This window comes from Canis lupus, chromosome 18 (genome assembly GCF_048164855.1).
Source record: "Canis lupus baileyi chromosome 18, mCanLup2.hap1, whole genome shotgun sequence".
Classification (NCBI taxonomy): domain Eukaryota; kingdom Metazoa; phylum Chordata; class Mammalia; order Carnivora; family Canidae; genus Canis; species Canis lupus.
In genome coordinates this window covers 8,387,101-8,508,996 of record NC_132855.1, presented here as the reverse complement: position 1 = coordinate 8,508,996, position 121,896 = coordinate 8,387,101, and the positions used below count along the sequence as shown (strand labels likewise).

The window sequence follows — 121,896 nt, the reverse complement described above, 5'->3', positions numbered from 1 at the left end:
CGCCTGCCTTTGGCCCAGGGCGTGATCCTGGAGACCCGGGATCGAATCCCACGTCGGGCTCTCGGTGCATGGAGCCTGCTTCTCCCTCTGCCTGTGTCTCTGCCTCTCTCTCTCTCTGACTATCATAAATAAATTAAAAAAAAAAAAAGAAAAATGCATACTTAAATTTAGGATGATAAAACATTGAAATCTAAGTTTTAGACAGTCTTTCCAATTGTTGAAGTATGAATTTCTGTAATAAGAAAAATAGGGTTTAGAAAACCCAATACTTCCCTCCTTTTATAATAGAAGTCCTTAATGAAATTAACTATTGTAGCTTCTTTGCTTACTGAGTATTGTGTAATACAGTCCACCACTAATAATCTTGAGGGACTTTTTTTTTGTCAGTGGATCATGGCCATGAAATTTTTGTGAACCATCGTGAAGATGACTGCAATTAGGGTTTTTGGGTAAAAATCAAATGTTTATAATACATTCTTTGTAGTAAACACTTTTTTTTTTTTTAAGTAAGAAAAATTTGTCTTTCACCTTTGCTATTACCTGCCAATTTGTAACACCAAAAAGGAACCAACTGTTAGTGTATGGACTCTTGGAAGATCACTATTTTAGCTAGCACTGTGCTCAGAAAAATGTGGGGAAAATGGAGCAACAGCCTGATGACCCTTTCCTACTTACCTTGTACAATCGGAATTGGTTTGTAGCTTGCACTCTTCTAGAGAGGAATAATACATCCCTCTTACCTACAGTGTGTTTGTGATTTGTTAAGCAGCTGTGTTTAAAACTTTTCTGCATTGTTTCATTTTTGGTAAACATATTAAGGGACTTGAGCAGGGGCAGAGGTGTAAGGATCAGCAGGCAATGATTCCTAGAGAGAGATGTTAATTATGTAGGATGCTTGTCTTCATTAGATCAGCAGCTCCATGAAAGAGGGGACTGTGACCACATCCCTAATGTTTCCCCAGCATACGGGGCAGAATTCAAACATTCATTCAGTGGATAGAGAACTGTTTGACATCATGAGGAAGCCATCTGCTGCCACAAAGTAACTAATACACTTAATGATATCTGATAGACCTAACTTTCAAGGAAAGTAGACTTGCAATGAACTAGAATTTATGCTGGCTGTTGTCCTGGCTCTTTGATAAACAGCATGACAATACATACCAATATGGCAGTCTTTTGAGCTCTCTGTATCTTGGTGAATGAATTTCTGAAATTAAGGACTTTGAGTAGGTGGACTCAGCTTGAAAATTCTGGATGTCATTCAAATTCTAAACTGCTTTCCAGTTTTGAAATCACTTAACAAAAGTCAAAGAGCACAGAACTTTCAGGTTATAAGTAATAGACAATGATTATTAGAAAATTTAAAATTTTTAATAAATGTGCTTTGTTCACAAAATGTGAAAAAATACAACAAACACAAACATACATTTTCAGGTATGCCATCTCCCACCGTTTGGCAACTACGATATAAACCATTTTTGATCTAGTCATGATCCTGAAGAATCTAACCGAATATCATTTAGTTTGAAACTCCAAATATTTTGGAGAATCCTGTTATGAGCTAGGAGATGCCTTAAAATTTACTTATATCCAAATGAAATCACTCTCAAGAGTACCCACACAATATTAAAAGGCTCTGTTAACTTCTCTTGTCATTACATATATAATCTGGCACCAAGCCACAAGGACTGCTTATATTTTAACACTTAAATGTTAAATTGGCTTTGGTGGAATATGTATTAGTTTAAATCCTATACCAACCTAATTTGAAGCTGAATTTACAGTAACAAATGATATTTATAAATCCAAACAAATTTATACTAAGTGGGAGTAGGTTTTATAAAGAGACTTTTCTTTTAAGGACTACTTAAAATAAATCATGCACACTTTGGAGCATAAGCAGAATCAACATCTGTAAACAATCAGAAGAATTTATAGCACCAACATTTTAGCTGTAACACAAAGGCTGACTCCAAGGTCATACTTACACCAGCCTCTCAAAAGCACAGTTTTCATTTACTTTCAAAGCATTTTAATTAGATATATTGTTTGCCTTTAAGATTCTATTCAGCCAAATCAAAGGAAACGGGCAGTCTGGTAAAAGAGGTACTACGAAAATACAGTTTTGTGTTACCTGAACACAGTGGGGGATTTCTACCCTTCTTTTGGGGAAGATACAAGATATGACCTGTAGTACTTAACTGGAAAGAGAAGTCAATTCTAATTATTAAGGACTCAGGCTATTGAAAGTAAATGAAACATTTCAAATTACTTTTGGCATAGTTGAGCAACCAATATTTATTGCATTCATTCAACTGACTTTTCAGGTTAATTACAATCCTGTTACTTTCATTAATTTAGAATGTGAAATTTAATTTGAAGTATCAGGTATATATATCCAAACACGGATATCTTAAAGGGAAGTTTTGTCTTTCTAAATAAAGTTTGACATTCAAAGTTAACTACAGCAACTCACAATAAGCACAAAAACATCAGTTTTACCAGAGTAAAGAAGTGCAGTTTATGAAATTTAGGATCAACTATTGAAAATGCAAGTTTCCTTTAAAAACACCCAAACACACCCCCGCACACACACACGCACACACACACATTAACCATGAATTCTGAAACTGTGATATTTCAGTGCAAAAACCTCAGTATGAGGTAATTTTAATGTAATAACCACTTGAAAAAAAAAATCCACACAGTGGCACTCTTAAAAATGACAGTTTACATGACAATTGCTGGCTGACAAGACAATGTGGACCAAATGTTCTTAGCTATTTAAACTAATCTTGTCTTGTTTGGACCTATTTTTCTTCTTAATCATTTGCTTCTGATTCAGAAACACAAAGTTATTTATCAATGTGGAAAGGGAAAATTCCCACAGCCAACTAACGGTTTATATATTGAAAGAAAATTTCCTGCTAGAATTTTGATAGAAATTAGAATATCAAAAGGTCAAAACCATTTTATGAGATTGCTAGCAGAGGGTTAATTTAAAATGTTTCTATATAATTCCAGACTTGTAGTGCAGCACACCTCCTTAATGGAAAGGTGAGGACCCTAACAAGGTTGGTCTAGACAGAACATAAACTCTAACAAGTGCAAACCCTTTCACAAAGGTGTTTCAGGTCAGGATTGAGTATTGTTCCTTGCTTAAATAGAAAATTTTGTAAATGAAAACTAAATTTAAAAAAGGTAAGAGTGAACTCTCACAGTTAAATATACTTAACACCAAGGCCTAATCAATATGAAAGATACGAACATTCTACTTTGGCAATGGTGTTGATTATACTGTACTAATGAAATTAGAATACATACTTGGGGGAAATCTTTCCCCAAATGTCTGATGCTACCAAATGAGCAAAAAAGAAAACAAATTATCAATTCCAAAATGTTGATGAAATGCTGGATCATCAGACAAAACTGCAGAAAATGGCTTTCTGTAACAGATAACAATTTAGCTAGAAAAGAGAGTAAGTGCATCACAAAACAACTAAACCAATCTATCTCTGTGTCACATTTAACTTGTGAGTCATCAAAGTGCAAGCTACAGCTTTCTACATATCTTTCTCATTGCAATGGTTTAAAAGTCAACACTGAAAGATTAAAAGAAAATACATAGCAAGTTATGCTTCACTTTTCACAATAGCACTAAAGAAAAAAGGTACCTTTCTATGATATCTTAGTGCTAAATGCTAAAGTAACAGTGGTTTCTGCTATGACAGGAGTCACTCTGCATGAAACTTTAAGCTTTCTATATAAGAATAAATTTTAAAATCCAGAAGTAGAAAAAAATAGCAAACTCTGTAAACCTTTGCATTTCTTCTATGCAAACCAGGTTTAAGTACTGAGTTCATGTTAGTATTTCTGATTAGTGTAAGCGATTAGTTTAGGAGTCTGGACTGAAAGGGCCTTTTACTTTGATATTAACTTAAAAGTAATATAGGATCTTCTAGCTCATAGAAAGGAATAGAGCTGGCTTGACTTTCTCCAGAATCTGAGTCGTATGGAGCATCAGGGAGCTCTGTGAAACCATATGCTAGTTGTTCATCTTCTATATCTGATCGAACGTAGCACGAAGGATTAGAATATTCCTCCTCTTCTATACTGTTGAAATCTTGAGGAATATATAACATCCCTGGGTAGTTCCTACTAACCAAGTCACTTGTGGTTTTTAGGGAGGTTTTTCTAAATGCCATCAAATGCATATGTGAAAATTTTGAATACTTGAAACGTTTAAAGCCCAGGGATTCTATAGCAATCTTCCAGCTTTTCATCATCATAGCATGACGGTTCTGATGGGAGGAATCAGGTGTGATGATAAGCAATAAACCATTTAACACTAACAGTTCATGGGCTTTCTTGCAGCAAATCCACCGTTGGTAAGGCGATGGAAAATAAGAAAGGAGGAGAGAGAAAACCACCACATGGAAAAGTTCTCCAGGAAGAGAATCGATAGGGTTTTTCAGCTGCTTCAAAAAGGCATCTATAGCATCCTGCGCAAGCTGGAGTGGCTGCTGAAGCTGCAAGTTCAGGAAGTCACATTTATATACACTCTGCAGAAAGGGAAAAAACAAGGCCTATTAAGAATTTGAGGACTGACTTCCAATCCTATTACACAAATTTTACACCAAACTATGTCACAGCATTTCTACATTACCCAAGCTTCAATTTTGAATCTTTGCCTTCTACGTTATTCCACTTGCACAGACATTCAAACTAAACTTACTCATTAAACACTCAAGAGTAATTTAATCAACCCCAGAGAATTTCTACTCATCATTAAAAAAATATTTTTTTTTAAATTTTTATTTATTTATGATAGTAACAGAGAGAGAGAGAGAGAGAGAGAGAGAGAGAGAGAGAGAGAGGCAGAGACACAGGCAGAGGGAGAAGCAGGCTCCATGCACCGGGAGCCCGACGTGGGATTCGATCCCGGGTCTCCAGGATCACGCCCTGGGCCAAAGGCAGGCGCCAAACCGCTGCGCCACCCAGGGATCCCAAAATATTTTTTTTAAATAAAATATTTCTAACAATTTGAAGTTTAATTTGGGCAAGAATTTACAAGAAAGATTTATCTAAACTTAGTCCTATTTACATTCACTTCAACATTTACAGTTAACAAAGACAGGCCAGTATAAAAACTTTAAACAAGAAATACCATAAAATAAAGATGAATCAAAGAGGGTAACGAAAGGGGCATTATAAATTTGTAAAAGCACAGCACCAAAACTTTTTAAGATCATGAAAAATGTCTTTAAACCATTAACTTGAATCCTCTTAATGATTTTAATGTTATATTCAATTTAAAAGTTAATACTTATTTAAAAGTATATGTGAAAGTTAACTTAGATGACCATGGGAAATACCACAACAAATGAACACAGAGCATTGCATAATTTGCTGAATATTACGACTCCATGGAAATGATCCAGAATAAAACAGTTCAAGATTAGATACAAATTAGTTGCCCTTTTCACATAATAGTTATTAATTAATAAAGACATGGGCTAATACCTTATTCGGTCTTTTTTAAAAGATTTTATTTATTTATTCATGAAAGACCACAGAGAGAGGCAGAGAGAAAAGCAGGCTGCATGCCGGGAGCCTGATGTGGGACTCGATCCTGGGACTCCAGGATCATGCCCTGGGCCGAAGGCAACCACTGAGCCACCCAGGCATCAAAAGTTTTAGTTCTTTCCAATCTTGATGACTATTACTGCTTTTTTTTCTGGCTCTATTGCACTGGCTAAAACTTACAAGGAATGCTGAATAGAAGTGGTGAGAGGATAGATATACTCTTGTTCTAGTAGGGAAAACATTTTTAAGCATATTGTTAGCTGTAAGTTTTTCATTATAGCCTTTACCCGGTTGAAGAAATTGAGTTCAATTCTTTCTGAGTGTTTTCACTCAGGGAAAGAATATTCGTATTCTTTTTGAATATTCAGATTTTTATCAGACTTTTTCCTACGCTTATTGAGAGATTATCCTTTTCAGTGTGCTACTAACATGAAAAAATTGTTTTCTGAAATTAAACCAATCTTATAAACCAAACGTGGCCATTATGTATTATTACCTGTTTTGAGATCCTGCATTCAGTATGCTAAAATTTTGTATAGAACACTTGTGTATATTTTCATTCATTTTTATAAACAAATACTCCATTAGATATGCACACATCACATCTTTATCCATTCACTCATCAATGGACACATGGTTGTTTCCAAACCTTGGCTATTGTAAACAATGTGATGAATATAGGGGTGTATATCTTCTTTTCAAATTAGTGTTTTCATTTTCTTTGAATAAATACCCAGATGTAGAATTGATGGATTAAACAGTAGTTTCATTTTTAATTTTTTGAGAAAACCTATTTTTCATAATGGCTGCACTAAATTTATATTCCCACCTACGGTGCACAAGTGTTCCTTTTCTCCACATCCTCAGCAATACTTGCTACTTCTTGTCTTTGATAACTGCCATTTTGACTGGTATAAGGTGATACCTTACTGTGGTTCGTAGTTGCATTTCCCTGATAATTGTGTAAAGCCTGTTTTCATGTACCTCTCTGACCATCTGTATGTTGTCTTTGAAAAAATGTCTATTCATATCTTCTGCCCAGTTTTTAATTAGACTGTTTCTCTGCTACGGAATTGTGAATTTTAAAGCATATTTTAGATAGAAGTCCCTTACTGCATGTAAAATCACTTGCAGATACTTTCTCCAAATTGGTAGGTTGCCTTTTCATGCTGTTACTGGTTTTCTTTGCACAAGGTTTTTAGTTTGATGTAGTCTCACTTGTTTATTTTTGCTTTTGTTGCCTTTGGTTTTGGTAGATTTAACAAATCATCACTATGACTGATATCAAGGTGCTTATGCCCTATGTTTTTTCATGGGAGTTTTATGGCTTCTGATCTATGTTCAAGTCTTTAATCCATTTTCAGTTTTTGTATGTAGTGGGGTCCAGTTTCATTCCTTTGCATGGGATGTCCAATTTTCTGAGCATCATTTATTGAAGAGACTATCCTTTTCCCATTGTATATTCTCTGCTCCTTTGTTGTAAATTAACCGACCATATATGCAAGGGTCTATTTCAAGGCTCTCTATTCTATTTGTTCTATGTGTAGGTTTAAATACCAGTATTATAATGTTTTAATTACTACAGCTTTTTAATATAGTTTGAAATGGAGTGTTATGCCTCCAGCTTTATTCTTTCTCCAAATTGCTTTAGTATTTGGGAGTTTTTTTTTTTTTTTTTTAAAGACTTCTAATTTTTTTTATTTATTTATGATAGTCACAGAGAGAGAGAGAGAGGCAGAGACACAGGCAGAGGGAGAAGCAGGCTCCATGCACCGGGAGCCTGATGTGGGATTCGATCCCAGGTCTCCAGGATCGCGCCCTGGGCCAAAGGCAGGCGCCAAACCGCTGCGCCACCCAGGGATCCCAGTATTTGGGAGTCTTTTATAATACCGATTTAAGTTTTAGGCCTGTTCTATTTCTGTGAAAAACGACACTGCAATTGTGACAGGGATTACACTGATCTGTGTATTGGTTTGAGTAGTATGGATAATTAACAATATTAATATTTATAATCTGTGCTCATAGATTCCACCCTGCCATTTATTTATATCTTCAGTTTCTTTTATTAACGTCTTGTAGTTTTCAATATACAGGTCTTCACCTCCTTGGTTAGATTTATTCCTGAATATTCTTTTTGACACAATTGTAAATGGAACTGTTTTCTTAATTTCTCTTTCTGATACTATTAGTGTACAGAAATATAATGGATTTTTGTATTAAATTTTTTCTTATCTTACAACTTTACTGCATTTCTTTATTTTAACAGTTTCCTGATTTGAATCTTTGGGATTTTTTTTTTTTTATATAGTTAAAATATTATCCTTCAAATAGGGACAGTTTTACTTCCTTCTTTTCAGTTTGGATGCTAATTTTCTTGCTTAATTGGCCTGGCAGTACTTATCTAGTACTGAATAAAAGTGGAAATAGTGGGTATCCTTGTCTTGTTCCCGATTTTAGTGGAAAAACTTAAAAGCTTTTCATAGTTGAATAATGATGTTAGTTTTGGGCTTGTCATATATAGCTTTTCTGCTATGTTGAGGTATGTTCCATCCATAACCACTTTATTGAGAATTTCTATCATAAATAAAAAAATAAATTCTATTTTATTAAATGCTTTTTCCACATCTATCAAGATACGATTTTTATCCTTTATTTTGTTAATATGGTATATAATATATTGATTTTTGTGGATGTTAAACTATCCTTGCATTCCTGGAATAAATACCAAGCATGGTATATGATTCTTTTAATGTACTACTGAATTCAGTTTCCTTATATTTTATTGGGGATTTTCGTAACTATATATTAGGGATACTGTCCTGTAATTTTCTTTTCTTATGGCATTCTTGTCTGGTTTTGTTATCTGGGTAATGCTGGCTTTATAATACGAGTTTGGAATGGTTTCCTCCTCTTCCTATATTTTTCTGGAAGAGTTTGAGGAGGATTTATGTTTGTTAGGAAGGTTTATTTTTTTTAGCATAAATTTTTTTAAAAAATTTAAAATCAATTAACATATGCTCAAGTACTGGAAAGGAAAACATCTAGTTCTAAAGAGACAGGACCTGATTGATGAGTGGATAGCCAAAGAGGCCAAAAGATCTAACTCCAATAAAACCATGGATCCAAGCTGTTTAAAATGGACCCCTCCCAAAGGCACTTAAAGTGACCTGTTACTCTGAGCCAGTGAACCCCAGCAGTAGGAATCCGTACCCTAGGGATCTGTCATTTCTGTTGCTCTTGTGATTGGCAAGTACAGTATCCTTGGGGAAGGCCATCCCCCTCAGGACTGTCCTGGCTGCGACCCTCGTGTACACTGCAGACGCTGATTCTGAGGAACTGTTGTTTCGGCCTCAGTGAGGTTGCCTGGATGGGATCGCTGTTTAGACTTGAGTGCAGATCCCTCGTAGCACTGACCCAAGGTGTTCTGTTTGGTACTGTACCTGTCCAGTCACTGGTTCTCCTCATGTCCTCTAGCCCCATGAGGTTGTGTTGTGTCTTCTAAACTTTGTACTAGTGCTTCTTGCTGCCCGGATACCAGACTTCAAACCATGGTTGCCACCACCAGGACCTTTCCAATTACTCCTTACATGCGGTTTTTTTGGAAGAGCAGGGAAGAGGTAACATTTCTGAGTGTGTGTACTAGGAGGGGTCCATTCCCTTTGGATTTTATCTCACTTGAAATTTTTTCTGCCATTTTTATTGAAAGGCCGGTTTTTGATCCGTGTCAAGCTGACAAGAGACCAATATTTTTTAAAACTCTCCCAGGGACTCGTCTTGGTAACTGCACATAACTTAATCAGAATGAAATGGAGAGACTTGACAGGTGGTGATTCTGTAATTTGATTTGAGTTCACCTGTGGGCATCGTGTGTCAGTGGAAGGAAACCAGTCCTCATTGCCTCACCAGAAAGTGCCCAGCCCTAAATGTTTTCCTCTCTCGTAAGCCCTTGCTCCTTTTTACATTGGAAGGGGCTAAACAGTGTCCGGTTCTCCCTTTCATGCTGCATGCTAACCAGTTCATCAGACTGCAGAAACCTACCCCCCACCCCCCACCGTACCTGCCGGTCTCATCTGGCACACCTGTATTTTTGCATTGATTTTTTTTTTTTTTTTTTTTTTTTTTTGCCTAAACCTCCTTGGAGAAGTAGGAAATGAGTGCACATGACTTCCAGATCTCCTCTAAGACCATGACTCAGCAAGGCAGAGTGCCACCCCCTCCCAGTGTTTGCTTCTCTGACAGTGCCTCGCCCTCCCTCTTGAACTGAAGTGCTCTTGCCCTTCCAAGAACTCCTCCTCCATTTCCTTTTTGGGATTTGCCACCATTCCCCCTGTTCTCTGCTCTATTTTTGGTTTCAAGCAAAGGAAGAAATGCTCCAATTTCTCTCCAGCCCATTATAACCTGCTATCTTGGGGCAGCTTTTGATGTATGACATGCCACCCTTCCCAACTTGGTGTCCTCCAACACTGCTGTCTTCGTGTGGAGCCCTTCCCACAATCCCGACTCTGGTCATTTGTGCCTTTCTCTTGTCATCTCTGTATGCTACTTATACTCACTGTGGGTTGGGGGGAGCTAATTTTAAGCATGTTCAGTGGCAGCTCCCTGCCAGTTTCAGTGTCACTGTTAAAGTTTATCCAAAAGCAACTTCACTGGGGGTTTTCTTAAGGGGTAAAGGTCTTTTACCGAAGCTAACCCTTCCCCACATGTGGTAGAATGTGCTGTTCTATATCTACTCCTCAATAAAGCATGTTCTCTGCTCAAAAAAAAACAAAAACAAAAACAAAACAAAAAAACCCCAAAAAACCAAACAAAACAAAACTACCAATTATTAGTTTCAGAGGTAGAGTTTAGTGATTCATAAGTTGCACAGAATATCCAGTGCTCTTTAGATCAAGTGTCATCCTAATGCCCACATTCAGTTACCTCATCCTCAAACCCAGCTCCCCTCCAGCAACCCTAAGTTTATTTCCCATAGTTTAGAGTCTGTTAGGGTTTGTCTCCCTCTCTGATTTCATCTTATTTTATTTTTTATTCTCTTACCTCATTGTCATCTGTTTTGTTTCTTAAGTTTCACATGTGAGTCAAATCATATACTTGTCTTTCTCTGACTTATTTTGCTTAGCATAACACCTTCTAGTTCCATCCACATTATTGTAAATGGCAAGATTTCATTCTTTTTGATGGCTAGGTGGTAATCCATTACATATGTACACTGTATCTTCTTTACCCATTTATCTGTTGATGGACACCTGTGATCTTTCCACAGTTCCCATAATGTCTAGTGTAGACATTGCTGCTATAAACTTTGGGGTGCATGTGCCCCTTCAAATCACTATGTTTGTATCCTTTGGGTAAATATCTAATAGAGCAATTGCTGGGTCCTAGAGTAGCTCTATTTTTAACTTTTTGAGGAACCTTCATACTGTTTTCCAGAGTGGCTGCACCAGTTTGCATTCCCACCAACAGTGTAAGAGGGGTTCCCCTTTCTTGGCAACATTGCCAACATCTGTTGTTTCCTGATTTCTTAATTTTAGCCACTCTGACTGGTGTGAGGTGGTTATCTCCCTGTGGTTTTGATTTCTATTTCCTGGGTGATGAATGATGTTGAACATTCTTTTCATGTGTCTGTTGGCCATTTTATGTCTTTGGAGAAATTTCTGTTTACGTTTTCTGCTCATTTCCTGACTGGATTATTTGTTTTTTTTGGGTTTTGAATTTGATAAATTCTTTACAGATTCTGGATACTAGCCCTTTATCTGATTAAGAGATTTGCAAATATCTTCTCCCATTCTGTAGGTTGTCTTCTAGTTCTGGTGAATGTTTCCTTTGGTGTGCAAAAGCTTTTTATCTTGATCAAGTTTAAATAGTTCATTTTTGCTTTTGTTTCCCTTGCCTTTGAAGATGTGCCTAGCGAGAAGTTGCTGTGGCTTAAGTCAAAGAGGTTGCTGCCTGTGTTCTCTAGGATTTTGATGGATTCCTGTCTTACATTTAGGTCTTTCATGTTGGAAGGGTTTGGATTACTTATTTAATCCACTTACTACTAACGAGTCTGTTCAGATTTTCTATTTTATCATTTTTTTCTTTTTTTTTTTTTAAGATTTTATTTATATATTTGACAAAGAACGAGCAAGCGAGAGAGCACAAGCAGGGGAAGCGCCAGGCAGAGGGACATGGAGAAGTAGGCATCCTGTAGAACAGGGAGCCCAACGTGCGGCTTAATCCCAGGACTCTGGGATCATGACCTGAGCCAAAGGTACACTCTTAACTGATTTGAGCAACTTAGGTGCCTTTTTTATCTTAATTCAGTCTTAGTAGGTTGTATGTTTCTAGCAATTTATTAATTTCTTCTAGGTTGTTCAATTTGTTAGCATATAATTATTTATTGTAGTCTCTTATGATCCTTTGTATTTCTGTGGTATCAGTTGTAACATCTCCTGTTTCATACTGGATTTTATTTATTTGAATCCTTTTCTTGGTGAGTATAGCTAAAGGTTTGTCAATTTTGTGTATCTTTTCTAAAAAACCAGCTTTTAGTTTCATTAATCTTTTCTATTTTTCTTTCTATTCTCTATTTCATTTATGTCTGCTCTGATCTTTGTTATTTCCTTCCTTCTATCTTTGGATATTTTTTTGAACTTAGGTCCTTGAGGTATACAGTTAGGTTGTTTGAAACTTTTTTTGTTTCTTGATGTAGGCATTTCTGGCTATGAACTTCTCTCATAGAATTGGTTTTCCTGCAACCTGTAAATTTTGGTGTGTTCCATTTCTATTTTCATTTGTCTCAAATTATTTTTTGATTTCTCTTTTGACTACTTCTTTGAGCCACTGGTTGTTTGATAGCTTGTTTCATCTCCACAGATGTATAAATTTTCTAGTTTTTTTTGTAATGAATATCTCCTTTCATACCACTGTGATTGGTAAAAGCTGGTTGATATGACTTTAATATTCTTAAATATAAATATTTCTCAGACAAAGGATTTGTCTTGGAAAATGCTGCTTTTTCACTTGATAAAAAGGTGCATTCTGTTGTTTTGGATGAAGTGTTCTGCAAGTATCTATTAAGTCTGTCTGGTCTAAAGTGTCATTTAAGGCCATTGGGCTATTAGTTGATATAAGTGGGGATACTAAAGTCCCCATTACTATTGTATTGCTATTTATTTCTTCCTTTTGATCTAAATATATATTTGCTTTATATATATACAGATGCTCTTATGTTGAATGCATATTTACAAATGCTGTATTTTTCTCATTGGATTGGCCCATTTATCATCCCTTATTAAAATCTTTGTTTTAAGTCTGTTTTGTGGGACGCCTGGATGACTCAGCGGTTGAGCATCTGTCTTCGGCTCAGGACACGATCCCAGAGTCCTGGGATAGAGTCTCATGTCAGGCTCCTTGCATAGAGCCTGCTTCTCTGCCTTCTGTCTGTGTCTTTGCCTCTCTCTGTGTCTCACATGAATAAACAAAATCTTTAAACAAAAAATAGAGTCTGTTTTGTCTGATAAAAGTATATCTACTCCAGCTTTCCTTTGGATTCCATTTACATAGAATATCTTTTCCCAACTCTTCATTTTTCAGCTGCATTTATCCCCTTACATCTAAAGTGAGTCTTACAGGTAGCCTATAGAGGGGTCTTGTTTCTTTTATCCATTCAATCTGTCATTTTCTTGGAGAAATTAATGCAATTATATATTTAAAGTAATTATTGGCAGGTATGTGCTTATTTCCATTGTGATAATTATTTTCTGGCTCTTTCTGTAGTTACACTTTGTTTTCTCTTGTTCTCTTTCTTTGTGGTTTGATGACTTTCTTAGTGGTATGCTTATATCCCTTTCTCTTTATATTTTGTGTAGTTAGTATAAATTTTTGCTTTGTGGTCACTCTGAGGCTTACATGTAACAACTCAGGTCTCTAACACTATTTTAAGTTGTTCACATTGTAAAGCTTATTACCCATGATGTTTTACGTTTTTCATGTGACATTTTCTCTTAATCTTGTGTGCCCTTTAACCATTATAATTACACTTATTTTTACTACTTTTGTCTTTAAATCTTCATACTTACTTTATAGGTGGTTAATCCACTCTATTTACCTTTCCAGTGAGATTTATTCTTTTGTATTTTTTCTTAATACTAATTAGTGCCCTTTTATTTTCAGCTTAAGTAAGTTCTTTTAAAATGTCTCCTAAGATCAGTTAAGTGGTGATGAATTCCTTTAGCTTTTGCTTGTCTGGAAATTCTCTCTTTTAAAATCACACCTAAGAAATTTACTGTTGATTTTAGATAAGCAACACATAACCAAATTTCCTCAATAATGCCCGAAATGATTTCTTGCCATGATAAGTATACTCTTTAATCCCTGTTATCTCTTGTATCCATCCAGCAATCTCTCCTCTGATAATTATCAGTTTGTTCTCTATAGTCAAGAGTCTGTTTCTTGGTTTGTCTCCCTCTTTTTCCCCTCTTTGCTCATTTGTTTTGTTTACATTCCAGTATGAGATGATACACTATTTGTCTTTCTCTGACTAACCTATTTTACTTTGCACTATACTCTCTAGCTTCAAATAAACAATCTTTAAAACATATATATATATATACTCTTTAGCTTCATCCATGTTGCTACAGATGGAAAGATTTGAGTTCCTTTTTATGGCTGAATAAGATTTCTTTCTCTCTCTCTTAAGTAAGCTCCATGCCCAGTGTGGAGCTCAACATGGGGCTTGAACTCAAGACCTGAGCTGAGGCTTAACCAACTGCGCTACCCAGGCACACCTTAAGTAATAATTCATTATGTGTGTGTGTTTGTGTATACACACACACAATGAATAATACGTTCACATATTTCACTTATATGGATAGAATAGAGAGTCTAGAAATAAACCCACAATTATATGGTTAACTAATCTTTAACAGAGGAATATACATATATATATATATCTCACTTATTCATCTATTGATAGACATTTTAGCTGCTTTCACAGTTTGACTATTGTAAATAATTCTGCTATAAACGTAAGAGTGTATACATCTGCGTGAATTAGTGGTTGTGTATTTTTTTGCGTAACAACCCAGTTAGTGTGAATGCTGTATTGTAGGACAGTTCTATTTTTAACTTTTTTAAAAACTTTTTTTAAAGCTTTATTTTATTTATTTATTCATGATAGAGAGACAGACAGAGAGAGAGAGAGAGACAGAGACATAGGAGGAGGGAGAAGCAGGTTCCATGCCGGGAGCCCGACGTGGGACTCGATCCTGGGACTCCAGGATCACGCCCTGGGCCAAAGGCAGGCGCTAAACCACTGAGCCACCCAGGGATCCCCATTTTTAATTTTTTTGAGGAACATCCATTCTTTCATGGTGACTGTACCAGTCTGCATTCCCATCTGCATGAGGGTTCCTTTCACTCCATCCACATTCTTGCCAACCCTTGTTTCTTTTGTTTTTGATTTTAGCCATTCTGACAGGTGTGAGATGATATCCCATTGTAGTTTTAATTTGCATTCTCCTGATGATGAGTGATGTTGATCATCTTTTCATGTCTGTTGGCTATCGATACGTCTTTTTTGGAGAAAGGTCTATTCATGTCTTCTGCCCATTTTTAAACAAGATTATTTGTGGTTTTGGTGTTGAGTTGTATAAGTTCTTTATATATTTTGGATACTAACCCTTTAACAGATATCAGTTGCAAATACCTTCTCCCATTCAGTAGGTTGTCTTTTTGTTTTGTTGATCATTTCTTTTGCTGTGTAGAAACTCTTTATTTTGACGTAGTCTCAACAGTTTATTTTTTGCTTTACTTCTCCTTGCCTTAGGAGACCTACCTAGAAAAATTTTAAAGAAATGAATGCTTGCGTTCTTTGCTAGGGTTTTTATGGTTTCAGGTCTCACATTTAGGTCTTTCATCTATTTTGAGTTTATTTTTGTGCATGGTGTGACAGGATGGTCTAGTTTCATTCTTTTGCATGTAGCTGTCCAGTTTTCCTAATACCATTTGTTGAGGAAGCTGCCTTTTTCCCATTGTACATTTATTCTTTGTCAAAGATTAATTGACCATATAATCATGGGTTTATTTCTAGGTTTTCTATTCTGTTGATACATGTGTCTGTATTTATGCCAGTACTCTGATTACCACAGCTTTGTATTATAACTTTGAAATCTGGAATTGTGATACCTCTAGTTTTATTTTTCAAGAATGCTTCGGCTATTCAGGGTCTTTTGTGGTTGCGCACAAATTTTAGGACTGTTCTAGTTCTGTAAAAATTGGTATTTTGACAGGGATTATATTCAATCTGTAGATTGCTTTGGATATAGTACAGTATAGTATATAATTTTAATTATATTTGTTTTCCAATCCATGAGCATAGAATGTCTTTCCATTTCTTTGTGTCATCTTCCACTTGTGAAAAACTTTGTCAGGTAGGGTATTCTTGGATGGCAGTATTTTTTTTTCTTTCAGCCTTTTGAACATAAAATGCCAATTCTTCTGGCCTGCAAAGTTTCTGCCAAAAAATCTGCTTATACATCTATGTGAGGTCATTTGTATGTAGTAAGTTGTTTTCCTCTTGCTGCTATTCTTTTGATTTTTCATTTTTGCTGTTCTGTTTGAGTTCCATGCCTTGTCTTCAAGCTGACTGATGCTTCTGCTTCTAGTCTCATGCTGAATGCCTCTACTGTATTTTTCAGTTATTCTATTCTTCATCTCAGTGACTTCTACTTGGTATCTTTCTCATATGTTCCATCTCTTTGTTGAAGTTCTGTGTTAATCCATTCTTCTTTCCAGTTTGGTGAGCAAGATCTTTGAATTCTTTAATAAGTAAATTACTTCTCTATTTCATTAATTTTTTCCCCAAGTTTTATCTTTTTTTCCCCCATTTGGAACATATTCCTCTTTTCATTTTACCTGACTCTCCGTATCGGTTTCTATATTGCAGATGACACCACAGCCTCTTCCAGTCTTGAAGGAGTGGCCTTGTGTAGAAGACGAAACTTGTTATTCAACTCTGTCTCAGTGCTTGGGTGTCTTTCAAACTTTTATGCTTGTCTAAGCAGCCTATTACATTTTTAATAGCTTCCAGTAGCTGAGGATATGCCATGACCTGTCATTGTCCTGGAGGGGGAGATGATTTCAGCACCTAGATTTAGGCTGACTAGAAGCCAGACCTTCAGGCATCAGTTTTTAAAAGTATGCAAATATATGTAGTCCTGTGAAACCACACATGTAAGCCCCTGCTGGCCATTAGAACTAGGCAATCTGGAGGTATCCCCTGTGTGGCAAAGAGATCAGGGCTCCAGATGAGTGTAACAGGTCTTCTCTGGGTGACAGATCTGAAAGAGGTCCCTCCCTCAGGCCAAAGCCCAGACTGAGCAAAGAGGCCTCCTTCACAGAAAGACTGGGGAGTGGTGCCTCATTCTGCTTTCTGTGCAGTGCCCTGGGGGTGGTAGCCTACTAGTCTGTCAAGAACCACCTTTCCAAGTGCCACAGTCCCATGGGTCCCAGGAATGCCAGTCCTCTACCTACCCTTACCCCAGCCACAAGAGCCAGGTGATCAAATGCTGTTCCCTGGAAGGCAGCTGCAAAAACTGGGGCATCAGATGCATGTATAGCTCCCCTCCAGGAGACACTGGCACTTGAGAGCATAGCAGAGTGAGCTCAAAGATAGGATCCTCTCCTACAAAAGAATTCTCTGGAAAGAATTATAGTCAGCCCCAAGATATGTATTTAGTTAGCAGTCTGCCGTCACAATGATTAGTTAATAATCTTCCTTCACAGGAAGACTGAGCTCCTAGGTCTGATGCCTCTTGCTGTGGCCTAGGGGGCATAGCTGTTAAGGAAGTTTCCTCATTGATTACAGTTCTGTGGGACCCATAAGTGTAAGCCTTACTAGCCACCAGAGCCAGGCAATGCAGTGATGTATTCTGGCAGCAGTTGCAAAAACCGAGGTGCCAGATGGGATATGAGCTCCTTTCTGGGTGACAATATTACAGTGCCACAGAACAAGGAACACATGCCTCTTGGCCTCTGTAGCCAGGAGATGAAGAGTGCAGCCTATTTAATGTAATTATTGATTTAAACACTTAGGTTTAAATCTATACTCCTATTTTGTCTCATCTCTTCATTATAACTTTTGTCCTCTTTCTCCCATCTTTTGTATTCAATGATTTTTATGAGTTTTATCTTACTGCCCCCTTATTAGCCTTCTTTATTTCAGTAGTTGCTTTAATGTGTATATCTTTAACTGATAATCTACCTTCAAATATTTTACCACTTCATATATAAAACCCTTAAAATAGTATATATTTCCACTTCTCTCATTGTCTTTTTTTTTTTAACATATAAATGACACTCCATATCATTCTTATTTAAATGGATATATTAGTTTGCTAAGACTGCTATAACAGAATACTGCAAATCGAGTGGCTTCAACAGAAATGTACTTTGTCACAGTTCTGGAGTATAGAAGTCTGAGATCAAGGTGTCTGCAGAATTGTTTGTTCTGAGGGAACAAAAAAATCTGTTCATGCCTTTCTTCTAGTTACTGGTTGTTTGTTGGCAATCTTCATATTCTTTATTTGTAGAACCACCACCCCTCTGCTTTCACATGACATTCTGTGTGTTAGGTTTCTAAGCCAGAATTTCTCCTTTTTATAAGAATACTACAATCAAACTGAGTTAGGTCCCACCCTAATGACCTTATTTTAACGTAATTATCTCTGTAAAGACCCTATCTCCAATAAATTAACATACTGGAGGTTAGGACTCCAACATATCTTTGCAAGGAGGAACAGGACAGAATTCAACCCATAATAATGGCCGGTTAATAAAAAAAAAAAATTACATTTTTTTACAACTACATAGTTCTCACTTCCTGTATTCTTCATCATTTTGTGTAGATCTGTATTTCCACCTGGTTGAAGTATTTCTTCCTTAACATTTCTTGTAAGGTAAATTGGCTGATGTTAAATCCTTGAAGCTTTTGAATGTCTGGAAAAAAAAAATCTTTGCCTTTATTTTTGAAAGACAATTTTGCTGTGTATGGAATTCCTGGTGACAAATTATCTTTTAGTATTTACCTTTTTTAAAAAATATCTGTCTGCTTTTAAGACTTTCCCTTTATCATTGTTTTGATTTTTGTGTGTGTGTGTGTTGAGGGTAAATGATGATTACCATGTCCCTTGGTGTAATTTTGTTTCTTGTGTTTATGGATTTGTTAAGCTTCTTGGATTTGTGGACTTATAGATAGCTTTGATCAAATTGGAAAATTTTAGGCCATTATTTCTTAAATCTCTTTGCCTTGTGGGAGAGACTCCAATTATGCTTGTATTTGGCCACTTGATATTATTATTATTTGAGAGAGACAGAACAAGAACGAGTGGGGGAGTAGGGTAGCAGGGGCAGAGGGAGAAGAGGAACATGGGACTTGATCCGAGGACCAAAGGCAGAAACTTAAATGACTGAGCCACCCAGGCGCCCCGGCCACTTGATATTATCTCATTGCTCACTGATGTTCTTCCAACTCAAATTCTTCTGGTGTTTAGTTTTGAGTAGTTTCTATTGTCACGTCTTCAATTTAACTTTTCTTATGTTCTGTATCTCTATAAACTTTTTGTACTTAAACAATATTGTCATACTGTGCCTATATTAATGTCCTTGTTTCCTAATTTTAACATCTATGTCAGTTCAGGGTTAATTTTTGTTGATTATGGCCAGTTATTTTTTTATTGGATGTCCAATATGGTGGATTTTTACCCTATTGGGTGCTGGATGGCATTGTATTGCTATGAATATTCTTGAGCTTTGTTCTGGGATGTAGTTATATTACCTGAGACACTTTGATCTTTTTGGGTCTTCTAAGATTTATTAGGTGGGACTGGACCACTATTCAGTCTAAGGCTAATTATTTTCCAGTACTTAGATAAGACTCATGTATACTCTACTTAACGGACTGTGATTAGTTTTAGGTTTCCAGTATGGTTGATGGGAACAGGTACCATATATAACCCTGAATCCTTTTGAGTGTAGTTTGAGTCACATGTAGCTTTCTCACACATGTCATGTACTGTTCAGTATTCAGTTGAGTACACAAGGAGGACTCTTCACCTTCAGAACTCTGAAGTTTTCCCTCTGTGCAGCTCTCATATAATCAGTATTCTGTTCTCAGAATCCTAGCTGCCTTGTGCCCTTCAGGACTCTAAGCTTTGTCTCCACAACTCAGGGAAGCCGCTGGGCTTTGCCTGGTATTCTCTCTTTCTGTGTCATGTACTAGAAGTTGTCTAACGCCCAAATGCTGGTGCAAGAGTAGGGCTCAACTCATTTGTTTTCAGTGATCACTGTCCTTTACTACCTGATATCCCATGTTTTGTAAATTATTTACATTTTGTCCACACTTTGTGGTTTTAGGTAGGGGAAAGAGCAAACTGGTTTTTGTTACTCCATCTTGGCTGGAAGTAAAAGTCTCTTTGTTTTAAAATCAGTTACAGTATTCTGAAACTGTAGAAGTCTGATTCTACTCCTGAACTTAAATCATTTGGAAGGCAAAAGAACTGCTATATTTAAGAGTTTAAAGTTTAAAGTTACGGTTCTCTATATAAACAAATTTAACATTTATTTGAGCCCAATGTTTAGAGCAAATAGTTGTCATGTTTCAGCAGTCCCTAAAGGACCTCTCTAATGTGTCTTGAGGAAAGAAGAAAATCCATGTACTAAAGCGAAATGCATTTTAAAAGTATAGGTCCTGATGGTACAGGAATTCTTTGCAGTGATAAGCTAAGAACAGATGTTTTAACATAAAGCAAACATTTGTCCACTTTTTCAGAAGTAGAGATAATATAATAGGTTGTTAGCATTTTTTAAATCAAAATTCAAAAGATTCATATGAAAGTTGAATCTCCATGAAGGAATTTTTTTAGTAATAATGGCAAACATTTCTTTAGTACTCACTATGTAATAGGTACTCTGCTAGGTGTTTTAAATACTTAACTAGACATTAATGGTCATTACTAACCCCATCACACAGATAAGAGAACAGGCTCAGAGATGCAACCTCAGGATGAAAGTAAGATTCTATTCTTTTATTCAAGATGTATTTAATGAGTACTTCATGTGCTAGGCACTCTTCTAGATGCTAGGACTATAGCAGGAGAGTGAAAAATTTATACTGTAACACATATTATAACATTAAAAATGCAATTTGTAAAAATTTTTGGTGCCTACTGCTTTAAGAAAAAAATTTAAAAGCAGAGGAACTATTTTAAGTACAAATAACTGGAATTTAATAAAGTTTTAACTGTCTCAAAAGCCCTTGCTCTTGACATTCCATAATGGCTCTACATCATAGTACACTTCAGAAAAGGATACCTCAAACAAAAAGCCCAAACCTTACAGCTATCTGGAAATCTTTGCAATCTACTAAAGTCTCTTGATTACAACAATGGATAAACAGGGAACAAAATAAATAAAACCAGTATTATTTTGACCAGTACCATACTTGTCAAGTAAATGACCAAAATTTTCAAGGAACATACATTTGCTTTTGAACAGAAACTTTTTACCAACTTGTTCTTAGAAAACAAGAACACTTGTTTTTTCAGGATTGTAAAGACAATGCTTTTCCTTTATTAATATCTTTAAGTTTCAAAACAAAACAGAACTATGCATACCTCTACAGCAGGTACGATGTCTATGCCAACAGTTAGAAATTCTTCAAACTTCAGAAATGGGTTAAAGCAGCTGCCAACATCAAGTAATCTGATCTTTCCTGAGGTCTGTAGCAACCTAAAAATAGATGATTTTCAGTTTGCCTTTTATAGGATAAAGAGTATAAGAAAAAAATTCAAATTTATTATATAATTCATAAATTTAAAAATTACTGAGTGCCCTAAAGACCTTTCTTTTTTTAAATGTTTTTTTAAATTTTTATTTATTTATGATAGTCACAGAGAGAGAGAGAGAGAGAGAGAGGCAGAGACACAGGCAGAGGGAGAAGCAGGCTCCATGCACCGGGAGCCCGATGTGGGACTCGATCCCGGGTCTCCAGGATCGCGCCCTGGGCCAAAGGCAGGCGCCAAACCGCTGCGCCACCCAGGGATCCCCCTAAAGACCTTTCATATGTGGGTTATAAGTACCAATAATACCATATCTGAAATTAAAACTGAATAATGAAAAAACATTAATTCATTTAACATGCTACGGCAGGCTTTTTAAAAAAGGTAAATTATACTTTTTAAAGGAAAAATGTAGGGCAGCCCAGGTGGCTTAGCGGTTTAGTGCCGCCTTCAGCCCAGGGCCTGATCCTGGAGACCTGGGATCGAGTCCCGTGTCAGGCTCCCTGAATGGAGCCTGCTTCTCCCTCTGCCTGTGCCTCTGCCTCTCTCTCTCTTGAGTCTTTCATGAATAAATAAATAAAATCTTTAAAAAAAAAAAAAAAAAGAAAAGAAAAATCTAGATTAGCAAGATAAAAAAAAGTGAGGCATTGTTTTACATTTTTTCAAATGTCTTTAATGCCTGGCTTAATAGAAGACAGATGAATTCTCACAAGGGCTTTTGTGTTCAGGCTGTTGTAACACCATATGCCATGTAGTTTGGAAAACTCCACTCTACACTCAATGAAAGAAACAGTAAATAAAGACAAATGACATCTTAGTGTTATTAAAAATAATTTTTCACCCACAGAGATCCTGGAAGGGTCTCAAATTCCCCAGACCACACTTTGGAAACTGTCCTTATAGATAAAAGAATGCATTCACAAATCAAATTTCACTAGTCAATCTAACAGTGTCCTTGGACTTCACTTTAATTTGCCCCAGTAATTTAAAGGGAACAAAGACAACATCATAAAGAGAATAGTATTTTTAAAGTTACGAAAAATTATGTCCAAGAATTTTCCTCATATTCAAAAGTAGTCATTTCTGGTTTTATCTTCTTTTTTCTATTATTGTATAATCAATCTATATAGCAGCAAGGATAACAGTGGATTTTATTGGGCTCAAGCCTGTAGTCCTAGTGATCAGACAGTAAAGGAATAATAAAATTAAACTTCAGATATATTCCATTACCATTAATAAGATAATTTCCTTTAAGACATTTGAGAACAAATTGTAAAAATAAAGGAAAGAAAATATAGGAGAATAATTGGGTAAAAACAAAATCTTGGCTCTTTGAAGTATAAGGGGCAGAAGAAGCTATCCAGCTTCTCTTCCTTATACTGTGACTACCACTTTCCTTTCGATCTACTGGGAGATGTTAAACTACAGACAGAAGGTTAATCTCCTGAAAAAGGCACTATAAATCAAAATAACAAAGTTTATTTTTTTCAGAAAAGGAACGCAGTAAATAGGGGTTACATTTTTTACGAAGAGCATGATACCCTAACATTTTAGAGATCTGATTATAAATGATATAGGACCCATTTGATAGAGTATATGGCAGGGTATAATATGAAAAAAAAACCCAATATGAACTGATTAAGAACTCATGTGAAGAAGAGCTATGAGGGTATAAGGAAATAACTCGAGGGCCTTCACTCTCTATATTTGTAAAAAGACTCAATACCTCTGATAATGACATCCAGATGAAGGTCAGTTCTTACAAGGAATAGGTAACAATTCTGCCAGTGAAAAGAGCAGCTCCAAGAGGTAATTTCCAGTACTGCAGTCATTCAGGAAGCAGATTAATATGTATAGTTTGGGTAATGGATATGTAAAAAAAAAAAAATCTATAAAGTTGAATTAAGTTTGGTGATACCTGAAGTATCACAATACACTAGGTTCCAGGGAAGAAAGATGCCAGCAAAACTTATGTGGCACAGGTTCCAAGCTGCTAAACGCAGCAAGATCCAGTAGACAGGGGCCATAGAAATGCCTGGCTTTTAGCTGATATTCGCTGCTGAATTAATACAAGTTTGAATACCCACATCATAACCAGTTAGAATAAATGAAAATCTGTAACAATAAGAACATTATATACACTATATAATTATATACACTATATAACTCTAGCCTCAAGTAAAGATTACAGGGACTAAGAATAAGAGTTCTAAAATCAGAGAGAATAGGATCAAAACCTGATTCTGTCCTTTACCTTTGTAAGATGGGGACAATTATGATATCCACACTTAAGAGTTGTTTCCAAGATTAAATGAGATAATGCATTTATAATGCTTGACCAGTATCTGCTATATGGCAAGTACTCAAAAATGGTAAATACTGTTAGCTATTAATGTTTATAGATGGAATTTTTTTTGTGATTTATCCAGTAATGATTTTCCTGAACATAGTAATAGCAGAATTTGCCTCATATTAAATTTTATACTAGTAGATTCTGGTAAACTGGCTAGCACATTTCTGATAGAAAATCTAACTTACAAGAAGCACTTTTTAAGAGACTATCTGGATGGAGTATTCTAAATCATTCAAGTCAATTCAACATTATGATACAATAACCAATAACTGTATCATGGATTTATTCCCAGTATGTACTTAAGTCCATTTCAAATTCTTTGGTTCAGCTCCTTACTCTTTTTATTTGCATCAAAGTAATTACCATCCAGGTCAAGAAATGAAATATCACCTACACCCTGAAAACATGACCCTCCCTGATGACATTCTTCATCCTTTTGTGTAATGGTAGCCACTATTCTAATTTTCATGGTTATCATTCTCTTCATTTCCTTTTATAGTTTTACTACCTATGACCTATGACATGCCTAAACAATACAGTTTTAGACTCTGCTTTGTGATTCTTCTTTCATTTAATGTTGTTTGTAAGAGTCATCTGTGATTCTACAGTTATTTCACATTCATTGCTGTATAGTAGTAAATTCATATACTATACCCCATCGGGATTTTTGACTAGAATGGCACTATGTGTAAAGATCATTTTGGGAGATTTCTCAGCTTTACCATACTGAGTCTTCTAATCCATGGGCATAGCATAGTTCTCCCTCTACTTAGCTATTTTTTAATTGTCTCCCATATCTTTTGTTGGATTTGTATTTTTTGATGGTTTTATTGTTTTCCCCTTATGGATGTTATTTTTTTTTTTTTTTAAATCATGGTTCATTGCTAGTTACATAAAGGAAATCCATACTGTGACACAGTAATTAAAATGTTAAACACTATAGATAAAGAGAAAAGGAGCAAGAAAGAAGCAAAAAGTTATATACAAGGGAAACTCCATAAGGTAATCAGCTGATTTTTTTCAGCAGAAACTTTGCAAGCTAGACAGGAGATAGCATGATAGATTCAAAGAACTGAAAGGAAAAAACCTACTGCCAAGAATACTCTATCCCGCAAAATTATCATTCAGAATTGAAGGACACAGTTTCTCAAACAAAAGTTAAAGGAGTTTATTACCACTAAACCAGCCTTATAAGAAATGTTAAAGGAACTTCAAGTGGAAAAGAAAAGGCCTTAAGTAGAAGAAAATTATCAATAAAAAGATGTAAAATATGACAACATATATAACACAGAGGAAGATGGTAAAAAAGTTCTTTTAAAATGTGTTCAAACTTAAGTGACTATCAAGACTGTTATATACTTAGGATGCTTTATATAAACCCCATGGTAAGCATAAACCCAAAACCTATAATAGATTAAAGAGAAAATCAAGCATAATACTACAGAAAGTCTTCAATCACAAAGAGAGCAAGAGAAGAAGGAAGAGAGAACTATAAAATACAGGAAAATATTAACAAAAATGACAAGCAGCACACACCGATCAATAATTACTTTAAATGTAAATGGTCTAAATGCACCAATTGAAAGATGAAGGACAGCAGAATGGATAAGGAGACTCATTTCATACTTACATACAGACTGAAAATGAAAGGATGAAAGATACTCCATCAAATGGAAGCGGGGAGTGGGGGGAATAAAGGTCAGGTGATAATACTTTTATCACACAAAGTAGATCTTCAAACAGAGACTAACGCAACACAAGGGCAATACATAATGATAAAGAGGCAATCCAACAAGAGGATATGTAATTGTCAATATGCACTCTCAACACTGGAGCACCTAAAGCAAGTATCTGAGAGTAACATAACAACAGAAGGACTTTAACACCCTACCTACATCAATGGATAGAACACCCATATACACAGAACATTTAATCCCAAAAGCAGAATACATGTTCTTTTTAAGTGCACAGGAAACCTCCAGGACTGATCACACGGTAGGCCACAAAACAAATCTCAAATTTAAGGTTGAAATCATATAGTGTATCTTTTCTGACCATGACTATATTAAACTAGAAATCAATCATAAAGAAAACACTGGAAAAAACACAAGTGGAAATTAAACAACATGCTAATGAGTTGCCAATGAGTTGATAAATCAAAGGTACATGGAGAAAAATGGAAACAAAACCACAATGGTCCATATAAAGTCTACCACAAACAATAAAAATCTTAATCTAACCTAAACCTAAAGAAACTAGGTAAAGAAGAACAAAAGTCAACGTTTATAGAAGAAAGGAAATAATAAAGATTGGAACAGAAACGAATGAAAGACCCAACAAAGGAAAACATCAATAAAACCAAGAGGTGGTTCTTTGAAAAGAGAAACAAGCTCTGGCTTGTCTGGCTAAAGGTTTGTCAATTTTATCAAGGAGAAAAGAGGATTCAAATAAATAAAATCAGAAATGAGATAGAAGTGACAAGAAATTTTAAGATAATATTATAAAAAATTATATACCAAAAATTGGACAACCTAGAAAAAAATGGATAAATTCCTAGAAATATACAATCTTCCCAAACTAATTAAGACATAGAAAGCTGAACACATTGATTTCATTACAAAACAAAAAACCCCCCAAAAAACCAGCTATTCAAAAAAAAACTCCCAACAAACAATAATTCAGGACTAGATGGATTCACATGAGAATTCTACCAACATTTAAATAAAAGTTAATACCTGTTCCCTTCAAACTATTCCAAAAACTTGACTAGGAAGAAAGATTCCTAAATTGATTCTACAAAGCCAACATTAGCCTGATATCAAAACCAGACAGAGACTACAACAATGGAAAACTATATGCCAACATCCCTGATAAACATAGATGAAAATATCCTCAACAAAGTATTTTTTTTATTTGCACCTCAACAAAGTATTGACAAACAGTTGTATCCAACAATCCATTAAAAGGACCAGTCACCATAATCAAGTGGGAAGTATTTCACAGTGATGGAAGGATGCTCCAATATTTGCAAATCAACATAATAAAACACATCAACAAAAAGGATAAAAATCTTAAGAGATGCAGGAAAAATGCCTGAAAAAGCTCAACATCTGTTTGTGATAAAAACTTTTTGTCAGTTTAGAAGGAAAAAAACCTCAATATAATAAAGGCCATATATGAAAATCCCACAACTAACATCATACTCAATAGTGGAAAAGCTTTCAGTTTTAAGATCAGGAAGGAGGCCAAGGATGTCCACTCTCATCACTTTTATTCAACATAGTAATGAAAATCCCAAGTACTGAAATCACATGAGAAAAAGAAAAAGCCATCTACATTGGTAAGGAAGATGTATAAAACTCTCATCATTTGCAGATGACATGAGAGTATAAATAAAAACTACTAGAATAAGTGAATTCAGTAAAGTTTCATGATACAAAATAAATACACAGAAATTGGATGTGTTTCTATACACTAATAACAAAGTAGCAGAAAAGAAATTAATAATCCTTTTTACCATCACACCCATAAGTATAAAATACCTAATAAACGTAACCAACGAGGAGAAAGACCTGAACTCTGGAAATTATAAAACATTGCTGAAAGAAACTGAAGACAACACTGACTAATGGAAAGATATTCCATGCCCATGAAAGAATACTGCTGTTTTGCTAATACTGCTAAAGAAAACATCCATACTGTCCTAAGCAATCGATAGCTTCGATGTAATCCCTGTCAAAATACATTTTTCACAGAACTAGAACAAATAATATTAAAATTTGTATGGAATCACAAAAGACCCGGATGAATCTTGAGAAAGAAGAAAAAAAATGAAGGTATTACAATCCCAGATTTCATAATAAACTACAAAGCTATACTAATCAAAATAGTATGGTACTGGCACAAAATCAGACACATAGATCAATAGGAAAGAGTTCAGAAATCAATGCAAACTGAAATGGTCAATTAATCTACAACAAAGAAGGCAAAAAATATACAACAGAAAAAAGACCATCTCTTCAATAAATGGGAAAACTAGACAGCTACGTGCAAAATAATAGAACTGGACAACTTTCTTACATGATACACACCAAAAAACTCAAAACTGATTATGATTTCATGTCTCACATTTAAATCTTTAAAATTCCCGAAAGAAAACATGGGTAGTAATTTCTTTGACATGGGTCCTAGCAACATTTTTGCAGTTCTGTTTCCTCAGGCATATAACTCAGCACTAAGAAAACCCAAATAATCCAATTAAAAAATGGGCAGAGGACCTGAGTAGACATTTTTCCAAAGATGACACACAGATGGCCAGCCATACACATACATGAAACATGTTCAACATCACTAATTTGGGAAATGCAAATCAAAACACAGTGAGCTAATTAACTTATATTTGCCAGAATGGCTAGAATCAAAAAGACAAGAAATGACAAGTGTTGGCAAGGATGTAGAGAAGAAGGAACCCTTGTGCACTGCTGATGGGAATGCAAACTGGTGTAGCCACTATGGAAAACAGTATGGAAATATTCAAAAAATTAAAAATACCATATGACCCAGTAATTTCACTGCTGAGTATTTACCCAAAGGAAATGAAAACATTGATTTGAAAAGATACTATGCACCCCTATGTTTACCATAGCATTATTTACAATAGCCAATATATGAAAGCAATCTGTGTCCACTGGCAGATGAATGGATAAGATGTGGTGTCTGTCTCTAAGTGAGAGAGTATTAGCCATAAAATAGATTGAAGTCTTGCCAATTATGACAACATGGATTGACCTGGATGATATTGTGCTAAGTGAAATAAGTCAGTCAGAGAAAGAAAAATTTCATTTACACCTGAAATCTAAAGAGCAAATGAATCAACAAACAAAATAGACCCATAAATACAGAAAACAAACTGATGGTTGCCAGAGGAGGAGGGGGCCATAAAATGTGTGAAGCAGCAGTGAGAGATACAGGCTACCAGTTATGGAACGAGTAAGTCCTAGGGATAAAAGGTATAGCGTAGGGAATATACAATCAGTGGTACTGTGATTGCATGGTATGGTGCCAGATGGTAGGCATACTTGTGGTAAGCATAGCCTAAGGTTATAGAGTTGTCAAATCACTATGTTGTCCATCTGAAACTAATTGTGTGTCAACTATATATCAGTTAAAAAAATAGTGAATATACTCCTTTGACTCCTATTTGTTCCATAAATTTTTATAAAACATTTTTATAAAAGATACAGGTATTGTTGAAATAAACACTTCTTTGCAGTTTTGGGCTATACTTTCTATATTTAGCCATCAGAGCAAGTTTTTAAATCATGTTCAAATACTCTATAGTCTTACTGCTTTTTAATGCTTGCGCTCTCAGTTCTTGTTAAAAGTCATCCATTTGTTTTTAAGGAAGAAAGATCTCTGTAAATTGATTTGAAAGGATATTATTATTTTCATTTTTGCAAAAAAAAAAAAAAACCCTCAGGATAGAAAACCAGATTTAGTAAAACCTCAGAGGATTTGGAAACAAGGTTCATGTTTTAAGGAAGGGATGGGACATCTAAATACACTTTCCTTTGTACCTCTACTTTGTAGTTCAGACCTTTTAAAGTCTGTAATGTTTTACCTATTCAAAAAATAAAATTAGATCATAGGGAGAAAAACCAAAACAAAAAGAAGGGAAAGTAAGGAATCTAGCTAGCTATGCATCAAGTAACAGGAAGAAAAAAAAAAATTAGTGGCTTCTGCACATAGCTTTCTGACTATGATAATTTAAACAGGAAATATTTTAAGAACAAAAAATAAGAAATCCTGACTTTTACTTAGTATGTTGCTTTTTTACTGACTGGTACAGTAAAAAAAGGAAGTTGTTCTTTAGAGAAGAATGAGAACTTATAAATGTTTAAGCTAGTAAGATATTGAAAAATTACCATTTTCTAACAACTACAGTACAACAACCTTGATGTAGGTAAAATCATTAATGGATGCTAAAGCCACTGGTGGAAATTATTAAGGAATAGGAAATGCACTCAGTCTTCATGTATAACCCCACAGAATACAGAAACCTTTATCGTGAAGAAAGCTGGTAAACACCACTTTAGTCAAATGATAAAATTTAACATCACCGAGAATGGGACAAATGGACATGTGCCCTGTTACTGAGAACACAGTATCATCTGTGTAGTATGCCTATCAAATATGTTTATCACAAATCCCTATACCAAGGGAATTTCTAGATTAATGAAACCTAAGAGATAATTCAATTAAAAATAGTATGTAATCTTTGGTACTCGGATCAAACCACCAATTTATAGTTACAAATATTATTACAACACTGGAAAACTTGGATATGAACTCTTTTACATAACTATACCAGTGTTAATTCCTGAGTGATGATAATTGTATTGTGGCTGTGTAGGCAAATGTCATTGATCTCTGGTGATACTTCAACCCTAAATACTTGAGCATGTAACTCAAATGAGTTCAGAAACAAACAAGAAGATAAACGTATCTACAAACATAGACATGAAACAAATATAGCAAAATATTAACTATTAATGAGTCTTAGGTAATGAATATAAAGGCATTAGCTGTAGCACTCAAAATTTTCCTTAGAAGTTTGAAATTTATCAAACTGTAATAATGGGAAAAATCTCCCTAAAATGATTGTAGATTTATCTGTCAATTTTTGTTACAGTTTAAAAAAATTAAAGCTACAATATTAGGCACACACAAACATTGTTGTATTTTCCTATAACATCATACCTTCTATCATTTTGAAAAAATCTTTATCTCTAGAAATATTTATTCTAAAGTCTTATGCTTTAGATTATGTCATAGCAGTATAAACTGGGTTTTTAAATCTAGTCTGATAATCTTTTAACCAGAGTATTTTAGGTCATTTAAAAATTATTTATTTGAGAGAGACAATGCAAACATGGGGGTGGGGGTAGTGAGAGAGAAACTCAAGCAGACTCTTCACTGAGCCCGGGGCCTCATGCACGGGGCTCAATCTCAAAGCCCCGAGGTCACGACCTGAGCTGAAACCAAAAGTCGGATGCTTTAACAGACTGAGCCACCCAATTGCCCCTAGACCATTTACTTTTGATGTGATTTACTGTCATATGTTGATATATCTATTTTCTTACTTTACACTTTTCATCTGTTCTACTGTTCTGTTTCTATTCTCCTATTCCTTAGAATCACTTTGGGAGCTTTAAAATCACTCAGATATCCTGATTTAATTGGTGTAGGATGATGTCCAGGCATTAGGATTTTTAACAATTCCCCAAGTGGATGTATTATATAGCTAAGGTTGAGAACTGGTTTTGGATTTTTCCTTTAAAAATTTCACAACTATATATATTTTTTCATTTTGCTGATTTGAAAATCCTAGTTTCTATTCTTTTAGGAAAATGCATATTTAACTACTGAATAAATATAGCCTTCTCTTAGACCATACAAAGGCTTCAGGAATTTAAATCTGTTACACACAACTAATGTTAATTTTTCTGTGTATTCTATTTATATATGTTTAGACTTACCAACATGTTGACCAGTTTTTTGGTTCTTCATTCCTTCTTTCACCTCAGGCTTTCTATCTAGGATCATTTTCCTTCTGCTTGAAATACACCTTTAGATTTCTTTTAGTAAGGGTTTGCTTTCCCATTCTTTCCTCTCCTTCTGCAAGTCTGATAAGAAGTTAGATTTTCTCATCATTTTATCTTTTTTGTCTTTAACCATTTTAATTCTGTATTTTAATATTGTCTGTACATGACATTATGGATAATTTCACTCGATCTGTCTCACCCAATTTAATAATTCCTGAGTTAATTTATTACTCACTGAGTTATTGAGTATTAAGTTATTTGTTTGATGTTCTACACTGAGTTATTTTATTACTTCTAGAAGTTCTGTTTTTAAATTTTGGCTTTGCAAATGGTTAACAAGTCTTTAACGTTTCCAGTTCCTATAGAAATTGTCAAGCAATTCTCTTTTCTTAAGAGAGGAGGAAAAAAGGAAGAGAGAATTCTAAGCAGGCTCCATGTCCAAGTAGAGAGCCTGATGTGGGGCTTGATCTCACAACCACCCTGAAATCATTACCTGAGTGGAGATCAAGAGTTAGCTGCTTATCTGACAAAGCCACTCAGGTGCCCCTCTCTTCTAGTTTATTTTATAAATTTTTTTAAAAATAAATTCTAGTGTCTGAGGCCTTTCTAGATAGATCTGTTCTTGCTATCTACTGGCTTTACATTATATTGCACTTTGTTTCCCTACATGCTTAATTACTTTGAGGTGTTTACTTTTCTTACACGTGAAGATTTTTGAGCAGAAGTATTTATTTTTGCTTCTGGTAGGCAACCAGGAATACCACGAGAGTAGGACCACTTTCAACTAAATAAATTCAGAGTCAGATTTTTTTTTTGGACAAACTTGGTGATATAAATTTGGACTATGAGTGTGCTTGGGATGTCCTGTAGTTTCAACTTGTCAAAGTCTGTCATGCTCTGTGTGAATGGGGTAGATTTACTCTGGTTCATTCTTAAACTGCGAAAGCAGCTCTTTGGAGCTTCAATTCTAACAGTGGAGTATGAAAACCAGAGTTCAATTTTGCCAGTTTGGACAAATGCTCCCAGGACAAAGGCAGCTTTGAGCTATGCTTTCTGTTCTGGGTTTCTGCCAGAATTTGCATTTTGGTCTTATTAGTTCTTTGAAGTTTTTAAGACGATTTATCCAACATGTGAAAAAATTACTTTCAGGTTTGCGGGATTAATTACAATATCTAGGTAGCCATACTCCAGTTTAACTTTTAAAGTAGAATATAAGAACAGACAAAATTAACTTAGTATAAATGGTTGGCATAAAATCAGTTTGTGAGAGCCAATAGTTATAAAAAGATATTTAAACGGACACAACTAATATTTCATTATTGTTAACAGACATGAAAGTACTGTCATATGTGAAAACATCAGGTGTGCTAAGAGCAAAAGGAGGCTGTGAATAATCTATTATTAAATGACTAAAGTTTCTTCAAAAAAGGCTACAGAGCCAAGTGATCTTAACTGACAGACTTATATGTTACTATATACAATACATATAACATAGCAACTTTAGAATCAATTGTTCATTAAATAATTTACAGGGGTGTCTGGGTGGCTCAGCCTGTTAAGTGTCTGCCTTAAGCTCAGGTCATGATCCCTGGGATCATGCGGGCTCCCTGCTTGGTGGAGAGTCTGCTTCTCCCTCTGTCTTTGCCACTCTCTGTTACATAAGTATCTTAAAAAAATTTTTTTTAAACCTACAGTAAAGTACTAATTATAACACAAGTTCTAAGGAACTCCCTGGAAATGCATGCTCATTGTTACTAAATAAAGTTTTTAAACAAGTATTAACTTGACTGCAAAAAATATTTATGACATTAACATTATGTTGAATTCCAGTGACTATTCAAATAATCCAATTTTTGGATGAATAGGAGTTCTGAAAGGAAGAACCTAATATCATACAATCACGTGTGGCTTCCTCTTCTCAGAGATTCTTAAATATTTTTTGGATCATAAACCCCTTCAGCAATCTGGTGAAGTCTATGGATCCTCTTCCAAAATAATGCTTTAAATAAATAAACTGAAATACAAAGGAATATACTGAAATTATCTACTGAAATGTTTACTGAAATACTTAAAAACTGATGCAGTAACATGTGTTTCTTTAGTAAAATTAAATGAGGATGTAGCAATGAATCTAATAACTATAGTAATCTTAAAGTTGTGATGAGAATAAATAAGTGAAAAAACCAGAGATAGATTTTGCTGACTATAATAAGAAAACTGCTATATTTTAACTAGAAGTGACTGACTTTTTTTTTTTTTTCTCATTCAAGTCCATGGACTCTTCTGAATTCTATTTATGGACTGCCAATAATGGATTAAGTATGAAATAAACTAAGCCTGGACAGGCCATTTTAGATCCAAATATAATAACCAAAGGTTGCCTCTGTTTCAACATGGAGACAGAACAGAAAGGGACACTGTCACTGTGGAGGGAGGGAGGGGCCTCCATGCTCTCTACCAGGGTTCTTTATCTTTTCAAGTAGCAGACTCCTTTGAGTATCTGATGAAATCTATGGCTCTCTCCACCCCCTACAAACAATGTAAAGACACACATATCACATTTTGATATAATTCAGGGTGGTTCATGGGGCACCATGGGTGGTACAGTGGTTGAATGTTTGCCTTTGGCTCAAGTTGTGATCCTGGAGTCCTGGGATTGAGTCCTGCATCAGGCTCCCTAAAGGGAGCCTGCTTCTCCTTCTGCCTATCTCTGCCTCTCTGTGTCTCATGAATAAATAACTCTGAAAAAAAAAAATTCAAGGTGGTTCACAGACTCCACTTGAATCATCTGAGTTTCCGTGCACAGGCAGTGATAATGAAGACAAGGGTTTACAGAATCATTATCTTAATCTGCTATAATTTAGCTGTAAGAACAGAAAACCACTAAACTAGCTTAAGCAAAATGATTTTTTTTAAATATGAAAAGATATATCTTGTGGAATTCAATTTTAAGAAGTACAGGTGGTCTTTATGAGAACAGAAAAGTTACTAGGAAGGTATTCTGTCTCCTTCCCTTCTATTTTTTTTTTAAGATTTTATTTATTTATTCATGAGAGACAGAGGCAGAGACATAGGCAGAGAGAGAAGCAGGCTCCATGCAGGGAGCCTGATGTAGAATTCGATCCTGGGACTCTGGGATCACGCCCTGAGCCAAAGGCAGGTGCTCAACCGCTGAGCCACCCAGGCATCCCTGTCTCCTTCCCTTCTAGAAAGCTGCCTCAGTTGCCTCCAAAATAATTTCTGGACTCCAACGACTAAAGTAGACCAAGTCCTGTATCCCTAGATCATATTATTAAAATGTAATTAGTTCTTACTTCAGGTTAGAATACTTAGCATTTACATACAGCCAGAATTACAAACTAGGAATATTAAGTAATATTTGTGATCCCATCTCTAAATTCACATTTTAGCATTCTTTGTTAGGATAAGCTCTTTAAATTCCCTTCCAAGACAGCTATTACCCTCAGATAGCTCTTCTCAGGTTACACTTTCCATGCTCTTCCCATAGCAATTTATGACCTATCATAGCCATATAATTTTCTACTAAAACATCTCTACAAAAATTAACACCAAATTCAACCACAATAGACAATTTACCAAAATTAGGAATGTTCAAAAGGAATGTGGTGTAGGTATGGTAATATCATTAAATAGTTTTAATACATTTTGTGGTATATGACAGCAATGTAGAAATATGCTTATGTTTTCTGGAGAGTACTCTGGGGGTATTTGAACACATTTTAAAGAATGTACACTATATATAAAGCCATTTTTCCACATGCAAAATTTGAGGAAAGATTGGGTAATTAAAAAAATATTTTTTATCATACCTTATAGAAACAAAACAAAAAGGAATGGCTGAATTTATTAATGCTGATAAGGCAAATATGTGGAAAAATTAGCTCATTCTAATAAGAAAAATCTATGTAACAGGTCAAAAAGTTATTAGGAAGCAAATGACTTACTGAAGCACAATTTTTTCAACAAATAAAGTACTATTAGACTGACTTTTATTTTTAGCATGTCTACATTACCTCTCCTCATTTACATTCAGTCAGGTGATAAAACACATTGATTCGAAAACCAGATCTGGCAGGGCTCCTGGATGGCTCAGTTGGCTAAGCATCCAACTCTTGGTTTTGCCTCAGGATATGATCTTGTGGTTGTGAGATGAGCCTACCCTTGGGCTCCACACTGAGTGTGGAGTCTGCTTCAGATTCTCTCTCCCTTCCCCTCTGCTCCTCCCCCCACTTGCTCACACTCTCTCTGAAATAAATGAAAAAATAAAATATTAAAAAAAACACACAACAAAATTTGGCTAAAAAACTGATCTTTCATGCTTCCTTAAAGCCTCTTTGAAATTCCTCAGTAAATTTTCAATTTTGGTTGGTTATACAGGGAATCTTAAAATTTCATTATTTGAAAACATTTTTAAAACTCAAGAATTCATAGTCTTAACTTCATTTGATAGCTTCTCATTCTTTACACAATAAAAGTGTTAAGGAAAATTCTTATTATAAGCAGAAATGGAAAGCCTGTTCAAATAACTTTCCATTTAGATTTCCTATGTTGTTTTTTTACTTAATATTGTCTTTGATCTCTTTTCCAAAAACAGTTATGACTGTATTTCTTTACTCTTTTCCCCTCAATTCCCACCCTGCTTGGTTAAGTAGTTTAATAAGGAAATAACAGGATTTTATTTCCTACATAATTTTCTCTCTGGCATGCTGCCAGTGTCAACAACAGCATCTTAAACTTCTCAAGACATATTAAGAGGGAGATAACATACTCTGTACAATTTTTTACTCATTAGAAAAGAGAACCCGGCCATTTTTACCCAAGTGTGTAGTTTACCATTTTTTTTAAGTGCTTTCTACAGAGCTGCAGGTATTTTCTAGAGTCCAATTGAGGGCCAATAAAGGTAGACACGTGAGATACTGGGAGGCTACAACTTCTATATCCTTTGAGCAGATGATAAAATGTTTCTTCTTAAGAAAAGTTTCTATAGTTAAAATGGTCAAAATCAATGCTGTAGGCCTTATTACCCCTGCTGGTCTGAAGTAGAGGAAAGGGAAAAATAGATTTCTATCTCATATCTTTTTGAGGGAAAAATACAAGATGAAAATGTATTTTTAGAGTCAAGGTATAAATAGTACTATTCACTCTTTGAATCCACAAGTCAAATATATATGAGAAAGTTTTCTAAAGACAACGTTTAGAGCTTCTAGATGACAAGTAGGTAAAAATTATAGCTACCGTGCATCACATAAGAATCGCTAATTCCAGGCCGCCCGGGTGGCTCAGCAGTTTAGCACCACCTTCAGCCCAGGGCCTGATCCTGGAGACCCGGGATCGAGTCCTGTGTCGGGCTCCCTGCATGGAGCCTGCTTCTCCCTCTGCCTGTGTTTCTGCCTCTTTCTTTCTCTCCGTCATTCTCTCTCTGTCTCTCATGAATAAAATCTTAAAAAAAAAAAAAGTCTCTGAATTCTTAAAAAAAAAAAAATCATTAATTCCAACAGTCCTTTGCTTCAATCATTTCTTCAAGAAACAGAAAAAAAAACTTAAAATAGATGACTTCTGACTCTGATCAGAACATCATTTATTTAGCAACATACTCTTAGCACAAAGAATGTATTATAAGGAGATTAAGTGTGGTGAGTTATGGTTGCTTATGATCCACATAATCTGCGCTAAGTAGATGAAGTCAAGCTTTATCAAGGAAAGATAAACTAAGTGTTATTGGCTACCAAAGTAGATTTCATGAGATAGTCTTATAAAATGCACCTTTGTCAATATTTTAGTGAGTATAGGAAATATATTCTCTTTTTAAAGAACTATGGACACTTAATCATAAAATAACTCTATAATAAAAAAAACCTCAATTTTTTAGTTCAATGTTTTCCAAAATTTATTCTGATGACATGTTCCCTTTTCAATTATGTATTATCTATTTTACAGAATTTCTCTGGATAACTTTGGAGATTGGAGATAAGAAAATAGAATTTTCAAGAGAATGGCATGAAGATCTAGTTTCTAAGCAAAACATCTGAAAAAAAAAAAAAAACTGAACAGATAACCAAGAAACTCCATATACAGAGATCAGAGAAGGGTATAAAGAATTAAGTGAAAAGATCTCAGCCATGCCTTCACAGGAATGCCAAAATTCCTGCTCTTACTTCTTCTGTGTTGCTATCATAGTGATCATCAAATCATAACAATGGCCACTACTTACCAGTGAAGTTCTTATGAGTAGGTATATTTACATATATATGGGAAAATGATATAAAGAGATGAGGTAAATGCTAAAAGTAACTAAAAGCCGATAATATTAGCCCACACTAGCAATCCAAAAGAAATACAAATATACATCTAAAGTTGCAGCCTGCAAAAATTATAAAAATATTTTGTACTGGGGCATCTGTGTGGCTCAGTGGTTGAGTGTCTGCCTTTGGCTCAGGTCATGATCCTGGGGTCCTGGGATCCAGTCCCACATCAGGCCCCCTGTGGGGAGCCTTCTTCTCCCTCTGCCTATGTCTCCGACTCTGTGTCTCTCATGAATAAATAAAATCTTAAAAAAATACTTTGTACTTACTGAAGTCAAAGTAAAGTTTATATACATGATTGTCACACTAATGATAATGGAAAATGATAAAATTCCTGAACCGTGCTGGTCTCTATGGTGTCTTTGTGATTTACAGAAAAAGTAACCTTCCTTCAAATAAAAAAATATTAAGATAGTATATTACTGCACAAATTAAACAATCGATGGAGCAGCTTAGCCTGGCTCTGCCCAGAGAGGCTTTCTAGAGCCCAAGAGAAGTAACCAGGCTGTGCAAATATGTGCAAACACACAGCCCACAGCCTGAAGTGCACACACTGCTAGTGACCTATTGTAACCTCTATGGTACCTCCAGTAAGATGAGCTTGTCAGAGGAGGAGATGCACAAACACTGGGCCTTTAGACAGCTAGCAGATACAGGGGTAACCCCTGGGATGCCTGGTATGGATGGGATAAAACAGGTAATGTTATGAGTCTGTAGGTACTATTTTATGAATAATAGTGTTTTGCTGCTCCAAGCTAAGACTGGAGGTAACACCACCACCACCCTTATTTAATTTAGTCATTAGTAGCATATATGCCAACCATGTCAATGGCTCCCTCCCGGGATGTGATGTGTTTTATAGCATAACCTGAATATTACTTGTAGCAACCTTTTATAACTTTTTGTAAAACGTAAAACAAAATGGAAATATTTAGCAAGAACGCTGAAATATTCCTATCTTTTAACTTGCACTATTATCACTATAAATTTTAAGGAAAATACTATCTTGACAGAAGATATCAAACATGAATTTGATGAATTAAAATACATCTGTTAATACTAGGACCACAGCAGACACCTATGTTTTTACCCAGTGAGTGAAAACAGAATATACATACATATATATATGAAAACAGAATACACATATATGTGTGTATATATGTGTGTACATATATATAGAAGTACACATATATACTTTGAGAACACCAATGTAAAAACATACACATATATGAAAGGTAATAGTAATTTTGAGGTGGTAAAATCATTCAAGAATGTTTTTTAAATGTTTACAGTAACTTTTTAAGTTTGAAGTTCCCATTCTTAAACATTTAAATATCCCAACTGTAATACTTAATTTGTTTAAAAATCTCAGTTACAGCAAAGATAAATTTTTCATGACTTAACAATTATGAATTTCAAATTAATGAGGTTTTATTATATGTCAGATTTACTTCTGAAAGCTCATATACTTAATGAAACATTTCATATTTTCTTTGAATGTTAACAATTAAGGTTATTTGTAAAGGTTACTACAATGCTTCTAAAATAGAGAAAATATAAAAATTATCTGTCAGCATAGAAAGCCAACATTGGAACCTCTATCTGTGATTTTTATTTCTATAAGAAATTAAGCTTTACTGATACATGAAATGATACATTCTGTGATAGTTATTTTTATGTGTTATCTTGACTAGGGGACAGTAACCCAGTATTCGGTCAAATACCAGTCTAGATGTCACTGTGAAGGTATTTTTAAAGATAAGATTAATGTTTAAATTGGCAGATTGAGTAAAGCAAATTACCCTTTATACTGAAAGTTGGAGGCCTTAATAGAAAGAGAGAGAGGTTACCTGAGGAAGAGGAAAGTATGCCTCTAGATTGCCTGCAGACTCAAGATGCAACATCACCCCTTGCCTGGGTCTCCAGCCTCCTAGCCTACCCTGCAGATTTTGGACTTGCCATGCCCCACAATCATGGCAGCCAATTCCTTAAAATAAATTGTCTCTTTTTATATATACTCACACAGTCTGTTCCTCTGGAGAACTCTAATACACAGCCCCAAAGAGGCTCTGTGTTTAGTAATCAAGCTTCCTATTGTTGTGTAGGGTTACTTGAGGGATGAGAAGGAGTTCCAAAACGTGGAGAAATGACAGTGGCATATCTCTACTATTTGGTCGCTAGCAGTGGAGCATCACATACTGATTCCTTGCTCCTAGGTAAGTGAATAGACAGACTGAATTACTAGTTTTAAACTAAGTCTTATGAAAGAGTAGCTTATTAAGATTCCTGGCAAAGAAACTAAAGACTGAAGATAATGGAAAAATGCAAATACAAGGGAATTACAAAAAAATCCCAACAGATCTGACATTTCTATTCCTAGTAAAAAAAGCTTTTTAGTTGGGGATCCCTGGCTGGCTCAGTGGTTTAGTGCCTGCCTTCGGCCCAGGGCGTGATTCTGGAGTCCTGGGATTGAGTCTCACATCGGGCTCCCTTCCTGGAGCCTGCTTCTGTCTCTGCCTCTCTCTCTCTTTCTCTGTGTGTGTGTGTGTGTGTGTGTATCTCTCATGGATAAATAAATAAAATCTTTTAAAAAACCAAACTTTTTTAGCTATACTAAAGCAAAAAATGACTATATCAGATCTGGCAAAAGTTGGAAAAATTCAAAATTATAATGTTAACTGAAATGCAGATTTATATTCACTAATGACCCTGGCTAAGTGATTGTCTTAAGATATCAGTTAACATCACAGGGAAGCTATTATAATTAATAAGGTATTTCTAAATGCTGTTTGACTATTTCATCTTATTATTTACAAGCAACTTATTGACAACCTGCACTTCAGTACTTTTTAACAACTCACAACTTTGATTCTTTAAAGGGGAGGAGCTAGTGTTTGAGTGAGAACGTATTTCTATGCAACAGGAATCTTTTTTAAAAAAAGATTTTTTTTTTGAGTGAAAGAGAGAGAGAGAGAGAGAGAGACTCTCAAGCAGACTACCCACTGAGCATGAAGCCCAACGCAGGGCTTGAGGCCACAACCCTTGAGGCCACAAACCTGAGACAAAATCAAGAGTAGGACACTTAACTGGCTGAGCCACCCAAGTATCCTTGTAATGAGTTGTTACAGATCTAGCTGTCTTTTTATTTATTTTATTTTTATTTTTTTAGCTGTCTTTTTAGAAATGACTTAGTGAACACTATCTTTTCTTGACAATAGGGTCATTCATCACGATCATTAATAATTTTTATAGATGTGTAAGACTGTACCTACAATAAATATGCCTGTTTCTGGAGTTTTTTACTTGGTCTTTTCTCTATCATATTTTGTTATAATCTATTTGACCCTTCTGTCTTATTTAAGGTCTCTAAGCTGTTATGCTTTGAAAAATTCTCCCCTTCCCTTTTTGTTTCTTCCTCTTCACTGTTGTGTATGAGGCCCTAGTTCCCTGGCAATTACCTGAATTTATCTTTATCCAAAATGTTTAAATACAAGTTGGCTGAAACTGGATATACTGTCTTATATTAGCAAGGATAAGAAGTCAAGTGGAACAGAGACACTAGATTACCAATGTTTTCTGAAGATATAAAGTCCTCCTCCAACCCCCTTTTTAAAACCTCAGTCTACTTCTAACATTTTAATTCTTTTTTTTCTTCTTGGGATCATCTATAATCTGATGCCTTTATGGATCCATCCTACTCTAAAATATTTTGGGCCAACATTATTTTAATGATATATAGAACTGAAAAGATATTCCAGGGATAAAAAGAAAAAAAAGGAAACAGAGTACTCTTGACCTCAGAGTAACAAGGGGGTTAGAGTTGCCAACCCCCTGCAAATTGAAAATCCACACACAACTTTGGATTCCCCCAAAACTTAACTACTAATAGCCTACTGATGACTAGAAGCCTTACTGAGAACATAGTTAAGTAACATGTATTTTGTATATGTATTATACACTATATTCTTACAATAAAGTAAGCTTTAGGAAAGAAAACATAATTAAGAAAATCATAAGAAAGAGCAAATATATTTATAGTACTGAATTTATAAAAGAAATCTGCATGTAAGTGGACCGATGCAGTTCAAACTCATGTTGTTCAGTGGTGAGCCACTGTACTCTTAATTCTCCATTTCTAACCTTCATTACCATTTCAATTATGTTATCTTTACGTTCTAAAGTTAGAGTTAAATTAATCATGAGATTGGTACTATTGGAGATTTTGCTTAAAACTAATTCTACAGTCCCTTCTAACAGAGAATTCATTCATTTACTGATTTACTAGGTTCCCTTATATGTAAGACTACTGTGCTAGGCCCCAGAATTATAGCAGAGAATAAAATAGTTGCAATATCTGTGCTCGTGGAGTTTTACACACTAACACAATGTTTTGCAAAATTACAGTGGTGAGGAAGATTATGATGCCCCTTGGGCCAGTAACTAAACAACTTACTGCTCTTAGAATTCTCCAACACTTTCTTAAATTCTCAACTACTATTCAGGCCTTAAGAAAACCTGGCCTTCAGACACAGGTTCTCTTGTGACTTTATGATAGACTGGATCAGTTTACTTGAATACCGTGAATTCTGTCAAACTATATACTTTCCCAGGTTTTCAAATTTGCTTCTACTTTTGAGAACATGTATTCAACCTAGAGTTAATCTATAATAGTAAATATCTTGGGAGAAATAGGCTTTTCCTCTTAAATGGCTCTTAAAGCAAATAAACATTGCCTAAAGATCTAGCGATTGAATGAGATAGACAATGTCATTCTGAAATACTTTACTATTCTGTATTTGCATTTACAGCTTAAAAGTTCTGTGCTTTGACCTCTCCCACTGCTGCTTTAGATAAAAATTAAGCATGTAACAATATTTCTTTTAAATCTAAAAACTACTTCTTTGAAAAACTTAGGTGGGAAAGAATCCAAGGTTCTTTGACAACTTACATATTTCAAAGAAGGCTTCCACCTAAAGTTTACATTTTATCTCTTAAGTTCTTAAGGCCATGCTCTTAATTTTAAAACATTCTCCAGAAGTAAAGCAATAACCCTCAAACATACAATATTAGATTATTCAATAGTTTCCATATTTTTCTTTTATTTATTCACATATATACTGTGTATTTACTTATGTGCCAGGTATTAGTTGGATGTCAACGATACAGTGATAAACCAAAGTTATAATCCTTAAATTTACACAGAATATAATTTAGGTAATTGCTATATAATTAGAATGTATTATGAACTATTTTCCCATGTCTTTCTACAAGTGCAGCTGAACTGAAGAATGGGAAACACACCGTAGAATAAATACATAGTACTATATGAAAAATATCACTTCAAAAAAAATCAGAAATAAAATGATTTGAGAAATGAACTATCCATATCCTCCTCCATGCAGTTACCTAGTATGATGAATTTGGCTACTGTCAATATACTGGAAAAATGTTATTAAATTTGGTGCAGGGGAAACCATTTCAGAATTCTGTGCAACATTGTGGTTAATCGAAAAAAGCCAGCTCTGACTTTGGCAGATCCACACATGGGTTAGTCTCCCCAGGCCAAGTGAAGCCAAAGAATGGAGAAACCCAGAGAAGGAAGGGAATGAGATCCAGGGGTCAGCCGCCTGTGACTACAACAGCTGCTGCCTGGTGAAACAGAAGAGGTAAGAGAAACTCTTACCACAAGAGGTAAGAGGACTTGAGGCTGAAACTCAAGAAGAAGGCTCTTAGGATGATTACAGAGTTTCAGCTCCTATTGTATCTCTTTAAATAACAGCTTCCCCATAAACTTCATGGTAGAAGTTTTAGAAAGCCAAAAGACACTTACCCTATTCTTTCTTCGAGGCCTCAAACAATAGATCCTGTCCAGGCATGAGGACTAGATCTCAGAAGGGTTTTAAAATTCCTTTCTTTGTTTTACAATTAACAGCAACCTTCAAATTTATCCATACTTTTCCTCCTCCAAACCAGGGCTTTCAAACAATGTTACAATTCTACTTCCTCAAAAGAATGCGGTTTGTAAGCAAAATACAAGACTGTTAAATAACACCAGACGTAGATATTTAAAAACTGAGGTTCATGATTTTCTCCTATATTTGCCATTGTCATTTAAACACAATTTATTGCACTGTCCAGTATTTCATGCAAATAATGGAGAAATTAAAATGCCAGTGACAAGGAACTAAGTTTTTGGTCTTAGCACAATTGAGACAAAGATCAAATTCATTAAGCCTGCTTAATGCAGTGAATTTTTAACTTCTCCATTTTATACCCACTGGATATATAATTGAGAAGCTAAAATTAAACTGTTTATTTGATTTCATAATTATTAAAGAACACATATAACATACTGGAAATCTATTGTCACTAATTCTGTTTAAAGCATGAGGTATAAATAAGAATTTTATTTTTTAAGGAAATGAGAATAACAGACTTTTTATAACCCTCCAACCTTTACATGAATTCATTTGACTTTTAAACATTTTTTCAGGAATTCTTCACGTACAAAAAATTACCTGTACACAAAGAGGTATAATACGTCTACAGGCATAATGCCACTTAGTACACTAGAGTCTAGGTAAAATTAATCTGCTCCACATCTTTTTCTTTGCTACTGAAATATGATTTGCATGTATCAAAAAATTTTTAATACTCCTAAATGGATAAATTATAAAACAAAGCATGATTCTCAAAAGCACAAGATCTTTTTCCTTCACTAAGAAATTTGTTTAAATTAAAATGCAAACAAGTCTATTAGTATGACTACTGAATACTGTTAATATTTAAAAGCAAAACATGGGAAATAATAGCTTTGCTCTAGGTACATCTTACACTTACAAACTACTGCATTTACTATTAAGCAACCAAGAGTAACATACAGAAACATGGAGCTTAAGAATTAAATGTAAACTAAGCCACCTAGTACTTTTACATATTTATCTCTCAGAATTATCCTATGTTTTTTAAAAAAATTACATTTATTTATTTTCCATGTTACCTAGCACAGAGAGCTAGAAATATAGTAGCACTCAGCAAATACATTTTGAGTAATTGTAAAATATTCCTGCCTTGGTGTTCTGATTGCTGAGGTGAGGTGATGCCTGGTGTTCTGATTGCTGAGGCGAGGTGATGCCTCACTCTACTGGTCGCCAGCATCTCTGCCTTTCAATCACAGATTTTCAGACTGAATGCCTGTTTCAATTTCAATAGTCTCTATCTTTCCTGTTTGCTTGTTTTCTAAGCCATGAAAAAAAATTACCCAGTTCTTACTGATTGGGAGAAGTGAAGTCATCAGCTAAATCATGATGTCTATTTTGTCTATTCTCTAAATCTACTTCTTACTGTATATTTCTAACTGAGCTATGGTTATATTATCAGTTCTTTATTTCATAGATAGGATCACCATATATAGTCCAAACTTGGACACTTACGAAAATAAAAGGAAACTCTATTAACAAGCATAAACCAGTACTGTACAAGACAAACCAGGGCATATGGTCACCCTATTTATAGGCAGTGTAACAAAATAAAAATTATAGTACAAATTGATGGTCAAGCATTCCACCAGTTTAAATTTGTCCTGACTTTCCCCTTTAATAACTGATTCTTCATTGTCTGGGTTAGACGTGTCTATGTTCAGTACATGCTAGTATGAAATTTATCTAGATTTATCTAAGATCTGAAAATCGGTATTATACGCATGGCATCACTAGTAAAAATCTGCATAGGACTATCCTTAGTCATGACAGTTACCACAGCAACATTTTGACACTTTCATATTCAAATGCTGTGATTATCAAAATGCAAGTAATTTAAGAAAAAAATGGCAAAAAAGTAGCATCACTCTCCAATACCCTATATAAAATTAGTAAATGTTTTCTGAGGTTCAATACCAAGAAACCAAGTTATCCCAATTGACTAGGCAGGATAGTACGAACTAATGGAAAAATCCATTCTCTGAGTATAATCAATAATTTCAAGAAGTTAAAGAAAAAAAAAAAAAAGGACCAGAACAACTTATCTACAAGTGACGGGAAATAAGAGCAGAGCTTTTAGGTAAAGTAGGTCTTTTGAAGAAGTACTAAATAGGAGATTTTTTATTAAGAAAGTGATCCTTCTAAGGATAAGAAGGAGGTGATGATTAAAGTTGTAGCACTAAAACTATGTTTTATTATTCAACCCACCCAACTCTCCCCTCCATACACACATCTTCTCTTCCTTGGCTTTAGCCAAGTGCTGCTCTCTTTTTCCATTCCCCAGTTTTGTTAATGCTGTTGTATTTGCATTAAAAATAAATTCAGGGGGCACTGGGTGGTTCAGTAGTTGACTGTCTGCCTCCGGCTCAGATTGTGATCCTGGGGTCCTGGGATCGAGTTCTGCATCAGGCTCCCTACAGGGAGTCTGCTTCTTCTTTGGCCTGTGTCTCTCTCTCTCTCTGTGTGTCTCTAATGAATAAATAAAATCTTAAAAAAAATAAAAAAATAAATACATAAATTCAGTTACATTTTTATTTCAGTGATTCAAGATAATAAAAAATTTACTCTATAGACTAAAATGTACAAAATAAAGTATGTGTTGTAGTCACTTGGGTAGAACTGATCTTAATTTCCCTCAAGGCATCCTATCTTAACCTTTCTACTCCCTTTCATACTTCTCTTAGAGTACCGTTACTCTATAAACTTCCAATGAAAGATCCTCTTAATCTGTATCCTACTGATGAATATCCTTCGAACTCTTAGGTTCACTGTAGCTTAATTTTCATTCCTGTTATATGTGAGCATTCCCTTAAGTTCCATAATGAATGTTTTCTCTCTCCTCTTTTTATTCTACCATTTTTCTCCAGACTGATTTTGGTGATATTCTGTATCTCCAGATAGTATCACATCATTCCACCAATCAAAAAAATTCCCCAAGGCAGAGGAGACTTCTGTATCTATTTCCTGATTTTTGAATTCCTTTCTTACCTTCAGACTCACATTTTCAACAATAAGCAAGACAGTCATAATCAACATATGCCTGTTGAATTCATTAATTTAATGAGTACTTCTTGGGAACCTAATATGTGTTGACACCACACTAGGAGTTGAGTTACCCAAAGCATGTGAAAATTATCTTCACAGAGAGAGAAACCATGAACAGAATCAGGAAAATACAATGTGTTAGAGCAAGGGTTTTTAAACTTTTAGTCTCAGAATACCTTTGTACTATTAAAACTTACTGAAGACCCCAAATAACTTTATGTTTATGTATGTTATATTTATTGATATTAACTATATTAGAAATTATAGCTGAGGGGCAACTGGCTGGCTCAGTTGGTTAAGTTCCTGACTCTTAGTTTCAGCTAAGGTCATAATCTCATGGGTGGTAAGAGTGAGCTTAGCTGGGAGTCTGTTTGAGGGATCTCTCCCTCGCCTCTCTCCCAAATCACAAACACACATATGTTCTTTCTCTCTAAAATAAATAAATAAATCTTTAAAAAGAAGTTATAGTTGAAAATTTTTAAATTTACTAAAAAATAACAATTATATATACATTTTTAAAAAAAGAACCTATTTTCCAAAATAGAAAGTTTAATGAAAAGAGTCATTTTCCTTTTCTCCAACCCCCCCCCTTTTTTTTTTTTTGCAAATTTCTGATGTTTAGCTAAATGGAAATAGCTGGATAATCATCATGACATCATGGCTTCATTTTAGTATGCAGCAGAAGCACTTTTTGTTTACTTTTCATCACATGGCATGTTAAAAAAACAATTGCTCAGGAGTTCAGCTTAATTTATATCTTTCACTACTTCATCAATGACAGTCTTAAATGAAACTGTCCTTTTGTGAAAATTTTGAGTGTATGGTAAAGAATACAATGACTATTAATATATTTTGGTGCCACTGCTTTGATTTGTGCTAAGATGCTAGCAACTTTACCTACCATTGCTTTTGAACTATCAGTACAAATGACCACACGGTAAAAAAAAGCAAGTATCTTAACATTACCATGGAAATAGTTTGAATTCACAGCTCTTCCCAAAGGGCCTGAGACTCCTAGAGATCCACAGACTACACTTTGAGATCTGCTGTGTTAGAAAAGTATGTGACTTGTTAATGATACCAAGTAAGCCTAGGAGTCAAGGAAGTTCTTCCTGAGAAAGGTAAATGTTTAAGATTGTGTGTAAAGATAAACAGCAAATTTTCAGGTGACAGGTGTGAGTGATGAGTTGTGAGAGAATGTTCCAGGCAGAAGGAATAACACCAGGCAGGAGCCGGAACTTTACATGAATAAAAGGGAGATCGATATTATTGAGTTGTACAGTTAAAAAGAAAAAGTACTGAGAAATGAAAGAGACAAAAGTCAATCATGAAGGATTTTTTATGTTAGTTTGGATTTAGTCTCAAAGGAAAAGGGAAATCATTGAAAAACTTTAAATAAGAGAATATTATCAGGTTTTATTTCTGAAAAAATTCTCAAGTTGTACTGTAAAGAATGGATTAGAGAAAAACTGGAAGTAGGAGACTGTGCAATAGCCCTTGCAGGAGATAAGACTAGAGATAAAAGATTGAAGCAATATTCAGAACTTAGAACTGATAGTAAGACTTGTGACTAAACCCGATATGGGAAGTTAGGGGAGGGAGTCAAGAATAAATCTTCAAGTTCCTGGCTTGGGCATATAGATAACATTTAATGAAACAGGGAACACTGAAAGAGGAGCAGATTTAGGTGCTTCATAGAGCAGGAAAGGGGAGAAAATTAGCTCAGTCATGATATCTCACAGGCACAAACACAGAGATGTCTAGCATGCAACTACGTATCTGGACTTCAAGTAAGAGAGCTGAACTGGAGATACACAGATTTGCAATCACTGGCACACATGTGTTAACCAAAGCTATAAGAGTAAATTAAGCTGTCCTGGGATGATACGCTAAGTGTGAAGAGTAGAGAGCCCCAGGGCCAGCATTTAAGAGACAGGCTGAGAAAGGGAATGTATTGCTATTAGGAAAACACACGTAAATGGGCTGATAAAAGGACACATTCTTTTTTTTTTTTTTTTTTTAATTTTTATTTATTTATGATAGTCACAGAGAGAGAGAGAAAGGCAGAGACACAGGCAGAGGGAGAAGCAGGCTCCATGCACCGGGAGCCTGATGTGGGATTCGATCCCGGGTCTCCAGGATCGCGCCCTGGGCCAAAGGCAGGCGCTAAACCACTGCGCCACCCAGGGATCCCAAAAGGACACATTCTTACAGCACATGAATTAAGATGAAGACATTTTTTAAAGACAAAATTGCAGCTGTAAGAAGTATATGGAAGAAGTTGATTGTTAAGAACCACTAAATTACTATTAAGACATGAGATAATATATAATGATAGCACATCCTTCTGACACTCTCACAGAATTAATAACATTCATTGATATTTGTTTCAGAAGAGTTTTAGGTAATTCATAAGAAAATAGTAATTTGCTAGTTAAACAAAAAATACAACTCTGTTTCCTAACTTATCTTTCTGTTCCCATGATCCCATGGAAGTCTCATTAACTTTATGTATTTTTATTAGATCAAATTAGATTCAATTCCAGTTACTAAAATAATAAACCATCTGGTTTAGATGCTAAATGTTTACTAGTTGAGAATATCGTACACAGAACTACATTAAGAATCTTATAAACTTAGATTTATAAGCAATTTTCTTTGCTGTATGTTTTACTAAGGAAGCACATTTACTTTAAGAATCTCTCGAGACAGAATTTTGTTTGGTAGAAAACATTTTGTAGTCATCATTTTCCTTTATATACAGTCAGGTTACAGAATTCTAGATCACAGTATTGTCATGATGATTAGCCAATTGAGCTGTTACCCAAATTATGTTTTGAACTTATATAAATAATCTTCACTACTTTCATTCTCAACATCTAGTACTTTGCATCATTATCTGAAAACTCAGAGCTCTGGGGTTTTTACATATAGTTCTTCCCATTATTTTTATAGCTATAAGCCTATATAGTATTATTTTATTTTTATAAAGGAGGCTTAGGAATGTTAGATATTTCTCCAAGGTTATTCTCTAAGCCAGTGCTAAAACTAGGAAAGGAATTATCTTTCTAACTTTTTAGAAAGGAGCAACTGATGCATGGATTATTTGTAGTCAGCTTATTCATAATTTTCAATATACCTATTTTATTTTATTTTTAATTTTTCTTAAGATTTTATTTATTCATGAGAGACAGAGAGAGAGAGAGAGGCAAAGACACAGGCAGAGGGAGAAGCAGGCTCCCTGTGGGGAGCCCAATGCAGGACTTGATCCCAGGATCCTGGGATCACGACCTAAGCTGAAGGCAGATGCTCAACCACTGAGCCACCCAGACGTCCCTTCAATACATATCTTTTAAACCAAGAAAATCTATGGAGGAAAACTTTATAATGTGGAATTGGTAATATACCTTTAAAACATTATAATATACATGACACTAAATGGGACCTAATATTTTGATATTACTAGAACTCCAAATCTGGTATATATAATTATAATTTATTAACATTTCAGTAAGATAAATGAAGAATTTTAGTTTCAGGTTCAAATTTGTATTTGTATATATACTTTGATTAATATGTAATACATTTCAAAGTAAAAGCAAAAATCATTGAAAACCATAACTGAAACACTTAAAATTTTTTATTTATATACTGAATTATGTTCAAAAGACATTTAACTTCTTCCTTTACCACTGTAACACCTTTTTTTTTTTATTGGTGTTCAATTTACCAACATACAGAATAACCCCCAGTGCCCGTCACCCATTCACTCCCACCCCCCCGCCCTCCTCCCCTTCTACCACCCCTAGTTCGTTTCCCAGAGTTAGCAGTCTTTACGTTCTGTCTCTCTTTCTGATATTTCCCACACATTTCTTCTCCCTTCCCTTATATTCCCTTTCACTATTATTTATATTCCCCAAATGAATGAGAACATATAATGTTTGTCCTTCTCCGATTGACTTACTTCACTCAGCATAATACCCTCCAGTTCCATCCATGTTGAAGCAAATGGTGGGTATTTGTCATTTCTAATGGCTGAGTAATATTCCATTGTATACATAAACCACATCTTTTTTATCCACTCATCTTTTGATGGACACCGAGGCTCCTTCCACAGCTTGGCTATTGTGGCCATTGCTGCTATAAACATCGGGGTGCAGGTGTCCCTGCGTTTCATTGCATCTGTATCTTTGGGATAAATCCCCAACAGTGCAATTGCTGGGTCGTAGGGCAGGTATATTTTTAACTCTTTGAGGAACCTCCACACAGTTTTCCAGAGTGGCTGCACCACTTCACATTCCCACCAAGAGTGTAAGAGGGTTCCCTTTTCTCCACATCCTCTCCAACATTTGTGGTTTCCTGCCTTGTTAATTTTCCCCATTCTCCCTGGTGTGAGGTGGTATCTCATTGTGGTTTTGATTTGTATTTCCCTGATGGCAAGTGATGCAGAGCATTTTCTCATGTGCATGTTGGCCATGTCTATGTCTTCCTCTGTGAGATTTCTCTTCATGTCTTTTGCCCATTTCTTGATTGGATTGTTTGTTTCTTTGGTGTTGAGTTTAAGAAGTTCTTTATAGATCTTGGAAAGTAGCCCTTTATCTGATATGTCATTTGCAAATATCTTCTCCCATTCTGTAGGTTGTCTTTGAGTTTTGTTGACTGTATCCTTTGCTGTGCAAAAGCTTCTTATCTTGATGAAGTCCCAATAGTTCATTTTTGCTTTTGTTTCTTTTGCCTTCGTGGATGTATCTTGCAAGAAGTTACTGTGGCTGAGTTCAAAAAGGGTGTTGCCTGTATTCTTCTCTAGGATTTTGATGGAATCTTGTCTCACATTTAGATCTTTCATCCATTTTTGAGTTTATCTTTGTGTATGGTGAAAGAGAGTGGTCTAGTTTCATTCTTCTGCATGTGGATGTCCAATTTTCCCAGCACCATTTATTGAAGACACTGTCTTTCTTCCAATGGATAGTCTTTCCTCCTTTATCGAATATTAGTTGACCATAAAGTTCAGGGTCCACTTCTGGGTTCTCTATTCTGTTCCATTGATCTATGTGTCTGTTTTTGTGCCAGTACCACACTGTCTTGATGACCGCAGCTTTGTAGTACAACCTGAAATCTGGCATTGTGATGCCCCCAGATATGGTTTTCTTTTTTAAAATTCCCTGGCTATTCGGAGTCTTTTCTGATTCCACACAAATCTTAAAATAATTTGTTCTAACTCTCTGAAGAAAGTCCATGGTATTTTGATAGGGATTGCATTAAACGTGTATATTGCCCTGGGTAACATTGCCATTTTCACAATATTAATTCTGCCAATCCCTGAGCATGGAATATTTTTCCATCTCTTTGTGTCTTCCTCAATTTCTTTCAGAAGTGTTCTATAGTTTTGAGGGTATAGATCCTTTACATCTTTGGTTAGGTTTATTCCTAGGTATCTTATGCTTTTGGGTGCAATTGTAAATGGGATTGACTCCTTAATTTCTCTTTCTTCAGTCTCATTGTTAGTGTATAGAAATGCCACTGATTTCTGGGCATTGATTTTGTATCCTGCCACGCTACCAAATTGCTGTATGAGTTCTAGCAATCTTGGGGTGGAGACTTTTGGGTTTTCTATGTAGAGTATCATGTCATCGGCGAAGAGGGAGAGTTTGACTTCTTCTTTGCCAATTTGAATGCCTTTTATGTCTTTTTGTTGTCTGATTGCTGAGGCTAGGACTTCCAGTACTATGTTGAATAGCCGTGGTGAGAGTGGACATCCCTGTCTTGTTCCTGATCTTAGGGGAAAGGTTCCCAGTGCTTCCCCATTGAGAATGATATTTGCTGTGGGCTTTTCGTAGATGGCTTTTAAGATGTCGAGGAATGTTCCCTCTATCCCTACACTCTGAAGAGTTTTGATCAGGAATGGATGCTGTATTTTGTCAAATGCTTTCTCTGCATCTAATGAGAGGATCATATGGTTCTTGGTTTTTCTCTTGCTGATATGATGAATCACACTGATTGTTTTACGAGTGTTGAATCAGCCTTGTGTCCCGGGAATAAATCCTACTTGGTCGTGGTGAATAATTTTCTTAATGTGCTGTTGGATCCTATTGGCTAGTATCTTGTTGAGAATTTTTGCATCCATGTTCATCAGGAATATTGGTCTGTAATTCTCCTTTTTGGTGGGGTCTTTGTCTGGTTTTGGAATTAAGGTGATGCTGGCCTCATAGAACGAATTTGGAAGTACTCCATCTCTTTCTATCTTTCCAAACAGCTTTAGTAGAATAGGTATGATTTCTTCTTTAAACATTTGATAGAATTCCCCTGGGAAGCCATCTGGCCCTGGACTCTTGTGTTTTTGGGAGGTTTTTGATGACTGCTTCAATTTCCTCCCTGGTTATTGGCCTGTTCAGGTTTTCTATTTCTTCCTGTTCCAGTTTTGGTAGTTTGTGGCTTTCCAGGAATGCGTCCATTTCTTCTAGATTGCCTAATTTATTGGCGTATAGCTGTTCATAATAGGTTTTTAAAATCGTTTGTATTTCCTTGGTGTTGGTAGTGATCTCTCCTTTCTCATTCATGATTTTATTAATTTGAGTCTTCTCTCTCTTCTTTTTAATAAGGCTGGCTAATGGTTTATCTATCTTATTAATTCTTTCAAAGAACCAACTCTTGGTTCTGTTGATCTGTTCCACAGTTCTTCTGGTCTCGATTTCGTTGAGTTCTGCTCGAATCTTTATTAACTCTCATCTTCTCCTGGGTGTAGGATCTATCTGCTGTTTTTTTCTCTAGCTCCTTTATGTGTAAGGTTAGCTTTTGTATTTGAGTTCTTACCAGTTTTTGAATGGATGCTTGTATTGTGATGTATTTCCCCCTTAGGACTGCTTTTGCTACATCCCAAAGATTTTGAACGGTTTTATCTTCATTCTCATTGGTTTCCATGAATCTTTTTAATTCTTCCTTAATTTCCTGGTTGACCCTTTCATCTTTTAGCAGGATGGTCCTTAACCTCCACGTGTTTGAGGTCCTTCCAAACTTCTTGTTGTGATTTAGTTCTAATTTCAAGGCATTATGGTCTGAGAATATGCAGGGGATGATCCCAATCTTTTGGTATCAGTTCAGACCTGATTTGTGACCCAGTATGTGGTCTATTCTGGAGAAAGTTCCATGTGCACTTGAGAAGAATGTGTAACACCTTTCATTTACTAGAATAAGCTTCAATATTAAAAAGCCCAAGAAAATAAAATAAATGAACGGTAAAATTAAATAGAAACTAAACTAACTAAAACTTAAGGAAAAAAAGAATAGTAAAATGGTGTTCAAAATCAGTATTTAATTGTTATAAACTAAACTCCCCAAACTGGCATTAATATGTCTAATTGGGTTTTCTTTAGTGTTATTTTCCCTCCATCACAAACCTTATATAGCCAATATCTTACATTCTAAGGCAGAAAGGAGATAAGGCCTATAAGTAAGATTCCTGGTTTAACAGAGACCATCCCATTAATAGTCTTTACAGTCTTGCCTTTCACTCAGTGCCACCACCTCTTCTTCCTTCCTCCTTTTGTCTACCATTTAACCAAGTCTCAAGTAGATAATCATAAACACATGATTCTGCTGCTTTAAAAACGTCCTATCTTCCTTTCTTTCATCTGTCCTTCCACCCATAAAGCATGTTAAGTCCCTATCCCAAGAACTATAAATATGAAGATCCTTAGCACTGAAAAGAGCTCATACAATAATAAATTCTTCAGATCCCAATACTCGAGTGAGTAAATGACATAAACAGTAATTCTAAAAAAAGGAAATAAAGAAATGATCCTGTTGCCTGCGCTAGCCTTAGCTGCTAAGATACTTAAGAGTCAAACTGTGGTCCTATTTACAGCAAGAGTAATGGACATAAGTGGCAGATGAGTTTCACTTCTAATACTGACTAATTGGTAATGGCTTTTTAGGTGCTGTGTAAAAAAGACCCTAAAGCCAAGTACAGGATTTGCAGGAAAGATCCGATTACCTTCATTTATCATGAATTTTGGAAAGTATAATGACAGCATGTGTGCCATGTTTCAATGCCATGTCAAGTACTAGAACTTCATAGAATGAATTTTATTTTCCTGATTTAATATGATTTTCCTTTATTTTATAAATTTACTCTTCCATATGTATTTATTAGAAGTGCCTATTAACCCAGGATGCCATTTTATTCCAACACATTAATAAGGAGAGAAAGAAAGAAAGAAGAAAGAAAGAAAGAAAGAAAGAAAGAAAGAAAGAAAGAAAGAAAGAAAGAAGAAGGAAGAAAGAAGGAAAGAAAGAAAAATAGTGCTCATGAGTCTTGACAAAGTGGGTACTCATGTTGCTAGGAGTAATGGATTTAGTATCATATTTTCTGGAAAGTTATTCAGTAATATGTACAAGTGCCTTGAGTCACTCAAAGTCTTAAACTCAGAAATCTACTTCCGGAAATCCATCCCAAGAACACAAAAATTTAAGCACAAAGAGATGCTTAATTCAGAGATGAAACAACTGTGAGAAAAAAAGTACCCAAATGTCCAATAATGTATACAAAGCAAGATCCTTTCCACTATATTATTCTTCAAAAAGAGGGCATTACATTTGAGTCCTTACAAAGTCTGCATTATTGAGCCCTCTCAACTTCTCTGACCAATAAAGTACTACTTGAGAAAAACAGCCCAAAAATGACTTCACTCAATGTAGCTTAGATGTTCACTTGTTGAAAGGCTACTTGATGAACCTGACCAAAAAGAGGGTGGGGAGCAAAAAATTTAGTACAGATTTGGTAATTATATACAGAAGTACAGTTTTACAGTTTTAATTGGTAGATGTTTTCTTATAAAGATATTAAAAAGAAACATCGTGAGACAACTAGATGAATTCTCCAGTTTCTCACCTTAGATTTGTTTCCATCACAAGCAACTAAAGCATAACTTAACCCCTAAATACAGATAATAATACAGTCATTATCTAATCATGTTTACATAGTCAGGAACACATCAATTTTACTTTAGAATAGGTAATGGGAAGACTGGTTCAGTATCTTAAACTACATTCTGTTGTCCTCACAGCACAAATTAGGAAGTATTCCTTTTGATTCTATCTTCTGGAATAGACTGCAGAACTGGTATCAGTTTTTCCCTTAAATGTTCAGTAGATTTCACCAGTAAAACCAACTGGGCCTTCTGCTTTGTGTTTTGGAAAGCTATTCATTATTGATTAGACTTCTTTAATACATATAGACCTATTCTGGTTATCTATTTCTCCTTGTGTGAGTTTTGGTAGATTATGTCTTTCAAGGAATTGGTCCATTTCATCTAAGTTATCAAATCTGTGGGCATAGAGTTATTCATTACATTCCTATGGTAAATAAATAAATAAATAAAATCTTTAAAAAACAAACAAACAAAACAAACAAAAGCCTAAACCAGAAACAGTAATTTCTTGACTCTGGCAGGGTAGAGTTGGCAAATCCACTCCTTAAGAAACAACTACAAAACCAGACACAATCATCAAAAACAACCATTTTGGAACTCAAACAAAGGCAAACAAGTTGAGAAGTGTTTATTCATGAAAACAAGCTGATTCTAGGTTCAGAACAGTGAGGATCTATGGTGTTTTTGCCTAAAGCCATTCATCACCCCCGCCACTTGCTCAGTTAGTATGGAAGTTCCTCAAGGACAGGGTTGGCTATGAAAAGCAGCATCTTCGCTGCTGGAAGGGGCTAACTTGATTGGGACTAAAGAGTAAAAATCCCACAAAGAGCATTGTCAGTAAAAGTAGAAAATAGAGAAAGTCAGCAGCTATGCTAGTCTGAGGTTGTAGCTTTGGTTGGGCTGAGCTGCAGACTGGATAACTAGTAAGAAATTTAACAAGAAAAATCCTGGAAGTGAGAAAGACTACTTAAGGTCTCCACATAGCCTTTACTGATCAGGAGGCTAAGTGAACATGCAAAGGAGATCAAAGCGGGTCTGGGAAAAAGTAATTGGTCAGGCAGATTTGAAAACCACCTAAGTGTTAAAAGCACTCCCCAATCAACACACCCACTGGCAGAGGGTGGAAGCCTATCTGGCTTGAGATATTTGAGTACTACAACCTGCGCTATCATTGACCACTAAGATGTGCAGATGAACTCTAGGAAACAAGTCTAAAAAATAAAAATAACAATACCATACAAACTGCAAGGAAGGCAGATCCCACAGATTAAGCCTAAGCAAATTATTAAAAAACATCACCACCATCCTCCTTGGGGGAAAATCCAAAATGTGAGTTTCTACAATATAATGTCAAAAATACATTGGGTGGCTTTTAACAACAACAACAAAAAAAATGTAAGACAAAGAAAAAATAGGAAAGTATGGTCCATACTCAAGAAAGACAGCAGTAAATAAAAAATGGTTCTTAGTGAGCTCAAATTTTGGATTTAACAAAGACTTCAGAGTAGCTATTATAAAAATGTTCCAAGAATTAAAAGAAAACATGTTCAGAGAATTAAGGGAAAGTCTAATGACAATGACTGAACAAATATGGTAATCTGAATAAAATAGAGACCATAAAAAAGAACCATATAGAAATTCTAGGGTTACTATTTCCCATATATACCTTTGATAGTAGCATACCTATATATTTTTTTACACTGTCATCATTTAAAAAATATATTCATTACACCTGAGTTACAGGATGTTCAGTAAGTCACTATGTTTTGTAAGCTCTGTAGTAACTTTTGATAAAAGGTAAAGAGAGATGCCTTATCCTTTCCTAATGAACTAATCAAAAATATGTGAATTAATTTTTAAATGAAATTGCTTACAACTGACTAGATATTATTTTCAACATGGTGTAAAAGAGTAACCAGAGGTAATTCTATGTTTGATACCTACAAATTTAAATTGTTAAGAGGCTAATAAATTGTATTTTCATGGTTAGCTCTTAGTGTCTATCAAGAATGTTTTTTGAATTATTCAAGTTTAGCATTTTCAAGAGATTAAGAAAGTTTTACTTGATATTACAAATCTATTCCGGTATAAGGTATATAGAGAATTTTAACACTACCAATAAACTTGATTATAATATTTTTTCTACATACATATATATATATGTAGAAAAAGTATATATTTTATGCCCCTCCTCACCCTCACCCCAGAGCCAATGTTATTGTTGGGTGTTTGTTGCTCTTTTTTTTTTTTTTTTTCCTTTGGGGGAGTTTATTTCCCAGTCAGAAAAGGAGAAGCAGGGTCAGGCTCTGGAACATCCTAGGCCCAGACCTAACAAGGGAGGCTAGGGGAGGGAGGCACAGGGGAGGGCTTCGACTGTGTGGCTTGGTCCCACAGCTGTCCTGGCTGGGTCCAGGGACAGCCTGCCCGGGGATGGTGGCACTGAACCTAGGGGCAGAGGTGGCAGGCCAGGGGGCCCAGAGGACGGCACATGTATATTTTTTCTACATATCTATACATTTATATATATATAGATATATGTAAATATACAATGAAATACTATTCATCCATAAAAAAGAACGAAATCCTGCCATTTGTTATAACAAGGATGGACCTTGAGGCCATTATGCTAAGTGAAATGGGGATATAAGTGAAAAGAGGATGTAAAGTACAACATGATGACTATAGTTAACAACACTATAGTAGGCAGAATTTCATATCAACAATAAAATAATAGGAATTGGTTCTATTAATAATCCATTATTCCTTGTGATTTTTTAGTTAGCAGATACCACCTTTAAGTTAAACACAGTTTAAAATGGGTTTTGCTATTTTGATTCTTTGTATTCCCCTAGGAGTAATTATTACAACATTTAAGAAACTATTCTTTCTCATTTTTCCCGAACACAATGTTATAGAACCATTAGTTTTCCAGATATCCCTTAAAATTTTATGCTAGTTTTCTACCTAGTAATATTACAAATGTGCTTTTTTTCAGCCTAATCTATTATCAGGGGAACAAGCAAATGGCCCACTACTTGTGGTAAATCATTATACTACTTTACATTATTAATACAGCTATCCAAGATAACATTAATAATTGGAGTAGAGAAAGTGTACTTACTCAGTTATAAATTCAGGGTTTGTAAAGCTGAGGTTGGTTAAATGACCTTCAAGTTTAGAAGACTCATGTGAATTTAAGGCTGGAGTGGTCTTAGTGGCGAGTACAGCTCTTTTTTCATCTTTTTCAAGTGCTTTTCTCTTCCCACCATTTTGGAAATATTCTCTGCATACACTACAAGGCAAAATGAAATTATATTTTAAAACACTAGGTATAAATATAAAATAAAGTGGAAAAGCATTAGCCTTTGTTAAAACGGGAAACTTTCAATTACAAATTCTTCCTTTGAAAATATCACAGAGGTAAGTTTGAGCACTCTGTAGCACTTTTAACTACCATACAACAAAGCAGAATATAGATTATATTTAATAAATAAAAGTATGTTGGAACGCCTGGATGGCACAGCTGGTTCAGCATCTGACTCTTGGTTTCAGCTTCAGGTGGTGATCTCAGGGTCATAAGATCAGCCCTGCATCAGGCTCAGTGCTCAGCACAGAGTTGGCTTCAGATTCTCTCTCCCTCTTCCTCTGTCCCTCTCACTTGTGTGCCATCTCTTTAAAAAATGTTTTTAAAAAGTATGTTTCCAGGGGTACAGATGTGCCTATATGTTTTGCTGAACTGTATTCTTTTTTTTTTTTGAACTGTATTCTTAACTAAAACAAAGTTCTTCCAGAAAAGCTGAGATAACTCTGCTATTCAATCACAGCATATGAAAAGAACAGTCATTACAGTTAATTCTCAGCCAGCTTTGCTCGTAGTAGACAGATCTCCCAATAGTTGCTTCCTAGATCCCTTCTGGTTTATGAAAACAAAGTTAGGCTGTCAACGTATTAAGAATCATTAATTTTCTTATTTGCTCTGAGAAAAGGGAATAAAAATCTAGTTCAAGTAAAAATGGTACTATATCATACAGGTAAACACAGACAACAGAAGTTTGAACATAACAGTGGTTTTTATAACACCTGGAAATTATTCTTATCCATCAAGAGATCATTCCTGCTTCTCCCAATTCTTGCACTACTAATATGAAGATTTTTTGAAGATGTATCATTCTAAGCTCATATAGTTTAGAACTTATCAAGTTGCTATCCAGAATCAGAAACTGATGACTGATATAACCTTGTAATTTTCTTCATACCTAATATAATTTTAGAGTGAATACAGTAGGGTACCATTCCTGGGTATGTAATAGGACAAGAAACATGAATCTCAGGATCTCTCAAGTATTTATTAGCTATTGAAGCCAGGAATCTTAAGGTAAAAAAAAAGACTAGTAAGACCTAGCTCTGGCCCTTGAGCTTACACTGTGATAAGAGATACACAGGTGAAAACAACTGATATTATTGTCAAAGCTTTTCTTTTTAGATTCTGTTTTTAAAAAATATTTTATTTATTCATGAGAGAGAGAGAGAGAGAGAGAGAAAGGGAGGCACAGATCCAGGCAGAGGGAGAAAGCAGGTTCCATGCAGGGAGCCTGACATGGGACTCGATCCCGGGTCTCCAGGATCACACCGTAGGCCGAAGGCAGCACTAAACCACTGAGCCACCTGGGCTGCCCTTCTTTTTAGATTCTTAAAACACATTATTAGTATATAGAGCTCATACTCTGAACAAAGCTAGACTATTTATCTCCATACACACTGGTGAATTTTCAGAAACATGGCAAGAAAAATAAGAATTGAAGAATTAACTTAAAAAACTGGTTTCTACAAGTATAACTGTGGTCTAAGGGAACAATGTCTATATCACCTCACACTTACAGGATGCTATTCATTTAACTTTAGTTTTTCTTAGTAATGACTATTAGGGAAAAAAAAGACTTCCTTAATTTTTCCTATGTAGATTTAGCTTTAAATCTCATACATAGGAGTTGAAACGCATTCCTCATAAATCAAATATTTATTAAGCAGTAAGAATAGAAAGCCTCCATGTGCCAGGCACATCTGTAATTGAAGAAATGATTGCTGCCCTCAAGGAGCTCAGATTAGTAAAGGAGACAATTATACAACTATAAAGAAAATAAAATTGATAAAGATAAAATATAATTGATAACCCAATCAGTAATATATGCTGACTTTAGAAATATAAGTAGGAATAAATCAGGCAAGGAAGAATGTTAGTTTGGGAGGTAAGTGCTTGCCTGGCAGAGAGAATAGCATGAGTGAAGGCACAGAAAATAAAAGCAGCATGGATCCTGCAGAGATGGACGTCTATTCAAGATATGTGAAATGTAAAGTGCCGAGCAATGGATGGATGGACTCACAAGTAAAAAGGCCCCGAGGCCAACACAAATATAGCATGGAAACGTAACCTGGTGACAATGGAGTGATAAGCAAGCTTCAGATCCAGCAGGGCTCAAAGGGTAATTTAGAGATATTGTCTTTAGAAATCTAATCTAATGACAGAAAGTGATTTAGTGATTTCCTGGGGGTGGCACTAACTGCAAAAGTATACAAAGGAGCTTTTTAAAGTGATGGAAATACTCTGTATCTTGACAGTGGTGGTAAAGAAGTGTAAACAATTGTCCATATCCACTGAATTGCACACTAGAATGGGTGCATTTTATTGTATATAAATTAAACCTCAGTGAGGTTGATAAAAAATGTAGACTTTACAATGTTGGAATGAATACTAAAAATAATGCCTCTACAATATGTAACATTTCACTAAGGCATGAAACATAAGAATCAAGAGCTTGCTTAGCTTTCTATTAGTAGCACCATATACAATTGCTGATATTCAAGAATTTTTGAATTACAAAAATTGCAATTTTATATGGTTCAACATCATAATTATCTAGAAACTTGGCAGCAAAATACTTAAAGGCCTAGAATTCCAGATTCTTATAAAATAGCAGTCATTTAAATTCTAATCCTTCTGCATACCGTCCAAAGACAGTATATAGAATATATAGATCTTTCAATATATAGATCTTTCAATGGAGCAAATAAAAACACATATAGTTCATGCCTATGGCATAACTAGGAATCAGAATAGCACTTCATTTAACACGTAATTGGAAAATAAAAATCAGAGGCCAATTGAATTGGCGTTGGAGCCCCTCAAAGCACAGTCTGACGAGTCTATAAAAAGAGGGTAAGATATGATAGGGTCTTACAACTGCCAAAAAACAGATTAACACCAGCTAAGATATACTACCCAAGAGAGGGATCTAACTCTGAGTGGGGAAATTTTAAGAAAAGATTTGGGACACTGTGAATCACAGCATTAGCCACTGGAAGGTCAAAAGGACATATACACAGACATATACAAAAGAATCTGTTACCAAAAAGGAGAGCCTTGAAAAGATTCCTTCTCTGGGAGAAAAGAGGCACTTTGAAAAAAGGAGGTATCTTTGGAGGTTTGGTGACAAAGGAAAAAAATGAAGCAATTAAGGATAATAAGCCCACTGACATGTTATGATCTATACATTAAAAAATTGTAAGTCAGACCAAAAGAGGACGATATTTATTAAAGGAACTATACTTTTGTTATTTGTAGCAATCAAGCATGGTTCTTTGGAATTAAAGAACAAAGTAACTCACCCAAACCCCTACCTACCCATCTACAGACACTTCAACATAATAGACAAATACATTAAAAGAGACACTCAATGAACCTGGAAACCAAACAAGGTTCTATTAGAAGGGAAGAAAAAATAATCAGAACTTTTCAGCAAATGAAAATTCTCAAAAAGAGAACCAAAAACAGCCATAAAAGAAAAAAAAAACCTGTCACATTTCATTATTAATTACATATAATTGAGGAAGCAACTGCAGATATGAACATTTCAAATTTGAAATAAAAACTGAGAACAAAAAGGAATAAACAATGGAGAGATAGAAGATGCAATATTGTCATGAGGTTGGTTCTTCCCAAATTTATCTACAGATGCACTACAATCCCAATCAAAAATCACAGCAAATTATTTTGGGGATACCAACAAACTAATTTTAAAGTTTATATGGAGAGGCAAAAGACCCAGAATAGTCAATACAATATTGAAGAAGAACAAAGTTGGAGAACTGACACTATCTGACTTCCTATAACCTACTATAAAGTTATAGTGATCAGAAATGTGTGATGTTGGTGAAAGAATGGGCAACTAGACCCATGGAACAAAACAGTATAGCAACCAACCCACACAAATATATTCAATTGATTTTTAATAAAAGAGCCAAGACAATACAATGGGGTAAAGAGAGTCTTTTCATCAAATGGTGCTGGGATGCTAACTACATACTAAAAATGATCCTAAACACAGATATTACACCCTCCACAATAATTAACTCAAAATGGATCATAGTAAAACACAAAACTCTAAAACTATTAAAGAGTTTTATAAATTTCCTAGAAGAAAATCTAGAAAATAAATTTCTAGAAGAAACCCAAAACCTTGGGTTTGGCAATGCCTCTTCTGATACAACACCAAAGTCAAGATTCATGAAAAAAAGAATTGAGAAGCTAGACTCCATTAAAATTAAAAACTGCTATGTGAGAGGGAATGAGAAGACAAGCCACAGACTGGGAGAAAATACTTGCAAAAGACATAGCTGATAAAGGACTGTTATCTGAAATATACAGAGAACTCTTAAAACTTAACAATAAGAAAACAAACGACTCAGTTTAAAAACAAGCAAAAATACTGACTCACCAAATAAGATACACCAAATAAGATACACCAAATAAGATACCATATAAGCATATGAAAAGATGCTCCAGGTCATATGTCATAAGGGAAATGCAAATTAAAATAGCAATATACTACTACACACTAATAGCATAGCCAAAATCCTGAACATCAAAACCACCAACTGTTGGTAAAGATGTGGGGTAACAAGAACTCTCAATTATTGCTAATGGGAAAAAGAGAGAAAGTTGCTTTGGAAGACAATGTAGCAGTTTCCTACAAAAAGTAAACACACTTTTACCATATAATCCTGCAATCACACTCCTTGATATTTGCCCCCCAAAATAAAAACTCACTTCTACACAAAAACCTGCATATGAATGTTTACAGCATTTTATTCATAATTGCCCAAACTTGGAAGCAATCAACATGTCCTTTTGCAAGTGAATAAAGAACTTTGGTATATCAAGACAATGGATTATTACTTGGTGCTAAAAAGAAATGAGCTATTGAGCCATGAAAAGACATCAAGGAATCTTAAATGCATATTAAGTGAAAGATGTTAATCTGAAAAGGTTATATACTGTGATTCCAACTGGATGACATTCTAGAAAAGGCAGAACTACGGAAAGAGTAAAAACGTCCATGATTGTCAAGGGTATGGGGAAAGACAGAATGTGCAGATAAAGCAGAGAGGATTTTTAGGGAAATGAAACTATTCTGTGTGATACTATAATAATGAATACTTGTCATTATACATTTGTCAAAATCCACAGAATATATAACACCAAAAGCAAACCCTAATGCAAACAAACTATGGACTTTGGATGATAATAATGTGTCAATGTAGTTCATCAATTACAAACGTATCACTCTTGGTGGATGTTGCCAGTGGAGGATACTGTGCATGTGTGTGGCCAGGGTGTATATGGGCATTGTACTTTCTGCTCAGTATTGCTGTGAACCTAAAACCACACTAAAAAAATAAAGTCTACTTGAAAGGGAAAAAAAATCCAGTTCAGAATAGATACCATGTGCCTTCTGATGCAATACACTAAGAACACAGTATCACCTATGTAATATTCCTGCTAATATGCTTCATTTCAATCTAATTACAAATAAACCATGCAAATCCAAATTAAGAGTCTATTAAACTTTGTAAAATGTCCATGTCATAAAAGATAAAAGAGAGAGAGAGAGAGAGAATTCCACATATGAGTGAAATCATATGATATATATCTTTTCTGACTTACTTTCTTTAACTACAGAGAACAAACTGAGGGTTGCTGGAGGGGAGGTGGGCAGGGGGATAGGCTAAATGGGTGATGGGTGGGGTGCCGGGTAGCTCAGTCAGTTAAGCATCTGACTTCTGCTCAGGTCATAATCTCAGGGTCCTGGAATCAAGCCCCATGTCAACTGCCCACTCAGCAGGAAGTCTACTTCAGGATTCTCTCTCTCCCTCTGCTCCTCCCTCAGCATGCTCTCACACTCTAAAATAAATAAATTTTTATGGGATGCCTAGGTAGCTCAGTTGGTTAAGTGTCTGCCTTAGGCTCAGGTCAAAATCTCAAGATCGAGCCCCACATTGGGCTCTCTGCTCTGTTTCTCCCTCTGCCTCTGTGTGTGCTCTCTTTCTCTCAAATAGATAAAATCTTTTTTTTTTTTTTTTAATTTTTTTTATTTATTTATGATAGTCACAGAGAGAGAGAGAGAGAGGCAGAGACACAGGCAGAGGGAGAAGCAGGCTCCATGCACTGGGAGCCCGATGTGGGATTCGATCCCGGGTCTCCAGGATAGCGCCCTAGGCCGAAGGCAGGCGCCAAACCGCTGCGCCACCTAGGGATCCCGATAAAATCTTTTTTAAAAAATTAAATACATAAATAAATCTTAAAAACCTATTCTTTTTTTTTTTTTTTTTTTTAAAAACCTATTCTTTAAAAAATAAAATAAATGGGAGATGGGTAGTAGGAGGGCACTTGTGACAAGCACTGGGTGTTAAATTTAAGTGATAAATCACTAAATTCTATTTCTGCAACTAATATTACACTAAATGCTAACTAACTAGAATTTACATAAAATCTTGAAACAAAAAAGAAAGAGAAAAAAGGGAGTTAGAGAATTTGCTCAACTAAGTGTAATGATACACCCTGAAGTATTTAGGAATGAAAGTCTTGTGATTTCTGCAACTGACTCCCATACAATTCAGCAGAAAGCGAAGGGAAAAGAAGGGGGAGGGGCTGCAGAGAAAATGGAAAGAAGATACAAAATAAGACTAAAATAATTTTTTTTCAGAAGCTGAAGGAAAGAAAGTATGAGCCAAGAATTTTTATCTGGCCAAGCTGTGGATTTTGTAACAAAGCTATAGAAAAACAGCTTTTGGTATGTCAGAACTCAGGGAACATCACAGTTGGAAGCATTTACTTCTGGAAGATGAACTTCATCCATGAGATGATTGAGAAAGGCTGGTGAAGAGATTGGTAATGAATAAAAAAGGGAAACTTTTTAATACTGAAGGCCACAATTTCCAAAGAATATGTAACAGTTACGAATATTTGTGTGCCATTTATCAGAGCAGCCATATTCATAAAGCAGAAACTCCATGAGGTGCATGAAGAAACAGACATAACTAACAATAGAGAACTTTAGTATACAACACAATCAAGTGAATAAATACTAGGCAAAATTAGAGAAGCTGGAGAGAGTAGAATAAAATTTATCTTATCTAGGTAACAAACTTTGCTTTCTAATAGCGTATAGCTTCTTTTCAAACGCACATGGAATATTCACAAGAATTACCAATATGCGTGTATTATGTCATGAAGAAAATCACAGCAAGAGCCACAGAAAAAATTACAGATGAAATCATCCAGTCACAATGCAATAAAAGTAGAAGAAAATGAAACAAAAAATCTTTCACCTATAAATTTAAATCCATTAATATAACTCACTATGTTTACAAATTTAAAGAGGAAACTCATATTCATTTCCATAGATGCTGAAAGGACACTCAACAAAATTCAACACTTATTCCTAATAAAAACACTCAGTAGGGGAGCCCGGGTGGCTCAGCAGTTTAGCGCCACCTTCAGCCCAGGGCATGATCCTGGAGACCTGGAATCGAGTCCCACGTCAGGCTCCCTGCATGGAGCCTGCTTCTCCCTCTGCCTGTGTCTCTGCCTCTCTCTCTATGTGTCTCTCATGAATAAATAAATAAAATCTTTAAAAAAAAACACTCAGTAAAATAAGAATTGGTGAATATTACCTAATAGTAGAATTATACATATAGATTAGCCCCAAAGCCAGCAATATTTTAAGTGGGCACACACCACACACACGTTATTGCTAAGTGAAAAAAGGCACAGCTATGTAACAGACAAGAGAAAGAGTATTAGTCAAAAGAATTGGAGAGAAAGAAATAAAACTCTGTATATATTCATAGATGAGTTTACCTGGACAACCCAAAAGAATCAATCAGAAACCAATACTAACAGTACAAGAATTCACTAAAACAAGATGTAAAACATAGAAAAATCAGAAGCCCCTCTCTATATACAATATACCTATATTATACACACATATATTAGTAATCTGTCTGAATATATAAAGGAAGATCACATGTACAACAGCAAGAAAAATATAAAATACCTAGGAATAAATATAACATGAAATACACATAACCAGTGTTCAGAAAACCTTACAATACTATTGAACAACTCAAAAGCAGACTGGGAACAAATGGAAAGATCTATACCTTTTTCATGGACATGATGATTCAACATTACAAAGATGTCAGTTTTCTCCAGTTATTAAAAAACTTAATGTAAATCCAATAAAAACACAAACTTTTACAGATTTAATTAGACCAACTGGTTCTAAAATACTTATGGGGGGAAAAAAAAGAACAGCCAAGAAAACCCTGAGAAAAGAGCAGGTGGTGGGGTAGGGGGAAGATGTTATAGAATAACATGACAGAGACAATGAAACAAAAAGTCCTAAAACAGAACCAACTATAGCATATAGTTGGCCAACCTGGCATAATGTCATGTCAAATCACTGCAGAAAAGGGAGACTTTTTCATAAATAATATTGGGGGAAATGGATAATTACTTGGGAGGGAAAGTTCGATCTATCCTTCCCAACACACACCAGAATGAATTCCAAACAGGTCAGAGAGCTAAACGTAAAAAAAATGATATCATCCAAGTACTAGAAGAAACCTAGTGAGTAAATGAGTGAATTACTATTAGGAATTCTTATAGTCTGGCAATCAGGAGAGCTTTTCTAAAGACAACTGAAATCTGGAATCAATAAAAGAGGTATATATCTGATTACATAAAAACAAAGTCTTCTACATGGCAAAACAAAATCCTGCATGGCAAAGACATAAACAGTCAAAGAAAAAGGGCATATATCTGTAAATCATATAAAAAACTATGAAAAAATCAAGATATAAGAAACCAAAAACCAATGGGGAAAAAAAAATCAAAATATGAACACATAACTCACCAAAAAAGGGCAAATCATTTTTAAATATATGAAAACATACTAACCTCACTCACAAGAGAAAACAAAACCATGGATACCAGTTCCCACATATCGAACTGGCAAAACTTTAAAAGGTAGGTGAGATTGTGAAGAAACAGATATTATTGTTTTTTGCTGGTGGAATTGTAAAATAGTTTAACCTTATCTAAGGTTATCTACAATGATTTGACAATATCTAACAAAATCACATATATATTTACTCTTTTACCCTGCAATTCCATATACAGTATTCTACAAATACACAATGCCAAAAATTCAAAATGAATATGCACCAGGTTATCTCCATTATAGCACTATTTGTAAAAGGAAAAACTTGTAAATACCTTATTAGAATGAGGAAGATATCTATATACCTATGATTGGTTAATTTATGTTGTCAACTTGACTGGGCCAAAGGGGTACCTGGATATCTGGCCAAACATGAGTGTTTCTGTGAGGATGTTTCTGAATGAGATTAACATTTAAATTAGTAAACTGAGTAAAGCAGACTGTCCTTCACAATGAGGGTGGGCCTCATCCAATCACTTGAAGGTCTGTGTAGAACCAAAGACTGACCCTCCCCAGAGTATGAAAGACTCCTCCTGCCTGACTGCCTTTGAATGGGGACACTGAATTTTTCCTGCCTTCAGAGTCAAACTGAGACATCGGCACTTCCTAGGCCTCAAGCCTACCAGCTTTAGGACTGGAACTACACCACTGATTCCCCTGGGTCCCCAGCATGTCAACTCATTCTGCAGATCTTGGGACTTGTCAACCTTCATAAGCACGGGAGCCAACTCTCTGGAGAAAACTGACCAATACGATGCCAAACAGTGATCTCTAAGACATATAACATGTCCCACTTGAACATAGACAAGAACAGGTGGATACGTGTGTGTATATGGATATGGTTAATTCTGAAAAACAAAACAAAACAGGATAAAACAAGAAACAAATGAAGAAAATGGATGGGAGCCTTTTCTGAATACAACTTTTTATAAAGTCTTGATTTCTGAACCATGTAAATATTTTATAATATTTACATTCCGACAAATTAAAATAGGGGGGAAAAAAACAATAAAATGAAATGAAAGTGAACAAAACCCTATATAAAAGAACTGTTTCAAGTAATTTTTAAAAAGTTATCTTGATCCTTAGTGGGATATGTTCCAAATTCAAAAGAAGTTCAAAGAAATTTTAAATTTCATCCAGTTTACTGTTAAAAGTAAAAATGGCATTGTAATTTTCTAATCATTTTATGTGAACTGTAGAACAAAGCAAGTATATTAATGTTATTCAGAACTAAGTCCTTCAGCACATCTAGTACCCAGATCTTAATTTAATTTCTAAATGCTATTTTCCACTAAAAGAACTCTGTGAAGAAATAGTTTGATTCTAAGTCTTAGACAGCAAAAGTAAAGGCTCATTTTGTACTAGATAGTAAGAAAGTGCTCATAGGCCATGTCAGAACACAGAAGCTAGCTTTGAAGCTATCTATAGAATAATTTGAACATCCTCTCCTCCCCTCAAAAAAAAATATAATAAAGACTGGTGGAAAGACTGAATAAATAACAATGCAGGAGGCTACAGTGATATCCCAAACATTTTTAAAACCTCAAAACCAAAGAACTTACTTGTCACAATTGGAACTAATACACCAATTTCTTAATTGTGAAAATTGCTAAACAGAAAGAATTAGGTATACGTATATGTTTATTTTTACCCAGCCTTTCTGGTGAACATGTAATCATTCCCTGTTCATAAAGAAAAGCTTTTATTTATAGAAGCTAGCAAGCACAAAGAATGATACAATTTGAAAAATCATTTTGCAACCCCAAATTAAACAGTGTATTTAATAAACAGAAGTAAACTTGTTAGCTAAAAGACTCAGGAGACAGGACTGATCCACAGGCCAAAATGTCACTCTACACATTCCTTGCTAATTGCAAAGGGAAAACATAAGTTTATAATGGGAGGATCACCCTAACCAAATGGCAAAATTTAGTATCTCTACTGGTAGAATAACCTGATGATAAGAACCTGCTAATGTAAGCAATAAGAAGTGTGCAGGTTCACCTCACAGATATTTTGGTAAAAATAATGTTAACCGAATCGACACTTTAGATCCCAATTTTAAATTATAAGAAATAAAGGAGACTGAAAAAGTAGTTAAATGGCTCCATGAGAAAACAATCAAATAAATCTAAAATACAAAACACAAAGTTAGTTTTGGTTTAGGATACAGACAAATACAACAGGCCCCTGGTTATGCTGTTAATAGGGGAAAAGGGACTATACAATCGAAAAACAGTGTTTTAAAAAGAAATCAAGAGAGCTGATGATACAAAAGGTCTAAAGGAACTAAAGAAAGGCCTAGATGAGAAGAGATCACAGGCACTTTGTACATTTGTTGAGAAGGTACATGGGCAGCAAAAGATCAAGTCTTCCATAGTAGAGGCGTTTTGTTTGATTAAAGAGAAACCGGCAGAGCTTTCAGTGGTTGCTTAGAATGGTGTGACAGACTGGAATCTTTAAGAAACCCAAACGTAGAGATGCTCTCCTTGTTCCATTACTGCATCCCTCCTGCCTCCTATAGGTCTTGATTTTGAAATATGAAAAAGGCAGTAGGGGCAGCACTAGAGGCTCAGAGTGGGACTAAAAAGCAGAGAAATTCTTTGCACTTTTCTAAGGTCCCAGAGTCTTGCTCGACTGTAATATACATAAAACAGGACTCACTCTCAAAGCAGTTGAAGCCAGAGGTGAAATCAAACTATGTAATCGAGTTTCAACTCAGCTTAACCCCTGATGGATCAAAGTGTCAGCCTCTCATCCTAGCAGCCTGCTGGGGTGGGGGGGGGGAGGAGGGGTTGATTATGCCCTCTCTAGGGAAAACTAGTATTTATGCCAGTCTCTTCTAAACACAGTGCTAGTGTGTGTATACATCTTTTTTAAATTATCAGACATACAATGAAGCAAGAAAAAATTGATCAATAATCAAAAGAAAAAACAGCCAAAAGAAACAGATCTAGATAAAACATATATTGGAATAAACAGACAAGGACTTTAAAATAATTATTATAATTCTTTTTAATTCAGAAAAAGATTAACTCAATAGAACTTCAACAGAAAAATTAAATCTCTAAAGATGAGCCAAATAATTATTATACAAAAATTGAGAAAAATGATTATCTTGAAAATATCTCTTGGTAACTGTTAGAACAAAAAGCCAAGAAGAAAAATCAGTAAGGATATACAGATTCTTTGAACAGTACTATTAACCATCTTGAAACCAAGAACCACAAAATACAGAATGTGGGATATTTTACAGTTAAACTGACATTTCTCTAAAAACTCAATGTTATGGAAAACAAAAATGAGAACCTAAAGAAATGTAACCACCAAATGCTATGCATAAGTCCTGACTGGATTTAGAAAAAGAAATTACAAGGACATTTTGAGAACAATAAAAAAAAACCCTGAATTTTTGAACTAAATATTTTAGGAAATGGGAAAATTGCTGTTAATTATAATGTGTTGATGGTACTGTGGTTATGCAGAAGAATGTCCTTATTCTTAGGAGATGTGTGGGGATGAAATGTCATGTTATCTCCAATTTACTTGCAAATGGTTCAGGAAACAATGTGTTTCTCTATGTGTACAAAGAGAAAAAGCAAATTCCTTTACTAAATATACAACTATACCTTTGTATTGTGTTTTGTTTCTAGTTTTTAGTGTTTCATACTATAAATCAAATTTTATTTTATTTTATTTTTTGAAGGAAAACATGTAGAATTCTTCAAGCTAAACAGCCAATAAAATCTTAGAAAAGTAATGTCAGGCAGGTTTATCTCACATACAAAATTCCTATAAAGTTTTTTTTTTTTTTTAAGTTTTAAGTATAACTGGAAAAAAATTTTGTCAAACCCTTTTTATTTTTATTTTTTTTAAGATTTTATTTATTGGGGATCCTTGGGTGGCTCGGTGGTTTAGTGCCTGCCTTTGGCGCTGAGCATCTGATCCTGGAGTCCTGGGATCGAGTCCCACGTCGGGCTCCCTGCATGGAGCCTGCTTCTCCCTCTGCCTGTGTCTCTGCCTCTCTCTCTCTCTCTCTCTCTCTCTCAGGGCGAGGGAAAAGCAGGCTCCATGCACGGAGCCCGACGTGGGACTGGATCCCCAGACTCCAGGATCACACCCTGGGCCAAAGGCAGGCGCTAAAGCTTAACCGCTGAGCCACCCAGGCTTTTCTGTCAAACCCTTTTTAAAGCCCACTTTAGCTTTCAAATTACCATTGCTTTCTTAGAATTATCAACAGAGAAAGGAATTCTATAAAATACAAGTTAAAATTATAGATAAATCAAGTTTCAAAATTCAATATTGTTTTGAAGCCTTTTCCCTCAAGCTAGTTTTAAGTTTAAAGACATTATAAAACTCCTCATGGATTATTTCCCATAGTAAAATTAGTTTATGATATTTTGCCACTGTTCTTTTTTAGCAGTTTGACCTAAATTCTGATGAATGTTCCTTTTCAGCAGTTTGACCTAAAAATGACCTCTTTCAAAATGCATGTAGATATGTTAACTATTGATAAAATCCACAAATCTAAGAAAAAAGAAAGAAGAGTGAAGTGTGAAGTAGATTCATTATTCAAGGAAGGTACAAGCAAATGCTCCTACGAGAATGCTACCTATCAAAGTCCTTTTAAGAAAAAAAAGTCTGAGAGCTTGCTTGGTGTATTTGAATATTAATTTTATTTATTTATTTATTTTTAAGATTTTATTTATTTATTCATGAGAGACAGAGAGAGAGAGAGAGAGAGAGAGAGGTAGAGACACAGGCAGAGGGAGAAGCAGGCTCCATGCAGGGAGCCTGACCTGGGACTCGATCCTGGGTCTCCAGGATCACACCCGGGGCTACAGGTGGTGCCAAACCACTGCCCCACTGGGGCTGCCCTGAATATTAATTTTAAAGCAATACTGCTAAAAGCCAAGAATGATGGTCTTAAATAGCAATGGTGCTGATTTCCTGACTGGATTACATTATTACTCCATGTATAAGGCAAATATTTGGTTCAGTAGTAGATCTCATTTTGTGTTTCTTAGCTTGAGAGACAAAATGTACATTTTGTATAAGTCAGATTTATACAACCATTTCCTTTCCAGAACCAAACAAAAAACACCAAACATTTTAATTTTAAGCATTATATTTCCTACTATTCTGGCTTGTTCTCCAGCTCCACAATTCTTGGGGTACACAATTCATGGGTGATAAATACCACCTTTTCACTCTCCCTCCACCAACTCATATTTTCAACTCTGTACTTACATATCATTATAACCACAATACACACACCATCATTTCCCTCTTTCCTCAGGAGTCATTATACTTTGAGCATTAATCTTATGATACTAATGTTCTATCCACTTTCTCACTCGCCAAGAAAACTGTTTCCCTATAACTCTGTACATCAATTATTACATTAGCTTCTTAACTGGTTTCTTTACTTACACCCTCCCCTTCCTACAGCAATTAAGTCTTAAGAATTTTTGACACCTTATAAAAAGTTAACAAAATCCTGCTAATCTTCTTAAAATATCCAATGACTCATTCACACAAAATAAAAGCCAATGTCTTTACAATGGTTTACAAGACCCTACACAATCTAGCCGTTCATTATCCTTTTTTTTTTTTTTTTTTAAGATTTTATTTATTTATTCGTGAGACACATAGAGAGAGAGGCAGAGGCACAGGCAGAGGGAGAAGCAGGCTCCCTTTGGGGAGCCTCATGCAGGACCTGGATCCCAGGATCCCAGGATTATGCCCTGAGCCAAAGGCAGACGCTCAATCACTGAGCAACCCAGGCGTCCCACTGTTCATTATTTTCTACTACTCTTCTTCCCCTCACGTTTTGCTCTAGCCACAATGGTCTCCTTACTGTTTCAGAAACATGCCAGCACAGTCCTACCTCAAAACCTTTGGACTTGTAAGGCTTGTTCTTTCACTTTTTTCATGTTTTTTGCACATCTCACTTCAGTGAGGCCTACCCTGTCTACCCTACTTAAAATAGTTTTATTTTTGCTTGCTTCATTTATCTCATGGCACCGACTATTATTGGATTTAGCATGTTATTTATGTATTGTTTCTTGCCTCTAAATTCTATCATGTAATAAACTATAAGAGAGCAAAGATTTTGTTCAGCTGATTATGGTACTCCCAATGCCTATGATGTGACTAGTACACAGTAGACAATCATTAAAAATTATTTATTAAATGAATAAGTAAAATAACTAAATTAAATACAATCTTCCCCCTGGATTATTTGTTGAATGAGCGAAATATGCATTACCACATAGCTTTTAAATGAGATTAAAACAGAAATTTTAGATTAAAATAACTGCAATGAAATGTAAACCAGAAGTTATCATAAATTTATTGTCCACATAGAAAGCTAATACTTTGTTTTCTGGGAATTCATTATTATTATTATTTTATGTATTTACTTTTTAGAGAGAGAGGAAAAAAAGAGAGAGAGAGAGAAAAGAGAGATAAAGGGCAGAGGGAGAAAAGGAGAGAGAATCCTAAGCAGGTTCCATGTCCAGGGTAGAGCCCCCGGGGCCCTATCTCACAACCCTGAGATCATGACCTGAGCCAAAACCAAGAATCTAAGGGACTGAGCCACCCAACCACCCCTGGGAATTCATTTTTAAATTCAGTCAATATACATATCCATTCTTCTAATTTTACAACCTTGAGAGAACTGACCAGCAGTATTTCATTTTCTGATATTTTAAATATTAGAAATATACTATGAGAAAATAAACATTATCCAAAGTAAATTTAAGTGATGGAATGCTCTGAATTACACATCCAAAATTCAGGATTTTAACACCTTTAATGTTTTCAAATTTTAAATTATAAAGTATTCACTTTTATTTGAATCCAAATATGGATAATTATGAAAACAAATTTCTATACTATAACTTATTTATGAAGAGTCAAGTGTTAAAAATTCATATTTTAGGGACACCTGGGTGGCTCAGCAGTTGAGCATCAGCCTTCGGCTCCGAGTGTGATCCTGAGTCCTGCATTGGACTCCCAGAGAGAAGCCTGCTTCTCCCTCTGCCTATGTCTCTGCCTCTTTCTCTATGTCTCACAAATAAGTAAATAAAATCTTTTTAAAAATAAAAATAGGGATCCCTGGGTGGCGCAGCGGTTTGGCGCCTGCCTTTGGCCCAGGGCGCGATCCTGGAGACCCGGGATCGAATCCCACGTCGGGCTCCCGGTGCATGGAGCCTGCTTCTCCCTCTGCCTGTGTCTCTGCCTCTCTCTCTCTCTCTGTGACTATCATGAATAAATAAATAAAATATTTAAAAAAATAAAAAATAAAAAAAAATAAAAAAAAAAATAAAAATAAAAATAAAAATAAATAAAAAATAAATACTCATATTTTAAATGTATTGGTGTTTAAGTATATGAAATGCATTTAAAGCTATACTTTTATTTTAATACTTTTAAAAAGTCGAAACAAAATTTAAAGTTAGGCCAAAGAAAAACATTTCAATTAAAAAGAAATGAATAGGGGATCCCTGAGTGGCTCAGCGTTTAGCACCTGCCTTTGGCCCAGGGCCTGATCCTGGAGTCCCAGGATGGAGTCCCGCATCAGGCTCCCTGCATGGAGCCTGCTTCTCCCTCTGCCTGTGTCTCTGCTTCTCTCTCTGTGTGTCTCTCATGAATAAATAAATAAAAATCTTTTTTTAAAAAAAAGGAATGAATAATATAAACCTAGGGAAAGTGAGTCAAGGGGGAAGAGTTATTTAACACACATTATCTGTTTTAAAACAGTTCTATTTTGGTACAGTGAATAATACAAAGAAAGCATTACTTGGATTTAAGAGTCTAAACAATACATTAGAAATAAAAAATATTAGTTCATAAAAATACTCACCTACAACACCATTCAATACGACCTTCGCCCTCACAAGTTTTTGCCCAATGGTTATCTGCCAAATTTTTCATTGCAACAGCGTATTCACAAAGTGTTTCCTCATCCTCACAATGTTCTCGCCAGATCTTATCAAAATCTCCCACTAAAAACAAGGGAAAAAAATGAATTAACTTCACTTAAAAATATCTCAGGCTTTTAAAAGTTTTTTTCTGCATAATCTGAAATTACTTAAAAATGAGAAAAGCAAAATCATGAAACCAAATTTCATGAGGTTTAAATTTTGTAACTTTAAAACCTTCTTCATGCAAATGGATTATTTTAACTATGGCGATCTGATAAATAAATTTCACCATTTTAAACAGATGGATTTGTGAAGCTGAATGAAACTAATAAGCATAAATAGATATGAGTTATCAGTTTATCAACCAAAAACACACAGGTAGGGGACCATTATGCCTGGGCATAATGATTGAAAGAAAGCATTAATTATCTTGCTACCCTAGGGCAATGTGACCTTGAAGCACAGAGTAAAGTTACTTAAGCCTGCTTCTTGCCTGTTATTTTCTTGGATCTCTACATACTTAACAGTTTCCTATATTAAAAGGGGGTTGATAGGTGAGATGGAAACATAAATTAGCAAGCAATTTAAATATATTTACTCACTCTGATGTGCTCCTGATATACTGTACTTTAAAAAATTGTAATCCTAGGGTAAAAATGTTGCTAGAGAAATTACTTTGGAAGCCTCTCCAAAGTTTTAAGACTTTATAAAATGTTCCGAATAAAAGCTGAAAGCTGACTATATTATCTGGCCACCACCTTTTAAAAACATTAAATCAGTCACCATTTTTAATATGAAATCTGAAACAGCAATATGAGTTCTCATAAAGAATGGAATAAGAATGCTACAGTCAAATAAATGACATTAACATAATTTTAAGGGTAAGAGGATAAACAAAAATTATCAAGGTAGCTTCACTCAAAGTCCTTAGACATAAGATTTAGGTTTTCTTGCCTCATGTTCAAATGTAGGCAAGTTGTTTCGTGACAGAATAAACTTAAAGACATAAATAAAACAGCCAAATTTGAAGATGATAAAGTTATACTCAAATTCTCTCCCCAGGTAAAGATATTAAGATTCTAGTATTTAAGAGGTGTTTGTTTTTTTTTTAAACACAGAAAAAGAATTATAACAAGTTCAAATATATCAAGACTTACTCAAAATTTGAAAAATTTTATTATTATAAGCACAGAGTCCAACAAGGACTGAGTTGACTAGCCCTTTAGTTTGACTAAATTAAGAAACAATAATAAAGGTACATACATGCCCTCACACATATTATTAAAATGAGTATATATCAAAGTCTCAACCTTGACCTGAATACCAGTTATAAACCCAAAGGGATGAAGGGTTCTCTTTGGGGGGTTTATATATTTACAAAACAATACTTTCATTAAGTAATAACAGAGCTCTCAATCTGTTATACAGTGGATTAGCAATAACTGTCCACTAAAGCAAGCAGGCAAACATATTTCCTAAATTCTCAAAAACTCCTTAGTTTTAGCAACATCTTTCAGATGTAGTTATTTAACAACTCTAAATAGAACTACAAGAAGTCTTTAAAAAAATATTTGATTAATAATACATTAATAAACCTATGATGGTTCCTAACACTGTTCGTGACCATATTCATCAGACTTGATATCAAATGGTTCATCAAGGTATAGCATCATTTTAAAGATGCTTTATTTATCGTTTATTAAGATGGATGTCTTCAATTCTGAAAGGCCTTTTGTTCAAACATGCAAGTTTCACTGTCCTATTAATATACATATTATAAATAAACATGTAAAATTACTACTTTGTTGGTAATAAGAATCACTCGAATAAAAAGTTGTATGGTCAAATATATTTGGTAAAAGCTATGTTTAACATATGTAAACAGATTTCCTTTCCGTAAGACTTTTTAGTTTAGATTCTACAGAAGATAAAACATAAGACAAAGACCTGGGTACAAGTGGTTTATCTGGGAAAGAATCTTAGGATACAGAAGTAGGGGAGTGGGGAGAATGAGCCAAGGCGGGGAAAAAATGATAATAGAAAGGTGCATTATTGAGTTTAGCACTATGAGCAAGAGCATATGAATGCCTCTGGAATTGTGTACCTAAAAGACAGGAGGCTGGGACATTTTATGCATCAGCTATGAGCCCAATTAACTGAGAGTTGCTGAGAACTGTTGAGAACCTGTACTTCTAGTTTGCACTTAGACAATGAATAAGGGGAACATCCCTAGCAGGCTCCAGCAGTGTTGAAGAAAGGCAGAGAGCAGGAAAGAAAGCAGTACTCATCTGAAGTGCAACTTTGTTAGGTCTGCATACCTCTGAGCTCACACTGTCCACAGCAGCAAAGACCAAGGTTAAGTTATGTGGGGCACCAAAAGCATCTAATACAACTCTATGTCACTGTATTCTGTGAAATTCAATCTATTCTATAATTATTTTATCAGCTATGAGATGCAAAGACAACTGCATATACACAGAAACCTACTGCCCTTCAGCTTTTAAGACCTCTAGTATTTCACATTCAATAAAATTTTTTATGCATACTATCAATTTCTTGTAGATTTGAAGCTTACTATCTGCTCCACTGAAGTTTTGAGGAAGGATTCAAATTTTGTCCGTAAGCCTATTCAACTCAAATGGTTTGAAGAAAACTTCCAACTTAATGTCCTCACTCACATTTAAGTCTCCAAACTCTCTCCAAGTATGCTGATACTGAAATTGATGTGTGATTAGTAACGTGTAGTACACTTATATATAATCGGACTAAACAATATGATTGTATATATTTTTCATTCTTTCAATGGATTTGCCGGGGGAAAAAAAAAAACTCTATGTCAAATGCTACCCAAAATAACAAAGTTAATGAGCTAGCACAGGCAATCAAAGAAAGGGAAGAAGATATGTAATAAAATGTGGATGCTCTAATGAACATGCTATGTTCCCCATGTCTATGTAAGGCATCGTGGACCCAGAACATTTAAATTATATACAAGAATGTATCAAACCCTGTCTGCTAAGAATACCCTATGTTAAATGGTAGTTACAAAGTTGAACAAAAAACATAGTTAACCTCCAGTTATGAGAAAATTCCACTTTTCATAACACTCTTGAAAGCTTATTATTTTTTAAACAAAGTTATTAAACAAAAATAGAATGGGAAAATTCAGATTTTTTTCCCCATAACAGTACGTTATTTGTTTTAACAGTATTCAAAATAATGGTATTTATCACATAAGTAAAATATTTTCTTTTTTAAAGGGATTTTATTTATTTATTCATGAAAGACACAGAAAAAGGCAGAGACGTAGGCAGAGGGAGAAGCAGGCTCCAGGCAGGGAGCCTGATGTGGGACTCGATCCTGAGACCGCGGATCACGCCCTGAGCCAGGGGCAGGTGCTCAACTGCTGAGCCATCCAGGCGTCCCAAGCAAAATATTTTCAAAATAATTTTTATGATTTGGTTCTAAATGCCAAAACCAGTTAAGGTTGACCAGTGCCCAGTGTATATATATAACCAAAAACTTCTGCTAACTTGGTCAAAATGCATACACAAAAAATGCTAAAACTTGATTCTAGGACAGCCCCGGTGGCTCAGCGGTTTGGCGCCTGCCTTCAGCCCAGGGTGGGATCCTGGAGACCCAGGATCGAGTCCCGTGTCAGGCTCCCTGCATGGAGTCTGCTTCTCCCTCTGCCTGTGTCTCTGCCTCTCTCTATTGTCTCTCGTGCATAAATAAATAAAATCTTAAAAAAAAAACCTTGATTCTAATAATTTTACTTATCATTTAGTAATCAAGTCAACTAACATTTAAAAGATTGTCTTATTTAAAATAATACTTTTTCATTACCAAACAGCAAATCAGGAACTAAGAACTTCCTGAGGTCCACATCAAAGATCTAAGTCAACAGAACCAGAAATCCTTAAGTATTCAAGCTCAATCAATCAGAGCTCTCAATAAATTAGTAATTATTCCTATAATGATTTTACAAGGACTCAAAATCATTGTGATTTATATCTATTTTCTTACTTCTTACAGACAGCCTCTAAAAGCATGATTGTATCTTTAAAAAAAGAGAGAAAGAAACAAAGAGGAGGAAGAGAGAGAAGGAAAGGTCAGTCTCCAATAAATATATACATTTCATTTTGCCCAAAAACAGAGAATTAAAAAAATTACTTCTAAAAAGCACAGTTGAGGGATCCCTGGGTGGCGCAGCGGTTTGGCGCCTGCCTTTGGCCCAGGGCGCGATCCTGGAGACCCGGGATCGATTCCCACATCGGGCTCCCGGTGCATGGAGCCTGCTTCTCCCTCTGCCTGTGTCTCTGCCTCTCTCTCTCTCTGTGACTATCATAAGTAAATAAAAAAATTAAAAAATATATTTAAAAAAAAAATAAAAAAAAAAAATAAAAAGCACAGTTGAAAATATATATGCCCTCTAGCCTAACTTCAAATTAATAGTTAATGAACATTTCATGATCAAACTAAAATAATATAGAGAAGAAATAAGCAATCATTTGTTCAAATACAGTTTTAAAGAGGAACTTAAAGCTCTGCTTAGCCTAAAAGATAAAGTCATCAATTTGCCATTTAAGATTCTAGAACAAAGTTCACATTAACATGCTCTCTATTTATTATATGCATCTTATATTTAAATTTTTAAAACACTAATTAAAAACTAATTAATAATTTAAAACACAACTGATACCAATTTACATTGTCAAACCAAGTTCAATAACAGAAATCAATGAACCAAGTTATTTTAAAGATTGGTCCTAATATCAAGACAACATCATAATTATTGACTAAATTCACCTCCACAAATATTATATATTACAACTAAAAGAAAAAAAAAATATGGGCGTGACCCTGGGGTCCATTGATTGAGTCCTGCATCAGGCTCCCTGTGGGGAGCCTGCTTCTTCCTCTGCCTATGTCTCTGCCTCTCTGTGTCTCTCATGAATAAATAAAATAAAATCATAAAAAAAAGAACTACTACTTCCTATGAAAATACAGTAACAACTAAGAAAAAATTAATAGTGCATTAATTCATTAATTCAAAAGACAATTCCATGGAATCTAAAACCAAAACCCAAACCCAAACACAAGCTCATAGATACAGAAAGCAGATTCATGGTTGCTAGAAGTATGGGGTGGGGTATGGGAGAAATGGGTGAAGGGGGTCAAAAGATACAAATTTCCAGTTATAAAGTCATGAGGATGTAAGAAAAAAAGTTCCATTTTTAATAATTTTGTGATTAGTTTAAGATATTACTTTGAGTACAATTGTCTTTGTAACAACCAAGTATAATGGAGTTAAGGAGTTATTCATTTTTGCTTTTACTAAATAACCTCAAGAACAGGTCTACACTCAAGTGGAAGTTGATATGGAATCCATGAAGTTGATACTATTCTTCCTTTTTGAATTAACCTCTCTCCTGCCATTTCTTATAAGCAAATTTCTTTCCTTCAAGCTAAAACTGAATTCACATATTCAAAAGAATTTATCTACTTCTTACTTGATAATCTTCTAATTCCCTACTATATGCATCTGCAATCCTTACATTGTCACTTATTTATATATATTGTCATATTATTATGTCACTATTATATATATTGTCATTTTATTACCATATAATGGTAATTTTCCCATTAGAAAATATAAATTGAAAGGCAAAGACTATTTTGATTTATAACTTGTATAAGCTATAGGAATTAGTCATGATGCCCCATTAATGGGGGAGAAAGTGTTTAAATTTTTGCCATGCTCAAAAAAGACCAGGAACATCAAAATTACAAATTAAATTAGGTGCCAGAGTAAAATTCAAATTATAGTTGACAACTATCAATGGATAATAGTGATGAAAAAGAAGTAAAATTTGAATACTTCAAAATAGTGTTCTCAAAATTATACTAGAAGCTTAGAAAAACAATAGATCCAATGTTAATTTTCTGGAAAGTTTCTGCTATTTTATACTGATGTATGTATTTTACTTTGTTACTGTCAAAAGAAAAACTTGCAACTGGAAGTGCAGTCATATCCATTAAGTTCTTTGATAACAATACATATACCTAAGTAAAAATTTGAAAAAAACAAAACAAAATTCAAATGGCATTTTCTACTGAAAGAGAAAAAAACCCAATAGTACTTCTATCTTTTAGGAAAAGCTATAGACTTAAGGATAAATTATTGGTAACAATACTAAATAGGTGAGCTACTTTATGTGGGGGAAAAAAAGATAGATGATGCTAAAGTGCATGCACTTTTACATGCCAGGACCATTTGATGTTTACAAGTATGTCAGAAATAATAGGGGCAGCCCCGGTGGCCCAGTGGTTTAGTGCCTGCCTTTGGCCCAGGGTGTGATCCTGAGGCCTCAGGATCGAGTCCCACATCAGGCTCCCTGCATGGAGCCTGCTTCTCTCTCTGCCTCTCTCTCTCTCTCTCTCTCTTCCCCCTCCACCCCATGTCTCTCATGAATAAATAAATAAAATCTTTAAAAAATAAAGAAAGAAATAATAATATTTTCTCTTTCACTCTAAAAAGAAATAAAGCATAGAAGATAAGAAATTTTGTTAAATGTAAATCGGAGGCTAATTTAAGGTAAGAATAGTAGGTCATTATTCTTAGTGGTTTACTCCTGTGAGCCATAATACCAAAGATTAACCCTGAACTATTTGGTTCTTACATGGTATAATACAAAAGAAATCACATGATTCCATATACACAAAACTCTAAAAAAAGAAGACAAACTTAGAGTGAGAAGAGCTCAGTGGACATGAAGAGAGGGAGAGAGAGAGACACACACACACACACACACACACACACACACCGGACTACAAAGGACCTTGAGAAAATTTGGGAAACAAGAGAAATGTTCTGTACCTTGAATGTAGTAATGCTTCATGGGTGTATACATTTGTCAAAACCCACTGAATTATACACTTTAAATAGGTTCAGTTTGTACATAAATTGTACCTCAATAAATTTCACTTAAAAAATTATGTGCCATGAGTACAATAAAAGTTACAAAATTTTAAAAAACTGTATTTCATTAAATTTGAGGGTCATCAACTTCTCTAATAAAAACCAATTTGCTTTGAGTATCACAAACAAATCCTGAACTGGTAGAAATTCAGAACTAAAAATTTAATTTTTACTTAGGAATATTACCAAATATGGACAGTAAGATACATTACTATAGATGACCAGGTTACCAAATTCACATTCCAAGAACCTTTAAAGATCATTTCCTCTAATATGAGGTAAAGAGATAAACCCATGACCAAGTGGAAACAAGTTCAACAGCCATTTTATGGCATTAAAACAAGGTGTTCAAGACCAGACTGTCTCACAAATATGGTTAAACCAGCCTTCTCAGAATTCCTGAGCACTCAATATAGTGACACACCTAAAGGGGAAAATAAAAACATCCAAGGTGTATGGAGTCAAAGCAGCTCCTGAGATTCAAACACAGGAACACCTGAAAACCTGCATCTTAGATCCAACATGCCATGAATAGAGATTTCCCTGAAGAGGGGAAAAACAACAATATTGCAATGTACTAAGGTCAGACCTTTCTTATAAAAACAGAAATACAAGAAGCAAAGGTGGGGCGGGGGGGGGGGACAAAAAACTGTTACAGCCATTCCAATACTGAAGAAGACAGAAACTACAGAGCAGTCTAGGTAGAAATTCTAGGAACCAATCTTCAACATCATTGCCCTTAAATACACCCAGGTAATTTAGCTAATGATACCTCTATTATTTCTCAAACCATGTATTTAACAAGTTTAATGCTTCCTATGTTGCAAATACTATTTTAAATACTTCACAAATATTAACACCTTTAATTTTATTTATTTTTTTTTCACCTTTAATTTTAATACCAACCCGAGGAGGCAGATATTTTACTGAATGGATAAGGAAACTGAAGTACAGAGAGATTAAGTAAACTTCTCAAGGGTACACATCAAACCTAGCAGTCAAGTGCCAAAGTCCATGCTTCTACCCTCCATACTACCCTGCCTCTCTTTACAAGTTTTTAATTTATGAACTTTCACAGATATGAACAAAGCTTTGCATCAGAGCAAAGTACACTGACTCTACTTGCCACAAACAAATGGTCTTTTGTCAGTCAAATGCAGTTATTTAGTCTCTGCAACTGCATTAATTGTTAGATTTCTGGCAATGGTTTCAACTCTGGCTGCACACTGGAATTACCCAGAAGTTTCATTTAACTGATCAAAAGTGGGAACTGGTTATTTATTTTAATGCTCCCCAGATGAAGCCACTGTGCAACAATGACTCAAAACCACAGGTCTACTGTATGATTGTAAACTCAAATGCCTATTGAAATAATTTACACATCAGTGAGGCTTGGGGCAACCTGAAGAGTCAAATTTAATTAAAAAACAAAAAGCTGCATGGATGAAATTCAGCACTTACAAACAAAATTTAGCCCATAGTAATCTTGTGTTTGTAGCACTCTCTTTTTATAAATATATTTATGATAAAAATAGTTAATTCAAAATGTGAAACTCTTTGAATATATCCTATACATGAGATGGAAAGAATTAAGAAAAGGAAGAATCAACAGTGTCAACAACTGTTAATTCCTTATGAAACAACTTTACTGATATGTGTACAATCAGAGAGATCACTCAGTATAAACAAAGGACTTATGAACAACCTTCTGAGAATTCATTTTTGTGGGATATCCAACAGAGCAATTTCTGTATAAATGAGAAAATGGGATACTCAGATGCCCCTCTAAAGGCATGGTGACTAGCCATGTATTCTAAAATAACCCTTACAACGGGCATCAATATACCTACACTTAAAGCACAATAAATTAGTACAGTTTATATCAGTGTTTCTCAGATGTTTGGCTTTGCAACTAGTACAAATTTCACCCCCAAAATTCAGGAGATTGATATTGAAGCTGTAAAATTTTTATCTGCAAAGTTAAAGGATATAAATATAAGTAAATACACACACAATATTATGATCTTCTAATACCAACACACACAGACACACAATACAATATCCTTATTAGTTCTCATCTTTCTATGGACAAAACTTTATTATTATTTTTTAATCATTGTCTAATACTGGTATATAGGAACAAATGGTAGGGAAAGAGTAGCAGATAAGAAAGAAAGAAATGAATTCACGGTATACAGTAAAATAAGGCAAGTTAATCCAACATGTATTAAATGTTAAGGACAAGGCATTTTACAATATCTATATTCTCCACTATTTACAGTTTTACTTATAGAAAAACAGTATGATGTTTATATAAATAATTTGAACAACTTTTAAAAGAATAAAATTAATCTACTAAATTTAAGAAGAGGTGACCATAAATGCTTTACAAAAAATTGTACCCAAAATTTACAGTTTAAGAATATGAATGAATATAAAAAGATTAAACTCAACTATCTGGAAGTATCTGTGTTAGCTTCTTTCTTTTCGTGTGTGTCTTTATTTACACGGCATGGTCCTATATACTTGGGATACAAAAACAAAAAGCAGTGTGTCCTACTCAAAGAACTATATTTAGTGGGAAAGACTGGTAAATGAACTGGTTAGTGACAAATATAATAAAGGCTAGCACAACTGTGTAGGAGCATAAGGTAGAAAGAGGAGCACTTATGCAAAATTGGACACAACTGGTGTCTTCCAAGGATATGTACTCAGTTACAATGTATAACTCATTCCTTCATTGGGCAGTTCATTCATCCTGGAACTTCAACTTCCACAGACAGGGCTTCCAATCCGACACTTCCAAAGGATGTATTCCAAACGAAACCATTACACTATCCCTAAGACAATCCAACCTGTTTACTCTGTTCTCCTTGCCCCCATCCCAACATACACACATTTCCAAAACGGATAAAAAATGGGCACTTTTATTTTTTCCCAGACAGAAAACCTTGACACCATCTCTGACTCTTCCCCTTTACTCACTGAAACAACACACTCTCACCTTCAAAACTTTGATACATCTTTCTCTATTTTCATGATCACTGTTGTTATTTATGCTATTATTACCTCTACATCAGATCGGTAGAAGAGTCTTCTAGTTGGATCTCCTTTCTTCCAGGTTCCTTCCTACTCTAACCTATAGTACTTTATTTAGCTCAGAGTTCTTTAACTCCTCTGCCCATCATAAACCTATATAGACATCTGTATTATTTGAGGTAAGAAGTTCCACAGATGATACTAATGTGGAATCAAGGCTAAGATTCACTGCATTTGTTATTGTTTCTTCCCCCCACAAAACAATCAAAAGGAACTACTTAATTTTCAGTGTACCTTTTGAAATGTAAAAACAAAACAAAACCCTAAAAAGATACCTTACTACAAAGATAGCTAAAAATAAAAAAAATCAAACATAAACTCTCACTGAAATGACTGCTTAGTAGTCAATGTTCTCTTTTTGTGTTGCTAATTATTAAACTCTTCATTTTTTCTACCTACTTGAATGGCAATTTCAACTCTCCTTGTGCAAAGTTAACAAGCCTTTCCGTGAACAGTCTTCACTTTACTTACTTTGCTGACTGAACAAAGATTCTATCACAAAGAAACACTTTCTGATTCTATATTAGAATGAGCGTGACTTAACACAGAAGGAGAAAAAGTAGGAAATCTCCATGAAAAAGTCTGTTATCCTAGTTTTTTTTTTTTTTTAATTTTTATTTATTTATGATAGTCACAGAGAGAGAGAGGTGCAGAGACACAGGCAGAGGGAGAAGCAGGCTCCATGCACCGGGAGCCTGACGTGGGATTCAATCCCGGGTCTCCAGGATCGCGCCCTGGGCCAAAGGCAGGCGCCAAACCGCTGCGCCACCCAGGGATCCCTGTTATCCTAGTTTTAAAAACAATTTCAAGACTTTGTTTCAGGAAAAACACGAACATTATATTCATTCTTCCATTTTTAGACCTTTTGTTGTTAGTTTAAAATTATTTCTAATTCAAGAGTTTTTCCCTCCCTGCCAATTCTCTTGTTTGAGGTGTTAAAGAACAATCACAAATGTATTTTTCAGCCTATCCTAAACTGTTATTCTAGCTCACCCTTTGTCTCAAACTATAAAGAATTTGAGTAATCAATAAGAATTAAACATCTCAACTAGACTACTCAGTTGTTGCCTTTTATTATGCTGCTCACAACTATTTATCTTCAAAACACAATTTTTTCTGGACTTAGTCTACAGAACCAACCAATCCTGTGTTCTTTCCTGCTTCAGTATCAGTAATGTGTCTTAATTACTTTTATAATATCATCATTGCTACAACTAACATTGATTTTAATATAGGAAACTATAATAAAAATCACCCATAATACCATAACCTTGAGACTATCACTGTTAACAGGTTATTATGTATTTTTACTTTTTTCTGATTCACTTATAAGTTGCATGGGTTTGCATGACAAACTGTTTTAAACTTGTTTTGGCATATAGAATAAGTAAATTCAGAGTGAATAAACTAATAAAATTTGCTAAAGACATTTGCAGATGGGTTAAAAAAATCAAAACTAAATGGAAAGAAATCACACTTTTATTTCTAACAACTGCAGCCTTTACATTTTCTCGGTATTTTTACATGAATATGTTTGGAAAAAGAGATGCCAAGCATAATAATAATCACTATAGGAACAGGATTATGTGACTAGGGTTATGGGAAAAAAACAAAGACAACTGAAAATACACATGGCTCTACTTCAGTTCTCAATTAGATATGTACTCATCAGGCAGATATGACTAAACAATGAAGTCCCTGTTTGGAACACAAAACTAGCTGTTTCTCATTAAAAAGCTGTCTACAACTCATGATACATTTAAAATATTTCTGGTTTACATGGAGGGGTTATTTTTAAAATTCTGTATAGCAAAGACAAAAGACACCTATATCTGCAAGCTTGTTTCCATTTATAGAAACTCAATCTAAAAGACAGTTCCTTAGCTACAAATGCTGACACCACAAACACCTCTTCTCACCACTGCCAGACATTTCCCTACCATTTCCTCTTGGTAACTATTTAAGATATCAGCACAGCTTAGAACACTGATCATCATATCTCCAATTCTCACTTTACACAAATTGTCTAAGTGGTGACAGAGGACAGGCAGTAAATGGGAGCAGAGAGGGGAAAAAAGTAATAAGAGTGCACTAAATCCACCTGCAGTCTTTATCATCCTATCTACCCCCCGCCCCGCCCCAAACCCAAGCCTTCTAATCCCTGTCAACAAGCTTAGTTGGGACAAATGAATTGGGAAGAATGGAAAGAAATCTTTTTCTACCACAGTAGGAAAATCTCACTTTCATTGTTATTCCTGCTTCATTTTCAATTCCAGTACAGATATAAGGAAGGGAGAACTACATTATCGACCCCATACTGGTTATCCAGTGCTCAGTCCTGTCCTTACGATCTGGTGAATGTTTTACCTCCTTCTTCATTCTACCTCAACTTCCTTCTTTTCCTGCCATCTCTCCCAAAAAAAAACCCATACCTCATGTAGTCTCTACTCAGCTAATCCTACCTCTCAACGGATTCCTCCAGTCTTACCAATTTACATCTTTTTACCTAACACACATTCTAGAGCTACTTCCTGCCTCCCATTTTCCCTCCTATTCTACCAACATGTGGAGTCACCATTAGGTGTGCAACTGGGGAAGAAAAAACTATTATTCCCGTAAAGTATGTACACCGCTAATGATCAACTATCCAAGTTTCAAGCAACTTGTTTTAATATTTTTGAGATTTGACACACTGATGTGTAAAAGGAAGGAACTAGTTTAAATCACCATTGCAGGGCAGCCCCGGTGGCCGCAGCGGTTTAGCGCCGCCTGCAGCCGGGGGTGTGATCCCGGAGACCCAGGATCGAGTCCTACCTCAGGCTGCCTGCATGGAGCCTGCTTCTCCCTCTGCCTGTGTCTCTGCCTCTCTCTCTCCCTGGATAAATAAATTAATCTTAAAAAGAAAAAAATCACCATTCCAAAACTGGCTGATAAATTTCCAGGCTCCAGTGAAAAGGATTCTGAAACTTGCATCCGAGGTGGAAGACAGGAATTTTTTAAATGGCACCCCAGGTGAGTGATAAATGCTATACAGTTCCTTCTAATCTAACATTCCAAGATTCTAAACTGGAATTCTCACCGCATTTTCTGGTAGGAATATTGTTACAAAAGGTGTGTAGTTTCCATCATTGTTGGTATTACAATTACTGACCAAACAGGCTTCTGTAACCTGATCTAGCACCTAAGCACCATGTATATTATTATTTTATAACCACAGGTGACTTGCAAATGAACTTATAAATTATATGTTTGTAGATTGTGGACCACCAGTATTATAACAATACTAAAACTTCAAAGGAAAACACTTTTTCCTTTGAGGAAAAATTATTTCCTTGGGATTATGTGCATAGTTAGACTTTTCTACAGTTGGCCTTTTCACAGATTTGTACCCAGTCACACCTAAGATTTCCCATACATGTCAGAAATAAAAGTAGGAAGGGCATACTCTTTGGATCTCTTACTTTGCTGGTTCACTGAAGGGGCTTTGTGTATCAGTGGAATAAAGCCTAGAGAAATCTAGATCATTGATGGAATTCAGGGCATTAAAATGCCTAAAGAACAGTCTCACTCAAATGGTTACAGACTGCTGGGACTTCACCTTCCCAGAAGCACACTGGATCATTTATGAACCACATATATCTATTCTAGCTCTGGTAACTTCCAACTACCCATTCTCATTATAAACAAAAGTTGCCTTGGTTAATATTCAAGTTTAAAGACCTGTTTCAACATGTGGGAACTAATCAAGTATAAACAGCATTCGAAGACATGATGACACATTATTAGCGGTTGGTTTAGGTGCAACTTATTCATTTCTGAATCAATAATGATATTGTTATAAGAAGGTAAAAATGGAAATATGGGCTAGTCAGTTTCTTTTTCTTTAAAAAGACATACTTGCTTTTAGAGTCGTACAAAACAACATGATAAACTTAAGGAAATCGTGTCCATTTATTCCTTCATTTCTCCAGTGGATTCCTCCAATCTACAGTGAATGCCATTATGTAAGCGTATTCTCTGAATATCAGGAATGATGCAATGGTTGCCATGACAACTACTCATTTTATTGAATAAATTGTGTGTGTGGGGGGGGGGTTAGAGCATTCTTTTTTAAAAAAACAAATTCTAACATCGTACCTACGCCTCACAAGTCTCTATTGTTACCTACTAAACAATAACGGCAGGCCACGTTTGAGGAGGACTAGTTAAGCAGCTACGTAGATCCGAAAGCTAAGCTGGAGTTGCCAAGGGAGGGAAACTTTGAATTCAAGTTCGAAAAAATGAAACACATCAGCCGCACTCACGGGAACAAAAGACGCTTCTTTTTAATCTTCTAGAATAATTGAAAAAGTGTCGTGTAAAGCGAAAGTAACATGCAGTTGCACGGCGCTGTCACAATTTTGCTTCTAACCCCGAATTTAACGAGGTATAAAGCTAACACTAGAAGGCTGCCGTCTTTTCGGTGTGCGATTAAGTTAAAGTGAGAGCAAGCGGGAGGTGACCTCCCCCGCCGCCCGCCCCCCCCCTCCCCCCCGTTTTGATGCACGGAAGAAATCTCTCCCGAGCGTGTGGGGAAAAACAACAACAACAACAACAACAACAGCAAAAACAAAACAAAAAACTGGTCATTTTCATGTGGTCAGTGCAGTCTTCTGCAACAGCTCCGTCGAGAAGCCTGGTATTTAAAAACACCACGGATAACCGCAGATCCAACTAGCAACGCTCCCGGGGCGGCAGCCGCAGAGGCTACTTAAGATCTTCCACAGGAGAAGGTTCCCGGCGTCGGCATCTGCGTCCTCCGGAGGAGCCGCCCACTCGGAGCTATCAGGGGGATTTCGAGAGCCTGCCCCCCAGCTCTGCCCCGGCGAGGCGCGCGCGGAGGTCCGGCTGGAGGCGGGGCGGGCGGCGGCGCCCCTCCCCCTTTAGCGAGGTGCAGTCCGGTCGGCGCGGCGGCCCGCCGACTCCGCAGCCCGGCCTCCGAGGGCTCAGTCGGGGGCGGCACGTCACTCGGGCTGGTCGAGCGCGAGGCGGCGAGCGGCAACTCAGGCTTCCTCCGCGTCTGGCGCTCCCCAACGGGTTCTACCTGCCTCCGCCGTTTACCTTCGCCTCCCCGGCGACCGGCGGCCCCCGCCTCTGCGGGGAGGGCGCGTGTGCGCGCGCGCGCGTGTGAGTGTGTGAGCGAGCGTGTGTGTGTGTGTGTGTGTGTGTGTGTGTGGTGACAACACGCCCGGCCCCCCGACGGGGCCCAGGGGACTGACCGGGAGGGGCGGGGACTCCGTCCCTCGGCGGCCCCGGAACTCTCCGGGAGGGCCCTCCGCGACCAGGGGGCGGGCGGAGCGCGCCCGACGCCGACCGAGGGCTGGACCGAGGAGGGGGCGTCCGGGCCCGGAGGAGCGGCACTGGCAGGGGCTGACGTGCAGCTCCTTCAGGTTGTAATGGTGGCCCCTTGGGGGAGGGGAGAGGTGACAGGGGGCTGGGGGCGACGACGCCTCCCCTCCCCCCTCGCTCGAGCTCGCTGTTTACCTTCCCGGTACTTCTTGCGGAGCCGCCGGTGGACGCTCTTCACCACCCCGGAGAGCTTCTCCTGCTCCAGCTTCCGCTCCTGCTCCCGAGGCGGCGGGGTGCTCGGGGGCCCAGCCCCAGGCCTGCGAGCACCGCCTCGGCCGCCGGCCTCCGGCTCCATGTCGCCGCCGCCGCCGCCGCCGCCCCTCGGGCCCCCGCAGACGCCTGCCTGACGGAGGAGGTGGGGAAGGAGGAGGCAGCAGCAGCGGAGGCAGCAGCCGGGGGAGGCCCGGGGAGCCGAAGCGTCGGCCTCGGAGGTGGCCCCTCGCCCAGGCGCCCGAGCCGATTGGCGGACGCTGGAGGGCTGGGCGGAAACGGAAAGGGCTGAGGGCCAATGGACGGGGAGCGCCGGCGGTGCACCCGGGTGTTTGGGCCGGCGAGCAGCTGGAGGGGGCGGGGCTTGCGGGCCCGGGGAGCGCGGCGGGGGGAGCGCGGGGCCCGGACGCTCCCGTCTGTCTGCTCCCCGCCCCGCTCCCCGCTCCCCGCTCCCCGCTCCCCGCTCCCGGCTCGGTGCGCAGGCGCCGAGAGCCCCCCCCGCGCTTGCGCCGCGGAGTTTGCTCAGTCGGGGCTCGCGGCTCCTGCCCACCCGCCCGCCTGGCGTCTCCCGGCCGTGCGGTCCGCAGAGACATCAGCGTCCTAGCGCGGAGCGGCTCGGAGCCTGCGCCCCGAGCGCCGCCGAACTTTGTCACGTAGAGGTTCTCTGCGGCTGCGCAGCGCGGGGGAGCGCTTTGGAGCGGAGTCGACAGCACCGACGGGAGTTTTACGCTCCGAGGGACCCGAGCGGAGATGCTCTCGTTGGCGCCCAGGAGAGGTCGGCCTGCGGAGCGTGGACTTCGTGCACGGGCTGCTCGGGCTGCACGGGATGCACGGGCTGCTCGGGATGCACGGGATGCACGGGCCGGCAGTGCCTGCAGCGCCAGAGCTGCGCAGAGGACCCAGGAAGTGGGGAAAGCCGAGGGCCACGGAAGGAGGTGACGGCGGAGGGTCTAGGAGAGACGGAGAGCCCACAACGCATGCCCTCGGGAACTGTCGCGGTGGCCCGGGGAGCGTGCCCCGATTGAATTTGCATCAGGACCGAGTGCTTTTAACCCTGGCTTGAGGGTGTTCTCCTTTAATTTGGTGGGTCCGTCCATGTGGAGGGTCGCCTGCGTGGGCTTGGCAGCTCACACCTGCGGCCCCTCCTCGCCCTCCTCTTTGGAAATTGCTGGGGAGTGTGGCTGCTGATTGCGCCCTTGCTCCCCGGAGATGCGTGCGCGGGCCGTATTAGCTCCTGCGGTTGGTACCGAGGCGGCTGCCCGAGGCCGAGAGCTCCTGGAGGGTCGGGTAGGGTAGGGTTGCAGAGTACCCTCGAACCGCGTGATGCTGTTTGTAAATCGTTGCAAAAACTTTTTGACCTATGACCTTACGAATATAAATAAAGCTTGAGTTGTGTGACGTTTATATGCCACCTTCTGAATAATGAAGACCCTGAAGAGCAGAGCATTGTGCACGCTCTCCAATACACAGAAAGAACAGGACAGGGGAAATGAAGGGAGAAGGTGCATGGAATATAAGGATGGAAGATGCAATCCTACCCGCACTGTGAAGAGGCAGGTCAAATACAGATAAACCTCAAAAGAACTAGTTATAATGAAATGACACACATAGGCCTAATAAGTTGAGGCTAGGGTAGTCTTATTTGGTTTTGTTTTGTTTTTTCATTTGGAAAGAAAGAGAAGCTTTAAATGACACATTTGTTTTGGCTCTTTCCATATTTTACTATATATGGGAGGTGAAAAGAGTTGCAAATATTTGGAAGTCACAACCACTGTAAAAGAGGGCATTCAATTTCATTTGTACTGTACTAAGAAAAGAAACTCCCTGCTACTACTAGCAAATGAATTTTAAGGTCCTTTTTAAAAAGTCAATCCCGTATCCGAAGGAAATTGGGGAAATACGGAAGGGAGTAAAAATTGCTGAGAGAAGATCTTAAGTGTTCTCATCACAATGAAGAAATAAATGATATATTTGTGGTGGGATGGAGTGGTAGCTAATCTGATAGTGGTAATCATTTTGCATTTTATAAAAGTATCAAGTCAAGATGTCCTGCACCTTAAACTTTAACAATTTTATTTGTCAGTTATTTATCAGTGAAGCTGGGGGTGCGGGGAGGAGAAGTCAGCTGGAAACCAATCACTGGGAGATAACAACTTAACATTTTTTTCCCCTTTGCTTGTATATCTATTTCAAATGGGATATTTTTGATGGATATAAGGTAATCTGTTATATGAATAGCCTGTCACTTTAATAACCAATTCCCAACTATAGTATATTTATGTTGTTTCCAGTTTTTCTGTGTTCCAAATAATGCTGTGATGAACACCCTTGTATACAAACGTTTGTCTATATGGGACGCCTGGGTGGCTCAGTGGTTGAACATATGCCTTTGGCTCAGCTGGGGATTCTGGGGTTCTGGGATTGAGTCCCACATCAGGCTCCCCACAGGGAGCCTGCTTCTCCCTCTGCCTGTGTCTCATGAATAAATAAATAAAATCTTTAAAAAAACTATATTAAAAAATAAATGTCTATTATATATTTCACTACACTAAATTTCTAAAAGTCAAAAAATTTTTAATCAAAAGGTCAAATTTTTAACTAAAAAAGTTTTAAGGTTTTCAATGTATATTGTATTGTCAAATTGCCTTTTCTGAAAGGTGGTAGCAGTTTATGTCACCTCCAGCAGTATATATGAATGTCTATTTCACTGCACCCTTATCAAATATAAGTGTTACAATTGACAAAATCACTAATGAGATTTTTAAAAGGTCTTTGTTTTTAGGAAACATTCTGTTTTTTAACTAGCTATTCTAGTTGGTATAATATTAACATTGAATATTAATATAGCGGCAAATAAAAGGAACTTATTCAATACTCTAGTTGTCATTTTTCAGGCAAATCAAAGATGTATTTTACATTGTTTTTTGGTTTCATACTTTCTTGAGAAGCAATTTGAGAAAGGAATTGGAAAGCTGGATTTTATTCTGAAGTTGCATGAATTCAAATAGGGCAAAGGCCAATATGACCAATACTGACTTTTCTTAGGAGGACTATGGCAACTGGCCATAGACCACAGTTTAAAAGGAAGTTTATAGCCTTCCTCTGGTGTGATTAATAACATTGGAAAAAGCTTTCCTTCTGTTAAGGTAGCAGAAGAATGGTAATGAGATTTTCCATTTAAGTAAGACATTTGCCCTAATTGCTGCTAAGAGTGGTTCTCTGCAGGAAGTATGTTTGGTGCCATATTCAACAAGCATATCCTATATGCAGGAAAATATCAACACCTTCCCCCACTCCATGTGATGACAGGATTTCATTTACTGTAAATTTCTTATTTTTAAAAAAATTATCTATTATTTTAAATGGCTATTGGAAAAAGAGATGTTGGAAGAAAACAGTATTCACTGAGCAGGATAAACCAGTCTGGGAGGAAGAGGCATTTTTCTAATGACCGAACTAAACCCCTGATAACTAAATTTCTCATCCTCATTCTTTGCCTCACCTGACCAACTTTTACAGTCTTCCCCATGCACATTTGGTGTGTCATAGTAAGCTTCTCCATCAAAGAATCACTCAGTATAGGAAAAATGTCTTGGCAAAAAAATACCTGTCTTCTTTGTTTGCAGTTATATTCATTTTAAGGGAAACAAATTCCCATAGACTGTAAGAGTCAACATGTAAAATTAAATGCATTCTAAGAGTTCAAAGAAATATTCATTGGTGATGAAAAGTAAAATTTAAAAATCTGTATCAAAATTTGGGTGATGAGGGGATCCCTGGGTGGCTCAGTGGTTTGGCGCCTGCCTTTGGCCCAGGGCGTGATCCTGGAGTCCCGGGATCAAGTCCCACGTCGGGCTCCCGGCATGGAGCCTGCTTCTCCCTCCTCCTATGTCTCTGCCTCTCTCTCTCTCCCCCTATGTCTATCATAAATAAATAAATAAATCTTTTTTAAAAAATTGGGTGATGGCACTAAGTGAATAGAAAGATTCAGGGTACACTTTGTGTAAATGGAACACACTTTCCAAACACACTTTTCATTATGTGTTGAGTATTCCTGTAGATCGGAGAAGACTACACAGTAGAAATTGGGGTTCTTTAAATGATCTAAAGCATTAATCATTTATTTTTATTTTCTACCATGTTATTATTTATCCTTCTTTGACCCTCTTTAGTATCAAAATCTTAAAAAAAAAATAGGCTCTATTTTTCTAGTTCTCATTTTAACTGAATTTCTAAAAATTCTATTTCTAAATAGCCACGAACCAAAGATTTGGCCAGCTTGGAATATATCTCTATCTTCAGTAACAAAAAGGTACATCAAGTCTTTTTGTACTATTGATATGCACCATTATATATTTTATAAGTGTAAATTTTTTTTTAATTTTTTTAATTTTTTTAATTTATGATAGGCACACAGTGAGAGAGAGAGAGAGAGAGAGAGAGGCAGAGACACAGGCAGAGGGAGAAGCAGACTCCATGCACCGGGAGCCCGACGTGGGACTCGATCCCGGGTCTCCACGATCGCGCCCTGGGCCGAAGGCAGGCGCTAAGCCGCTGCGCCACCCAGGGATCCCATATAAGTGTAAATTTAACATTAATACTTCTCTTAATTAAACTAATAGTGGAGAACTAGCAAGAAAAGAAGTATTTTCAGTGATATATTTCATTCAGTATGGTGAACTGATTACAAACTTTAAAATTCCTTCTATTTATTGAAAATAGAATTATTTTCTTAAAGAATTTGTTTATAAGTACTACCCAATGTCTCCCCTGCAGTTCTTACCATATCTGCCAACATACAAGTCTTTAAAACAGCACAGATTACCTCTCTTTTCAGAGTTATATGCAGAATTGTGTTTAAAACTAGTATTAACTACAGCAAGTGAAAACCATTAATTAGTACCTAACTCCCAATGCAATGATAGAATTCACAATATTTTTGTAATATACTAATTAGTGAAATGCATTTAATTTTCACAACAGGACTAATGTAGGAAGATATCTACATAGAACATGGGGAGTAAACTTCCAGGTGATAAATGATGTTCTTACAATGGAGCCTGGTACTAAGAGAATTTCTGCGTCCTAATTTCAGCTTTCTGTTAACCACTAGAGCATCAATCACTTGATTTCTCTAAGTTTTATTTTTCTTTCTTCATATGTTAAATGAAGAAAGATTTGACTAGTGTTTTTCAATATTTTTTTACCATGATACACAGTAAGAAATACATTTTTTAAACTAATACATTTTACTTATCTTTTTCTTTTAAGATTCTATTTATTTATGAATGAGAGACACACAGAGAGATAGACAGAGACAGAGAGAGAGTGGCAGAGGGAGAAGCAGGCTCCATGCAGGGAGCCTGCCGTGGGACTCGATCCCTGGTCTCCAGGATCAGGCCCTGGGCTGGAGGCGGTGCTAAACCGCTGCCCCACCCGGGCTGCCCACTCATTTATCTTTAAAGACATTCAAATGGCCAACAGATACATGAAAAGGTGCTCAGCATCATTAATCATCAGAAAAATGAAAATCAAAACCATAATATTATTAAAGGATATTAGGTGGCCCCCAATCTCCAGAAAGACCAAAGAGGCAGACTTGGAGACCACCCAACTTGGATCAACACCTAAGTCAGACCCAGTGACTATGCTCTCTGGCCAAACCCCACTGACTCTTGTCCCTTGGCTTACAGGGCAAATGTTGGACATTGAATGAGGGAACTTCAGTCATTGTAATAATAAAAGACCCACACCTCCACAGCCTCCCTCAACAGACTAAAGGATTCCCTATAGCATCTGCCTCATTGTTTTGCACTTTTCTAAACAGACGGTTCACTCCAGAGAATATAGTTAGCAGAGTCAAAGTCTCTTATCTGAGCCTGCATTCATATTGGAGGAAATCTCCCAGATGTAAAAATGGTGTTCAAAGGGAGCTGAGTAGCCTCTATATGGCAAGGTGCATCTCACAAAGTGTTCTGAAAATTAAAGTGAGTCACAGAATTATAGTGGTTTGGAGGCTGAAAGGGATCTTTTAAATTAGTAGTGTTTTCCAAATTTTAGGCCAATAATAGCGGGCCATAAAATCAATGTAGTATACTCCATAGTTTTCAAAACATTTAAGAATAGAATTGAAAATACCACCATGGTCCTGGCCTGAGCCTGAGCCCTGGCCTCCCGAGTCGCCCTTTGGCTCTCCGAGCAGCATGAGCTCCACCACCCGCTCCCCTTCTCTTCCAACTACGGGTCCCCGGGCTCCGTGCAGTCCCAGCCACCAGGTCCGGCCCATCAGTAGCACAGCCAGCGTCTATGCAGGCATGGGGGGCTCGGGCTCCCAGACCTCCATATCCTGCTCCACCAGCTTCCCGGGTGGCTGGAGGTCCGGAGGCCCGGCCGCGGGGATGGCTGGGGGTCTGGCGGGCATAGGGGGCATCCAGGGCAAGAAGGAGACCATGCAAGACCTGAGTGACCGCCTGGCCTCCTACCTGGAGAGGGTGAGGAGACTGGAGGCTGATAATCAGAGACTGGAGATGAAAATCCGGGAACACCTGGAGAAGAAGGGGCTCCCAGGTCAGAGACGGGGGGGGGGCATGACTTCAAGACCACCAAGGACCTGAGGGCTCAGATCTTTGCAAGTGCTGTGGACAATGCCCGCATCGTTCTGCAGATTGGCAATGCCAGGCTTGCTGCTGATGACTTCTGAGTCAAGTATGAGATGGAGCTTGCCATGCGCCAGTCTGTGGAGAGTGACATCCATGGGCTCCGCAAGGTCATTGATGACACCAACGTCACTCGGCTGCACCTAGAGACAGAGATCGAGGCTCTCAAGGAGGAGCTGCTCTTCATGAAGAAGAACCACGAGCAAGTAAAGGGCCTACAAAACCAAATCGCCAACTCTGGGTTGACGGTGGAGTTGGATGCCCCCAAATCTCAGGGCCTCAGCAAGATCATGGCAGGTATCCGGGCCCAGATGACAAGCTGGCTCAGAAGAACTGGAAGGAGCTGGACAAGTACTGGTCCCAGCAGATCAAGGAAAGCACCACAGTGGTCACCACACAGACCTCTGAGATCGGAGAAGCTGAGATGACCCTCATGGAGTTGAGATGCACCACCCAGTCCTTGAAGATCAACCTGGACTCCATGAGAAACCTGAAGTCCAGCTTGGAGAACAGCCTGAGGGAGGTCAAGGCCTGCTATGTGATGCAGATGGAGCAGCTCAACGGGATCCTGCTGCACCTGGAGTCAGAGTTGTCCCAGACCCGGGCAGAGGGGCAGCTCCAGGCCCAGGAGTATGAGGCCCTGCTGAATGTCAAGGTCAAGCTGGAGGCTGAGATTGCCACTGACTGTCGCCTGTTGGAAGACGGGGAGGACTTCAGTCTTACTGACGCCCTGGACAACAGCAACTCCTTGCAGACCATCCAGAAGACCACCACCCGCAAGATCGTGGACGGCAAGGTGGTGTCTGAGACCAACGACACAAAAATTCTGAGGCATTGAGGTAGCAAAACAGGGTACCTTTGGGGAGCAGGAGGCCAATAAAAGGTTCAGAGGTCAAAAGAAAAAAAAATACCACCATGTATAATTGCACTAAGTGAAGATAAGTATTGTCTGTTGGAACTTTTGTCCTAATTATATACAAGTGTCTATATTTACATATGTAAATATATACGTATGTAAATAGTATATGTTTAAGTGTTCTGAGCCCCAGTGCAAAATGTAAAGATAAACAAGTAGATCAATGAAACAGGAGACAACATTCAGGAATAGACCCACACATGTATAGACAACTTATTTTTTCACAAAGTTGTAAAGACATTTAGTGGAGAAAGGATAGTCTTTTCAACAAATGATGCTGGAACATTTATATGCAAAGAAAAAAAAAGAAAAAGAACTTCAGCCCATGTCTTATGCCATATATGAAAATTAACTCAAAATGGAACACAGACCTAAATATAAAACTTAAAACTATTAAAATTCTGGAAGAAAATCTTTATGACCTTGGATTAGGCACACATTTTTTAGAGATGACATAAAGTATAACCCACAATAGGAAAAATTAATAACTTGGACTTCACAAAAATTAAAATTGCCTGCTCTTTAAAAGACACTGTTCAGTGAATCGAAAGACAAGCCACTGAGTGGAAGAAAATATTTGAAATCATATGTCTCATAGGGGCTTGTATCCAGAAGATACAAAGAACTCTCAAAACTGAATAATAAGAAAGCAACTTCCTCCTTCACCAAAGGGGAACAAAATACGAAACAATTTCCTAAATATGATGTACAGATAGCAAGAAGCACATGAAAAAGTGCTTACTGTTATTAATCATCAGGAAAACACAAATTAAAAGCACATGAAATATCACTACACACCTATTTGAGTGTCTAAATTAAAAAGACCAGCCATACCAAGTTCTGGCTGGAACACAGAGGTAGGGGAAGTCTCACACAGTGCAGGTGCAAATGTTAAATGGTACAGTCAGTTTGGAAAACAGTTTGGTGGTCTCTTAAAAAGTTAAACATACACCTACCATATGATGCAGCCATGCCACTCCTAAGTATTTACACAAGAGTACTGAAAATGTATATGTATATGATAAAAATATTTTTTTAAGATTTTTGTTTATTCATGATAGACAGAGAGAGAGAGAGAGAGAGAGAGGGAGGCAGAGACACAGGCAGAGGGAGAAGCAGGCTCCATGCTGGGAGCCCGATGCAGGACTCGATCCCAGGTCTCCAGGACAGTGCCCTGGGCCGAAGGCAGGCGCTAAACCGCTGAGCCTCCCAGGGATCCCCAGTAAAAATAATTTTTGAATATTAGTCTCTTACAAACACTTAGAACTCTAAAATAGAAAATGATTGACAAAGTTTTAAATTCTTAATGCGTTCTGATTCCAAATAGTTGATAGTTATAGGAACTGAAAACATTACTTAGATTTTTGTGCTGAATTAAAATATGTACTACTTAATTTTAGAAGAATTTGTATTTTAAAGAAAATCTCTCATTGAGGTTTCATACCAGTTGAAGAGAACTAGTGGTAGACTAGTTGAGAAATATGTATTTTTGTTTTATTCTCTGGTTCACTTTTTATGTTTGAAGATAAGCATCCATTGGAGAAAGGCTTTTGCTAGTTATTTAGACATATTTGTCTGCCTAGTTGATTTTAGTCTATAATAAATTGGTACATGAGACAGTAGTTAATTTTTATCAGTTGAAAAAAAGACTACCTGAGGTGCCTGGCTGGCTCAGTCAGTAGAACATGTGACTCGTGATCTCAGAATTGTAGGTTCAAGTCCCACGCCGAATGTAAAGATTACTCAAAAATAAAATCTTAAAAACAAAAATGAACAAAAAACTACTACATAAGTGACATGGTACTTTTAAGTAGAAAATTAAGAAGGAAAAATTGTGAGCTACGTAACTTGAAGGAATGTAGCTTAAACGGGATAGTATGGGTTCCTATATGGTGACTTTATGCCTTTTTTTCCCTTTCTTCTTTATTACCTACTCACTCTTACCCCCCCATCCTTTTCATTCTGGCACTTGTATCTTAAAGATAAAGATATTCCCATCTTACTTTGTTAAAAGATAAATAACATTAAAAGGGACCCTTTAGACATTTTTTAAAAAATAAATTAACCAATCATGATATGACATGGGTTTTAAGGATAATCACTTATGGTCGAGTGGAAGAGAAGACAAAGTTGAAAATATGAATAAGTGAAGCAAGAAGTCCTCACAGATAAACTTTGCTTATGTCACACTTTTAACCCATTTGAAGAACAAAGGCAGTTATTCACACCAAAATTTTGTGATTTACAACAATATCAATCATTTATTTGCTCAAATTTCTGAAATTTAGGTAGGGCTCAGTAATGGTATCAGGTGGGTGACTCAACCAATCTTAGATGACCATTTCCAAGATGGCCTCACTCACATCTGGTGTGGTGGTGCCTGCCTATATCAGTTGGGAGCTCGGAGCAAATGGCCTCAGCTCTCTACCTGACCTCTCCACATGGGCTGCATGAGTTGGGCTTCTTACAGCATGGTATGTTCACTTACAGCGTGGGAATTCACTAACTTCCCCCAGAGCACAAGACACTCCAGGCCTTTTTGTGGCCAGACTGGCCTAACAAATCTGAAGCAAGTCTCCCTCTCTTTTGGGTCATCAAATTGTCTGCTCTACATCTAATACCTTCCCCAGGCCTTTTGGCTAACTCCCCGCTTAGATTTCCTCTATGATCGGCACGAGGAGCATTTCTTCTTGAAACCTTTTTAATTATCCCATATTGATACGGTAGCTCTTTCCTTTTGAAATCTGATTAGCTCTTAGTATCTGTAAACTCATTCCTCCCTGAAAATGTGCTATTTTATATTATCATTTACTTTCCTATAGATGGCACGTCCTATCTCAACCGATCATATGGTTCTCAAGGACACAAAGGCCTGTATCTTTGTCAGTGCCCACCATCTAGTATGTGCTAAAGAAATGTTGATAGGGAAGATAGTTGTACACTAACATTTTAGTTAGGCATTTTAGTTCTTTTTTAGAAGGTATTATTCCATTTGAAGTGATGTAGGTCTTAAACTTACATAGATGCTTTTAAAAGTGTATTTGAGTAGGGTTTACCTATAGCACCAAAGAAGAATTTAAATTACTCATTAGGTATAATGAATTCAGATTATTTATTTTATTTATTTTTTAATCTTTTTTGTCGTTTTCACTTCATATCTCTTGGTCTTTTCTCACTGATCCAAAGAAGTAAAGGCTTTTTAGGACATTCAGTATCAGTGAGGTAAGTCTAGAAGATGCAAAGATAAAACTAGTTAGCATGGAAATAATGAGTAGAAATGTTTATAAACCCAATTGTCTTCAACTGGAAAGAGAACTAGAGGAACTTTAATAGTATTCCTTTTCTGAACCACATTAGCTCTATCACCACAGCTAGAGCTGTGATCAACACATGAACTCATTTTGTACTTTACTGCTCTATATGTTTGCTGCTATAGTGACTCGGAGAGTAATAAATGTACCATTGCAAGGGGAGAGGAAAACTGGTGCAAATAGAAACTTGAAATGGAGTCTGTGAAACAGTGAATTTAATCCAAAAAAATGTCTCCACTTACAGACGTGTCAGCATCTTCAAAAGTAGTTTCTTTTCAGGACACTGCGGTGATTTCAGTTTGAAGAAGTTTCTGAACTTTTAACTTAAGGTAATGAGCCAGTTAATAGGAGCCTGGGTTTTGTGTAGGAAGCAATTACCCCAATAGATAGGAAACTTGAGAAAATGAACAAAGCGTTAATAAGATTGGCAAAAAAGGTCATGTATCTGAGAGCTGAGATGGAGTAAAAAGGGATGATGGTGGGAGAAATCACCAAAGACAATGCCATGAAAACCAATGAAAATAAAGATGAGATATTATATCATTGGATCTACTTCTCTAAAAGGCCACAGAATTAACTAAAAATAAGGTGATCTCTAGATATCTTAAAGTCAGGAGTCCATGGTTCAATGGGAACTTTGTCAATAATTTAATTTTAGTCCAACCCCACACTGTGACAAAATAAGTTTTAAGAGAATAACTCATTATATAATGACATATACACTAGTTTATATACAACTTTTGGGAAGAACAGGTCATAAGTACTGCTTCTACTTCCTCTTGTCTCAGTGGCTTCTCAATCCACTGCAATCTGGCTTCCACCCCCACCACTCTGCTGAAATTGCTCTGAGAAGGTCAGCAATGATGTGATTGTCAGGTACACTAGCCTCTTTTCAGCTCTCAGCCTAATTTTCCTCCCAGCATAATTTGCTATTGATGATCTTTTCCTTCCCTGTAAAGTTCTTTCTTGACTTCTAGGCCGTGCTTGTCTCTTATTCTTCTGAATGGCTCTGACTGCTCTTCATTTTTTTTTTTTTTTCTTCATTCTGTCTCTGCTCCTGGAGTTTTCAGCTAAAATTAACTTTTATCACTTTTTTTTTTTAAGATTTTATTTATTTATTCATGAGAGACACAGAGAGAGAGAGAGAGGCAGAGACACAGGCAGAGGGAGAAGCAGGCTCCATGCAGGGAGCCTGACGTGGGGCTCAATCACGGGTCTCCAGGATCACACCCTGGGCTGAAGGGGGTGCTAAACCGCTGAGCCACCCGGGCTGCCCTCTTTTCTCACTTTAAGTGATCTTCCCGAATGATCATATGCAACCCTCACGTCCTTACTATTATGTTCTTCTCAAATATTGATTTCTCAACTATGTTCTTCTCAAATATTGATGTTCTTCTCAATGTTCTTCTCAAATATTGATTTCTCAACTCTTTCTTGAGCTTTCAATCTGTCATAGAATTTACAGGAACTCCTCACGCTCAGTATTGCCCCCTCAAACTTTTTTGTTTGTTTCTTTTCCTGTTTTCCATGTCTCCATTATCAGCAATCCTACTCACCCTATTGCCCGAGCTAGAAATCTTGGAGTAATCTTTTCGTTCTCATTTCTCACTGCCTTTGTTTAAATCTTGTCCATTCAACCTCTGAAATGTGTCTGGTATCTGTCTATACTTTTCCATTACTACTGTACTGCTGTCCCAATCCAGGCTCTGATTATTTTTTACATGCAATTTTTCTTAGTAGTTTCCTAACTGGACTTACCTCTCTGACTCTGATTAGTCTCTATTCCCTATCTATTCTTTATATTGCTGCTGGAGTTACTTTTTAAATGATGAGTTTCATTATATACTTCCATGTTAAAAAAAAAAATCTTTTCTTGTGTCTTCATGGTTTGAGAGCTTCCTGATTAACTTCTAAAAAAGTTATCTTTTATGAGTTTGAATGCTGATCCACAGAAATGGATCTGTGTGATAAGGAAATTTTTTGTTTTTCTGAGTTTTTGAAACTTCTGAAAAACAAATTTTGTTTTTCTGAGTGGCTGCGTCGGCATTTTACAGAATGACAATCCTCCTCACACTCAGAGTCTGGGCATTTAAATAAGATCTAAGTTTAGGATTTGTACTGCAAGTTCTTGCTTTATTTTTCCTGGGTAACCATTTAGAGGAAAGTCCCCCAAAAGTTAGTGACCTTAGCCCCTTCTCCCAGTCATGGCAGCCCCAATACCATCCCTACCCTGCCTATCCTGTTTCTAGAATTCGTAAAAACAAAAACAAAACAATCTTGTGACTTCACTTCTTTTGTGTGGGTGTATTGAAACTGTGCCTTCAATCAAAACAACCCCAGGTTTGGTACTTTCTCAAAGTAGGAGTTTGGATGCTAAGGAAACTACCTGCCAGCCCTGTGTGGGTAGTTTGTGCTTCCTCATTCAGCAGGTCATAGACTCCATATTCTAACTTTAACACACCAGCTTTGGCTTCTCAACATCGCCTTTGGAAACCATGCTTATTCCAGATGACTCCCCACTCTCCAGTCATATTTGATTGAGACAGGAGATGACACCTGAACTGAGGCAGTCACTCTTCCTTCTATAAAAAGTATACTTATGAGCTATGGGGTCACAATTTTTTTAATAAATGGAGAAGAAGTAAACAGGTTGAGAAATCTATTTTACATTTAGCAAAAGGAATAATCTTATATGTATAAATTCTATCATGCCATGTTGCAGATGAAAATCATTTAATAGATTTATATTGCACTTAGAATAAAATCCAAACCCTATACCATACTAGGCTGTGAATTTAATACCTCTTATTAAATTTTTCCTATTTTTTCCACTTTCAACTTGTTCTAATTTCTATTCATGCTCTAGCCATTGGATTCTTTTGGGCCCTTGAACAAATTTTTTTTCTAAATCTGAGTATTTTGAACATGTTATCTCCTCTCCTAGAAATCTTTTATGCACTTTGCATTTTTGCCTTCTCACCATTAAAATCTTAACACAAATATTTCCTCCTCAAAGAGGCATTTTATGACCATTCAATTCAAAATAGTGCCCTCCATCTGACCAAAATTCTTTATCACACCATTATAATCATTTCCTTTATACTATTTATCACAAATTATTTCTTTATCATCTTTCTCTTTGACTAGACAATAAGCTCCTTGAGGACAGGTATCCCATTTGCCATGTTTGCTGCTACGTAACCTGGCACATAGTAAAAGTTTAATGAATGGATATTCAATTAGTGACTAAGTTAATGAATGTTAATGTGCTAGACTTTCTCTTCACCACTAATCTTTAATAGCCTGGGAGCTTTTCAAATGCAGGACCATGTTTCATTAATGTTTATATACCTTACTCTGAGCACAATTCCTGGCTCCTAGAAAGTGCTTGATAAATAATTAATAATTTTCAGCTAAAATTAATACAAATCATCAAACATTTTTTGTGAAGTAACTGCTTTGCACTCCTATGCTGTGCATCATCTAGAGGAATCCTGTCATTATGTACACAAGGTCAAAATTATTCCTTGACTTGTAATAACTAATTTGTCACTCATTCATTTATCAAATTTTGAGAGCCTATTATGTGCCAGGCACTTTTCTAAGCTCCAGGGATATAAGAATGAACAAAGTAGAAAAAACAAAACCCCTGAAATTAAACTGAAGTTCATATTTCATTGAGAATAATACCTCAAATATTTTGCTTTAATTAGTGAGGCTTAAGGCTTAGTACACAGTATTTAAAAATCTGCCTAGCTGATTCCAATGTTATAGCTAGGGTTGAGGACCATTGTTTTAGGATGAAACAATCCTTTTTTTTTTTTTTTTTTTAAACCATGCATCTCTGGTGACAACTTTTCCTATTAGGGCATATTAGTTCTTAATGCATAACTACAGTATTTGCTTTTTAACTTATAAGATTTTAGGATAAATGAATATGCAATAAAATATGCATAAAATGCCAAGTTATAGGGATTTATTCTACCTCACTACGCACAGAATCCATTCCAAAGGAGTGGACAAATTTGAATTCTCTTCCATTTAGTATGTAAATTTGAGTCTTGAAGGCAAAAAGAATTTTAACAAGGAACAGAAAATATCTTTGGTAGTTTCCCTTTCCTAAGTAAACACTATTTTGTAAGATTGGAAAATTTCTTGTTCCTTTTTTTTTAATTTGTATTCTCATTGCTTTCTATATTTGGTATTTTATATTTGATTGCATGGAGAACTATATATAGTGATCAATTTTCATGGAGAATAAATATATGCAATAGGTCCATATTCTCTGATGGAGTTGAGAAATTTAAATTTTATAAGAGATCCGTAGATACTTTCTGATACCATTTTTATTGACGTAAAATATACTTACAATCTGGTGAGGTACAACAGATGAATACAGTCATGTAACCCTTCATTCTCATAAGATAGGGAACATTTTTATCACTCTAGAAATGTAGAAATGCCCCTTCTAGTTGGTCTCCACTTAGCCATATGTAATTGATTGGAGCACTATAGTGATATTTGCCTGTTCTGAAGCTTCGTATAAAAGGAATCACGCAGGGACGCCTGGGTGGCTTAGTGGTTGAGCGTCTGCCTTTGGCTCAGGGCGTGATCCTGGGGTCCTGGGATCGAGTCCTGCATCAGGCTCCCTGCCTGCTTCTCCCTCTGCCTATCCCTCTGCCTTTCTCATGAATAAATAAATAAAATTTAAAAAATGAAAGGAATCATGCAGTTCCAGCTCCTTTGTGTCTGGCTTCTTTCAGATGACATAATATCTTTCGCATTTATTCATGTTATGCAATAGTATATTATTTTCCTATTATTGAATAGTTTTCTATTGTATAAATAGATTGTAATTAGTTTATTCACCTAATGATGGTCATTTGAGTTGTTTCTGCTACTAACATTTGTTTTCAAGTATTTGTGTATACGTTTTAATTTCTTTTGAATAAATACCTAGGAATGGAAATGGTAGGCCATAAGATAGCTATACATTTTGCTTTATAAGAAACTGCCAAAACTTTTTCTCCAAAGTGGCTGCATCATTTTATACTCCTATTGGCAATATCTGAAAGTTCCAGTTGCTTTATATCCCAGTCAACAATTGGTATTATCATCTTTTAAATTTTAGCTATTTCTAAGAATGTGAAATAGTATTTCATTGTGTTTGAAATTTACATTTTCCTGATTACTAATGAAGTTGAGCTCAGCTGGGTTAAGCGACTGACTTTTGATTTCTGTGCAGGTCATGATCTCAGGGTAGTGAGATTGATTAGTCAGCAAGGAGTCTGCTCAGCAGGGACTCTGCTTGGGATTCTCTTTCTCCCTCTCCCTTTCTCCCTGCCCTCCCTGCCCCTGTGTTCTCTGTCTCTCTACAATCACTCAATCTTTAAAAACTTTTTAAAAATAATTAAAATTTTCATTTGGTTCTTTTATGTAGAATCATTTCTTTGATGAGATTTGTCCATTGTTTACTTGTTGTGATTATCTTTTCCTTAAGTCAGGAACATCTTCATAATTATTTCTTTTAAGTCCTGTCTGCTCATTTTAACATCTAGGTCAATTGGGGATCTCTTTCTATTGAGTCTTTTTTTCTTTTGACTAGGGATTATACTCTTTTGTTTTTTGGCATGTTCTTTATGACTGAACACTGGATATTGCGAATGATGCCTCATAAAGACTCTTGAGTTCATTTTAGTTCTCAGAGAAGTGTTCATTTTTGTGTGACCAGGCAATTTAGTTACTGACTGATCACCATGAACTTGTGGAAGCTTGGTTTTTCTACTTTGTTAGGGAAAGTTTTGTCTATAATCTGAGGGATTTGTTTTGCCTTTAGTCTTAGAATATACAATTTATTCCTTGAAAGTAGTCGTCTTATCAACAATCGTGATTGTTCTGGGATTTCAATGGAAAGCTTGAGGTGTTTAAAAAGTAGTTCACTTTGACTTGACTCAAACTCCAAAGTCCATTTTTCAGGAGGCAGTCAACAGCTGGATTCTTTGCTCACTTTTCCCCACTTTTTTCATTAAACCTTCTACCTGTTGCTTTTTCCTGGTCTCCTTGTATCTGTCCTAAACATATGCAATTTGGGGGCTACCTAGGGGTTTGAAGGTAGTTTGTATCAAGACTTTGGGGCTTGTCCCTCTAGCCTTTTCTTTTCTGCATTTATCCTCTAAATTTTCAGTTACTTTGAAAGCCCCAAATTCTGCCTTCTGATACTTAAGGAATTAAGACTATGGTTTTCTCTTTATGTTCTAATTGCTTCATATCCTCAGGGGAGGAAATGTAAAAATGTGAATCTCATCAAGATTCCTTCTTCTTTCAAGTGTTGAATTCTTCTGTAGTTCCTGTTTGTGTTTCATCACTATACCTTGCCTTCAAATAGTGTGTGTGTGTGTGTGTGTGTGTATTTTCATAATTTGTAATGAATATAAGATATTTAGTCTGATACTAGCTAGTCTGATATTACAGTACTGTTACCATTATTGTAAGGACAAATTTCCCTATAAATGCTATCTTTTTATAATCCCTCTTCATGAAATAACAAGAATTATGGAAAGCATGGTCTAGTAAAGGGAACTGAGACTATTTAAAGAAAGGAGTAGCCAAATTCTCATTCCAACATAAATTTGCCAACAAAGTTATCTTATAATGTCCCTGTATTGTCTTTCCTGAAGATGAAGGATAAAATCATAAGATTTTTGATCAGAAGGAACATTATGCAGAGATGTTCCTTCTGATTAAGAAGAAACTTGTGATTGTCACAGTTAATGAGCATCTTATGCCAACTATTTCTAATGTGACCTAAAGCAGAGAAACAAATATTTTGAGAGATTTCCAATAGCTATCAAGTATTACAGATTGAATTGTATCCCCACAAAATTCTTATATTAAACCCCTAGCCCCCAATGTGACGACAGTTGAAGATAGGGCCTTTAAGAAGGTAATTAATGTTAAACGAGATTGTAAGGGTGGGGCCCTAATCCAGTAGGACTGGTGTCCTTACAAGAAGAGCAAGAGACACCAGAGCTCTCTGTCTTGTCTCACTCTCTCTGTCTCTCAATCTCTGCACACCCACACAGAGGAAAGACCTTGTGAGGACACATAGAGAATGTGGTTCTTTGAAAGCCAAGAACAGAGCTCATACCAGAAACTGAATTTGCCAGCACCTTGATCACGGACTTCTTCTGTGAGAATATTAATTTTTGTTGTTTAAAGCCATCCCATCTTTGATATCCTTTTACGGCAGCTTGAGCAATCTAAAACATCAAGATTAAAATCTTGACTGTTCATTATTCAATTTTTGATGCTAATTACTAAGGTTTATAACTAATAGGTATTTAGAACCCTTGACCAGAGAATACTATTTTTTTCCTTAAATTTTCTCTTCCTTTCCTTCTTTATATTTTGAAATAATTCATATTTACAAATTCAATTTACAAGTAGGATCTGATTTTTAAGATTTCTTGAATGATTCAGAAATTCTCAAGAAACATGGAAAATCTGATAGTGAAAAGCAGTATCTCAGTCACTGTATTTCAAAATGTGCCATCAAGCTAACTTTGGCTTCATATGATATCAAATGCACCACTCAAGTTTCTCTTCAAAGTAGGCATCACTGAACTCCAAACATTAAACAGAGTAAGGAATCTTTCACTATCATTCCTGTGTTTACTTTTGACAAGGGGGGATGTTTTTAGTTTTTCCAGTTTATTTCACATAACTACATTGCTAATGTTGTTAAGCAAACAAACAAGCCAAAAAAAAAAACAAAAAAACCAACAAAATAAAACAAGAAACCTCATCTTATTACTAAAATCTATAACCCAACACTATAATAGATTTTATAGAATTCTATAATAGCAATGTATATTATTGTACTTACTCAGGGCTTTATTATTTGGTGTAGAATAATGCTGACTTATTGTCCGTTTTTAACTCAGTTTTAGCCACACGAAGGAAATAGTTCTAAATCTAAGGGTGGCATTTAAATGTATTAAACAATTGCAACTTCAGAGAATGGTTACCTTATTTATCTTTAAAATCCTAAATATTTTCTAGTAAGTTAATTGGGTTACTACAATGTCCATCATATCACACGTGTTGTAATTTTATAATTAAAGAGACTATGGCTCCATTCTTCTGTAAACCTGCCACCATAGTGGAAAAATCTCATAACTAGACCTTTATAGGCCTATAGAAAATGATGTTTTTTGAAAACCTGAGTTTATATATGCAGGATGAAAGGGAAGATGCATTTGCTGGCTAACAAGTTGCTAGGCTACATTATTATCTGATGACACTACTATGGAATGTGATAAATGGGTACTTAAATCTTCTATAATTAGCTTTTAGATTATATACTTTAGTATCCCTATTTTATAGATGAGGAAAGGTTCATAGAAACTGATTGTAGAGATTCTCCAAAGAAGTGAAAAAACACATTTAAAAAATTTTTGTTAAAGATTTTTTTTCCTTTTTTTTAAAGGTTTTATTTATTTATTCATGAGATGCAGAGAGAGAGGCAAAAACACAGGCAGAGGGAGAAGCAGGCTCCTCACAGGGAGCCCGATGTGGGACTCAATCCCAAGACCCCGGGATCACACCCTGAATCAAAGGCAGACACTCAACCGCTGTGCCACCCAGGCATCCCGAAAAAACACATTTTAAATGATCTTTTATTCCCTTATATCTCCATTCAGTGGTAAACATGCCTCTTTGATGCTCATTTCTCTAAGTGTATCATGTCCCACGTGTATAGAAACTCAGAAAAAGTCCTTTGTTTGCAAATGTAAATGTTTAATTCTGGTACTTGAATTAAAAAAAAAAACTATGCTATGAGAGTAAGAAATGAGAACTAAGAACGAAACATGGGATTGATTTGACAGTGCAGATTGGATGGAAGAAATACCTTGAGTTTTAGAGTGGCATACTAAAAAGCTCAATACAAAAACATATGGTCAAAAAAAAACAAGAAAATATCAAGCTAAATCTTCCAAAATTTAATCAACATTCAATAATATTTAGACATTCCTAAGTTATTTTATATCTTAACTGACTAAGTTATTTTGCACCTTGCATGGCTCTAACAGATGTTAGGTTTCATACATAATTTGGTAGATATAAAACATCTGCATTTGCCGGATGGCATACATCATATTATCACCATACTTTCTGATGCTGTGGAGTCAGCTATTCATTCGGATGCAGTTCTAGTCAGGTTCTCTGGCAGTTACCAGGAAGTACTGAACATACTGAACTGAAAAATTATCTTGGTTTTGGGACAGAAGAATCCACTTTACAGTCTCATTTATTTATGGATCTATCTGTACTTCGACAATTCGGGTAAAGTTGAAAAAAAGGATAGGGAAGGAAGTCAACAGTTTTAGCATTAGGAGCAAAATTATTATTCAGAGAATGACATGTGAAAAGGATGCTTCGAGTGTAGTTCCAGTAGTTTATTTTTGCTTTTGTTCCCCTGCCTAAGGGGACATATCCATAAAGATGCAGCTAAAGCTGAGATCTGAGTTTACTGCCTTTTTTCTCTTAGGAGTTTCATAGCTTCAGATCTCACATATAGGTCTTTAATCCATTTTGAGTTTATTTTGTATATGATGTAAGAAAGTGGTCCAGTTTCATTCTTTTGCATGTGGCTGTCCAGTTTTACCAATGTCATTTGTTGAAGAGACTTTTTCTCCATTGCACATTCTTTCCTGTTTTGTTGAAGATTAATTGACCATATATATGTGGGCTTATTTCTGGGCCTTTTAAATTCTGTTCCATTGACTTATGTGTCTATTTTTGTGCCAGTACCATACGGTTTTGATTGTTATAGCTTTGCAATATATTGGAATCTGGGATTGTGTTGGCTCCATGATAGTAAGTGAAATAGGTCAGACAGAGAAAGACAAATATTGTAAGATTTCACTTATATATGGAATCTAAAAAAATAAAACAACAAAAAACCAGACTTTTAACTACAGAGAAGAAACTGATGGTTGCCAGAAAAAGGGGGGTGGAGGGATGTGCAAAGTAGGTGAAGGACATTAAAAGGTACAAAATTCTAGTTCTAAAACAAGTAAGTCACGGAGATGAGAAGTATAGCATGGGAAATTTAGTCAATAATATTGTAATAACATTGTATGGTGACATGGTGACTATATCTATTGTGGTGAGCATGGAGTAGTGCATAGAATTATTGAGGCACTCTGTTGTACACCTAAAACTAACAGAACATTTTATGTCAACTATACTTCAATAACTAAAAAAAAAAAAAAGAAAGAAAAAAAAGACAAAGATAATTCGGGAATGGCTCAATCAAAGCTAGATCTTTAGGGTTCCTAATGTTATATGATGATTTCACAGATATAAAAGACAAGTAAGAAACTGTAATCTGGGAATATGAAAAAGAAAGTACAAAAGAGATAGAATTTTTGTTGTTAATGTCAAAGAGTTAATTTTTCTCTTCCTTAGGGCTTTTATCTAGGTCTAAACAATGGAGCTTGAAATTTCCATCCAGATTTTTTTTTAAAGGAATTCTGATTTTATTTATTTATTTTTTTTTAATTTTTATTTATTTATGATAGTCACAGAGAGAGAGAGAGAGAGAGAGAGAGAGAGAGAGAGGCAGAGGGAGAAGCAGGCTCCATGCACCGGGAGCCCGACGTGGGATTCCATCCCCGGTCTCCAGGATCGCGCCCTGGGCCAAAGGCAGGTGCTAAACCGCTGCGCCACCCAGGGTTCCCTCCATCCAGATTTTATTTCAAATTTACCATACTTTGCCACAGAAATGTTAGCTTTTCCAGACTGTTTCAGGAAAAACTTTAATGAATCAGACAATTGACTGCAGAAGTGTGTAGTGTCCTTGAGGAGAAATGGCCCAAGGAAGTCAGGAAGTCTGGATTCTGGATTCAACTTTGACACCAACTTGCTGGGTAACTGAGCAACTTGCTAAATTTTTCTGAAAAATAGTTTACCTCCAAAAATAGGATATTGAACCAGATGTGTCTGAGGTCTTTAGCAGATTTTCTGTTTCTAACAATTGTTAGGCCTCTGTTTTCACAGATATCCTGTGATCTGAGAGCATGGTGTACAATTCATGGCAAGATGTGAACTATTTCTAGATGAAAAGAATTAAATTTGGTTGGTGATTTTCCTGTAACCAAAGATTTAATTCACAGTGTAGAAGGTGGCTTCTTTTTGAGGATCAAAGAATATGATATGCATGTTTTGAGTTAAAGTTTTGTTAAAAGACATAAAGATCATATGAGATTGAAAAATTCTGAATATTTTTAAAATGTATAATATTAGAGTGATACCAAGACTGAAATAATTCAAGTACATAGAAGATTCAGATTTGCAGAGAGGGGGCTGGGTATTCACATTTATGTGAACTATTCTTTTTTTTTAAAGTTTATTTATTTTAGAGAGAGAAAGAAAGTGCACTTGCAAGCTGGGGGAGGGGTAGAGGGCGAGGGGGAGAGAGAATCTCAAGCAGACTCCCTGCTGAGCACAGAGCCCTGTGTGAGGCTTGATACCATGACTCTGAGATCATGACCTGAGCAGAAACCAAGGGTTGCATGCTCAACCAACTGAGCCACCCAAGTGCCCCTTATGTGAACTCTTCCTGAGATTACATTGGACTTTAAGTAAAAACATCTTTTTAAATAGATCTAGAGGGGATGAAATTTCAAGAGTTGGTTAACAAATGATACGTGGACTAGATGTCTTAAATTTTTGTAGAGAAAATTAAAAAGTGACACACCCAAAAGTAAAGCTGACAAGAAGGTAATCTTGTCCAAATGGGCAACCATTATTTCAGATAATACAGGTAGGCTGACATTGCTAAATTTGCACAATTAGAATGAAAATATAGGAACTTACATTATAGAGGAGTCAATTTTGACTGAATTCAGACTACTTTGCAGTTATCAGAATGTGTCAGAGCTTTTAGCATATGTCCATATGATAATACTCCTCACAAAGAAGAGGCTCCTTGGGTGGAAAATTGAGAACATAATAGTGATCTCAGATGACACAGGAAGGTTGGGGTAGACAACTCTGTAAATTTGCTAAAGAATTTTAAAGACCATATCAATGTCATGACTAGATTGTACATTTAAAATTCTACGTCTGTATTTCTGGGATCCAGGTATGACAATTGGGAGGCAGGATATGATGCTGACACTGTTTCCAAGTTTTCACCTTCTCAAAGCTCCCACACTTCTCACCCCATTATCAATTTTTGTGAATTGATATAAGGTAATTTAATCACTTATAATGATTCATTTTTTGAGTAGATAAGTGGCGTGACCTCCAGTAAGAGTTAAGTGAGGGCTATCGGTCTTCTCCATAATTTCACCATGAGGGGATATGTTACAATGAAAGCAAAACCAAATTTGCCACATATATGAACATAACACAGCAATATTTATTGGGAAAAGGTCATACAATTGTTCTTTAAATTGTATCATTTTCAGCACTCTGCCAGAACCTTCCGTACAAGCTTCAGTGGGGATGAACGTAACTATATTTTAATGCCAAGAATAGCTAACCTTTTAGTTAATAGCCAGGTGACAAAATCTTTCATTAGGCAGCCCAAAATTTATTCATAATTCTAAACCAAGGCTTCATTCTAAAAGGTAGAAGATACTGAGTTGCCTAAATACTAGGCTATTCATTCAAAAGTGGGAACGTGGGGATCCCTGGGTGGCGCAGCGGTTTGGCACCTGCCTTTGGCCCAGGGCGCGATCCTGGAGACCCGGGATCGAATCCTACATCGGGCTCCCGGTGCATGGAGCCTGCTTCTCCATCTGCCTGTGTCTCTGCCTCTCTCTCTCTCTCTCTCTATCATAAAAAAAAAAAAAAAAAAAAGTGGGAACATTTATACAGTATGTACATCTTGAACACCATTCATTTCACCAGTGGAAAGTCACTGCTAAGATCTAACAAGGCCTCTGGTAGTTGACTAGAAATAAAGATACTTGAAAGGCTGGTGTAACAGCCTCTCATTATATGCATTGGCTAGAGCTACTCAAAGTACCAAACATCCCATAAAGTATAGGTTTCTGATTAGGATACTTTGAATGATAATTACCTGCTTGGAGAGTAAAATTAAACTGAAACTTATATATCTATCTACAGTGGAGTATCCTAGAGTAAATTACAGGCAATATTGAACAATTTCTTCAAAATGTTTAAATAATAATTCTGATTTTGTTTTTAATATAGATAAATAATGAAAATATATACTGGCCTGTAATTCCATCACCAAGATAATATGTTGACATATTAAATAAATAAATACTTGGATGATAGAAAAATCTATGCTGTAGAGAAAGATACAAACTGGAAGGTGAAAGCCTCAGTTTCCCATTTCCCTTCAAACATCTTCACTCACAACCCCAGTTTTTTTGTTTTTTTGTTTTTTTGTGGGGTTTTTTGGGTCATACTCCAGAGTAGGCACCATTTTCCTGCTTTCTTTTGGAAAAAATTATTCTTCTGTCTCTGTCACAAAATGATCCTCTTGTGTTTATTGATTTATATAGTTCCTTATAAATTAAGGAAATTAATTCTTTTTTACATGCTACAAAAATTTTTGTTTGCATTCTTTGACTTTGTTTATGTTTATAATTTTAGTTTTCACCATACACAAGGTTTTCCACATTGATTTGAAACACGACTCTAATGTAAAGGAAATCTCTTTACCGATGTCTATCACTTTTTTTTTGGAGATATAATTGACATATAACCTTGTAAGGTTAGGGTGTACAAGGTGGTCATTTGATACATTTATATATTGCAATATGATTACCGCCTTAGAATTAGCTAACACTTCCACCCTGTTACATAATTGTGCTAGATTTCTCTTCTCTTCCATTGATCTATTTCTTCTCAAGTTTCAAACTAATTAGGGAAGCTATCCTGTGTCTTAAGAGTTAGTAGGGCTAGCCCCTTTCATTTTTTCCTTTTAGAATTTGCTTAACTTGTCTATGTATGTTTAGTTTTTCAGATGATCTTTAGCATAATTTTTTCCAGTTGAAAAAAGAAATTCTTTTGGTGTTTTGTCATTGCATTTAACTTATTAATTTACAGGAGAAATGGAACCTTTACATTATATTCTTTTTAGGCAATGCATGTGTGTATTATAATTTCTTTGAATCTTTTTATATATTCCCCAGTATTGTTTTAAAGCCTTAGGCATATAGATTCTGCATATTTACTATAAATTTATAGTTAGACATTTTCTTTTTATTGTTTTTATAAATAGGATCGTTTCTTCCCATATAGTTTCTATCTGCTTATTACTTGAATATTAAAAAGCTATGTATTTTTAATGTTAGGTGTGTAATCTATGAGTTTATGGATTTTTTCATTATTTCTAATAGTGTTCCCTTATCCTTAACACCTCCCCCCACACACACACACATGCATGTGTGCATCCTAATGGGAAATAGTCAAGGTATGGACATATATATTATTTATTTAATTTTCACAAAATTCAGTGCCAAAGGGTAAGTATCTTGTGAAAGTTTATTTCTACCTCAAGCAGAATGGACGGACCAGATATGTATGTTATTTAGGCAATGACTGTACTGGACAAAAGAGAGAAAGAATTGTGGTTACTTACAACATTGTTACTGTGGTTGAGCTCTGTCAGATAGATTTAGGATTTATAACTATGATTGAAACACTGCAATTTTGTGAACAGTTTGGGGAAATGGTAACAGGTTAACCACCCTTTCAGACTTTCTGACATATTACTCTAAGATTAAAGCCTAATAACAACTTAATTGGGTCATTAGCCTTATCCTAGGTTTTTGATTGAGCCTTTTATAAAAAACCTTTTTGCTTCTATCATGGTCTAAAAGGAAAAACATTGAGCAGAAACTTTGCACAACCAGCTCATAACTGAAAACAGGGCAGACACAACTCTTTCCATCTCTACCGAATAGGCCTATAATGGGGAGCAGCAATTTTCAGACCTGAAGTGACTAAGCCTAGAGTGGAGACTGTTGTGTTAGCAGTGGCTCCCAGAAAGCCTCCCGTGGAAGGAGGGACAAGGAAGTAATCACGAGTCCCTGGAGAACCAGGAAGTGGAGCTTTGTCAGGACCATTCCCCACCAGAATATAGGAACATAGTATTTTGAAATAAACATCTTCTTCAATGTTTTCTCACAGGATTCATGAGATGTTGTAGCTTATTTCCATCTCAAATGTTTGCTTCCCATTCTTCAGACTTGACCTAACCTAAGATAGAAAATGGTTTCAGATCAGTTTCAGATAGCTATAAAATCTTAACTTCCTTAATTTATAAAGAACTATAACTCAATAAGAACGAGAGGATCATTTTGTGGCAGAGACAGAAGAATAATTTTTTCCAAAAGAGATCAGGAAAATGGTGCCTACTCTGGAGTATGACAAAAAAAAAAAAAAAAGAAAGAAAAGAAAAGAAACTAAAAGGATGACTTTTTTCATGGGTAAGCTTTTTCAATTTTCTCCCCACTTTGTCAAACTCATCCTATGTATCTGCGGGTAGTTTAAAGGACTGGTACTTAATATTTGTGGCTGCAAAATAATTTCAGAAATAATTTCCCCTGGCCTAGACCAACAGGCTCTTTATGTTTAAAATGTTTACAGACATGAATGAAATAAGAGAAACTCATGTTAGGAATAGCATACCAAACCAAAAAAAGAAAACAACTTCCTTAAGAATTAGCATGAATGTGCAAGTACACTATTCAAATATGGGGAAAAAATAGCTTGTCTATATTGTAAAAGTGAAGAAGGAAAATGAACTTTGCATGATATTCTTCCTTAAATTCTGATATAGAGAAACTTACTTTTAAATAAGTTGCCTACTTTAGAGTAGTTTCCCATTAGTTAGGTATTAGGTAAATTAATTTAGAAAGTCATTTGGAAAATATGAGTATAGACAGAGTTTTTAATATTATAAACTCATGTTTATGATCATTAAAATGGGAACTCTGGAAATTTCTTCTTGTTCATTTATTGTTTTGTCCACAGAGTATAAAACAGTGCTTAGAATGGCACATGGCCCATAATAGACATTTAGACACAAATGAATCACCAATATTTGGGAAAACATACATAAGTATGATTTTTATCTGTATGAACTTGAGCCTAATTCAGAACAAGGTAGCATTTAATTTGTAGATATTTTGCATAATTAAACTCCAAGATCCTGTCATCTATTGTGTTCTTTTTTTAATTGTGCTCTTTAAAGCAAGTTCATTCTAACTACTTTAACTATTCTTTTATTTAAAAATGAAAAACATTAATATATTAACTGCATTAATCCAATGTAGTCATTTTATAATATATTGATTTCCTTATTGGCTAAGTATTCACAGAATGCTTTCAGAATTTAAAGAATAAAAGACAAAGGTGAAAGTAATAGCTAATACGTTCATGCCTTCTACTCTTTGCCATACATGGTTCTTTTTTATATATATATTTATTTATTTATTAGAGAGAGAGAGAAAGAGGTTCCATGCAGGGAGCCTGATGTGGGACTTGATCCCAGGTCTCCAGGATCACACCCTGGGTGGAAGGCAGCACTAAACCGCTAAGCCACCGAGGCTGCCCACCATACATGGTTCTAAGCATTTACCTGTGTTGACTCCAGTCTTCTGTTATGGGCTGCAATGTGTCCATTTAAAACTATGGACACTTCACAATTTTCTTTGCAGCTATGAATGCCCTCGTGTTCTAGTTCTAGCTAGTGAGATGTAATCAGAAGTCATTAGATAAGGAATCCAGGAAGGCACAGACTCAGTGGACAGGGACTGAAAGTAAAGCAGCCCTCTTAAATTTGTGAGTAAGGAACCTCATGCTAAGGATCATAAGAAATAAGGCACTATGTAGGATTGCCTACTTGCACAAGAAAAATTAACTCCTTTATAAATCACAGTTGTTGTATTTCTATTATACACATCTGAACTCTAAATCTTTAACTGATTCAGGTGGTCACAGAAATATTTTCCAATTACCAATTCATTCATTCTTTAATTCCACAAATATTTTTTGTAGACTTATTGGGTACCAGATACGGTTTTAGGTGGTTGGAAAATATGATTGCATAAAACAAAGATATCTTCTCCCAATGAACTTATACTATAGTTATGGGGACAAACTATAAATAATAAATATAATAAACACATTAATTATTTCATTCATTATAAGATGATATGTGCTATGAGAAAAGGAAGGTAGAGCAGTATAAGCAACATCATTAACGGCAGGGAGAAGGCAAAGTTGCCATTTTAAGCAGGGTCCTCATGTAGCCTGATTGAATAAATGATACTGGACATAGATTTGAAGGAATTACAAGATCATGGCAGGTGGGCAGCACAGGCTATGTGGAAGCCCTAAGTGATGGAATGGCTGGTGTGTTTGAGGACAGCAAGGTGGAGTGAGCTAGAGAAAGAGGTCAGGGAGGTAACATGGGAGGTAAAGTGGAAAGCAGACCACAAAGGTCCTTGCTGCCACTGTGAGGACTTTGGCTTTTACTCTGAGTGATATGGAGAACTGCTGTGGGGTTTTGAGCAGAGGAGAGCAGGCAAATGTTTTAAAATGATCTCTGTGGCTTCTGTGTTGAGAAAGCATAGCATAGAAAGGACAGAAACAGAGAAGTTTGGAGGCAATTATAATTCATGATGTAAGAATCCATGATGGCCTAGATCAGTGCTAGCACCACCGTGGGTGCAGGGGAGGAGTGAGAGGTGGTCAGATTCTGATATATTTTGAAGGCAGAGTCACCAAGATTCTCTGAAGATTACAACGTGGTTATGGGACAATAAGATGATCAAGGATGACTCCAAGGGAAATGATACAGAGGCTTTTAGGATAACTTATTTTAGGGGATCACTGGGTGGCTCAGCAGGTTAGTGCCTGCCTTTGGCCCAGGGAGTGATCCTAGAGTCCTGGGGTCCAGTCCTACATCGGGCTCCCTGCATGGAGCCTGTTTCTTGCTCTGCCGATCTCTCTCTCTCTCTGTCATGAACAAATAAATAAAATCTTAAAAAAATATATAATAACTTATCTTTAATAGCTCTCATAGCTAAGGTATTATCTGGAGCCCCAGAAAACAGCATCTTCATGATACATGAGAAAATCCCAAGGGTTAGAAAGCCCAAGCTGAACAAATAAACCCTGGAAGACTCCTCAGTTAATGATGGCTGGATGTCCTTCAGGGTTGTTGAACAAACTACTTGATTTGGCATTGTTAAGTTTTGCAAATATCTTTCCCTTCAGCAAGAATGGAATTGATTGTGGGTAATGGTCATGAGAGATGCCTTAAAGACCTTATTTTTGACAATTGCAGTGTTGGCGAAGACTTCTAACATTTGGTGTGTAGAGACACAATGAGTGTAATCCACTGAGAACAAGAGGCAGTACTGAAGGCTAGAGTAAGATGATCTCAGAACTGGGACAAATAGCATGGAATTCAAAGAGCTGAATTACTAAAACCTTTATACAATTGATTAAATTAGCAAATCTATGGGTATTTTATTGGACCAAGTTAGAATTGGGTCTAGAAACATATTTAAATGGGATTAAATGTGGAAGGAGCTGGAGCCTAATGAATGATATGAACACGTATCTGAAGACAGATTGGTTTACAGAAGAGGGAATATCTGAAGGGACCTGGAGAATAGGAGCAAGAGTCTGTGTGTGTTTACTCACACTCTGCATACTCTCATCTGAACATCTGCACAGTTTTATAATTGTTTGTGTTGGAGAATGGCTTCTCACTACCTTGAGGAATAGAAACTAATTTATTTATTTTAAAGATTTTATTTATTTATTTGACAGGGAGAGAGACAGAGCTCAAGCAGGGGGAGCAGCAGAGGGAGAGGGAGAAGCAGACTCCCTGCTGAGCAGGGAGCCCATTGAGGGGCTCAATCCCAGGACCCCAGGATTATGACCTGAGCCCAAGGCAGACGCGTAACCAACTGAGCCACCCAGGTGCCCCTAGGAACCAATTTAGAACCTAGTTTAGAACTAGAATCTTCTCCTTTTCGGTTTCTGGACCCAGTCCCAATGTTGGGGGGGGGGGGGGGAGATTCCCTACACCAGCAAGCAATATTCAGGACACAGCTGGGCATCCTACAGTTCAACTTAACTCTGACACTAGAACCAGATCCCACAAGTTAAGGGCTCACTCCTATCCAGCCCCTTACTTCAGAGGCCAGTCAACAGCTCAGATTGTGACCTGTGCTTCTGACTAACTGGCTACAAATTGGAGGTTCCAACAAAACGCCTCCGAATCAGGATGCCCATCACAAGCCCAGGTAATTTATTACTTGTACTTCTGACCCAATGGCTATAGATGAGAGGTTCCCACAACCCCTTCCTTGGTTTCTATGAATTTGCTAGAGCAGCTCACAAAACTCAGAG

General features: G+C 36.3%; 1 protein-coding gene and 1 pseudogene across 3 annotated transcripts; one reads left to right on the top strand and one right to left on the bottom strand.

Annotated features, from left to right (window-relative positions):
• Positions 1 to 1,352: 1,352 nt before the first annotated feature.
• On the bottom strand, positions 1,353 to 91,840 carry SAMTOR (S-adenosylmethionine sensor upstream of mTORC1). Of its 3 annotated transcripts, XM_072783418.1 has the most exons (6): positions 91,517 to 91,657; positions 89,891 to 91,126; positions 75,852 to 75,993; positions 58,759 to 58,929; positions 21,243 to 21,357; positions 1,353 to 4,565 (listed from the first exon to the last, which is right to left on the bottom strand). In XM_072783418.1, the coding sequence occupies exons 2-6, from the start codon at positions 89,916 to 89,918 to the stop codon at positions 3,936 to 3,938; spliced, it is 1,086 nt and encodes a 361-aa protein (XP_072639519.1). In that variant the 5' UTR covers positions 89,919 to 91,126; positions 91,517 to 91,657; the 3' UTR covers positions 1,353 to 3,935. The 3 variants fall into 3 exon arrangements, with proteins under 3 accessions (XP_072639519.1, XP_072639518.1, XP_072639520.1); XM_072783417.1 differs by lacking the exon at positions 89,891 to 91,126 and having other exon boundaries at positions 91,517 to 91,840; XM_072783419.1 differs by lacking the exons at positions 89,891 to 91,126; positions 91,517 to 91,657 and adding an exon at positions 88,907 to 89,831.
• Positions 91,841 to 97,794: 5,954 nt separating this feature from the next.
• Positions 97,795 to 99,223, top strand: LOC140609440 (keratin, type I cytoskeletal 18 pseudogene; annotated as a pseudogene).
• The last annotated feature ends 22,673 nt before the right edge of the window (positions 99,224 to 121,896 follow it).

Bases quoted from the DNA above. Each gene is read 5' to 3' on its own strand.
- SAMTOR (XM_072783417.1), bottom strand. From the start codon at position 91,676: ATGGAGCCGGAGGCCGGCGGCCGAGGCGGTGCTCGCAGGCCTGGGGCT. The intron at 75,994-91,516 runs GTAAACAGCGAG...CCTTGTTTTTAG, and splicing joins CCGCAAGAAGTACCGGGAAG to TGGGAGATTTTGATAAGATC. The intron at 58,930-75,851 runs GTGAGTATTTTT...TTTGCCTTGTAG, and splicing joins CGTATTGAATGGTGTTGTAG to TGTATGCAGAGAATATTTCC.